Raw genomic sequence first — 137755 nt, 5'->3', positions numbered from 1 at the left:
GCCCCCCCGGAAACGGAGAGCGTGCTGGTGACTGCGGGTGGTGCTGTCGAACCAGCCGGCCGAGTTCTGGCAGGTGTAAGTGAAGGTCTGCTTGGCAGTGGCACTCAGCAGCTTCAGGAAGGTCAGCTGCACCACGTGGACGGGGTTCCCATCGGAGTCACTGTAGGAGAACTGAGACACAGACGGCACAGTTCCTCTCAGTGACAGTACGGTGCAGCCGGCACGAGCCGCGCGACCTTCGACCTCGATGTGCGGACTGCGACGGCTCCAATCAGAGGATGACTTGAGAGCTGAACACAGCGGACGCCGGGAGAATGGCAATGCGGGCCTGACGGAGTTATGAAGCTGATAAGGGATGAGGGAGCAGGCTTAGACCGATTGCACTTTTATGAAGCGCCTCTCTTGTCTCTGAATTTCACTGTCCGTGTTCCATGAATATATGTAGGAGGGAGGGGAGGACAGTAAAGGTTACTCTAATTCGCCCAGAGTGTGGACGCGGACGCAGGGGAGAGAGGAGGAGAGGGAAAGTCGAGAGAGAAACGGAGGGAGGGAGGGAGGGAGGGAGGGAGGGAGGGAGGGAGGGAGGGAGGGAGGGAGGGAGGGAGGGAGGGAGGGAGGGAGGGAGGGAGGGAGAGCGAGCGAGCGAGCGAGCGAGCGAGAGAGCGAAAGAGCGAGAGAGAGAGAGAGAGGGAGAAAAACGGAGGGACAAAAGTTGAGGAAAGAATACGAGTACTTGAGTCTATGCGAGCGAGTCTGTCGCCATTGTGTCGGCGGCTCTGTGTGATTGTCAAGTCCTGTCTGATCAGGTGCACATGAAAGGGCCCTGCTCCTATTGAGCTGATGTGAATGACAGCTGATGACACCCCACTGCCAGTGGCTGTGGATGACTCATCTTCACCATGACAGCACCCCACCACACACAATCTCAGAGCTCATACATGAGCACATATATTAGTGCTTAATTACCCTGTTGGCAGAATGACTAACTTTACAACGTGATTGAGCAAACACACACATCTACACACACGCACACACACGTGCGCTGCCACTGTGCACCCCTACTCAATCATACGCCTGAGCATTATCCAAAGGCACTCAATTAGGATGAGTAATCTAGCTGAAAAAGAGCGCCTGACATTTGGAGGACCTTGAGATTAATGGTAGGGGCCGATCCACCCCCACCCCCCCACCCCCACCTCCCCTCACACACACTACCCCCCCACACACACACACCACCCCAAGGCTGTTACCTGTTTTCCTTTTCTATACTGGCTGTACCAGCTTCCTGGCTTCTCTTTGTTCCAGGCTGCCAGTTTGACCTGAGCACAGAGGGGGGAAAAGAGTCAGTCCCTCTTTCCAACACTGGGCTCTGGGGAGGTCAGGGGGTCGCGACGTGGAGCTCAACGGGAGCTGACAGGCAGGAGACTCACCGTTTCAATCTTCTTGTCTGGGTAGATACAGGTCTCTCCCTCGGCAGTGAAGTTACAGTAGACCTTGATGGAATCCCTGTGACAGCCCTGGTTTGGGTCGATCCAGTACTCACCTGGAGAAGGGCAGACAGAGGAGAATGGCCAAACAGGGACGAGGATATCGAATGACAACCGACGTTACCCTACAGGCGACGAGATTGCAATGACAGGAGTATTCAGTGGAAAAGCTGCCTGGTGGAAAGAGATCATAAATGCAATCTAATATACGGAAATCCTCAAGCGAAAATCCGAAAAATTGCGATATCCCAAAGGTTTGATGCAGTTCAGTTGCCGCTGACCGTCTCTGAAGTCCGGCTGGACCATCATGAGCTCCTTGCAGGTGCGGGCGGGGCTCTCGAAGGTGCCCAGGGGCTTCCTCATCTGGTCCACCTCGTTCTTCATGGAGGTGAGGGAGGCGAACACCTCCTCCATGCCCTCGGCCTCCTCCAGGGGCTGGTCTCCCTGCATGGGCTCCTCCTCCTGCTCCTCCGGCCCCTCCTCCTCCTCCGCGGGCGCCGCTCCTCCTCTGGAGCGGCCCGAGTGCCTTCTCCTCTTCCTCCTGCCCTCCCGGATGGGTAGGGGCTGCACCATGGAAGCAGGCATGCCCTGGGGGGAAGGGGAAGGGGAGCACAGGGGTTACCCAGAGCAGAGGAGCAGGAGGGGGGAAGGGGAGGCGGAGAGACCTGGAGGTGTGTGGGGCGACTTACAGGGGGTCCAGGGGGACCGATGGGGCCTGTGTCTCCTCGGGGACCGATCGAACCCTGGGGAAGCAGAGAAGGGGGTGAGCCTTTTGTCAAACATCACTTTACCTGGCAGATCCGGATTCAACTTTATGGGATTATGCAGCTGTCCGCATCAGCACTCTCTGGTCAAACCCCAGCAGTCTCAAACCAGCAGTTTTCATAATGTGACACACTGGAACCAAATCCTCTTACAATACCCAATGGAAAAGCCACAGCTCAAGTATAATGCTGAAGTTGCATGATTGTACAAAGGAGATTGAATCCTGTGCGCACAGATTAACATTTTACACCTCTCCTAATGTATGGGATACACCCCACCATTATCCAGCATATGTTCCGGACAGCTGCTGGTGTGCTGATGTCTGTGTGTGTTTGTGTGTGTTTGTGTGTGCGTGTTTGCATGCATGCAAGTACAGGAATGACAATGGATTACAATGGATTACAAAGATTACTGGATTTACCGAATCTCCTTTAGATCCCTTCTGACCAACTGAACCCTAGGAGAGGATAAGGGAAGGAGAGAAGAGATGAGAGGGATAATAGGTAATCAGACAATGTGTCTCAAAGGAAGCATAGGGGGAATGGCCAACTTACAGACAGTCCAGGGGGTCCCGGGGGCCCGATTGGACCAGGGGGGCCACCATCACCCTACAAGACAATAACAAGATCATGTTATCCTGATATCTACGGTAGGTACTGTATCTACGACGTGGAAACGGAAATAGACCCGGTCGTCAACGGAAGCGTCGACGTGCGCGACCTGAGTCGACATTGAATGCGACGCGCGTGCTGTGAGGTCACTGGGTGGGCTGTTCGTACCCCGTCTCCTTTGGGTCCCTGAGTGCCCTGGTTTCCTGGCATGCCTCTGTCTCCCTTCTCTCCAAAGTCTCCTGGAGGCCCAATCAGACCAATCAGCCCTCCATGTCCCTGAGGGAGGCGGAGTCAGCCGGAGAGGGGTCAGGAGAGAGATAAAGGAATCGGGAGAGAGAGAGATGGAGGGGGGGGGGGGGTGAGAGAAAAGTGGGGTGAAGAGATAGAGGAAGTCGGGTAAGAGAGTGCGGGTATAGGAGAGAGGGAGGGAGGGAGGGAGGGAGGGAGGGAGGGAGGGAGGGAGGGAGGGAGGGAGGGAGGGAGGGAGGGAGGGAGGGAGGGAGGGAGGGAGAGAGAGGGAGGGAGGGAGGGAGAGAGAGAGAGAGAGAGAGAGAGAGAGAGAGAGAGAGAGAGAGAGAGAGAGAGAGAGAGAGAGAGAGAGAGAGAGAGAGAAAGAGAGAGGGGGGTTAAAGACCACCATGAGCTGTCTTACTAATTTTCTGGCACAATCACGGTCGAAATGAAGCTGTGACTCACCTTGTCACCCTTCCTTCCAGGGTCTCCTCTCAGTCCGGGCAATCCTGGGGGTCCCTGAGTGTGACAGAGAATGCTCACAGTTCATAACAGTACATCCCACTCCCCCCCCCCCACGGCAAGGTTACACAAGGGCGGGTTACATTGGGCTCTGTCAGATGGAACAGGTTGGAACTGGTTTGGTAATGGACGGTTGTGCTAGGTCACGAGTACCAGGTTCGTACCATGGGGCCAGGCGGTCCGGTCTGTCCCAGGGGGCCGTTTAACCCTTGTTCACCCTAGACATGGAACACAGTAAATACATCAAGCAAAGTGTGAAGGTCCAGAACCCACCAACAGCTGCACTGTACACGCATGCTAATCAGCCGCCGCGAAGAGATGGGCCCAGGAAGTAATAGCCAGCCCCAGGCTGCCCACAGCTGTCTGCTGACATTAGTATGATGACTAACCGCCGGTCCGGGGATCCCTCGAAGCCCCTCTGGTCCAGGCTTCCCTGACTGTCCCTGGGGGCCCACCGGCCCCGTCTTTCCCACCAGCCCCTCTGCGCCTGTCGCCCCCTGGAGAACAGAGGATCGAACGGTCGGTAGAGGAAACAGGCGGAGGGAAACAGACGCGGAAGCCGATTGAATCTGTGCTTTACCTTGGCTCCCTTCATCCCTTGCTTCCCTTCTTTTCCCGCAGCTCCCAGGTGACCCTGGAAAAGGTGAGAGGGGAAAGAGAGTGAGAGGGAGGGGTGGCCGGGGGGGAGGGGGCTGGGGGGGGGGGGGGGAGCAGCGTCTGTATGGGTGATAATGGTGTGCTGCTTCAAATGTGATGCTGCTTCCCTTCCCCGCTTACACAAATAGAGGTCGATCAAACCCCTGAAGATATCCGAGTCTGCATAAGCGTATGCACACACACAGACCTGCTCCTGCTCACGCACCCCCAGACGCACACTCGCGAATACAAACCACACACTCGTGGATACACACACACACACACACATGCAGAAGGTGATAATCAGACTCACCCTTCGCCCTGGAGGCCCTGGGGGGCCGGGTTCTCCAGAGGCTCCTGGAGGGCCCTGGAGAAGAGGAGAGGAGAAGGGTTAACGAGGTGGAAATGAACCCCCCCCCCTCCGGTCCCAGAGACCCCGAGAAGGAGGCTCAGCGGTATTGATGAATAAGTAAAAGCCTCTCGCTCGGCGACAAAGAACAAAGGCTGAGCGCGCGTCTCTGTAGAGAGAGCCCGGAGAACGGTAGTTGCCGCGCTCACGTCATCTGCCTCGGTAGAGAACTGCTGCATGTGGTTGTTACTGTGTAGTGGGACCTGTGCTGTGTCCTACTCACTGCTTTCCCCGGATCTCCGTTGTCTCCCTTAGTGCCGGGTCCACCGTCCACTCCCTGGGAAGACCAGAAGCGTTAGAAAAGGCCACCAAAGGACGAGGGGCATTAGGGAGTCTCTGCGCTGCACCAAAGCCCAAATTGGGTTTCATTTCTGGGCTGAACGAACTTACGTTGATGCCGGCCTCTCCGGGGGGTCCCGAGTCTCCGGGGAATCCGATAGGGCCCTGTGGAGGACAGGGGGAGGGGTTCAGAACCGAGCCCAGGGGCACCAGATGACTGATACCAGAGGAAAAGGTCAGGGACAAATGGCTGGAGAGGGCGCAACTCACGGGGTTTCCTTTGCTGCCGTCCTCCCCTGGTATTCCTCTCATTCCCGGGGGCCCGGCCGCCCCGGGAGGGCCGGAGTCGCCCTTCTCTCCCAGCTCTCCTTTGGTACCCTGCGGGGGGGTGGGGGGAATCAGAACAGTGTTTAGGGAGGTAGCAACGAATCATGAAAAAGTAAAAAGGAAGAGCAGAGAGGGGTAGAGAAACAATGAGCGAGAAAGAGAGAGAGAGAGAGAGAGAGAGAGAGAGAGAGAGAGAGAGAGAGAGAGAGAGAGAGAGAGGGGCAGTAGAGCAAGAGAGAGAGAGAGAGAGAGGGGGAGAGAGAGAGAACAAATATAAAAGGGAGACTCACAGCACTGCCAGACTCTCCCACGGGCCCGGGGTCACCAGCCTCTCCATCCTCCCCCTGACACAGTCGATGGACAAAGAATATTACAATTCTCTTACCGCGCACACACACACTCAAAGAAACCACGCACACAACCACACACACGCACACAGACGCAAACATTCCCTCAGTCCCTTACCTTTTCACCAACGAGTCCAGGCTGACCTACTCCCCCAGGCATCCCGGCTGGCCCCTGTAAATGTAGATAACATGTCAGGTTGACCCAGTGCTTTCTAACAGGAGGAGCCAAGGGCTTTCATGCTGAAGTGGTTCTGGGTATGTTTCTGACAGCGGGAACTCAAAGTGGGTCTGTTATGATTTTCCAAACGGCTCTTTCTCAGCCCCTTGGAGGTCACGTCAAGCAGCTGCTCTGTTGACAGTGTGCGGTCTGTGGTCCTCCGTGAAAGCCAGTCGGCGACTTGATAAGTGGGCCGGTGAAAGCGCTGTCCCGAGCAGAGAGCAGAGTGCCAACAGACGCGAGTGGAGAGGAGGTCTACGACTGCCGTCTCCTCACTCTCCTGTCCTGCACCTCGGGGTTTCCCCCCCCCCCCCATCCACTCAGGGGCCTTTTCCTCTCCACTTCCCGCACTCGCTCCATCCCTGTATCAATCCATTTAGGGATCCGTCCATCTTCGGGGGGGCCCCTCGATCTTCCACGGCCCCCGTCGCGAAGCTCCACTGTGTCTGCCGCGGTGCCGGTGAATTATTCAGTGGCGGGAGTTGTTGAGAGGTGCCCATTAGGAGAGGTAAATATAACTCTCTCTCAGGGATGATAGTCTGCGCCTTAATGATTCATAAAGCGGTAAATATAACCCTCTCTGAGGGATTATATTCTAATACTACTTAATAATTCACGTCCGAACAGCAGCAGAGGAGCTGAGAGAGAGAGGGGTAGTAGAGGTGGGATGTAGGCGGATGGGGTTGCGCGCGTGTGTGTGCGTGCGCGCGTGTGTGTGTGTGTGTGCGGTGGGGCATGTAGAACAGCATACGGCAAGTCTATGGCATGTGTTCAATGTTTCAGGGGTGTATGCCGTGTTGCGTCGAGTCGGGAGACGTGTTTTGGGAATACCTCTCCACCGTTGGGGCCCAGCGGGCCTCGGGGGCCGTGTTGTCCTGGAGGACCCTAGAAAGACAGGACCGGATTAATCACTCGTTCACACTGAGAAGACACGCTATGTCGATGTTCTCTCTCGCATTCAGCGGACATACACACGACAGCGCACACCCCCCTTTCACTTGAGGTAGAACGTCTGGTTCATGAACACCTCCTTCGGTGAACGTGAGTCACACTGTGCATCAGGAAGTGGGGACCGAATACAACAGTCCCAGTGTCCCTGATCATTATTGCATCGACGTGAGGAGGATATTTGTGACAGGCCATTACCCTCAAAATGATACGGACAAAGAATTTCTCCATTTCCCCCTATCTCGCCGTCTCTCTACGCCTCCCTTTGTCTGCGAGTCTCTCTCTTGTCTCCCTCCCTCCCTGCCCCCTCTTATTCATGAGAAGCCCTGAAGCCGCACAGATAGAGGAGCACATTCGCGACCACGGGGAAAACGAGAAGTGTTCCGGCGCAATTGCGCTCCTCTGTGAACGTCCTGATGATGAAGCGGCAATTCATTCCAACCGGGCTCTGCTTGGGGTCTGCATTAGCAGCTGAGCTCGACACCTCCCATGTCCCGGTGAGAACTCGGGGTGGGAGACACTGCTCCGAGACAGCCCAAAGAGCCAGGACCGAGAGACTATGAGCTCCTCCTGGCATTGCCGATTCTCTCCTCTTTTTTTTTCCCCTCTCGTCCGTTTCGGAGATTCTTCTTGCTTTGTTTCTCTCTTTCTATAGCTGTCTAATACATTTGCATACGGGCTTGTTTTTTTTCTTCTTCTCAACTGCTCTCTGTCTCTGTCTCTCTCTCTCTCTTTCTTTCTCTCTCTCTCTCTCTCTCTCTCTCTCTCTCTCTCTCTCTCTCTCTCTCTTTCTCTCTTTCTCTCTCTCTCTCTCTCTCTCTCTCTCTCTCTCTCTCTCTCTCTCTCTCTCTCTCTCTCTCTCTCTCTCTCTCTCTCTCTCTCTCTCTCTCTCTCTCTCTCTCTCTCTCCCACTCCCTTCCTGTCTTGTTTTTGTTCCGTTTTGACGCTTTCCCTCCCTAATCTGGCGGTGAGAGGGGCTGTAGAGAATCTTGTTGCGCGTGCCTTCATGGTTGGCGGCCTTCTGAGATGACTGTCACAAAGGAGGATGCTCATTAGACAGCCAAGGCTGGGGCTAATCTGATTAGCAGCTGTCACGCCGTCTCCCAGTCTCCTCAGAACCAAAGCCTCCCTCTTGCTTCACTGCGTCCTCCCTGTCACTCTCTCTCTCACACTCTCTCTCTCTCTCTCTCTCTGTCTCTCTCTCTCTCTCTCTCTCTGTCTATCCCTCCGTCTTTCCTTCTCTCTCTCTTTGGCTCTATCCTTCTCTCGGTACACAAGCTCCCTGTACAGCAGCCCAGCGGTCACGCCATGCTCTGTGTCCTCTGCATAAGCCCTGGCAGGCAGCCACCACACAACAGGAATGCAGAAGGCCTTCTCACATGGATGCAAGGACATGCTCGTCGGATATGTCGACCGTGTCAGGAGTGACTTGCTGGAAGTAAAGTACTGTACACAGTGGAAGCACTCGGTTGTGTTGTTGGCACTGTCCGGAACTCACCATCAGACCGACGTGTCCACTCTCCCCTTTCTCCCCTGGAGGCCCTGGCATTCCCTGTGAAACCGCGGAGAGGAATTACATCAGACATTTGTGTTGATTTGGAATAGGTACAGTTAGCCTATGAGTGTATGTGGTGGTGTGTGTGTGTGTGTGTGTGGTGGTAGTGTGGTTTCAAAACCTGTAGTCCAGTAGGTCCCGTAGCTCCCTTGAAGCCCCTGGCTCCCTCATCTCCCTTTGCTCCATACATTCCCTGCTGGCCACGAGGCCCTGACTCTCCATCCACACCCTGACACACACACACACACGCACACATTCAGGTCAGCCCTGTAAATACAGAAGTACACAAACACCCATACACTAACCTGGACTCTACACAGTAGGGATTTGTACATACCGGTAAACCAGGCTGACCGATGGGACCCTGGCCCCCTGTGGGTCCTGAGGGGCCCTGCAGTGGGGGGGGGGGGGGCAAGGGGGGGGGGGCAAGGGGACATTCACAACTGTCAATCGCACACTAGGGGAGGCACAAGCTTCATGCTCAAAGCTCCATTTACCAGCAAGCCTTAACCCCAAATTAGTAAATACAAATTGAATCAAGGAATAGGCGGTATGATTTATTTACCAAAAGAAATGGCTTCGACGACTTCAATAGTTTGATGGAAGCAGTTTTGACAAAACGTTAAGCGTCAACCCCTCGTCGAGGGGTTTACAGTGTCGTGAGTGTTCTGATGGTATCGTGTTTACAGTGTACTGTAAGGACAGTTACGGCACAACCCTTTTCAACCAATCAGGAGCCCTCTTGGCTGCCGGTGCCCTGGTGTCAGTGCTGTGTTGTGTTTCGACTCACTGATTCTCCTTTGTCTCCTTTGCTTCCCTTCTGGCCCGGTCCTCCTGTCTCCCCCTGCGGACACACGCGACGCGGTCACAGAGATGCGGAAACACCCACCCACACCCGCACACACGTCCCTGTGGAGCAAGCGGTGCCTCTCCTGTCCCACTACCTTGTCTCCATCCTCGCCTGGAGGTCCGGCTGGGCCGGCAGCCCCCGGCAGACCCAGGGGCCCCTGCTCCCCGTCCTGGCCCGCCGGCCCGATGGGGCCTTTCTCTCCCTGGGGGGGATGGGGGGGGGGTGACAGACAGGCACACGTCAATCAACCTGACAGCTGCCTCACGCTCCAAATATTGCCACGTCGCACCATGATGCGTCGCTTCACGGACACCGCAGGGAGAGAGACACCAACACGGAGGAGTGCGAGGACGGCGTCGATGCACGTACGCGTACATTCACGCTCTCGCTCAAGGAGCGATGACACGCGTGCTGGAACCCACGCGTGTTTATTTCCCGCCGATGAAGGGTGATGGCGCTTGACTGCATGCCTAAAAGCAGGCGACGGCATGACATAAGAATCCTAATCCTATTGGACGCTTACCGGCTCGCCCTTCTCTCCCATTGGACCTGCGGGGCCCACTCCGCCCGCACGTCCAGGCTGACCAATGGCACCAGCCGTTCCAGAGGGCCCCCTCTCCCCACCGGCTCCCTGGAAAGGTAGGCAGGCAACACGATTCACTTTTTTGATTAAGTGACGTGATCACGATCTCCATGGAAACCGCCCCCCTCCCTTTCCCCCCGCATATGTTCTTGTATCCTACATGTGACTTGCAGGTTTAGGGGGTGGGGGGTGAATGCGGGGGTGGGGTTGGAAGGGAGGGCTGGATAGAGGGAGAAAAGAAAAAAAAAACGATTCCAGGAATAACACAATCAACCTGATGAATGCATACTCACGTTGGCTCCGGCCACGCCAGGCGGTCCCTCTCCTCCCTTCAGTCCAGCTGGACCCTGGGGAGACACAGGCAGGGGGGGACACAGGACTGAGCCAATCACAGCCTTCACAGCCACACAACCTCCAATCACTCCCACATCAGTAGCATCGGGCTGGCCGTCGTTGGGCGTCAGGACTCGACATAATTGTCCCCGGCAGATCTGAGCTCAAGCTACCACTCCAAGCTCCCCCCCCCCCCTCCACCCCGCCGGTTTCTAAAGGTGACTGCAGTGGACGTGCAGCTAGCCTCGGCAGAGCCGCACGTGAAAGGCGGGGGAGATGGGAAAGAGCGTTACCATGGCGCCGGGACTGCCCCTGCCCCCTCTGAAGCCTCTCAGCCCGGGAGGGCCACTCTTCCCGAGAGCCCCCAAAGGTCCTGGATCTCCCTGGAAACACACAGACACACACACACAAGCACACGCACACACACACACCACCAGAGGATTAGATCAGACGGCAGCGCTGAGCAGACAGCAGGCCCCTTATGAAGTGATAAATCACATGGTGGAGCCGTCGCACTGAGAAGGCCTATTCATATTTTATGAGCCATAATACACAGAGCACAGTGAGGTATGGAATGAGGAGCTCCTGTTATCCGTTAGGATATGCTAAAAGGAAAAGACCTCCTGAAGATGAGATATCTAGCGTCGTAGGTATTCCCAATCCATCAATGCTGTTTATCGAGGATGATAAAGACATAATTATGAGGAGGGTAATGAAGTGAGGTCACCTTGGCGCCTTCTTTGCCTGCAGCTCCTGGTAGACCCTGCTCACCGGGGGGTCCCGGGGACCCCGGGTGTCCTCTGTCTCCCATTGGCCCGGTCTCTCCGGATTTACCCTGACACGGGTCACACAGCAAAACATTGAGGTCTACACCGCCATGCTACTGTGTCTTCCGCTGGACAGTCGCAAAACCCTTGAGGGTCGAAAGATCTTTCGTGAAACAGTGTTTGGTGTGTGTTCCGCAGTCCATGATTGGCTGTCTCACCTGGGGTCCAACCACTCCTATGGGCCCAGGTGGCCCAGTCTTCCCTTGGAAGCCCTGAAAGGTGAAACAGGACAAGTAAGGTGATGGTCAATAGCTAAGTGCTGAGTGAGGGCCAATATTTTATACACATATTTCTTGGCGAATGGTTAGACAATTAAGTAGTAACTACAGACTCTGCATTTCAATTGCTCAGCATAACCGCCACAGCATGTGCTTGGTCAGCTGTACTTACAGGCTCCCCCCGCTGGCCTGGATGACCTGGTAGTCCATCTTTTCCCGCAGGCCCCTGGAGAGCAAGGTTAGTTGGATTTTTTATAAGACAAAGAAAGTGCAGAGGAAATGGAAAAGTCCGGACAGAATCCCTCAACAGTGTAAACAGACACTGGACATGGTGGGTGTGAGGTAAAGCTATGTGTCTCTGCACAACACATTTCTGATCTGGGACACACTTACATTTGGGCCCTTTGGTCCTGTCTCTCCGTTCCTTCCCTGTGGCCCTTGTGGGCCCTGTGGAGAAAACCAGACAGGGAATCAGTCCAAACTCCATTTCAAGCCTGACTTGAACCAGAGACCGAAATACTACGAACGACTACATCGACATGATACCAAAGAGATCAGAGTATCGGCAAAAGGCATAATTTATCCTAAGCCAATAGCTAATGAGGCTTGTTTGAATAACTCGAGTTGACGTGCGGTGAGTGCTGCTGACAGACTGGAGCGTACCCGTTCTCCGGTCGAACCTGGTGGTCCATCGTGTCCAGAGGCACCCTGACAGATGGACAGGCAGAAGAGGACATGAAACAGACCGTTATCAAATTCGTACAGGGTCGCTCACTCATTCATCCTCGAACACAGTCTGTATCCCGACTGGAACACATGTTTATCTTTCCCCGCGACGACGGGCTTTCGCGGTGTGCGCCGTGACATCCCCAACCGACAGCTCTTGCTCCAGCACACCAGATGGGCTGTCATATTCAAATGAACTGCTGCAGCTCCAAACTGGGCCAGAGAGCTCATTCATTCTGCCTGAGAGACAGGCTCGCGTCGGCCAAAACTCACCTTGTCTCCAGGCTTCCCCGTCGGGCCCCTGGCACCTCTCCCTCCTCTGGAACCCTGTGGAAAACCCGCACCGTCAGCCTCAGGACTAGAGATGACCGGACTGCTCTTACAGTCTGTTGTCTGACTAATGAGTGGGGTGTTCTTGCTGAAGAAAGAGTGCGAGTTTAGATGGAAGCAACAGATGAATGCATGCTCACATTAGGACCCCTCTGTCCGCCAGCCCCTGGCTGGCCAGCTGGTCCCTGCAAGGGAGGAACACAGCATGGGTTAACGCAAACACGCACACAAAGACACGCACACCCACGCAGAATGTGCGCGGCACATGCTAAGTAGCAGTGTTAGTGCTCCATTAGTGACCCGCGGCGTGTTTTGCTCACCCTTCGTCCTTTCTCTCCCAGCACGCCAGCAGATCCAGGGAACCCGAGTGATCCCTGGAGGCCAACACAGAGGTTCATCAGCTCAAAGTCTGGCACTAATCACATCTCGGCCCCAGTCGTTCGGCAACTAATAATTAACCACTGTATCGAATTAACCTTGATCTAATAGGTGAGTCTTAAATACACCATTAATCAACTGTTAGTGAATTGTTGTCCCTTAAAGACTGTTCGTAACAAACGGCAATTCGTCATTCTTTCTTTTTAATATGACACCCATAATCAGAGCCAAAGACACTTCAAAAACTTTGTATCAGACAGAGGACACATTATCCGATGACTGTACAATCATCGGCATCTCTTACCTTGGGCCCTAGTCTTCCAGGGTATCCTGGCAACCCTGGAACACCCAGTTTGCCCTGGGGACACAGAAAACACGGGGGTCAGAACCCCATCCACGCCAAGTTCACTCAAAGGGATGGACAGTGACGGGGACAGCCCTGTACCTTTTCCCCAGCGATGCCAAGACCTCCACCTTCTCCCAGGGGTCCTGACTGGCCCTTTGGCCCCTCGGGTCCGTCCTCACCACGTGCCCCGCCAGCCCCATTATCTCCCTGCAGAGACATGGAGAGACAGCACGAGAGAGAGAGAGAGAGAGAGAGAGAGAGAGAGAGAGAGAGAGAGAGAGAGAGAGAGAGAGAGAGAGAGAGAGAGAGAGAGAGAGAGAGAGAGAGAGAGAGAGAGAGAGAGAGAGAGAGAGGGAGAGGGCAAGGTCAGACAAGCTGCATTTGTTTATCTCATGCATCATAATAGTTAGAGGAGAATAAACTAAGCCTGTACAGCCGTCTGAGAAATGGCGCCACTATGAGGTCATACTCACCCTGTCTCCTTTGAGGCCCATGTCACCTTTAGACCCTGGGAAACCATCTTCACCCTGTAATGAATCGAGGAGTCCTGAGTGAGCATTAATGACAGCTTTGCCGGTGATTCATTACTCCCTCTCGTACCGTGAGGAAGGTGTGTGATCTATCATTTCACCAGGGAGGGTGACACTCGAGAGGGGAAGCTGAGAAGGTGACATATTGGATCTACAGAGCGGGAATCCTGACAGGCGGAAATAACTTTTCAACGGAAGAGTTGAAGTTCAGGAGGAGTGGGGCTGGTCTGGTTTCCTCACCTTCTCTCCTTTATTTCCTTTCAGACCTCTCACTCCATCCGCTCCCTGGCAGAGAGAGAAAAACACATGTTGTGGGGACTGGCAAAGTCAATACCTAGTTGCATGTTATGACAAATAGGCAGTGGCGGAAAGGAACCCACTCATTTCTCCTCTGTAGCATGACTCCTACATTTGAATCGATTTTGTCTTGCTCGGTTATTGACCAGCTATTACACTTAAACTCCTCAGATACTAACGACTCGAGCCGAGGCAAATTACATCCTAATGATATATGCCATTCAATGCAATTCTAGGAGCCTCAACAAGCCTGAAAGATCATCGAGGAAGTACACTGACTAGCCGTGAAAGAATACCCAACACTGACCAAACACACACGCATACATACACCATACACACACCATACATACCCCAGTCTTGACTGACACTGATTATCTATTGACTGTCAAATGGGACTCTTTCTGTCATTGGCTTTTCCTCTGAGAACGAGAGCTCTCTCCCTCCACCTGTCAACTGGGGATCCCAGGAGCACAGGGCTTGTCCATCACGCAGGAAACTGATAGAAACGTCTGAGGGAAAGGGACCATCTGAACGAACCTTTGTAGACAGGAATAACAATAACAAGCCTCACCTTTACACCGCGCGTCCCTGGATACCCAATAGGCCCCTGAGCGCCAGGTAAACCCTGTGTGAAACGACAACATCAGCTCTGCTGCCTGGGACCAGCACCAAATAGATCCCTCAGAGAGAACAGGCGCTATTGCTTTATGGGTAGTGTAGTGCAAAAGCTCCCATTGTGAGGATTAAGAGTGCTGGATGAGGACTCGATGATGACTCTAATGGGCTGACGTGAGTGTACAATGGCATCGTGAGAATACGACGACAACTGGAGTGACGCTGACATGGGTGAACAGGATATTGACGTTATGTTAGCACACAATGGGAATTCGAAAATGGAGTCCGGCAAAGAGGCTGCATGGCTGGACGTAATGGTCGGCTGGCAAGGTGTTAGCATGGGAACAGTGAGGCCACGTCACGCAAGCCAGAACTCACTTGACCGCCTTTCTCCCCAGACTGCCCCTCTCTCCCTGGATGGCCCTTGACACAGAACACACAGGGGGGAGGAAAAAAGTAACATTACTGTTCTACACTCCGTGAATCATTCACACGAGTCTATGAATACACATTGGGGAGAAAAAAAGACGCGATACCGTACACTGCTAAAAATTCTGCCCGGAAGATATTCAAAAGATGTAACCCAACACAGGGACACGATGTAGAGACTCATTTGCTCTGTATCATAAATACATTTTATAAACACGCCTGTGGGCCTATCTCCAATAATACAATTCCAAATAGAGTGCATGAGATAGGATCTCGCGTTTAGCGGGAGGAAGAGCACTGCAGTGGAACACCCCCCCCAAGGCGGCTGGAGGACAGCTGGAGCAGGTGACTTGGCCCCGGCCAGCTCCCCAGCCCAGAGGGGGGGCAGAGGGAGTGTGTGCTGTACTCACAGAAGGGCCGTCGATGCCTGGGAGTCCATGCATCCCGCCCTTCCCCTGGGGACCCTGTGGGGACCAGAGACAGACATGTGAGGGGCCCACCGAGGACAGAGCGTCACGTATAGTCCCAGAGGGGGACTGGACCCCCTGGAGGCCACGCGCCCAATGGGGGCCTCACAGGCGAATCACAGGTGCACAAACACAATATGAACCCCTGTGGTCTCTAACCCTGATCTCGCACACCCGATTCAAATGATTATCTGAGTGACGTGTCGAATCGGGTTGGTTACAACTGGGGTTGGAGCAAAAACCGGTTGGAGGTTGGAGGCCTCTGCTATACACTGAAACATATTTCCTTCGTTTCCCCTCTAAGCATATCCATGTGTGTATTCCGGTTTACTCTCTACATCAGCACAATGCGTGGTGTGTGGTGTGTGGAGGGACTGGGCGCGTGTGTGCTCCAGTGTGTGTTTCCTGGCTATTGATTTCCTGTCAGACCCCCCCTCTCCAGCCTGAACCGGAGCCAAGAGTGGCTGGGTCACGCTGTTCTGCTCGGGTACAGCCCCTAAGGACCTGCCGACAGAGGTCACAAGGTCATGGCTTTCATTGGGAAATGAAGAGAGAGACACAGCGCCTACCTTTTCGCCTGGTAATCCAATGGGACCTTGGGCACCGGGCAAACCCTGTACCACAACAAAGCATCAATTAGGTTAAGTAACGGCATGGGAAGGGGAAGGGAGAGTAGGTTTGAGAGTGTGCTTGTTTGTGTCTGTCTGAGTGTTTGTTCGTTTTTGTGTGTGTGTGCTTGTGTGAGTGACTGCGTATGTGTGTCAGATAGTGAGAGACTAAGACAAAGACAGGGGAGTATGCTTGTGTATTATGTATCCTCCAGTACTTTATTGTGTCAGAAGGCAGCTGTAGGGTACCTGTAAACCAGGATTCCCTTGTTGGCCTGGGGGTCCTATCTCTCCAGATGGCCCCTGGAAAGAACAGCAACACCATTTTCACCATGCGCTATCGTCTCACACACTCACTATGTACCAAACCCTGGTCACATGACCTCATTATCATGGGAGAGAGATAGTTCAATCTCACACTTTCATTGCTGTGGGTATTTTATCTCCTCTATATCACACATATTGAGACATTCGTATGACTGCGAATACTGACCAGGTTTCCCTTTGATCCTTGAACTCCATCTATACCAGTGATACCCTGACAGACAAACAGACAGACAGACACACACACACACAGACACACAGACACACAGCCACATAGACACAGACAGACACAGTTAAAGCAGTCTGTATAAGAAAACTGAACAAATTCACAGTATGACCCCCCCCCCCCCCCCCCCAAACCAATTGTGAAAAAAATGTAGCCTGTTAGGCTCCAGTAGATTGCATCTGACCACTGGTATGTGATCATAATAATATAATAACAATAATAATCCTATCTCTTTTCCTCCAGAGAGCCTGTTGAGAGATGGTGTGTCGGACCAATCCATCCCACTGAAGCTGACTCACCGGTTGACCAGAAGGCCCAGGTGGACCTCTTGATCCGACAAGCCCTCTCGATCCCTGGAATTGAAACATACACACAGCTGTTAATATACACTAGAACGTGAATGAGAGTCTGTGTGTGTGTGTGTAGGTGTTCATTGGGTGTGTGTTTCTAAGAGAGTTCACAAGTGTTCAAGTGTATTTTGAAGGAGTCAGTATGGGAGGGTTGATGATGATGTGGGGGAGTGTGTGCGTGCGTGCGTGTGTGTGTATGTGCGTGTGTGTGTGTGTGTGTGTAGGTGTGTGTGGTGTTTTTTTGTGTCACTCTGTACGCTGGCCAAGCCACCTGTTCCTAAGCCACATCTGTGATCTCCTGGGAAGTGATTGATATGGAAATATAATCATTTGGGCCAGGATTTCATCTCTCTCTCTCCATCTCTCTTATCTCTGTCACCACCCACTGAATTTCTATCTCACAATTATCTCTTGTCTCCTTTTCTCCCATCTCCCTGGAATCGCTCTATCTATCCATTTCCCTCATCAAATTCGGAAGTTCCTCTCTCTCCCCGTTTCTTTGTGGTTTAACACAGCCATTCCACTGTACTCTATGACAGCTCTCTCTCTCCCTCTCTCTCCCTCTCTCTCTCCCTCTCTCTCTCTCTCTCTCCCTCTCTCTCTCCCTCTCTCTCTCTCTCTCTCTCTCTCTCTCTCTCTCTCTCTCACTCTCACTCTCTCCCTCTCTCGCCCTCACTTTGTACCGGGTGATCCATTTAGAGAGGCTGAGCCCCTCTGAGTCTCATCCTCACCTGCTGGGATAAAGATGGAGTGTGAGTCATAACCAATCAGCCCGGGCACTGGACAGACATAGATCTGCCTGTGGGGGCATATAAATAGGTTGTGTACGCTTGTGTGTGTGTGTGTGTGTGTGCGTGCTTGGGCGCGTGCGAGTGTGTGTGTGTGCGCGACTGTTGCCAGCTTGTGTGTGTGTGGATGTTATCATGGGTACTCACAGGTTCACCTGGTTGCCCTCCAGGTCCAACTGGTCCATCTGAACCCTACCACAAGACACCAGAACAGTCAACAAAAAACACTCAACCTCTACAGAGGTGCATTCAAAATACCGACCGATCCATCTACGTTGCTAATACTAAGTTCAGTTTGCTTATTTCAAAAACGAAAATAGGTACATTGAATTCACCCATCAGGGTCACTGAAGTGCTACTTGGGTGGCAAGGTTAGACTATGTTTTTGAGTTGGGATTTGGAACTCGATGTTGGGGATGGGTCCTGGGCTGTGCAGTGCTCCTGTCCTAGGTCCTCGTTGATGGTGTTCCAGGGTAGCATGAGGACCACATACCTTCTCTCCTGACTCCCCAGAAGGTCCATGGGGACCTGGCTTTCCTCTGTCCCCCTAGGAAGTCAATACACCATGAGAAATGTCTCCCAGACAGGACGTGGACGTAAAAAAAGACAAAATTGAGCAATCAAACTGGTAAAATGGTGTTGGTACAATAAGGCTTACAAACAGACACCCAGGCACGCACACACGCACACACACGCACGCACACAAACACCAAACAAGCTGTGAAGTTAAAAGAGCTGCAAGACACACAAGTAAAAACCCATTCTCCTGGGTATGGTACTGCAGGGTTTCGGGCTGTCATCTCAAACTCACTCTGTGTCCCTTGTTACCCGGGAGACCAGGCAGACCGTCAAAGCCCCTGTCACCCTGAAAGAGAGAGAGAGCCGCCCAAGAGCATTACGCCCAAATATACTGCACAATACACACACTAATGAACAGGCAACACTTCACAGGAACCTACCTCCTAATCTTGCTCTATCTCTCACTTTTACATCACGTTTTCACGGCCACACACTTCCCTTGCAGCACACACACACAGAGACAAACAAACAGACACACAGAGCACACCTACACACGCACACACACACACACACAAACATAAATGCACACACGCGCCTGCACACAAACACAGTGTCGGTGACAGCGAGGTGCCGTAGGATTGAGATTCCGTCCCAGAAGACCCTCACATCTGTTGTGAGTCTGAGTTCCTGTCTGGGGGTGGGGGGAGTGGGGGTGCGGGGGCTGCGTGGGGGGGGGGGGGGGGGGGGGGGGGGGGAGGGCAGATTAGCTGGAGGTCCCTCTCTGTGCTACAGCACTGCTCAGAGAGATAAAGACGTGGCTCTTCTGACAGTTTGGCTATCAGGGGAACCTTATTTATTTACTAAGCTCTTCCTGTAGCTGCTAAGTATTGAGTTGCTGGCGCTGTCAATACATGTAATAAAGTTAGGCCCTGGATATCTGCGGGCTTACTCTGCAGGAAAACATGATTAGACTTTACAGTAATTCAACTATTTCCCATGTGACCACTCGTTGCGCACACGCCGATGAGACCTTGAAAAGGAAACCTTTGCATTAGCATGCAAATACACCGATTTATGAGGACCGCGTGTGTTGCAGGCATACACTCGAACCGTATTTGCCGTTCTGCCTCGTATAATACCTTACCTTGGACCCTGTTTCCCCTGGTGCACCACGGGCCCCATCCGATCCAGCCCGTCCCTGAGACACACACACAAACACACACACAAATAAACAGAGATACAATATGGTAATGTAATCAGAAAAGAGCAAACCAATACTACCTCTGCCAGCAAAGAAATAAAGAGGGAGGTCACGGTTGAGGTATAGAGCATGGATCATCAAACTGCAAAACAAAAAAGGGTTCACCCTTTTTCCTGATCTTCCGCTAAGTCCCGGAGAACCTGGCAACCCGCGAGGACCCTGAGCACAGACAGAAGGACAGAGGGATGACCGGAGGAGCGTGATGCCAGCTCACACTGTTGAATTGGGGGATACCAGAATACAATAAAAACAGTGTCATTCTTACGGCTGGGCCGTTGTCTCCACTGTCTCCTTTCAGTCCGCTGGATCCGGGGAGACCCTTGAACACACGCACATAGGACTCAGAACAGAGAGACATGGTCTGGGACCCACCTGACCTGGTTGGGTTTCATTTAAAGGAACGTGGAGGCTAGAGGGTTCACACTGTGTGAGTAATGTGTAACGGGGATACAGACTGTGTCAGTAGTGTCTTATTGTGTTTCAGACGGCGTCAGTTATGTCTTATGATTGTTCAGACTGTGTCAGTGGTATCTTCTGGTAGTTCAGACTGTGTCAGTAGTGTCTTATTGTGGTTCAGACTGTGTCAGTAGTGTCTTATTGTAGATCAGACTGTGTCAGTAGTGTCTTATGATTGTTCAGACTGTGTCAGTGGTATCTTCTGGTAGTTCAGACTGTGTCAGTAGTATCTTCTGGTAGTTCAGACTGTGTCAGTAATGTCTAACGGGAATACAGACTGTGTCAGTGGTATCTTATGGTAGTTCAGACTGTGTCAGTAGTGTCTTATTGTGGTTCAGACTGTGTCAGTAGTGTCTTATTGTAGATCAGACTGTGTCAGTAGTGTCTTATGATTGTTCAGACTGTGTCAGTGGTATCTTCTGGTAGTTCAGACTGTGTCAGTAGTATCTTCTGGTAGTTCAGACTGTGTCAGTAATGTCTAACGGGAATACAGACTGTGTCAGTGGTATCTTATGGTAGTTCAGACTGTGTCAGTAGTGTCTTATTGTGGTTCAGACTGTGTCAGTAGTGTCTTATTGTAGATCAGACTGTGTCAGTAGTGTCTTATGATTGTTCAGACTGTGTCAGTGGTATCTTCTGGTAGTTCAGACTGTGTCAGTAGTATCTTCTGGTAGTTCAGACTGTGTCAGTAGTATCTTCTGGTAGTTCAGACTGTGTCAGTAATGTCTAACGGAAATACAGACTGTGTCAGTGGTATCTTATGGTAGTTCAGACTGTGTCAGTAGTGTCTTATTGTGGTTCAGACTGTGTCAGTAGTATCTTATGGTAGTTCAGACTGTGTCAGTAGTGTCTTATTGTGGTTCAGACTGTGTCAGTAGTGTCTTATTGTGATTCAGACTGTGTCAGTAGTGTCTTATTGTGGTTCAGACTGTGTCAGTAGTGTCTTATTGTGGTTCAGACTGTGTCAGTAGTGTCTTATTGTGGTTCAGACTGTGTCAGTAGTGTCTTATTGTGGTTCAGACTGTGTCAGTAGTGTCTTATGATTGTTCCGACTGTGTCAGTGGTATCTTACTATCGGCCCTGGACGCCCTGTAAGGCCCAGTGGACCTGGAGGGCCCTTCAACGACAGCTGAAACAGACAACAGCTCCATGAATAAAAGAGTCCAATTCAAAAACAGAAGAGATGTCACATGGCATTGGGCTTGAAAGGGCACCCACAGGAAGCCTACAGCATAGTCATGTGATTTGCAAAGTAGACATTAGAACGCATCAGCAACCTGAACCAACAGTTACAGTATTACAGTGACGTCATCCCCTCTGGGTGAGGCTGCCAGCTGCTCAGCTGTGTCGATTGGTCACCATACCTTGGTCTGCTGCAGAATGGCCTGGGCTTGGGCCTCCTGGGCCGACACCACTGGCCCCTTCTGAGAGTCACCGCCAGACTGGAACTGGAGGGAGGAGAGGGAGGGACTACACTGCAGATTCACATGTTCACTCTCCGCTCATGACCAGGACTGAACCTCTATCACACAGCTCCCCCTTGTGGCGCTGAGCTGGTACTGCTCTTCGAGAGGCATAGCTCTCCGAAGTTTAGGTAAACAGAGAAAGGGTATCAACTAAGAAGTGAAAAGCTATAATCAATCTCATTCTTACTGGTAGCATCAGCATCGTGCCCGGAGGACCCGGTATCCCATCAGCCCCAGCCAGACCAGGTCTTCCTGGTGGACCCTGACAAGAAGAGAGAGGGGAGTGTTTAGGTAACGCGCGCGCGTGTGTGTGTGTGCACGCATATACATGTGTGTTCCGGCCTGCATGTTAAGTAAGTAAGAACGTTAAAGAATGTATGTGAGGCCAAACAGAGGGGGCGAAAGAGCCCTGCTAGCTAATCACTGTGAAAACAAGCTCTGCTCTATTTCCCGAGGGCTTGTCACTCACTCTCACTATCAATTAGCCTGTCTCCTGGTAACACACCGAAAGCTTGTGATGTCACGCTAGCTGCCTTGATAGTATGCCTATGAGCACAACACAAAGCATTAAAGTCATCCACTAATCCCTCTCTCTATTCCTCCACCCCCTGCCTGTCCTAACAGGACCGTACCAGCACTGCAGCTAAAGGAGTCATAAACCATCCACTGCACTCGAAACTAATCAGTGTGTTATGTTGAGTGATTAACTCCAAAGCTTGCATACAAATGCTGAACGTCAGCCTGGTGCTGTATGTTTTGAGGGCTGTCAGAAGGCTGGCGTAATGATCTGATCTGAAAGGTTTCGAGTGGCGAGGCTACGCGGGTTAATAGCTCTTTTCCCCGAGAACGAACGACAGGATTTGAAAACCTGAACATCACTGAGAATGACTAAGCGTCTGTCTCTTTCAGTCTGCTGGAAAGAGTTAGTCTGGGAAGGACAAACAAACCCACAAACACACACACGGGCACACACATACTCACGCACACACACTTTGACCAACAGCAAGAATGAGGTCAAATTCAAATGAGTCACCATCAGTCCCCGGAGCATGTTAGCGGTCAGGGCCATCACCAGGTCACCTGTTTGGTGCCTCTCATTGCTCCTCTATAGGTCCAGGGCAACGCCCGGAACATCCCGACAGGGCCAGAATTACACCATGGCCCAACTGGCCCTGTCGACCTCCTTCTACAGGGATCTAGCCGTCCCACAATGGGCGCTGGGGCAGAAGGGAGGAACTCACCAAGTCTCCGGGGTCTCCCATGGGTCCTGAAGGGCCGGGGGGGCCTGGCGTTCCTGGGAGTCCCTGTGGAGGACACACACACACAGTCAGCAGTTTTTCGAATGGTATGGTATGAGTATGGTGGCACCCAGATGGAGAGGAGGCGCTGAGGCGAGGAGCCTCCGGAGTCCGAGAGGAGGGGGCCTCACCTCTGGTCCTGGGGGTCCGGGCGGTCCCTCCACTCGCGTGCCCTGTGACAACACAGACGCAGATGAGACACGCTGCACCACACGGTAGCAGGGAACCAACTGGCACAGTACATTGCACTGGGCTGTTCAGGAAATGACATACCGGCTCGACGATAGCCGGATCTCCCTTTTGCCCCTTCTCTGCTCGGAGACTTGTCTGAGGAACAGACGGGTGGACACAACAAGACGCACGTTGGAACAGCGCTCGCGAGGGTCAGTGCGTGGGGACAGACAAGGGTGCGTGCCGGACAGTACCTCTCCATCCCAGGTTCCGGCACTTTCTCTCTCGGCGAAGCTGTAGCCGTCGTCGTAGATCTCGTACTCCTCGTACTCCACCTGATCCGTCTCGTTTCGGATGTCGTCGTACTCGATAACCTGGGAGGTCGTAAGAGGATGTCTAACTAGACTCGGAGAACAGTGGTTGACCACCACGGCTGAGCTACTGCATGGTTACGGCCGTCGAGACAACTCACGTCGTACTCGGTGACATTGGGGCCCACCGCCACCGTGGAAACGGAGAGGTCGTCGTACGCGCCGCCGTAGAAGTCGTCTCCGTACTCCTCCACCTCAGGCTCCTTCACCGGCCGCTCCGCCTGCGACGCAGGGCACAGGGTCACTCCACTGCCATGGCGACTGTCGCCCTGGAGACACTGGGCAGTCCTGTGGATGAGGCCATCCTGGAGCCTCGTGGTTGGCCGGTCTACTGCAGAACCGGCCCCCTAGTGTCCCCAGGGTACAGGGGGAAGGAGAGCGCCCCCTGTTGGGCTGGTGCAGGTTATAGGGATGTGCCGGGTAGACGTGGAGCAAGGCTGAGATGTGGTGTTAATATGAAAGAGGTGAACACTTTACGACCAGGAGGAGATGACACAGGCCATGGTGTGTGACAGCCAGTACCAGGTAAGGAGAAGCAGATGATTCAATGATTATACAGTTTGTTACGGTATGTTATTTGCTACAGTATGAACACATAAAACATCATATTTATTAGAAACTTGGGATACTTAATATATACCACACATTCGAATGTGATGTATATACATATGACTAAATATCATGAGAAGACAGCACGCAGTTTCCACACACAACTAGTTCTCTACCACTCTAGTTCTTTGAGCATGTCTTATAACACATACGCCGCACAACGACCGTAACTCGAGTTACATCTGTCCATGTGTTGTAAAACATGTATAACTATGTTAGCCTAGGTTAGGTGATCTATTGGGTCATCTCCATTCGGCTCCACAGGCTCAGTGCTGCTGGAGGTGCTGTGGTTAGAGATGTGCCGGTTAGTGGTTGGGGTGAGCGGGAGGGTAGGGGTACGATGGATGGTGGGAGGACGACCTGGGGTTAGGAGGTAGTGGGGGTGTGCTGAGTTAGATGAGTTTGGATGAGATGGAGGAAGGGGGCGGGGGTGGTTACGCGGTCAGTTTCAGTCTACCTCCTGAGCGACCACTGGTTCAGGCAGTGCACCGGGCCCCACGGAGGAGACCTCCACACTGACGTTGGGCTGGCGTGTGGTCGTTTCTGCGGCGGCGCGGTCCATGTCCTCGCTGCGGACGACAGCCCTGGCGGTGGACTGTTCCAGGTCGGGCAGCCCCGGGGCCTGGAAGGGCTCCTGGGAGAGGTACTCGGTCAGCCCCGGGGCCTGGAAGGGCTCCTGGGAGAGGTACTCGGTCAGCCCCGGGGCCTGGAAGGGCTCCTGGGAGAGGTACTCGGGCAAAGCGGTGGACACGCCGAGGAAGCCATCCTCCGAAGGCCCCTCCTCCTCCTTCCTTTTCTTCCTGAGCTCCTTCTTGCCCTTCTTCCTGGACGACTTGTCCCTCTTCTTTTTGGATCGATCCTTTTTTTTGCCCTTCCTGTCTTTTTTGGGGCGGGGCTTCTTGGGCTCCTCCGGCTCGTCGCTTTGCATCGCGGGAGCGGATTGAGGCGGGGGGATCTTTTATGAGGGGGGGAAGGGGGTGAGGGGGGGTGGAGGGGGGGGGGGGCACGGGGCGAGAAAAACAACAACATGGTGAAACACAGCATCGCAAAATGGACTGTGAAGGAGGCGGAGGCGGCGCATTTCGAAAACGCCGAGGCGAGGTCAGGGAGAGAGCGGGCGCACTCGTCCTCCACCGGCATCTGAACCCACGTGGAAGCGACGGCAGCCTCGCAGGGGGCCGGAGGAGAGCACTGCGCGTCTTCAAACACGACCACGGGAGCGGACGCGTTCGGTGGTGAGGTCACTGGTCGGTCGTTCCCAGGGTTTACTGAGGCGTCGATAACGAGTTGAATTCAATTTCGCCCGCGAAACTGTGCGTCTGTAAACGTGAGGGTGCCTTGTCGTCGACATCGTTGAGTCTCGGAGTTTGAAAGAGGGTGTGTCCGAGAGTCATCGACGGGGTCCGTGTTGTTTACTGTAATGTGTTAACAAGGTCTGTGGGAGAGTGATGGAGATGGGCTCGCTTGCGTGCTGAGCGATGTAGAAAATATCTGGATGCACAGCCTGTTCCTCAGCTGCAGTCCAGCCACAGCCAGAAGGGCCTCAAATAAACACTGGCGGACAGTCCCTCGGGCATCATAGCAGGACACACACACCACTGTGCACACAGCAGGGAGTACTGTAGGGATAGAACTCAATGTTCTTGCTAGAGACCCTGACAGGACCTCAGGTTCTGCCAAATTAATTATAAACACTTTCCACCATTACACACTCACTCACACACACTCACACACACCACATTTATATATATATATATATATATATATATATATATATATATTCTCTTTGTATTTGTCTTTCCCACTCCTATCTTTATCTGACTCTGTTAGACTGTCTGGCTCACTCTCTCTCTATCTATCTGTCCTCCATCATCCATTAATTTTGACTGTATCTTTCCCTTAATCTCCACCACAGATGCACTCTCTCACTCACAATTGTACGCACGCACACACACACATTACCACACAAACCACAAACACACACACACACACACACATATACTGCATCACCAGGAATGCTCCCATTGCCCATGCAGGCCCATGGATTGGATAAGCTGTGATATCCTGTGAGATGTACAGTGCCCCTGGCTGTGTCCTGTGTGTGCGTGTCCGTGTGTGACTGCGCGTGACTCGTGTGTGTCTGTGCGGGCGTGCTTAGGCTACCAAACTGAACGGGGAGGCTGCCAAAGGAACACCTGACATTGCCCTGGGAGGGATGCTCTGTTACTGGCTACATATCAGATAAGAGGAGGTCCTTCTTGTCATCCTCCTCGTCCTCCTCGGCCTGCTGCAGCTCTGCGCGACGGCTCACTCTGGCCTCGAGCTCGCTGCTCACTGAGTTAGCGCTGGCTGTGCTCGGGACCCACTGGCTGAGGCAATTGATTAGCAATAACTCATGTGATATGTGGGGTCGGGGAAACCTTTGGTATTGTTGACACAGCTCTAGAGACACATGCATGCTTGTTCGGTTTTTATTGGTTGGCTGAGAAACGAGGGCTTCTGGGAGAGAAGCCTGGCAGCAGGACTTGCTTACGCCTAAACATGAAACATGTCTCTAGGGAATCTTGAAGGCAGATTGAGTCATGGTGCTTATCCCGAGAAATCTTTAAACCATGTCACTGTAGCATTCATCATAAAATCCTGACTAGCTGCTGCTGCAAAAAAAGAAGTTAATTATCTGTCAAATGGTTATCAAGGAAAAACAATTATCGAGCCAAATCTTACAGTGTGTGCTGAAAGTCCCTTCCTTTCTTCTGTTCTCTATACACACCCTCTCTCTCTCTCTCTCTCTCTTGGAGTGTATGTGTATGTGTGTGTGTCTCCCCCTGGTGGTGGGAGTACCCACCTCCTGGGTGTCTTGGGCCTGGGTGTTGTAGAGCAAGGGGGAGTCACAGTCTGGGATGTAGTGCAAGCAGTAGTCAGCCGCAGCCTGGGGGTCCTCCACAATCAGCAGCTGTTGGATGTCTCCCTGTAACACACACACACACACAGGCACACAAGCATCGTGTCATATAACTCTTTGCCCCACACTCTGTGAGTGAGCAGACAGAAGCGTTCCGTCTACTCTGACAGAATGAACGCTTCGACCTTTGAGAAACCTCAATCTGAGGATAAAGGGGGTCGGACGAGGTCGGAGCGAGAGAGCAGGGAGAGGGGCGCACAAAGGAGGCGTGGAGGACACTCGGCCGTGCGGGCCGATGTAGGTCATCGTTTGTCTGGAGTGGCTAATAATAATACTGCTGCCATCACCACTTCAGGCTCTCTCTCATCCCAGTGGTGTGGGACACAGCAGGGTGTGTAAACACACAAGAACACGGAACCCTTCCCGATCATCCCCCCCCTCCCCCCCTCCCCCCCGTCAGGACCCTTGACTTCCTGTCCCTCCCCCAGAAAGGCTACAGGGTGTGTGTGTGTGCACATAAACACCCACAGGGCCAGACTCGCCCCTCACGACGTCACCGAGCTGTCTGGTCTGGATGATCCCACTTTGCACCAGCACAGACAATCCAACTCACACCTCCATCTGTCCTGGCCCATACTGTGTGTATGTCATGGTGTCGGCAGAGTAAATAGCTCGATCTGAGCAGGGCAGCACACTGCACAAACGACTGGCTCGGAGCGCATCATAACAGGAAGCCATTTGAGATCAATAAAGATAGATGAGGCCAGGGTTCAGTGGTGACAGGCCCACGTCTACCTCTGTAATCAGGTTAAACAGCCACAGGTGAGATCAATCACCATTATTTTCCTCCTCCCGCTCAACCCGCCACCCACACTACACTTCCATTCACGACATCCATGCATTCCTGTCAGCCCTTCACGCATTACAGTTCCACCCAGGAGAAGGTCACACAGAGCCGGGTCCAAGAGCCAGCCAACCAGCCATCTAACCGTTCAGGCAGTCAGCCTACCAGCCAGGCGTTCACCATGAGACTCCTTAACAACAACTGGCAGTTCAGTGAGTCACCGGAGATTTGCCTCCGTGGGTGAAGGAGAGTGCATGTAGGTTTCACATGCGCATAGCAGTAAACGGTCAATGGTTTCTCCTTTAGGGCCTAAAGTGCAACAGATGCCGATGACTAAGTCTAAACATCTGAATACAATCAGAATCCTTTTCAGAAAAGGAAAAGGCAAAACGGCCGACCCTGACCCAGCCAATGTGCCTCTCGCATCTACCCACTTAACCATGAGATTCCTCAATTGAATCCGGCAGTCGAAATGATAACAAAGGCCTTGCAAGACATGCTTGACAACACAGAGACTCATGGAACCTGTGCCAACGCCAAAGTTCTGGGTTCTTTACCACCAAACGCTGTATTGTTTTTCTTTTTCTTTTCCTGGATCATATCTGACAAATGAGTGTGTTAAAACTCCACCAAAGCACAAAGAGGCTGGGAGAGAACCTTCAGAAAGGTTTGTTTTTGTGAGAGAGAGAGAGAGAGAGAGAGAGAGAGAGTATTTAGATAATACAATCTTTTCACTCGCTTGTTGGTCATTTGTAGGCAATCTGGAAGCAATAGAGGCTTTAGAGACTGACCACAGACCCCTGGCTCATAGGCTGGGCTCCCACGCTGGGAGAACTGGACCGGAACACAGCTACACGCCCCCTCCCCCACCCCCCTTCTCCCATCCCCAAACCCCCCAGCCTCCCACCCAGATCCCCCCGGAACCAGAGCCTGGGAACAGTCCGTGGGTCAGAGAATGAGCTGCACTCTAACCTAACCCTACCCCAGTACCAGCCTAACCCGGGTCACTTTGCAATGACCCACAAACTCACTTACTTACGCACATACACACACATACATGCACACGAGCGCGCACACGCACACACACACACGCACACACAAAGTTCAAATGGAAAACATGCACAGGCCACTTACTTCCCACATAGAGAGCACAGACTTAAGAGAGAACATTGATAATTGAAGAGGAGCATTAGTCATCACCACGGGATCTTTTACAGCCAGAAGACGGATAGATGGAAAGAACTTAGCCCGTTCAAGGGAGGGGTAATAGGCTGGGCTGTTTCGCGAATGAATCCGAAAAGTTATGAAAAAGATGAGGGATGACAGATAAGAGGGTAAGAGTTTTGTTTCGTAAATAGTGTGTCGCCCGTCTCATGATGGTAGGGAGTAGCGGGAGGGGGACGTGAGAGGGGAAGGAGGAACACTTTTGCCATGGAAGGAGTTTGGGCGGGCAGGGAATTGTGTGGGCGTGGCCAAGCCGATTGAGTTACTGTCCATTAGAAGAGACGGTGGGTATACGGCGAGCACAAAGACATCTGGTTTCCTCTGAGTGAAAGCCGAGAGTGCTGAAGTGCGCGTCCGTCAAGTCATCAAGCACTGATAATCCCCTCCTCCTCTGTCCTCTTCTGAAGGCTGAAGTATGTGGGTTTGGTGTGCCACAAGGTTAGGATGGGACCCTGAGGGAGAGAGGCAGTCATCTTATGTGCACTTCCCTCCCCCCTCCCCCCCCCCCCCCCTCTCTCTCTCTCTCTCTCTCTCTCTCTCTGTTCCTCTCTTTCTCTCTCTCTCTCTGTTCCTCTCTTTCTTTCTCTCTCTCTCTCTCTCTCTCTCTCTCTCTCTCTCTCTCTCTCTCTCTCTCTCTCTCTCTCTCTCTCTGTTCCTCTCTCTCTCTCTCTCTCTTTATGTCTCTCTGAACTGAACAGTCCCATGGCCTGAGGACATGTTTTGAAGATAGATGAGAGATGGGACTTGCACTGAGCTCCCCTTTATGTTCAAGCCCAGTGATTCAGGCCGGAGCTGCACTGGGAATGACAATGGAGTAGTCGGGACTGTGACATGAGCACGGACACACTGAGAACGACTTACAGTTAAGAAAAAAGGACACTAAAGTCCAAATTAAAATAGAGGCGTTGGAACCACTACCAACATTCAATTTCACAGTTTGCTCCAGTCTCCAATCCTTTTCATATTCAATTTTCAAAGGCTCCAGAAGGGTCCGTTTGCACAGTACCTATTCCTAGATCAGACAAAGTCGTTTTCGCCATGACCTCTGACCTTCCTCGCTACTCCGGGATAATGAGGACCGAAGCGCTGACAGGTGACACGGGAGGAATGACAACCCCATGAGGCATTCCTCCTCCGGGAGAATCCGTCCACACACTCACAAAGCGTGACGAGCCGTACTCATTCACCGGCACAGATTCACAGCCAGTCCGCAGGTCTTTGCTCACACACACACACACTCACACACACACAAACACACACGTACACACTTCAATGTACAAAGCGTGAACAAAGTGTGTGTGGTGAGCATGTCTGAACAGCACTGCTCCTCCCTTCTCCTTCTCTTCCTCAGGCTACCGTGGCCTTCTCTTCCTCACAAAACAACAGACTCTGCAGACTCTGGCCAGCAGTGCTGCTCTCGACGCCTTCAGACCGATACCGCATGAACCCCGGCTCACCCAGACCAGCCAGTCTCACACTGCACCACCACCCTGCCCAATCTATCATGTCCTCCCATAGCTGCAATGATCGATATGAGGAACGAAAGGAATTGCATTTGGAAAGTAGGAGGGCCCTTCAGAGGATTGCTGTCAGAACATTCAGCTGCCACACTCGAATAACGAATAGGCAGTAGTAGAATAGTACGATGAAACAGGTTTTCACTGATTGGACATGAATAACTACTTGATGGATGAGTCGGCAGCAGCGCACGACATGTTTTCTTCGATGAGCCCCCTCTGTGGAGGCAGTTAACTGCCAGTAAACAAACATACGAACGCAGTGTCTCTACCTCAAAAACCTCTTCATCCAGCAGGCGCGTGCCGAACACGGTCACCCCCTCGGTGCTGACCACCGGGTCGTCCCCTCTCAGCAGGTCCAGTGTCTGCACCTTCTCACAGTCCAGGTAGAGGGTGACAGACTTGCCCTGTATGCTGTATGCGATCCGGTGCCACCTGGAGATGCAGAAGAACACACGCACAAACATTCGGATGTAGCAAAGCGACGCGAAGCACCGTCGGACGCGCTTGCGCGCGTGAATCGATTTGCGTGTGAAAGGATGAAAGCGGAACCCCTAAGAGATGAATCGTTGTCGATGGTAAATAGATCCAATATAAAAACATAAAAGGAGGACCGTACGCTATGGCAGGTAACAGTGCTCGTGAGGATCACGGTGAAACTCGGACCACAATCTTCAGGATGAGCTAGTCTATGTCCCTCCTTCCTGCTTCCAGGTTACTCAGGGTCAATCACAATAATGCTAAAGGGAATGCTAAAATCGAGCCTGGGTGGCTCATCCCGTCTACCCACTTTCCGTCAGCCAGGGAGATCTTCTTAAAGATGGGGTAGAGGTCCGGCGAGGGCTGTCCCTGGTGGTCCTCGTACAGGAACACCGGCGAGCGCCCCACCTCCAGCCCCAGCTGCTGCACGCCCTGCTCGTCATACACCGACAGCAGGAAGAACTGGGTGCCCTTCTTGGCCCGCACCGTGGCCATCAGGGAGAAATCCTCAGGGAAGGAGGAGTCTGCGGAGAAGGGAACGACAGGGAGGTCAGTCGGGCTGGAGGTGGAGACCAGCTGGGGGGTAAACCCCGGGCCTCGGGGGCTAAACCCCGGGGAGGGACGGCCGTCGGCCACGTCCGCTGGATGAGGGCTACCTGGGTAGAGCTGCTTGGTGGGAGCGCTGAGCTGGATCTTCTTGTCGATCCTGAAGGCCAGGTCTGCCTCCTCCGTGTCCTTCCTGGCCGTGCAGAGACCGGCCTCCATGGAAACGCCCTCCATGTCCTCCGACAGCTCCAGCACCCGGAGCACGTCGATGGGCTCGGCTAAACACAGGGGGGGGGGGGGGAAGAGAGAGAGGAGGTCAGCACAAGTGCAGCCAAACACTCAGACCAACACTGAATTTCATGCATTCATAGTCAAGGATGCGTTCATAATTTGAAGTATGCCACTGTAACGTAAGCTTTCTGCTATTCCCAAGGTTTCTTCCATTTTTTTCTGGGAGTTTTTCCTTGTCTTCCTTGAGGGTTTAAGTTGGTTGGGGGCGGTTCTATGGGGGTTTGTGAAGCCCTCTGTGACATGCTTGCGTGTCAAAAGGGCTATACAAATACATTTGATTTGATTTGATTGGATTCCAACCTGATGTTAAAATCTATTTTTTAAAGGAAAATTGTTTTTGTTTTTTGGAACAAATACGAGAACAGCTGGTATGTTTCTGTGTGCTATGGTGCAGGTCTCTTGGTGGGGAACAAGACTGCATGCCCCAGTGGAGTGATCGATAAACAGTGCAGAATGGGAGCTTCCTGCGCCTGGGGATGGAGACAGCTCCAAGAAGAGCCGGCTGCAGGTGGCCTGCTGTGGCTGTTATTATGGGATAGGGTTGTGGCCCGGCCTACACCGTAATCCTGCTGAACCTCGAGCCCACCTGACAGCTGACACCTGCCCTCAGCCTGTCGCTACTGGAAACACCATCCCTCACTCTCATTCGCTGGCATGAATAATGCATGTTTTTCTTTTAATGAAATCAGTGGTATTATTTGTTTTCTCCATACAAAGGCCATTCGCTCAATGTATGAAATATGGGCAGAACGTGTGAGAGAGAGCTCCACTGAAAAAGATCTAATTACATTGTGACTTTGGTTTATTTAACAGTTGGGTGGCTGGGTGTGTTATTAGATTTTGTGTTGATCAAGTGCAGCCCTGAGCTTCGGTGAGTTCAGAGCTTTGCTTCCTGCATATCCCACCAGCTGGCTGAGTGAGACTGTTAAGGGCAACGCAGCACTTAGCATTCCAGGCATGAATTCAAATAGCTCCCCCCTCCCTCTCCGCCCCCTCCCTCCCTTACACCGTCGCTTGCCTTTTATTCTCTGTTAATTAAACATGTGGTGAGAGTTTACCAGTGCCCAGACAATGCTTGCAGAAAACACTGTGTAACATTTTATGGCACTGTTTATTTGTATAGCCTTGGCCTTTTATTGTGAACAGCCCCAGTCTCACAGGCAGAGTCCTATAGCACAGCAACAGAACTGTAAATAGGTTAAGCTGTGAATTACAGCTTGGCCCCCTCGACACAGTGGAAAACATCAGGTGATGATTTAAAAGTACTTCAGACAAAGGAACTTACATTTTACTTTGATACTGAGTTTTTAACAATTTTCTAGATGGAATAATTGCAGGAGTTTTTGCCCCCCAACAAACAGAGCTGTCACACTTGCAACCCAACTGCTCATCCTTGAACACACCAGCCCACACACATACGTTTACGATGCTTTTCAAACCCAGCCTAATTGCCCGGCATTACTGTGGTCTACGTAAATGTCAATGAATAATCCGTCTGTTCACAGACCCTTAATGTGCTTTTACACGCATACACACACACACACACACCACACATACAAGCATGCAAACACACACAAACTGAGAAAGAGAGAAGAAAAGGTTAGAGGGTGATGCTGTTTGGAGGAAGCCAAGCACAGTTTAAATCTGAAGCAGCTTGGACACAATTAAGATGTGCCTTCGGGATGCTGCTTTACACAGAGCTTCTGACAACCTCAATCTGCTTTCAGTCCACATTTACATTCCCACCGTGCTGTCCTGTCCCAACTATTCTACACTGCAGCATGTCTGACCAGGTGTTTTCACTTAACACCCTGACAGACACCGTCACTTCAGGACCGCTGCGTTTGTAAAGAAACGCAGATGATGCTGCACATCATCGATGTCCCTCATTGCTCCCTCGATCACCAGTGTCCCAGTCAAATGGTACAAACGGTACAGGCAAGTCTCATGTAAAAACTGACAGAAAGGCTTATGCCTCACCTTTGACCCCTGCAGTTTTTCCATTACAGTACAAAGGCAGAAATACAGAAGAGCAATTGTGCAACGCCTTGGGGCCAAACAAAGGGAGGAGCACCAGAACATTCCTCCAGTACCAGGACCCTTTATGTTCCAGATACAAACTCAAAGAGCAATGTTTGCAAAAAGAAGATTTATAAATGACCAAAAAACACGGTAACAACTTTGAAAGGCATACAAATATGTAATTGTCGTACAAAATATGTTCGCATAATATAACCAGTTCCACAAAATATTTATTGCAAAATAGATCTGCATACAAATGATATGGATGGACCCAATGCCTGGTGGACATTTGTCTTTCACTTGTTTGACACTTGTTATCTATTCAGACTTTCTTAAACATTACAATGTAAGATTTAAATGACTTCACTGACACTGAAGTATGCTAACATGATTTAAACCTCTAGAGAATTAACCCTACAGCCCTATAGGGATTTCTTTCCTATCTGTGAACTGCATATAGTGCTTATTCAACCTTCTTTGCAGGAGAGGAGAGAATATTTCTGTGATTTGCTTTCCTTCCAAGCCTTCTGTTTTCTCTCTGCCCTAAGAGAGTTATTCAGAACATATAGTCCGGGTTTGGTTTCTCTCGGTTGTTCTAAATTCCTCTGTGACATGGCGTGTGAAAACAAGCTGCACAGCAAATTCTTCGAGATATAACTGTACCGCTCGTAACCATCATGTGGAGCTTCAGCCATGGGGCAGGTGGCTGGGTAGTCAAGATCTGGAGCCAGCCCAGGATCAAAACGATCTCGCTAACTCCTAACAATTGGATCTGTCTCCATCGTCTGAATCGGGGCCAACAATCTGTCAGCCAATCGAGCTGTCTTGCGGCCCTGTCTCCTCAGACAGCTTTCCCTGTACATCATCTGACTGGAGCTGATATCCTCAGCTCACCTTACGTGTCTCTATACTCTTCTACATGTCCACACAGTGGCCCCACACACTTCATCTTCATCAAAGCAGCATTTTGGAATCTCATTAACGGCTACCGTCGCTGAGTCAGTGCCAGGAGATGGTTCTGCATTCAGATCGACATTACGTGAGGAGAATACGGTTCTTCTGGATCTTTGGGTCTACGGTGCTTCCGTGGAAAACGTTGTGTCTGAGAAGACGGCGAGTCTGTCCTGTGTCGTCGTGTGTCTGTCTCATGGCACTTCAGGCCCCTGGGCTTTTTGAAATGTGAGCGCCCGATTGGCCGTCTGACGCTGAGAACGTCAATCGTCGATTTCACACAACAACGGACATACAGTGGGTACATTCTCAACTCTCTTCTTCCTTCTCCAGTTACACAAGCCACGTCTTGTAGATGCTCTCTCTCTCTCTCTCCCACGCTCCCCTTTCTCGCTCGCTGTCTCTCACCACTCCCGGGTCTAACCTACACGTACCACGCGTTGTTGAATGTGATCATGGCGATCAGGGGATTTCTCCAACATCCCTGCCAGGAATGAGACTAGGCAGAGACGGCGTCTTCCCCGTCCCACCCAGAACCCGGCAGAGCAGAGGAGTCAGATCGACTCAGTTGTGATTGGTGCTCTGCACGGTGTCTGGCGATATCTTTTCTTGATATTCTCGAGCTGTCGACATATCAGCAGATGTCAGCCATGTGTCTGTCAGGCATGTGGACGTCAGCGTCTCAAATCCTTCAGATTCCGTTTGAACTTTAGGAAATGTCGCTTTCTATTCGCGTTTCTCGGAGACAGTATTTCTTTGGAATATGGCTATGATGAATGACGTCAACTGGCTAATGTTCCTAGAATGGGGAGTCAAGGATCTATGTGGAGATGAAATACCCTATTGAATAAAAAGGCACCAACAAGGGCCTCCATGAGGGCTTCAGTTGGTCTAGTTACCCAGCAGAAGACTTCTGACCCTGGGGCCGGGGTCACTGCTAAGTAGCCCTAACAGGCATGGGGCCAGGACCTCTAAACACACCTCCTGTTCCAATGTATTACCACTAACATTTGGACACACTTTAGCATAAAACAAAACAAACAGAGCCAATTAAACATAATCACACCTAATGGCATGAACCCCAATTGATTACAGAAGTTTAAAGCCCCACCTGTGTACCACATAGCAGTACTGTATATTCCACCTCTCAACAATCTCTTTGTTCTCTTTCAGAATCCTGTCCATCATCCGTATGTTAAACACACAGCTCACTCACTCTCTAAACAGTGAAGGACATGCAAGAGGGGATAATCAGAGTTGTCCACCATATAGCAGGGCAAGTTTACATGGAGATGGAGGAATGTGTGGTGTAGGAGGAATGTGGGCCAGCAGACTGCAATATTTATCATGTTGATTGGGCTTCGGGGCTGGGTCTGCTTTGAGTTATCACTGGGAGTTTGGGAGCCATTCAAGTGTATGGTTGTGTGGGAGACCGCTGGGAATCCAGCCGTCGCACCTCTTTGGCCCGGCCCTCTCTCTATCACTCTCCCTCCCTTTCTCCTTCCATTTCCCTCTCTTTCTATCGGGACTTCGGTCCCTCCTCTTCTCGCTGTCTCTGCTCTCTCCGAGTGTCTTGTTTGCTCTCTTCGTCTCTCTCGCTTCGTCTTTCTTTCCCTCTGTTATTCTTTCTTTCTCTCTGGCTTGCTGTCTCTCTCTCTCTCGCTCCCTCTCTATCTCTCTCATTTTCTCTCCCAGCACGGTCCTTCATGGTCCAACGACTCAGGGATGCGGGCTATTCAGTACATGTGTGAACCTGGCATGCCTAAGCACACACACCGCACATGTATGTGGGTGTCTCGCTGACACGGCTGTTCTCCCCTGTTTACAAACCCCACCCTCTCACTGCCCGTCTCCAGCGTACTGTCTTTAATCCCACAAGACAAAGGGGGTGATTGTCGGACTGTGATGTTGTGTGTTCTGAATTGGGGGGGGGGGGGGGGGGGGGGGGGTTTCGTGACATGATAGTCTCATCGCTGAGGCTTGCGTTCCATGCGAGCGTGACGCGACTGCATGGATGGAGCTGAGAGCTGTCGGGACAGATTTGGTTTGGTTACACATCACCCTCCAACTCGCGTCACTGTGACATTCTTCGACCTCGACGGTTTGTTCTGCTGATGTTTGCTCACCGCGCGAACCGCAGACAGGCCGGGCCCTACTGGGCCCAAAGAGGAAACACCTGCCACTGTCTGCTCTGTCCCCTCGCGGGATACGCACCCACGGACACCCACATGCCCACACACAAAGAGGGAACAACACACGCCAACACACGCACCCGCATATAAACAGAGTATTTCCTGTCGACGATCCACCATCAATCACTTTCCCGGGTATCATAACACTGAGGCAGCTATCGTGGTGTGCAGGATCAGAGGCGCACCAAGCAAAACACAACACGCCATGCTGCATGCACATGTCATCAGCGGGCCCTCTCTCTCTTTGAGGCTCTGGACCTGCAGTTGTTGAAAGAAACGGAATGCCTTTCTCCTCTTAGCCCTTCTTTGCTCACTGTGGGCCTATTTTGCCTCGAGAGGTATTGGAACATCTGTCCGGGTGTCAAGGATAATGTACACAGAATTGGACAGAGGAGCCTTTCGCTGTCCTGGAAACGGATCACTGAAAAAGGATCACCAGTTCCTTTGTCAAAAGGTTGCGTGTGCGCGCGTGTGTTTTGGGCGTGTGTGTGTGCGCGTGAATGTGTGCAAAGCGCGTAAGTGTGGCTCTATGTGCGTGCGTGTGTGTGTGTGTGTGAGAGGGTTTATTGTATAAGATGCGGCAACAGATGATTTTAGTCAAGTAGCGTGCTACTGTTGTCCACTCCAAAGAGGATCGTGCACAATGTGGATCAAAGTTCTCTATGGTCTGGTGTGCATGTAGGATCAACGTGTATATCTGGTCCCTGTTCAGTGGATGACAGGTAAAAGGACACCACAAAGAGGTCCACTCACATGAGAGGAAGGCTGGAACAGAAAGGGGCCTCATCTCCTGTCCTCAAAAAGCAGCATGAGCCGTCGTTCTCTTCAGCATGGGGACAGAGCCTGGGGGAAGGGGCTGTTGTCTTTCTGGAGGCCAGATGTTTCTTGCTCAATATAGATTTAAGACTGGCGCCACAAGACGTTAAGAAATATCTCCATGCATTAGCTGTTAGCTCCTTCCAAACAGTTGGCATAAACTAGCAGAATTACAGGCAAATTCGTCCTAGCATTTGGGACCCGAGTCTGATTGGGTACTGGGTGAAGAGGATAACCTTACGCAGAGCGTCAGGTTGGATTGCTCCATGAGAAGAACTCCAAGCCGAGTTTCTAGCGGTACTCACTTGTGTGCACGGTTACTGGGCCCTCTTTTCTTTGCTGCTGACAAGACGTGCTGCTTTCATTTGCTACTGACTCTGTCAGTGGATCAAAAGGGGAACAACCCCTCCTCTGGGAGTCTGGTGCAGGATCAGGACGGAGGGGGATCAAATAGGACCCAGAGAGGGGGCTGCACGCGTGAATTCCCCCCCACACACACACCCCCGTCATACAGCCAGAGGTGGAGAGGGAGGGAGGGAGGGAGGGAGGGAGGGAGGGAGGGAGGGAGGGAGGGAGGGAGGGAGGGAGGGAGGGAGGGAGGGAGGGAGGGAGGGAGGGAGGGAGGGAGGGAGGGAGGGAGGGAGGGAGGGAGGGAGGGAGGAGATTCAGCATATGAAAAGAAACAAACCCCCTCCATCCGGAGCCTTTGAACAGGGAAAGAAAAAGGGAATCGAAAATATGTGCAGAGGCAAAGGAACACAGGACAAACTGCGGACGTGTGCAAGAATGTCATCTCTTCCTGTCGTCAAACATGACGACGGAGTTCTGTCCCTGGCCCTCCAAAACACACAGGGAACACATGGGAAAAGACAGCCTTACACTCCTGCCTACCCCACACACCATCAAACAGCTTCAGGACTGCCATGTCAGCCGCAGCACATACAGCCCTCACACCATTGCTCCTCCACGCACACCCTCTCCCAGCCCAGGCAGCACAGTCAGTGAGTCAGACGTTCTCAAGATTCAACCCTCGAATGGAACTTTTGGATTTCAGGCAACCCATTCCAGCAAATCATTTGGGGTTGTTTGTCAAATTCTCAAGTGAAAATGGGACGTGCTTTGGAAAACCTTTTCTGGTGACCAGAGGGTTAACTTCAGCTGTTGAGGCATGTCTCCTCATCAGGCTGTCTCGCAGGGGAGAGCACCTGCAACAAAACCAGCGCTGTCCAAGACACTCAAGACTCGGCCAGAGGGCATCTTTTCCACACTGATACAAAGGCTTCACATCCCAGGACTGTTGTTTTACCGACCCTCTTTAGACCATGTATGGTCATTGTAATGGTCATATGTCAGATGTGTCTGGCTTGTAAGCAACCCATGATAACCACATTGACCAGGCCATGGCATGATGGGCAACAGCATTCTCCTGTAGCCAAACCATAAGAAATGTCAAAATAAATCATTACTGCACCAACCATCTGCTGTAATTAAGAATGACACAGTAACAACACTATCATAAATACATCAAGGCAAATATTTGTAAAAGCACTACATTTCTTGGGGACCATCACTTCAAATGAGCAGCCAAGTTACTTCTCCGGGGACTGTGTGAGAACATTAAACAACTCCATGACAGGAATTTTAATCTACTGTGTTAGGTCAGTCTTCAGCCATTCACCTCTTTCTCAAGCCAACGCTAAATCGTTTCACAGTAAACCGACAGTGGTCACGAGCAAACTCAAACATGACATCACAGGCCCATTGGAATATGGATGCTGGCTTTACAGAGGGATCCAATTCCACCTGATGATCCAAAATTGGAGAGTTTATTCATGGCACGAACAAACAATGAAATATCATCCTGCTTGGAAATTCAATGAGAAGGGCTGGACAAGTTGAGGCAACATATCAAGCGCATGTCGCGCAAAGACGTAGTGAAATGTTTTACCCTTCAAATGATCAATGTTAGTTAGAGGAAGGAATGACTTTAGCTTGTAAAGTAATTAAGCGTAACGCCTGGTAGAAAGTAACTCCAGACGGGTGTTCAGTGGACAAGTTTTAACCAGCAGCATCCACACAGATCAAAAATACAGATATCAACCTCAAAGATCATGGTCTCGACTATAAGTGCACAAATATGCTCGGAACGGGTTGTATTTATAAATAAATATAACATTGTATAGGCCTGGAATTGCCCTTGTTAGAACGTGTTATATGGACGTTGATTTATTTAAACGCGCAATACTGAACATTATCTTAAGTTAGCATTTGATTTCAATAAAATGCAACTCACTATTCTACCAGCCTTACAGTGTGACCCTTTGATGTCTAAGCAGGTGCATTCAGACAGATACTTTACCAGCATGTGAAGTTGTTGCGTGTAGTATGACCATAAGAAATAGCGGTAATCTCCTGTGCGCTGACGTCCGTTTTAAGCGGTCCATCTTTCAAAGCAGAGACCCACTTGGCTCCGCCACAGAAGTTTATGAAAGGCTAAATGTATAGACACTTTGCAGCCATGCGTAGAGGAGTAAAGAGAACCAGTGCGACGCTTGAGCACACTCGGTCTGAAGTTTCACTTTGCAACTACTTAGAGAACTTTTTGGGAGAATCCTCTCCTCTTCGCTCCGTCCCTCTCATTCAATTTCACCCCCACCTCTTCACCCTCCCTCCCTCTCTCTCTCTCTCTCTCTCTCTCTTTCTCTCTCTCTTTCTCTCTCTCTCTCTCACTACACACCCCCTCTCCGCTCCCTCCCAAACAAAAACTGTCTCCCGCGAGCCTGGTGGACGATGAATGGTGCATACAAAGGACACATGTCATGAGTGGCAAACTTCACACCAACTCATGCTTATTAAACCCATCGACCTTGTAGCATTAGTGCGCCGCAACTCGGCGCCATTCTTGTATGCGTGTGAATAACCTCTATTTCAAATGATGAGAAATCTCTAAATAATTTTGATAAAATCCTGAAATCTGTCGACTGTAGTTGATCCAGGTCATTTTCCGTTGAATGAATGATAAAAAATGATTAAAAGCATACAAAACGTAAATGATTACAAACAAGTCACAAACTGTTGTCGTAAAAACCCTTATAAATGTGATGTATTAGACCATCAAGAGTGTTGGCTGACAGGATACATTTGTGCTTTGAACTTCACAGTAATAAAAGGTCGAGGAGCAGGAGGCCAGCTCATGCAGAGTGATCCAGATGACCTTATCTTTCCCATCTCTCTTATCACCTTCCAGTATTGCTTCCACCTACCTCACACAAGCAGCAACTTGACCAGACTACACAGGCTCTGTCACCTTCACTCCAGCAAGGTGAGAGGCCAGGAATGGAAGAAGGTTCAGGAAGGAAGGTTTCAGAGCTGCTGAGACACATCCTGATGACCCGACCACATGTCCATCTCTAACCGCATGGCCCTCTGGCATAACCATCCGACAATGTTGAGATGGTCCCAGCTGACTTTCAAGATGAGGACGTTTCAAGATTAGATCTGTGGATAGGCACTGGTGTACAGATCGGCTTTTGGCGGAATATCCAGAACACATAGTTGAACGTTTCCCCATTTCGAGAAGGAACATGTTTTTACAGAGATATCCCCATTTTCCTCATCCTTTGCTGAGCTTTTTATGCAGACAATGGGGACCCTGTTGTGAGACCATGTCGAGTGTGAACGGTGATGCCGAAAGCCCAGAAACCCAGTCCGGGGTGTCTGTGTGTGTAACAAAGACATAACAGATGAATTTGAAATGGAATTGAAAAGACTTTCGGACCGAAAAACAAAAACAAACCTGACGTCATCACAGTCCAGGCTGCAAACAGGCCTTACAGGATGAGCTGGAACACCCGAGTGCCGTCGAGGAGATGAGCCAAACCGTTCCTCTCAATGGAGACCAGAGGGAGGATGACTGGATAACCACAGCGAGGGAAAGAGGAGGACATCCCAGCAACCCTCACAAGCCCTTCTTTCATTCAGATCATCTGCTTTTCCGTCTCCGCAGAGCCCTTTGGTAAGGAAAGGACGGGAGTTACACTTCCACCTCTCACAGGAAGTTCTGTCGGAACACAAACAGACTTTTGTATGGGAAACATTCTTTCCAAAGCAACCCAGGACACTTGATGATGCCTCGAATCACGGAGCAGGTCCTTCGCCACTAACATGCTAGGAGACGGTTCCGTTTCAGAGATGGCAAATACGAGAAAGCTGATTGATCAATATGTGAAGACGGTGGAACGGGATAGTGGTCAGGGATGTAGGAGATGACAAGCTCACCCCGGGAACACACCGACATATTTACATCTCAAGCCTGACGTGCTAGGTAAACAGGACCCCCGTCCTGCTTTCTCTTTCCCCCAGAACAACAGGCTTAGCTGCCCTCAACCCCAGCCACATTCCTGGCAGGTTTTAGCAGATCGTTACGAAGAGGGAAGTTGGTAGTCTGAGCTATGGGTGAGAAATACTCGCAGAGGACGTGCTGTGTAACCCCATCCACCCTGAGGTTGTGTACAGTCCACAACCTCTTCTGTTCCTCTTCTCGTCATGTTTCCTCAGTGGGCTCCCTCTCTCCAAGGCCCACCACGTGAAACCGCACAGATGAAACAAAACCATGCACACGAAACCGTACACATCCCCGGGGGGTCTCCCTAACCGTCTGAACCCCTCAGCTCATGTCGGTGCAGAGATGAGGTAGTCGGCCATTAGAAAAGACCAGGTGGACACCCAGTTACCAATGATATATTCCGTTCATGTTCTCCTGTTTGCCATTTTGAATGGACGCCAGTGTGGAGATACATTTCCCATGGATTTCATGATTGGATCTGGCACGGATCTCATTTCTATTCTAATATCACTGCTGTCATCTGTGCTTCTCCCCTCTGTAATGAGCTAGTGCTGACTCAGCATCGCTGGGACTATTTTCATGCTGTGCCTTTGCACAAAGGTACCACAGGACATTCTGCACCCAAGCGCACTACAGATAAAATAGACAAAAAAGAACCTCCGAACCTCTTGTCACTGGCCAGTAACATGTTATCACTCACCGACTGACTCAACATTTGAAAAACAACTGAAGTGAAAATTCTCTTTTATTTGTGTTCTTCTTTTTTTCTTGTTGAAATGACGCCATGTTCTGCTGGATTAAAAAACGTTCTTAGCGGTCTCAAAGCGTCTTAGCAGCCCAACACAAATCATCGTCATTTGACAAATCCTCTTTCATCTGGATTTCACTGGACGACACAAATCATGTGGAACACCAAGACACTACAGTAGACGCCATCTGTGTTTTGACACGTTATGCTCTTGGTGTGGTGAGTAAAAAAACAATGTCAGAGATCAAGGCTGGCAAAGGATGAATCTGTCCCTGACTCGTGGAGGAAGCTGGAGGTTTCTCACAAACACGGAGCCGTGCAGGCGGCTGGCACCAGCTGCTCTCTCTTTCACTCATGCATCTGAGCCTTGCCATCTGCATATTTTAGGTATAACTTACCATGGTCTTCAGTTCCTCACAGACACATTTATAAGTGGCCACTTAAGTGTTGTATTCATCATTTCTCTCTGTGTTTATCTCTGTGAATCTCTCTCTATCTGCATCTCCATTTGTGTGCAAACTCTCTTTATCTCTCTCCAAAGTACAAAATGATGCATGGGTAAGTGACGATAAAGATTTCTACTCGTTGAATCGTTTCTGAGAGTAGACGGGAGTGGAGGAGATGAGTGGACGTCATTTGTCTTCATTTTCTGCGAGGGTAATAAGTCAAGAGAACATAATCGTGGTAGGGAGTTGGCATGAGTCGGGAATAAGAGATGACTATAGGATGAGGCTCATGCCAAGTCTGCCTTACGCTTCTTCCTCAGGAGCAGAACATGCCGGAACAGGACAGCCGTCAGTCCGCTGGGGAAAATATGCATCTGAAGTTTCAGAGTGAGGAGACAAATGGCTCTTTCTGCTCACCAGAAACATGATTTATGTCTTTTTGGGGGGAAATGCTTTACAGACTTTTTCTAAGGGGCACTGAGATACATAATCTTGCATAGTACACCACTCCAGTGTAAACTGTGAAATTGCCCATGATAATGGATTGGTTTGCGTGTCAAATGTTTCCCCCGAACCAAATAGATCACACACCATGCCACCCTACCCCTGGCATTATCTACTTAGGCTGTGAGGGTTGGGTCAGTGATAATGACGGTAATTGAGCATGTAATAATAACAGGCTTCTCTTTGTATGAATTGAAAATTGTGTGTTGGAGTCAATTTGTGTGAGGTGGGGCAGCTTGCTGAACACAACACTGCAGACATTGACTTGGTTGGAAAAGTAAGATACAAAAAGAGAGCATTTTATCCATAAGGTGACACCTGTGTGTATCACGACACATGTGAAAAAGTGCTCTTTGAATGTGGTTCGTGTCAATGTCCGAAAATAGAGACATTGAGCGAGACCAAAATAGAAGACTCATGTGGGAACATGTAGGTTAATATGCCAGACTGGTAACCCCTGGTCTTAATAGCCTTTCCCTCCCATATACAGACACACACAAAGACATTCACACACACATACACACACTCACCACACCCCCAGTCACATACAGTGAAAAAAAAGAATGAAGGGAGATCCATCTCTTTGCTGAGCTCTTGTCTGCTGGCTTTGTAGACCAGCAGAAGTAAAACCCCCCCATAATTAACTCCACATGTCACAAGGAAGCAGTTTTATACACCAGCTCTCCTCTTCACACTACACCTTCGGATGTCCAGTAAATCCTCTCTGTCTGTCGGAGACTGTCCCGTGTATTTTCTCCATTGTCTACTGTACCAGAGGGCAAGAAAAACAGAAACAAGGCTTGCTATCGCACTACTCTCTCTCCACCTACCTCCCTCCCTTTCTCTCTCTCTCTCTCTCTCTCGATCTCTCTATCTCTCTCTCTCTCTCTCTCTCTCTCTCTCTCTCTCTCTCTTTCTCTCTCTCTCTCTGTCTCTCAGTCTCCCTTTCCCTACTCCCTCTCCCTTTTTCACACAGCCACACGTCTGGGTTGGTATGACAGCTTACAGCTCAGCTCCAGAGCTTGGACAATGGCATGGGGGAACAAATCTGAAGTAAATCGCAGGGGTGGGATCAGAGCGCTAAGAGTATTACGCTATCCTAGCAGCTAACCTATGTCATCAGAACCAATGCAGGTTACTAGACTGCACACTGGGGTCCACGGTGACAGGAAACTGGGTGGATACGTCCTCACGTAACCATGGTCATGTGACAGTTTGGGGTGAAAGTTGCCAGGATGGTGTTCATTATAATGCTTCTGGAGTGAGGGGGTGAGCCGGCCTAATAATCATGTCGAATCAACTTGTTTAAATAAGAGACTCAAACAAACAATTCTCTTCCGAAAATGACACTCTTATGAACTCTCTCGCCACACCCCATCCATGTGGTTCTGCAGGCCTCAAAACCCTTTCTTCTCTCCTCCCGACTCTCCCTTTTTGTCCTTACTCTGTGGCTCCGCTCTGCTCCTTTAAGCTTTGTGTCCCTTCTGCCCCTCGTGTGCTTTCCTTTCCTTTCTCTTCTTCTGTCCATGTGAAGTTTGCATTCCACACCTCCCCAGCAGACGGCACACAAAAGAGCAGAAAGGGACACTCCTGACCCTGTAGCAAACATTCCAGGGCCCCGGGTTCATTCACAGAGCCAGCGTTTGTGCTGCGAGGGTCGGTCTTTCAAGCCAAATCCAGCTGATCCTGCCTGCTGCCCAATGTTCTGGACCAGGATGCCAACAGGGACAACAATATCAGGAAGGCTGGCACATTTAGATGAGGTCCATTCATCTGCTGCCGGTCCATGCTCAAAACAGTCACTTTTGGATATCACATGTGATGGACTCTTTTTCAGTTGTTCATATGCACAACAAAGCACAATATATTTAATTAAACAAAATCAAAGTGGGAATGATCCACAACTCCTACGAGGTGTCATTTAAAACACGGTCTGTGATTGGCTTATGCGTGTCAACGTTTGATAAATGCACTAGAAATAACCTCAATTTGACATTCATCATTTCCAATGGAAACAGTACAGTGAACTGCTCCCTAGCACTTCAATAAGCCTAGATTTATTACGATAACAGGGAACAGGGTTGCAGAGAAGCGAGCCAGCCCTCTCCCATCTGTTGTGCAGGACTGACACCAGACATGGACAGTCGGGCCAGGGAGAGCATCAGCCCCAATACAACTTAGGGTTCAATGGACATATGTTGATGTATCCTTCTACTTAACAGGCAGGAAATTGACGCTTAGGACGCCGAGGAGGCCAGGGAGAGTGGAGCGAGTGTGGGGTCTCTTCCTGGTCAAAGAGGAGGGATTGACCCATGGAGAGGAGAGGTGAAGAGGCTGATGAGGCTTGAAGCTCAACCCGTCGCCGGAGGTTCAGTGCGGTTTGGGGTGACGGAGACAGAGGCTTATCTGACGCCGAGGGGAGGGTTTGCACGTGACCGACGGAGGACAGCGTGTGGGGACGGAGAACGTGCATGGGCTCGCACTCGTCCCTAATCTCTCTTATCGTTCACGCTCTCTCCCTTTTCCATGTTTCCTCGCTCCAGACCCTGATCCAGACGGGGCTCTCGTCCCAGCTCCAGACCCTAACTCTGCTGTGGCCTCGGCTTCCCTAGATCTGCTGTCTAATATGGTCAACTCTCTGGTCACAAGGGTGAGCGACGGCAAGAATTTGCGCGCAGCAATTCAAGCATTTGCGGTCTCATACCGTGAAAAAACAAGTGCCCTAAACTATCTCTTTTGTGACCCTTTTTCTTCTGATACGTCTTGTATGTGTCATGTGCTCGTGGGGGAATGTTTTGCAGCAAGGCTAAACTTGTGTCCACTTCATCGTTCTGTTGGTGAGACACTGACCCTTTGTGAATCAGGCCGAGATTCCAGTCATAGTTTAAATATGCCTTCCCTTAGGGGTAATCTCTCCTTTCAAAGTTATGACAGAAATGACAAACAGCCTCTGAAAAAGAAGCTCTTGGCAATAGAGGCCTATCCATAAATAACCTGGCCCGAAGAAGAGACACCACTTTGAGGAAATCTTCCGAAGATCGGTTGCTGCTCTATCCCTGTCTACCTACAGGTAAGAAGGACATTTGTGTTTTCTTGTCCTCCAGTCAACCAGCTGACCTCCTCTGAATGTTTACAAAGAGTCTCTAATCGGATCCTTGTACAAGGTAAGGTATGACTGGTGCCTAGGCATTCACTGCTCGTTCGCATGTGATTTGCATTTCATTGTCGCTGCCTTGCAAAGGGAGAACGGAAGGACTTGAGGGCCCTACTAACCGTGCAGCTGTCGCAGCCCAACAGCAAACAAGTCCACACATGTTTTTGACCTTTGCACTATGGGCCATATCAATTGTACTGCCAAAACCATCCAACTTTGCAATTTCATTGTAAATTCTCACAACGAATAAGAGTCTATGAGAACACCTGTCCCAATTGTGTTGTCAGGGCCCATTGGCCACGAGACACGCATTTCAACCATTTCACCCGCTCTCACGCAACACCCTGCATTTCTCACGCTGAGAAGTAAGGGATGACTTGTCAGGTTGACAGGTATGGTCAATGTTTGATCCATTTGAGAGCCCTGTGTTTAATCCCGTTCTCACCAGTCTAAAAGCATTACCTACACACCAAGCCAGTGCTTGAATGCTTCATGAACAACTGAATTAAAACTACACTGACTTAACCACAACTCCATGTCCCTTTTTTGATTGTTATGAAAACTATTTACAATATGCTATTGACAGAACTATTCTGTTTCCTCTTGTGAAACCCCATTTGTCAGATGCAACGTTGTTCGTCTGCCAGCAGGTGGCAGCAGAATCGAATTTATGCTCTGAGCTACTATAGAGATCCCACTTAATGAGGTGGATTAAAATGAACCTATGGTTATTTGGGCCTATTTCAGAAGAGTTTATTGCCCACCAGTGTCTCAGTGTCAGAGTCAACGCTAATAAACCAGCCTACACCACCTAAGCTTCTGTACAAACTAAATGTTAAAATTATTTGACGTTATCTTGAACATATAGGGAATAACAAAACAGAGATGCAAAGACACAATCTGAAGTAACATCAAATCAACACAGGGTACAGGCCTAGGTTTATAAAACCTGTCAATCTAATCTCTCCTTTCAACGTCACTATTTCACAAACACGCGCGCGCGTACTGTACGCACGCACCCAGACGATTAAGTTATTTCACATCAACTGAGACAGGCAGGATTTATCAGATTTAAATTCGAGGTGCCACGTATTTTAGAAACCGATTTCATCGGACATGTGACTGTATTACTGCTCACATGGCCTGTGTGTTTCCATGATCCGCTTTAGTTTTTAAAGTCCGGTGGTCGGACTCGCTCAGCAACCACCATCCGGAGTACAAGACCACTAAAACACGACATAAACGGACAAACCATGGCGAGCAGTGGACAGAAAGTAGTGCTGATCACCGGTTGCTCCTCCGGAATCGGGTTACGAATCGCCGTCACGCTGGCCAAAGATGAAAAGAAGCGTTACCATGGTAAATGCACATTACATTGTTTCAACCTTTTTCCAAAAAGGCTACTTGCTCTGATAGCATTATATGTCGGGCAATTCGTGGTGTTTGTTTAAGTTTTTTCGTGCAAATAAATCGGCCTGTTTGTCTATGGGCAACACTAATATCAAATCTCATTTGTGCGTAGGTCTACCTCCCTCTATGAGTTTTTTTGTCAATCCTAAATCATATAGCCCTGTACAAACCCAGTCTTATCGAATCTATTTCCTTTTGTGAACACTGTTTCATTCCCCCTTGGTTCCGCTATTATCATCTGAAAGCGCAGTTTCCAGGGTACGGCTCGGCAAGGATGCCGCTTGCCAGGCGGGGATCATAATAGAGACTGCCAGTTCTCTTTCAAGTGACTTCTCTAGTACAAAGCCCCCTTTATCGCTCTGAATTGTAGACCGCTGCCCCGATTTAGTGCCGTATCTAATGTGCCTATAGTTCACTCACTGGAGCGAGTGTTGAAAGAGGGACAAAGTTTGAGACCTGTACAAGCGAAGGTTCACTCAAAGCAAGGCTTGTTTGAAGTCTTCATCTGGGCTCAGCAGAATCGGGATCTCTGACAGACATTGTTCGTTTTTCCTCCCCTTCCTAACTACAGCCATCCCGTCATTAATGTCAATCTGGGGTTACGTTTAATTTTTCTAATTCTTTAGGGATACTGGGGGAGATTTATTACCGTGAAGTAGAGTAGTGGAAAATAAGCGATTGAGAAGCATACTCCCCAACACTATGCTACTTGGTTGAAATATTGTTTTAATTGTATTTTTATGCCTTAATCGAACTTTTCTCATTAAACTTTAAACTGCTTTTCAAAACCACCCAATCAATTCTATAACAATTCCTCTGTGGCCTATACAGTATATGCTCTGGGACTAGCAATTCCAGTAGAAATTACATATTACTCTGCTCTGAGCAATGATTGGTACCAGTGGTGCAGCATACTAGCCTCACAGGACCCCAAGATTCCATTTCAGGGTAATGTAGTCCATTTAAGAAGTTTAAACTTCCAGAGAATAATTCCATCTTGACCAAAAGAACAATGGAACCCTTATTCCCTCCAATCCATAAATCATATGGATGGTTAAAGGACACCCACATTTCTCATTGTCAAGATTGTAAGTGAAACTGATCGTGTTGAATCGTGCAATTCTACATTCTATAGGAACATGTGTGCCATGTTTCTCCTCAGAGCAGATGTCCATAAATTCACAATTAAGTCATATTCTGTTCTCATTCCACCATTCCACGCTCCTTCTATATTAGGCTGGCTATCACCCTCACAAACCCATGAACTGTCTGTAGGTCTGTATGTGTGGGGGGTGTTTTTTTCTTCAGCCAGATGTAATAGAAAAGAGGGTGGATTTATCTATGGAGGACAACCGAGTAGATTAGTGTCTGATTAAGCTGTTGTTTACAACAAGTGATTGCATTGTGCACTGCTGTGCAACACCGCAAATAAGGGAAAGATTATAAAGAGGCCCACGTTGAGAGACTCTTAGTTATAGATTCGTCCGGGGTATGTAGGTTAGTGTCGACGCGGGTTCAAAGTTCAACTGTCTATTATTGAAACTCTGAGGGAGTGGCAACCTTCTGACCTCATTTGCTATCTCTGCTAACGTGTGTGTGTGTGTGTGTTTCCACAGAGAGATTAGGCCTGCGTCTGTTCTTTCTGTCTTGGTGAATGTGTCACCTGTGTTTGTGTCAGTGGACCATCAACCACAAACACGTGTCCTCCCCCTGGGACTGTGTCTCATGACTCATCGCTTCTTCTTCTTCTTCTTCTTCTTCTTCTTCTTCTTCTGGCCCTCTTAGTCATCGCCACCATGCGGGACCTGAAGAAGAAGGCCAAGCTGGTCGAGGCAGCGGGAGAGGCGTACGGCAAGACGCTCACGCTGCTGCCCCTGGACGTGTGCAGCGACGAGTCAGTCAAGCAGTGCCTCAACAGCGTGAAAGACCGCCACGTTGATATCCTTAGTGAGTACAGTACCACAGGTAGACCCAAGTGGCCATAACAGTCCTGTTGTTTGGCCGTGACCTCATCCCCAGTTTGGACGAAACCGCCTTTCTGACAGCTTGTTCTATGCTTGTGCGTGTGTGTGTGTGCTTTCAATTGGGCTGTGAGCCTGGTTTTGCTAAGGCATGTCTCAATAAGAAACAATGTAATGACCCCTGTTTGACCTGCTGGATTATATCTGCTATCTGGATATAGTTGCTATTCATGGAACAGACCCATTGTGTCCACATGTTTACCCTAATTACACAAGACCAGACAAACAGCAAGTTACATCACAGCTCTGTTTTCAATTTAGTTTAGCCATATACTGACACCTGGTGGAGACAGTCCAAAATACTATCTGAATGCGAGGGAGTTTGTTTTTTTCCACATGCAATAGTCACACATTTCCCATCAAACAATTTACAAGAGAAAATAACATACTTCTCCTGCCTTTGTGTGAAAAGCCTCAACTCAAACTGTAACTGGACTGCACGGCAGTGCATAGCTCCACAGCAACGATCCTTCAGATCCGAATTTGACCACATTGCTCGAATCGAAAAAGGTTTTTAACCTCCAGTCTGTGTGTTTTCCGTGTCTGCTTTGTGTGTCTGCTTTGTGTGTCTGTTTTCATGTCGCGTCAGTTAACAACGCAGGAGTGGGCCTTCTCGGTCCTGTGGAGAGCATCAGCATTGAGGAGATGAAGAGGGTGTTTGAGACCAACTTCTTTGGCGTGGTGCGCATGATCAAGGAGGTGATGCCTGACATGAAGAAGCGACGTGCCGGTCACATTGTGGTTATGAGCAGTGTCATGGGACTGCAAGGTAGGACAGAGGTGGGATGGGGAGGGGGGGGGGGTGTGCAGGGGCAGAGTGCAGAAGTAGTGGTACACATTCACTAGAGCTATCTGTCAATATGAAACTGTCTAATGTTGTGCTATCAGAATGTTTGCATTGTACAGGTATAGGCTGTTTCATAGGTTCTGTGTACGCACCGTGCTGGTCATGTTAGGGAGTGAGGTTCAAAAGCAGGGAAGGATCTCTAACGTGAGCCTTCTGTATCCGGTTGGACAGGTGTGGTGTTCAATGATATCTACACTGCCTCCAAGTTTGCAATGGAGGGCTTCTGTGAGAGTATGGCTGTGCAGCTGATGAAGTTCAACGTTCAGTGAGTTTGTCTTGAACCTTTTTGAATAAACTTCCTTCGTAGGCTTCCCAAGTTCTTAAGTCCAGCTGCTCTTTAGAGGGAATACTCGAAAACCCGTTTGTCTGTCTGTCTGTCCCGCCCCTCATCGGTCAGGCTGTCCATGATTGAGCCGGGCCCGGTGCACACAGAGTTTGAGACCAAGATGATGGACGACGTGGCGAAGATGGAGTACCCGGGCGCCGACGCTGACACGGTGCGCTACTTCAAAGACGTCTACCTGCCGTCCTCCATTGACATCTTCGAGGCTATGGGCCAGACCCCAGAGGACATTGCCAAGGTCAGTGAACATCTCCCCCTTTTACCACAGTACTTCCAGAGCTCTCTCTATGCAAACCCTTCGCCTCCCCCACCGCCCCTGCTCCTCCACTCGCACGTCCTTTCCCGCCCTCTCGCCGCCCTCTGACGGCGGTGGGGAAAAAGACGTCGAGCGCCTTCCCGAGACTTACCGTCTTCTCCCTCTAGTGCACCAAGAAGGTGATCGAGTCGAGCAGCCCCCGCTTCAGGAACCTGACCAACAGCATGTACACCCCCATCGTGGCCATGAAGTACGCGGACGAGACGGGGGGGCTGTCGGTGAACACCTTCTACAACCTGCTGTTCAACTTCGGCCCCCTCATGCACATCACCATGAGCATCCTCAAGTGCTTCACCTGCAGCTGCCTGCGCAGACGCACCATCTCCCCCAACTGAAAGGGGGCGCCAGCGAGAACGCCTGCCCTCGCTCGGCCGGTCTCCCGATAACCCAGACTCGCCCCGGGGTGACAAGGGGAAACGGGCCAACCTGGTAGACTAGAGAGGACCACCTGGAGCCAGGCTTCATAGTTGAGCGAGAGTGCCATGATAAGCTTAGCCCCAGCAACACGCACAATTGCACAGGTCGGTTGCGGAGGTACACGGAATGACCTCATGCACACACCATAGACGTGAATACATACAACAACACAGCCATGAAATGCCCTTCTCTTCTCAAGGTGGCTCTGTCCACGTACGCTAGCTGTTGGTTGCTGATTCATTCTGTATCGTTAGGAAGAACAGGGTGGGTCTTACAGAGAGTAACCTAGCGGTCACACAATCCCAGGAAATCATGACATGAGTAGCCATTAATCCGATGACTCAGACCATTGAGAACCTATAGAACAGTGCAGTATTTCTTGAGTCAGCCCGAATACAAAAACTGCCTTAACGGATTTGTTTTTAACATGAATGCAGTGTTGTTTTATGTTCATCTGCTGTTGAATCAAAGTTCTTTTCAAGCTTCATGTGTGGTTTTTAAAGGTGGTGAATGGATGGATATCTTATTTTTGAACGTAACAAATTGATGTAGAAATAAACATATTGATTTACCCTTTACTTCAGACTTCATAGATAATGCAAAAGAAGAACACGTTTTGGGCCTCATCTTTCAACAGGTCTTTTTACACATCCGACTTCACACTAGCCTGCATCTGCAGCTGGCAATATCTCCTATTCACCATCGGGGGGCAGTAGATCACTTTAGATTTTTTGCACCAGCAGGGCCCATCTGTGCTGAGATTGCATGTGATCCCCCCACCTACTCCCCCTCCCCTCTCCCCCGCATACACACACACACACACACAATGATCTCTAGGGAGACTGGAGGGAGCTGCACTTGAGTTGAGCCCATCACTTTCTCTACTTGACTTGACCGTAGAGTGAAGTCGAAAAGTCGACCCTACGTGCTCTGGAACATCTGTGTGGTTGGACATGATGAAAAGGGTGTTGCTCGAATGGACTTGTCTGAAGACACATCCTGGTATGGGACCAGTACTGCACGGCAGAGCAGCTGGGTAATAAGTAACCGTGTTTGGATTGTAAACTCTCTTCAACCTGTTAGCTCTGACTCGCACATATGACCTTTCGGTGTGAGCCTAACTATTATACATTGTGTGAGTGTGAGTGGGAGAGAGAGAGATAGAAAATGTGTATATAAAAGACAGGGAGGGATATTCCCTTTGTGTGTGTTGTGTGTGTGTGTGGGAGCGTGTGTGTGCATCTGTGTGCATGTGCGAGTGTATATGAACCAAGCCAGTGATCTGTTGATGGATATAAAGAGGTCATGGCCTGCCCCCGATCCAGGCCCCTCCCAGAGCCCCCCACCCCTCTCTCACACACACCCCGCTTTGTGCCGTGTGAGAGAATGTGACCTGGTTCCCATCCCTGAGGAGGGGTGAGCCTTGTTAATGACGTCCTCCCCAGACACGACCCGCACCCCAGAGCCACCCTCTCCAGCTGTCCCCCCCCCCCCCCCACTGAGCCCCACTGCTCTGGACCCCCGCGGTCCCCACAGAGGGACAGAGAAGGGGCTGGGACGTGGAGTGGCCCGTCTGTCCTCTGGATGCCCTGGCTCCAGACACCCGCCTGGGCCCGGCTGTGTTCAGAGCACGGCCCTCGCTGTGCGAAGCGTCGTCAGTGGTCGAGGCAGCGCAACTGGTCCCAGACCTGTGGTATCGGAGGCCGGAGGGGCCGCCACACAGCCCTGTGCGTATGTGTCTTCATCAGAGGCGACAGCTCCGCACAATGGGACAAAGACGCTGTCAATCACAATCAAATAGGTTGGGGGTGGGGGGAGGGGGAGTGGGGGGCCAGTCCGGTGGGGGGAGGGAGGAGGAGCCTGTGTGTCCTGAATGTTTAGGGGGTCCAAGGGCGATTTGGGACGCTAAGGGCTGGGGGACAGTGAGAGGCGGGGTGTGTCTGATTTGGGAAAACGAGGGATGGGGTGCCCTGGGCTGAATAGAGGACCTGTTTGCTAATTGAATGAACACAGGAGTTACAGCAAGTCTCATTAAACGAGAGCATTATTCTTATCAAACCATTGTTGGGCACTTTTGTTTCAAAATCAAGAACATAATTGCTCTATAATCAGGGGCAGCATGACGTGGCTTGGTCTTGACCCTGTCACAACTACTGAGCCACTATATACACAGGTCCCCAGATTCCTCCGGCACGCAAGGTCTGTGCGCATTGACATCACAGGTCCCGTTCAGCGCAGGCATACACACACGCGAGAGAAAACACAGACACACACACGTACGCACGCAGGCAGGCACAGACTGAGGTTGAAACGTTATCTTTGGCATGTTCATGGTCAAGACGCATTCCAGAAGGGCTCCGTGTGCGTGCTCCCTGGCTCACCCCACGCTGCTTCTGATCTCTCATCTCCTCCACCCGTCTCCTCCTCTCCTCCCCTCCACCAACATCATCACCTGTCGCCGACGCCTTAGACTCTCAGAGGGAGAGTGAGAGAGAAAGCAGGGAAGAGAGGGGGAGAGAGAGAGAGAGAGAGAGAGAGAGAGAGAGAGAGAGAGAGAGAGAGAGAGAGAGAGAGAGAGAGAGAGAGAGAGAGAGAAAGGGAGGGAGGTAGGTGTGCGTTGCAGACTGAGGTTGTGGGACTCCAGCACTAAGTGGAGCTGTTGTCTGTGTACTGTAGGTTATTCTCTTTGATCCCCGAGCGTGTATGAGGAGCATCGCTCTTCAGCCCGGTCTGCTGTTTGGGATGAACAGCCACACTGACCCACAACCGCACCACAGCCCAGGCCTGCCTGTCCAAGCTGGAGGTGAAGACTCCCTCTTTCTCCCTCTTGTCTCCCTGACTCATTCTTTCCTTCCTTCCCTCTCTCTCTCTCTCTCTCCCTCCCTCCCTCCCGCTCTCTCTCTCTCTCTCTCTCTCTCTCTCTCTCTCTCTCTCTCTCTCTCTCTCTCCCTCCCTCCCTCCCGCTCTCTCCCTCCCGCTCTCCCTCTCTCTCTCTCTCCCTCTCTCTCTCTCTCTCTCTCTCTCTCTCTCTCGCTCTCTCTCTCTCTCTCCCTCTCTCCATCCCTCCCTCCCTCCCGCTCTCTCTCTCTCTCTCTCTCTCTCTCTCTCTCTCCTCTCTCTCCTTCTCTCCCTCCCGCTCTCTCTCTCTCTCTCTCTCTCTCTAAGGGTTGCTTCCTATCACATCCATTACCCTCGTCTGTGTCCTCCAACCCACTCGCTCACTCATTCTCTCAGACATGGAGTCTGATTCATTCTACAGGCGACAGAACGGCTATTGTCATCATTACAGTCTCATCCACTTGTATACGGTTATGGCCTTAAAAAATCCCGCAGGAATCCCCAGCTCGGTCAACCACCATACAATTCTGTCCCACTTCCTACCTTCTCAGAACCACCAGTCCCTCTCGTTCAAAGATTACAGGATCCAGTGTCCCCCCCACAATTATGATTCTCGACACCCAGGTGATATATGGAAGACGCTGGTGTGTGTGTGTGTTTGTGTGGGCTTTATTGGACCAAAACAAGTAGTACTGGAGTGTTCGATGGTGTTTTTTTGATGGGGTAGAGAGAGGTGTGGGCGTGCCAACGTCGTGTCAGTCGAGGACTTCAGCTGTTGCTGTTCTTCCTCTGTGACTAGGTGCCAAGGCACCTACTCTGTTAGGCTGTTACTAACAGGCTGTTACTAACAGACTGTTACCATGGCGTGCCTCACCTGTCTTCTTCACAAAGCTCCCCCCCCCCCGCTCACTTGTTTTCTGCCTTCTCTTTTTTCTTTTTCTTAACTCTCTCTTTTCTCACACTTCCAACCCGATGATGTCGCTGGATTTCACCCAGCCAATCACACTTTGTGGTTTTAATTAGATGTCTGGAAATCCAAGATGGGCAGAGTGTACATTTGTCATTTTCAGTGAATGTCGAGCTGCTTTCCTTTCTGCTGTCTGCTATCTGACTGAACAGGGATTTCTTCTGTCTGGTCGATCCTTATCCTTCCTGCTCATTTCCTAGTGTTTCAGTTTCTGTCTCGGGTTGAGGCGGCGGTGTTGTTCTTCCAGTTTGAGTGTCTGTGTGTGCGTGTGTTGGTGTGTGTGTGTGTGTGCGTGTGTTGGTGTGTGCGTGCGTGCGTGCGTGTGTGTGCCTGTGTGTGTTGGTCCAAGTTCAACCTTAAAGAACATTTAACCATCGTCTCCCTCAGCATGGGCCAGTCTATGACCTCAGCAGGCAGACACACTCATGACTCAAGACAGACCAGAGATAAAGGGCAGAGAGCGGTTAGTGAGACTGGGAGGAGAGAGAGAGGGGGGGGGAGGGGGGGGGGGAAAGAGAGACAAAGAGAGAGAGAGAGAGAGAGAGAGAGAGAGAGAGAGAGAGAGAGAGAGAGAGAGAGAAGCGAGAGCTCTCCTTGTGTGACAGACACAAACCTTATGGCAGAGTGTGCATATCAACAGCAATGAGCTTTGTTTTTGCCAGGCAACACTGGCTCTTTTCCAGACAACTCTTCTCCACTGTCTGTGGTTAGAGTCCTAACAAGACAAGCACTCTCATCTCTGCCAGAGAGAGAGAGAGAGAGAGAGAGAGAGAGAGAGAGAGAGAGAGAGAGAGAGAGAGAGAATGAGAGAGAGAGAGAGAGAGAGAGAGAGAGAGAGAGAGAGAGAGAGAGAGAGAGAGAGAGAGAGAGAGAGAGAGAGAGAGAGAGAGAGAGAGAGAGAGAGAGAGAGAGAGAGAGAGAGAGAGAGAGAGAGAGAGAGAGAGAGAGAGAGAGAGAGAGAGAGAGAGAGAGAGAGAGAGAGAGAGAGAGAGAGAGAGAGAGGGAGAGAGAGACAAAGAGAGAGAGACAGAGAGAGAGAGGGAGAGAGAGAGACAGAGAGAGAGAGAGACAGAGACAGAGAGAGAGGACCAAAGGATCCAGAGAATAGAAAAGAGAACGAGAGCGACAAAGATGACAAAGATTCCAAGAGAAAGACAGAAAGAAGCGAGAAAGGTGGCAACGATTAAAAGAGAGAAACAAACACGGCGAGACCCGTCGATGCATAGTGAGGGAGAGAACAAGAGAATGAGAGAGACCTCGTCACCAAAGCCAAGGACCTGATCCATTCACCAGAGCCAACCCCAGTGGGCCATGCTGGGTGGGGTGTCGGGCTCCCGCCTTGCCAGCAAGCCTCTCCCTGACCAAAGACAGATCATTGTTTATTCAGCCTGAGTGCATCCCATTTTGGCTGCCAGTTAAGAGGCAATAGCATTCCAAATGTTATTTAATAAAAAACACATCAAAACCATGACGCAAACTGATGCACAATCATAAAGACTTTAACAGACATGCAATATCATTGGAGACAAACTTTTTTTCCACACACATAGCAACATAAACACACACACAAACAACCGCTAGCATGCATTGGTTATCTTGCTCATTCAACAGCTGATACATAGTAAACTTTGGATAATGTGCTGTACTCGTGCATTCAGAGAGGCATTCTCCCCAAAACAAAGAGAATGCCTACGTCTAATGACCATGAAGCGATGCGAGGCAGATTTCGGCCCCGTGAAGAGATGCCTTTGTTGGTTATCTCCAATGGAGAGCTGTGCCTCTGTTTGGCTCCGTCTAATCAGAAGACAAACACGCCTCTGTCGTTTGGTGGCTGTCGCTCACCCTCGTTCGGATCCACTGCGACGTGTCAGGAGCCGTCCCCCTCTCTCCTTCTCTCGTCGGGCCCTGCAGGGTCTTCCCATGCGTTCGACGGCCATCTTTGTTTTCCCCGTTGGCCTTCGGCATTCTGAATGACATTCTTTAATGAGCCACCGTCTCTGAGATCTGCCTTTCTGCTGCCCCCCCCCCCCCCCGCCCCCGTCCCTCCAGTGTATCTCATCGAAGATGTCACACCTCGGCCCCACCCCCCCGAGGGATCCTGATTGGTGAACATTAGACATGCCTCCGCACAGACTGGCGCCCTGCGCCGGAGGACGTAGCAGGAAGTATGGACAATGCCACAGGGGACTCCCAATCTGGTGAATCCACCTCAACGAGAGGGGGTCGTATCATGTTCAAACTGACTGTGTCATTTAACAAAGCACTTGAGCTCTGGGGCACAAGCGCAAGACAATATATACATTTCCTGTGGTAGCTCATGTGCTCCGCTAATGCACCCAGAACGTATTTTCTTTTTTCTATGTGTGTGTGTGTTTTTACTGTATGTGTGTGTAAAGAGTAGGTGTCAGAGAGAAAGCTACAAAGAGATGAAAAGAGAGAGCCTGAGAAGGGCGTTGAGGTGTGTGAGGAGTATAGAAAATGGATTGAGAGAAGAACACTTTAGTTCCTAATGGAAGACTTGCAACAAAGTCATCTTTCAAGTGAGCCAGAGACACATCAGACAGGTAGACTGGTGTCCCCTGGTCTCCTAGTCTCCTGGTCTCCTAGTCTCCTGTCCTACTGGTATCCTAGTCTCCTGTTCTCCCCTTCTCCTGTCCTACTTATCTCCTGGTCTCCTAGGCTCCTGGTCTCCTGGTCTCCTAGTCTCCTAGTCTCCTGGTCCCCTGTTCACATCGTTCTCTGGCCTCCAGGTTCCCTGGTCCCTTGCTTCTGGGTTGGTGGTGGAATGGCTGAGATGGAGGTCAGTACAGAACACTACACCGGTCAAGACACCACCCATGTGATCACCCACTTCCCTGGACGTCCGCCAGCAAAGAACAGAGTTGTGTGTTTGGTCTTCGGTGGGAAAAGCATCCCTCGGAATGTGACTGTGAGAGGGGCGTAGGGGGTGCTGGCACGAGGGCCCTGTCTTTCTCACCACAAGGGCTCACCTCCTGAGGCTGGGGGGGGGGGGGGGGGGGCAGGGGTCAAGGGTCAGGTCTGCACAGCGCCCACTCTCTCTCCAACACACAAAACCATAGCCGAGACAGCAACTCTAACAGAGGCCTGACACACCACATTGGCTTCGCAACCAGCCTACATAATCGGGCACACAAGCCAACATGTAACCCCCGGACTCGACTCTTTGCCAGCCATACTTCCCACGTATACCTTGACTCGAGGTCTCTGAGGTATGCCGTCACCGTCACTCGTCAGCCCTGTTATACGAACATCTGTTGTCGGAAGTGCAATACCAGATGAGCGATCAAGTGACTTGAAACGAAACTGTTGGCAAACAAAACAAGACAAGAAGGGCTAACAAATCCCCCAGGATGTGACATAAGCAGGTATCTTTTTTCCTATTATGTCTCTGTCCCATGTCTCTTTTTTCTTTGTCGTTCTTTTCTTTTCTGATTCGGTTTTCCGTCCCTTCGTAGCCCAGGGTCATTATCGGGCGCGTCGCGCTCGTCGGGTGAAGCAGCGGCAGCCATGGGAGCTCAGCAGTCCCGCTTTATTCTGTTTCAGCGCAAACACCCAAACGCGGCTTGTGTTTGAACCAGACTGCAAACTATGTATATTCTCCAGTTCCTTTCACATGCAGTTCTGGCTCTGTTTAAAACACACACCATACGGGAATTGTTTATAAAACTTGGGAGACTATTCCATCTGTCTTGACCTCCAGAACACCCGCCCCAATTCTCTTTTGCAACTCAAGTACTCCCAGTGAAATAATAATAAACAGATGAGCAATATGGGAACAACTCACCGAGCAAGCAGCCATCCAGGCAGCCAGCCAGCCGGTCAACCCACCAGGCAGGCAGGCAGGCGATCAGAGCCCCATCTCTCCTCTCTGGTTCCCAGGCTTCAGGGAGGAGCAGGACAGGCCTCAGCCTGTCTCCCTGAGCAGAACCAGAATAACCGGGCTGATCACCGTTACCTGTCATGGTCACATCCCTCCAGCACACCCATGGTGCACACACCCCACACACAAGTCCCTGCACACACCAGCTTACCTCTCCGTTCATCGTGGGCCTTTTCATCATACATGACAGATTCCAATAATGAACGTCAACTTGTTTTCTTGCCTAAGGTTGAAAGAATTATCGAGGTCACACCGTCTTGTGTAGAGTACTGAATGTGTCTGTGTGAGAGCTAGCCTTCGGGGGGGGGGGGGGGGAGTCCGTGGCTGTTTGTGCCTGTGTGCTCTCTGGCACAGGTTGGGTAATCTTGGAGAGAGGAGGATTCTCCCAGGCCTGAGGGCCCAGGCCTATGCCAGTGCAATCTGAGCGAGAGCCCAGACCGTTAACTACAGTGTTACACAGTCGTAAATATACTCCACTACTCCCACACAGAAACGCACACTTAACCACTTGCACTGCCCCCTCGATAGCCAGCGAGCTTGCGCAGGACCTGTTAGCGCCGAGGCACGTCGGGGGCTTGTTACGGCTAAAGCACTTGTCCTTCACACCAGCGCTTAGAGACACGGACACCCTCAGTGCTCCAACCCACAGACAAAAGCACTCGTTTCACCTCCCTCCCTCTCTCTCTCATGTTCTCATCCCCAATCTTTCTTCCTTTTGTCTCTTTCTCTCTCTCTCTCTCTCTCTCTCTCTCTCTCTCTCTGTCTCTCTCTCTCTCTCCCTCTCTCTCTCTCTCTCTCTCTCTCTCTCTCTCTCTCTCTCTCTCTCTCTCTCTCCCCCCTCCCTCCCTCTCTTTTTCTCTCCCATTCTCTGTTCTGGCAAGGACCTCTTGGGCAAATTAAACACAGATCTCCCATAGATTTGGGGATTGACAGCCGGTGCTACGTGCCAGCACTCCTAAACATCTCAGGGTTGGGAGAAGCCAGCAACACAGGATTATCCCCGACTGGCTCTCAACAGTCACACCCGTATTTCAGCTGGCACTTCCAAGCCTTTGTCTGTGTCATTTGGGTCCAGCTCTTGGCAGTCACAAACGAACAGGCTAGTTGGAGCCGTCTGCTAACGGCTTGGAGGTAATGGCGTCAGACAGAGTCTGAACGTAGTGTGTGTGTGTTGTTGTGTGTCGGTGTGTGTGCGTGTCAGTGTGACAGGGTGAATAGGAGCCTCAGGAGTGTATGGAGCGGATTTCAAATGCTGACAAATTTCCCGGGTGTACTGACACCAGGGCCATTTGACAGTAAACTACAAAATGACGACAGAAAGAATGCCTGGACATGTAGTTCTGGTGTGTTTGTGTGAGTATGCAAATGTTTACGCGTGTGCACGTCTCATCGTGTCTCAGTCCGATGACATGCTGTCACAGCTCCAAGCTTTGAATTCATGTTCTGTAGTCAACAACCCCACGACTGGAGTCAACAATCAGGGGGAACAAAAGTTGTTCATTGAAACAGTACAACCTGCTACTGTTTGTGTGCCTGTGTATTTTCCTCTGGGTTGCAGTTGTCATTGGCCTTTGTTTGTGCATCTCTGTCTGTGTGTGTGTGTGTGCAGAGTGAACATGTGGAAACAGGGCTATGCTCCATCTGATGATCAGACTACCAGGAGCCAGCTCATCCACAGGGACCCAGAACAAAGAAACCAAATAAGCATGAGTGTTTAAACACACACACGCACACACACACACGCACACACACTGGCAGATCTGCCTTTGCTCTCCCTAATGCACCACAGTTACTGCCTGCAGTTGTGTGTGTAACAGGAAAATAACTTTTTTGAAGAAACTGAGACACGGAGGGAAAAGGTTCGGAGCCACAGGACACTGGGCCCTGTGGCTGGTAGGGGGGGGGGTACATTGGGGCAGCGAGGACAGGCCCTTGTATGGCGAAACGACACAGACCCTCATTCCTCCAGCCTTACTTAAGGCTATTTTGGGTGTTTTTTGAACTCTCCCACACAAGCACAACAATTTGGGGTGAGTTCATTTATTTATCTTTCATGTTTTTCCATCTAATGAAGCCCCATAGAGGGACGTGTAGAGTTGTTTTTGGCCCCCTGGTCGGAGGAGCTGTGTGTGTGCATGGGAGTGTGTGCGTACGTGTGCTTGTGTGTGTGTCTGTCATTGTTGTCATTGTATCCATCTACGTCAACGTTCCATTGGAACGTTGCAAAGAAGGCCCGGGCTCCGTCCAATCCCCAGTCCTGAAGTCCTTGAGCCTTGTTTACCTCCACTCTCCCCTGAAGAAGGTGTGCCGGGGCTCCAGCACACCTGTTCCAGCGACACCGCCGAGGAGATGATGGAAGAGTGGCTTGTCCCAGCTTGCAGGCTGCAGGGTGACTCGCCCAGTCGAGTTGGGGCTGAGATTTACGGTGGTGCTCCTGTGTTTGAGGCAGGGGGGGAGAGAGGAATGGGAGGCCGGCGTGGGAGAGGCCCTGGGGGACAGAGCCTGCGCTCTCACAACCTCTGTGTGCAGGGCCAAGAGAGGGGATGTGACCCCTTTCCCCAGTCCCATCACCAGGACTTCACATAAACACACACACACACACATACCCGTTTTTTTTGCACATGCACATACACACTGAGGTTGTGACACAGGCCTCTTGTTCTGTAAGAGAGCTGACTCCATTTATGACTGTAGTTGGCCGTTTTTATCAGTGTGTCTGCCACCATTTATCTGCTTGGAAGACAACCATGACTTATAATGTCTTAGTTGGCCAAAGAAGTGCATTCAGTGGTTTGATCGCTGGTGGAGGCTGCATTGCTAATTTCTCGTTAAAAACATAGCATGGTGAAATCTTTCACATCTTGCGTTCATATTGTGGAAGCTACTGTATGTACTGTAAACTAGTGCTGACTGTTACAGATGGTGTATTTAACGGTCTTTCCCTTTACCCTACTCTACCCTACCCTACTTACAAGACAGCTTATCCATAACAAACACATCCAGTGATAATTTGTCTTTTTTTTTTTCTTTACAAATGATACAAGCCGTACTTCATAAATCCGTTCAGTTCCACTTTAAATCCTAAGCTGCACAACAATAAGTTCAGTTCAGCTCAGTTCATTCAATTATTCCTAATGTAAATCTATTTCACCGCTCGCGCAAGACAAATGGACGCATGCCGAGACAAACGCTTTCAAGGACACTGTAGATTCTTATCTGTCCAGCTGCTTCAGCCAAAAGCCCATTCCCCCGCACCTCATTTCTATACCTTGTCATTTACTTCCTCTTATGGCCTCATATGTCATGTGGAGCTAGCTAGCGTGTGTTGTTGTAGCGCACTCACAGCACACTAACTTGGACATGGGACGCTGGATGAGTGACTACGGGTCATTCCCTTTGAGAGTCATGGACCATGTCAGGCGTTATTAAATATTTCTGTTGGAAGGTAAGACTGCAGATCCAAAGCTGCCGGCGAGACGAGCCGCGGGCCTTTCAGCGGCTCTGGTGTGTGACAGGCTTGGCTGCGGCAGGGTGACCCGTGGTTCGCCGTGAATCTAGGCTCTGGCTGCCAGCACTCAGAGACAGACAGGGCCTGTAGTATGTCTGCTGCGCTGGATATCTGCCCTCGGCATATTCGCTGAGGACTAGCAGGGTCTTGGCTCCGTAAGCATGTGCGGACCCCTGCTCGCGGCTTGGCCGTGTCTACGAAGAATAGCCGCGGAGACACAATGCGGAGAGTCGGGGGAACAACTCTTAAACGGCTACGCGGTGCTCTCTGTTCTCGGACGCCCGTGGATACCTCCTCCTCCAGACTGCGGGGTGTCTGGGGAAGATGGCGGCGTGAAGCGGGAGCGTCGGTCTCTCACAGAGCAGTGGAAGCCAGCTGCAGGCCCCACACCCTGATGTGGGCGTAGGACACGGGGAGAGAGGAGCAGGGGGCGCAGGGTCTCCCCAATCTCAGCCTCGTCACTGGGGGTGGGGGGCAGTGAATGGGCCTGCATGGGCTTCTGTGACAGGGCTACAATAACACACCTCACGCCTCATTCCCTCTCAGCTGGCTGGGACGAGGGTGAGGGACGGGACGGGATGGAGCCCGGAGGAGAGTCTCACAGAGATCGGGTTCCCCCCCGGACTTTGTTGGATGAGGGAAAAACGCAACTGTAGAAACCTAAAGGCAAGACAGGACACGCGCTGTCAATCCATGACTTGCAGCCATGACGGCGTGCTCTGTCGGAGCTGTCAAAGGCCCCAACTCGACTTTCACTTCGACTTTGAGCCGTAGGTCACAGCCAGGCAAACCTCCAGCTGATTTCGAAGCCCAGAATGCAAATGAGGACGAAACCCCTCCGGCGTGGGTCCCGGCTCCTTCTCCTCTCTCGCTTTCCCTTCTCACAGTCTCCTCAAGCGCAGCCAGTGCTGTTGCCCTGCCACAGCGCTGCCTGCCCCTGGTTCTCAGCGCCCTCGGAGCTCTCGCAGGAAGTGACTTCACGAAAGCAGATCTATTTCATTTTGTGGCGAGGTGAACCTCACACATCCTGAGGGAGCCGGCCCCTGAACTCTGTGATGCAGTGGGCCAGGAGTCTCCTCCTCTCTCTCTCTCTCTCTCTCTCTCTCTCTCTCTCTCTCTCTCTCTCTCTCTCTCTCTCTCTCTCTTATCCTCTTGCTTTCAGTCTCTCACTCTCGCTCACTCTTGACCCTTCCCCCCCTCCCCCATCTTGTTTTCTCTTTCTCATTCTCTCCTTCCTTGCTTCTCTCTTGTCTCCCCTGTGTTTGTTTTTCTACTGGCAGGCCCAGCGCTGAGAGAGCCCTGGATCCCACAGAGAGCACTGTGCCTCGCCACTCTCAGAGACAATCTGCGTTCATAGGTGAAACCTGAAAAAAACGTTTTTCACCAGAGGATTTAGGGTTACGGGGGAAGAGGATTTGGATCCAGTTCCCAGTGTTAAGAGCCCCCATTAGGCTTGGAAGTGTGTGTGTGGGAGGGGGGGGGAAGAGAGCGAAACGTATGGTTGCAATTTCGAGATGCTTTTTTTAGTCGTCCTTAAATGTGGGAAGTCAGAGCGATTGAGCCGGGGGGGGGGGGAGTCCGTGGGTGGAGAGGCAGGGGAGCTGAGAGAGAGAGAAAGGAAGTGAGGAATCTCATGCTGGCATTCTCTCACTTTTACCAGAAGAGGGGGGGGGGGGGGTGGGGGGGGTGGAGGGGGAGGGCATGGGTTTGTTAAACATTGGGAATGCTTATTTACATTAGATTGATGCGTTCTGTCGAGAGCAAAGGACGAGGCGCACAGAGTTGCTAATCTCCAGGAAACGGAACAGGCCCACACCACATGCAGCGCTCTGTAATGTGGGAATCCAGAACCGCATGACGCTGTCAAAGCTGGAGGACAGCCTAGAACAGAACCACAGATTAAAGTTAAACCGGGGGGGGGGGGGGGTAAAAGAAAGACGTTCGGGAGTTTTGTCCCGTGTCTCCGTGCGCTTGAGCGTGCGTGGGTGTGTGAGAGCGTGCGTGTCGATTGGGAGCGCGTTCGGGATGCGCGCGCGTCGGCCCGTGGAGTCGCCACGATCGGCGATGCGCGCTTGTGTGTCAGTGCATGCGGTGCCTCACTCCTTCCCTCTGGTTCCCAGAGCCGGGGCCAGCTGGAAGGCACCGCTGTGGACGGCTGCCTGCACAGCTGCCCTCCAAGCCCATTAGAGCTGGCACACGTTGTCCCTGACCATTGTGTTCCGCTCAGTAGGAAACACAAGCAAAGAAGCCAGGTCCCGTTCTTTTCGCTCCGAGGACGACGCCGCAGCCTCCTTGTCTGTCCTTGACACACCTGCGTGAATGCGGAACGTTCTCATCCATGAGTGACTGACGCGAAAGATGAAAAACGAGGCGGGGACCGTGGCTTGGAGTTGCGCTTCACGACGCGTTCAAGGCGACGTCAAAAGTCAGTCTTGGGCAGACGTGACAGCTGACCAATGGCGTCGTTGAAACGTGTCCGGCGAGCGCGCGGCTTTTCAGAAAGAGGCTGAAATGCAATCTGCCATCTGTACAAGGCTCAGGGCAGCCAGCGTTGGTCAGAACACGGCCACATGAAAAAGTGAGGGAAATCGGCGTGCTAATTCACAGTAAATCCTCTTAAAGGACTCGGTTCCTTCGTGTCACTCACGCACACAGGGGTCACGACCCCCGGGGTCCGCATCCACAGAAGTTATACGAACCAGAACGAAAATGTCACAGTCAAGCCTCAAAGCCGTGTCCGTAGAAACAGGATATCCACGGAAAGGAGTGGCCTCGGGGTAAAGAGCGAGGGCTGAGGGCCGGAGGAGGGACGCAGGCAGATGAGGAGTGTCTGAGGTTTCATGTAGACTAAGGGCCAACATGTAGACTGATGTGGAGGTCAGGATGGCTTTGTTGGAGGGAGAGTACCTGCTATGATCCGCACAACTGGCAGCAGGTGGCAGGAGGCTTGGGTTACCTGGGAGAGGAGGTGGGGGAGGGGAGGCAGCGGGGGGGGGGGGGGGGGGGGGGCTGTGATTTCAAAGTGCAGTCGGGTGAAATGGTCTTTCTTCCTGTCAAGCAATACTGATAAACCAAAGCTCAAGTTGGAAGCCACCCCCAAGTAAAGTTTCCTCAAACTTTCCAATCAAGTGCTAGTCAACAGCAGTCTTTGTTGACCCCGTCGCATACAATGGGTCTTAAGGTAACACGGCAATAAATCTTTCTAATGTACACACGTAAAGGAAGTTATCAACTAGGGATCGAAGCACTGAAGTGTCTCCGGGCGCCCCATCGACAGTATCCCAGTGTGGGAAATGCATGGCTGACGTGGTCCGGGGCTGATTAGGAGTGTTCAGGTTGTGCTGCTCTGCCATGCTCCAGTAGTCTTGGCCATGCTTTCACGGTGGGAGTGCTGTTTCCATCCAGTCACCAAGGGGAGCGGTCACGGCCGCCTCCCGCCAAACTGTGGGAAAATCCAGCTCGCGCTTCCTCTGCTTGTTTGGACCAGTCGGGTTATAAACGGACGTTCACATGGGGGGGCAGGCCTTGGAGGCCAGACCAGAGCCCTCCAGTCACATCAGCCTCTGTTCTGGCCTCGTCTCAAGAGGCCAAAGCTCTGAGGGGAGAGGTGCTGGGGGCCAAGCATTTTTCCATTCAAGATATGAAGAAGGAAAAAAAAAAACGCAGGCATGTTTTTCAGTAGATGTTTAACCCAAGATGTTTGCAGTTGTAATTTAGACGGAGAGCTGGACTGAAACATTCGGTCCCCTGGGACCTGGTCTGATTGTACTGCGTGTTTTTTTTTTTCTGTTGCGTGTTTGTGTGTCTGTGTGTGCATGGACATTAGCGCATGCACGCATGCACGTATGCACGCATGCACGCATGCACCCCTTTAGCTGCTGAGACTGTGTGTTGGCTAAGTCAACAGCCTCCTGTTGATTATCTTAAACTTCAACCCCACAACACTGGGTTGAAATGAAGCACACTACAAACAGGCATTCTTGAACCCATGAGATCACCAGTGCACACTGGGGCCTTAGATGACGGCCCTGCTGGACTCGGAGGTTCTGAAATCTCCGACCAGCCGGCCAGGGCCAGTGATGCTGCTGGCAGGCTGGACCCACAGCTGCACAGGCAGGACCCAGGAACTGGACCCCAGGGGCCGAGCTGGGCTGAGCCCCGACAGGTGCGGCCTCAGATGGGCCGTCCGGCTCCCCTCCGGCCCGATCCACGGCTTAATGCTGATCCCCGCATGCAGGAGGAGAGTGAGACGGCACTCCTCCTGGCGGGGGCAGGCATGCCGGTGAAGCCCGACCCTGAACACCTCGGGCTCGGATCTAGGAGAGAGGGGGAAGGGGGGGAGAGGGGTAAGGCGGAGCGCTAGAACGTGCCGCAGAGAAAGCGGGGCTGAGCAGGAGGAAACTCGAGCCGGAGGGAGGGGCCGTGAGGCGAGCTTTGATCTGAGGTTGCATCCTCTCTGCTCCCCTTCCCCCCCCCCCCCCCCCCCTCAACTCCCCCCTCTCCCGTCTCTCATGACCCGCAGAGCGTCATCATACGCGGGTACACATTTCCCTCCTCCTCGCGTCCCTTCGTCAGGTCACTTACCCGTTTTCCCACCGCGCCCCTTTGCCTCTGTTCCCCTCTGCAGGAGACCTGGAGAGGCCTGAGGAGGGGGGAGGGAGAAAAAAAAGAGGGGAAATGTACAATCGCCTATTCTTCCTCTGTGGTGTCTCTGTGTACATGCAATCCCTCCATTAGACATAGCAGCAGCTGTCCCCGGCTCAGGCCCCTGTCTTACTGGCCTGGCATGGCCAGAAGGGCATTACCGTTTTAATGACTGATTAGTGTCAGATATCGGGCCTGTGCCACCCAGGCCTGACTGTGGGAAACCTGGCGGGGTCCACCTGATATCTGGCTCAGTTTAGGGTTTCCATCAGGAGGAACACAGAGAAGCAGCAGATACTCAGCAGGACATCGAACGACAACCCGGCAGAATGGCTTTCGATGAAGATCATCGACGTTTTCCGGAAAACTCGAGCTTCGCCAGTTTTCACCCGCAATCCTCGCGCTGTAGAAAAGAACTGTTTTTCTCAGCCTTCCCGGTTCTGCGCTGTCCAAATGTCATGACAGTGACATAGTGACATTTGGTCTGGAGGCCGCGGAGTGTGTTGCCAGGAAAAGGAGCGAGGTTGTAATGTATTCTGAAATCCTGTTGGAGAACAGTTCTGCTTTTCTCCCCCCAAAAGTTATAGTGCTTTATGGCTGTAATTGTATTAAGGAAAGATGGGAAAACACCACAGTCATAACTTACCTTTGCAATCTCTTGCTTTTGCCAAGCAATGTCAATTTTCTACAAGCGGAGAAGCACATATGAAACCAGTTTTGTCAATACACTATTTGCTTGAAATGTCAGTTATACAGTTTTATGCCTTATAGATATACGGAATCACTTACAAGCTTGAACCTAATTGTTGCCTGAAAGCGTAACAGAGCCAATAACCTGTTTCTTATCTGCAATATCACCTTGACTGGATTTGGCTTGATGCATATACATATTTCAGAAGGATTTGTGGACTCACCATCTCTCCCCAAGAGCCAGCCAGAGAGTGATGAGGACCATGTGGGCTCTTAGAGAGGCATCCCTCACTACCAGAGTGATGCCTGGCTCGCTAGCTGGCTGGCTGGCTGGCTGGCTTGCTTGCTGAGTGGCTGGATAGATGGGTGGGTGGCTTGCTGGCTTGCTGGCTTGCTGGTGGTGGCTGGCTGGCTGGCTGGCTGGTGGCTGGCTGGCTTGCTGGTGGTGGCTTGCTGGTGGCTGGCTGACTGGCTGGCTGGTGGCTGGCTGGCTTGCTGGTGGCTGGGTGGGTGGCTGGCTTGCTGGTGGTGGCTGGCTGGCTTGCTGGTGGTGGCTGGCTGGCTGGCTTGCTGGGTGGGTGGCTGGTGGCTGGCTGGCTTGCTGGTGGCTGGGTGGCTGGCTGGCTGGCTTGCTGGTGGTGGCTGGCTGGCTGGCTGGCTTGCTGGGTGGGTGGGTGGCTGGCTTGCTGGTGGCTGGGTGGCTGGCTGGCTTGCTGGTGGTGGCTGGCTGGCTGGCTGGCTGGCTTGCTGGGTGGCTGGCTGGCTGGCTTGCTGGTGGCTGGCTGGCTTGCTGGGTGGCTGGCTGGCTGGCTTGCTGGTGGCTGGGTGGCTGGCTGGCTGGTGGCTGGTGGCTGGGTGGCTGGCTGGCTTGCTGGGTGGCTGGCCAGAGAGACTCATTAGGATGTTTAGGGATGTGGGGTTGGGGGATGAGGATGAAGTAAATAAACAGAAACAGAGAACAGAGAGAGACCTTGAAGGCAAATAGAGAGAGAGAGTGAGCTCATGTTTTAAATTAAATAATCCCCACCATCCGCCATAATGCTTACAGTCATCACACTTGAAACCCCCAAACTCTCTCCTTCTCTCTTTCTCCCTCTCACACTTTCTCTGCCCCTCTCTCCCCCTCTCTTTCGTTCTCCCTCTCCCTCGTTCTGTCTCTCTCCCTCCCTCTCTCCCTCTCTCTCTCTCGCTCTCTATCCCTCTCTCTCCCTCCACTCTTGGCACCAGCGGGTGTGAATGATGTGGCCCTCCCAGCGTCTAAGAGCAGTGGGCAGAGCAGATGGGTCTCTGTGTAACGGCTGTGGTGTCCTCCTCTAAGACAAAGAGGAACTTGGCAGGCCGCTGAGCTGCGGCTCGCATCAAACGCACACTGTTTATTGGACCTCTCCTTCCAGTCTCCCCTCTCATCTTAGCCCGTCGGGGAGGCTGCAGCTTGGAGGATCTGAAAACGGCACTCCACAGGCGCGCGGGAAAACACACACACACACCGGTGGACTGGGGAGAGTCAGACCACACACAGGGTGTTCAGTCACCACAAGGAAGGACCACAGTATTGCGTTCTACACACAGTTCATATAGTAGGGTCCTATTCTGTCTATGCCAGGGCCTGTTTATTCGATCTCTCTCTGTTCTGCTACTCCTCTGCCAGTCTCTCAGTCCCTCCTTTTTAAATGTACAGTAATGCCCTGCTCTTTGTCTTCCCCCCCACTTTTTTCGTTTTTTTTTTCCCCATGGTGCCAGTGCAGGAATGTGTTCTTGTTAAAGGTGATATATATTCACAGTCAAGGCAGAGACAGTCTTCATTACTGCCTGACACAGATACAGGGGAAACCGGGTTGAACACAAACTCCCAGAGGCATTCAACAGCCCACACTCAGAGCCTGGGAGAGACCTGAGACGTTTGTAGTCTTCCCTCTCTTAAGGATGGTAAATCTTACAACAACATGACAGCAGCAGTGGGCGGAGGAAGTGTGTGTGTGTGTGAGAGAGAGAGAGAGAGAGAGAGAGAGAGAGAGAGAGAGAGAGAGAGAGAGAGAGAGAGAGAGTGTGCGCGTGTGTGTGTGTGTGTGTGTGTGTGTGAGAAAGAGAGAGAGACAGAGAGAGAGAGAGAGAGAGAGAGAGAGAGAGAGAGAGAGAGAGAGAGAGAGAGAGAGAGAGAGAGAGAGAGAAAGAGAGAGAGAGTGTGCGCGTGTGTGTGTGTGTGTGTGTGTGTGTGTGTGTGAGAAAGAGAGAGAGACAGAGAGAGAGAAAGAGAGAGAGAGAAAGAGAGAGAGAGTGTGCGCGCGTGTGTGTGTGTGTGTGTGTGCCTGTCTTTGCAAGTGAGAGTGAAGATTATGATGGGACTGATAAGTGTAGTAGGATGATGTGGATGGGAGAGTTCAGGTAGAAACAGGTTGTCGTTATCCTCACATCTCTACACTGGTTCCCAGCAGTTCCATGTCCCTTTGGATTGGGGAGTTGTGGAGGATAGGGGAGTGACGCTATGGATCTCCAAAGGTGTTGTTTTCTCATTGGAGCCCCTGTCCCCTAAATGCTCTGTTCTTACTCTCCCACGTCCTCCTCCTATCTCTGCCCTTGATTCCCACGCTAAGCCCAGTGGTTGATGGGAAAATTCCATAACAGAAGGACACTATTAGGTTCCAGAGTACTTGCGGTGTGCACATAAACTATCCCCGCGTCACACAGTTTGAAGAAGAGAGAACGCGAGGGAACGAGGGTTAAAAAGACAGAGGGGGAAAAAAAAGTTATCTGGGCGACCTTGCTGCTGTTCATGTAATGTTGAAATTACAACATGGGGAGGAAGTTCTCACACCAGTCCTCCATGCCTGACCAAGGCCACTCTGCAGCTCTCTTATCTGTCCCTCATCGATCCCCACTGTGGAGTGCAGCTTCCCACAAAGGTTCCTTTCACCCTTTCACATAAACAAACACACAGGCCCTGCCATCTGGGTCTGGGATGGGACTGCTCTGCTCCATATTCTGCCTGTGGATGAGCGTGGGCTTGGGGAATCGGGTGGCTGAGCGGTTAGGGAATCGGGCTAGTAATCACAAGGTTGCCGGTTCGATTCCCTGTCGTGCCGAATTACGTTGTGTCTTTGGGCAAGGCACTTTACCCTACTTGCCTCGGGGGGAATGTCCCTGTACTTACTGTAAGTCGCTCTGGATAAGAGCGTCTGCTAAATGACTAAATGTAAATCTGCTATCCTGGGCGCTGCTCCTCGGGACTGCACCTGCATGTCCTGGATGGGATTCACAGCCACCGCCACCAGCAGAGCGCCAACCGAGCGGCGTGGGCACATCCTGGTGCTCCGGGGGTAGCCGGGTAGACAGCAAACAGACGGACGGGTTCGATTGGATGTTGTGGAGCTGTGGAACAGAGGCAAGCTTGTTGAAGCCAGGCTGGTGGAGTTAGTCAAGGCTATAAAGCCTGCCGTGTCCACACAGAGAGCATGTGTTTCACTCATCAAGGGGATCGTATGCCCTGGCTGCTTCTCTGGCTTCAAGTGGCCCACCACTTTAAGAGCTGTGGCCTCAGTTAAGGAGCCGGTGTGCAGACCAGAGTGCCTATCACACCGCATGGTTCGCAGGGTTTGGTCTAGTTAAAACAAGAGTCAAGGCCTCATAGGAATACCACATGTTCAAGATGAACTTGGAGACGAAACATTGAAATAGCTGACATTTCACGTATGTTTTGAACCTCACCCGTTTCGAAAGTCTCAGTCAACCTTTCTTGGTCCCCTCCAAAGAAATTGTATTGATCATTCCCAATGTTGCCCTGCCCGCCTTGACAGCCGTCCACTCAGCACTCTTCGGGTTGAGAGGCGACCTAGTGGAACATCAGAATTGGTTTTATTGCCATGTCAGTTGCAGTAACACAAACACAAAATTTACTGTGGCAGGAAGGTGCATACAATAAACATATACGGATCGTAATTTTTGTTGTTGTTGAAAAAGCAGAAAGTATAAATAAAATGTCAAAGTCTAAAATTAATCTATTCTAAACTTTAGAGAAAGAACTAAGATGTTTGGGGAATACATTACTAAACACCCTATCCCATCTCAGTCAGAAAAGGTTCCTATTGGACTCATATCATAACGATTATGGTAATGCACTTCCTCTCTCCCCTTCCACAGTATCATATCTCGCCACTGTTTACAGAGAGCCTCACTATTATCGATTTCCCCTTGATCTCACCGAACTGGGAACCCACGGAACATACTTGCGGCGAGCCAAATGTGTTTCCTGTTCAAGGAGAACCACAGAGGACGTGAAGCTTCAGATCAGCGTCTCCACTGCGGACGGCTCCTTCCCCCGTCTGCGTTTGAACTGCGAGTCTCACCGACCTCATCCGAGCCTCTCTAGAAACCTGTGGCGGGGACCCCCTCTGGAAAGAGAGGCTTGGTAGGAACGACGAGGAACAGGAGTCCGAAACAGACACCGATTTCTGGTGGGACTTCAAACAGGCTGAGTTTGGAGGGACGGCCTGTGTAAAGGGAGTCAGGTGGCTGAGCGGGTAGGGCATCGGGCTAGTAATCTAAAGGTTGCCAGTTCGATTCCCGGCTGGTGCACATGTTGTTGTGTCCTTGGGCAAGGCACTTGACTCTACTTGCCTCAGGGAGAATTACTGTATGTCACTCTGGATAAGAGTGTCTACTAAATGACTAAATGTAATGTAAAACCACTCAAACCAGAAAGACCCCATGTGATGGAGACACATTCCCCAATATATGAGGAGGGGGGTTTGGAACCCCCTTCCGTCTTTTGCCCACCCCCCTCCCTCCCTTGCCCCAAGCCCCTTGTGATTGCACTGACCCTTTTCCTGGCCGGGCCCTGGAGGCCGTGGGCCCTCGCTGCTTCCCCCTGTATTTGTCCGACGGGAGCAGGGAGAGAGGGAGGAATTGGAACAAGCTGTTGAAACAGCGCTTCCATGGGAGAGCTGCACAGAGAAGCCCCCCTGCATGCCCCTGAGCTTTCTCATGCGCGTGTTGGGAAACTCGGTCGTATTCGGCGCCAGGAAGTAGGCTGGGGGAACCCACATCCCTTCACATAAGCAACGAGAAACAACTGCTCGAGACTTAGGCGTCGTGCCTGGCAACCGGGAGAGCGGTAGATATGAATGGGTCGAGTGGATGCTTCGCGTCAGGAATCGCAGCAGAATTTCATTGACTGCACACTTTCTGACTTTCTCCGAGTTATTGAGCAGTTGGCTCTGACCAAAATCAGTTTGAAAGCATTGCGGAACGCCCCGAAAAAGCGCTGCCGTAATGAGTCATCACGTTTTTGGGTGTACGGTAGTACACAGTGTGTCTGTGCGCAAGCGTGCGTGTGGTTGGGAGTGAGCATGCATGCGTGCACATGTGAGTGTGTGCACGAGGGAGATGAGAACAAGGAGATAAATCAATCGACATCCACTTGCCTGAATCACAGAGCGATTCCCAGTAATTATGTTCTATAATGGAGCCGATAGGATAATTAGGGGTTAGTGCTTAGCAGAGAACAGACCACATCTGGGTTCCCCAGGGTCTCTTCACAGAACTGTGAGAACCTAGCCAGGAGACACCTTCTATGTGGAACGATACACGGTGGAACTCAGGCATCTGCGAAGCCGTTTTGACACAAAATGGTAAAAGTATTAGATTGGAACGCATTTATCTTAAAACTGGTGTCTTTGTCGATGCCAAGTGCTTCTTGCTCTTTCGGCAGACAGGCGTATAATTTTTTTTATTTTTTCAGGCTTTTCTATAACGGGAAAACTGTGGTATTCTGTGAGAATCTTCTGCAAGTCAGGATCTCATGCCACAAGCTGCCCGTCATGGCTCCCTCTATCTCTGAGCAAAGCTGAGTGAATAAACAAAGCAACAGGTGACCGTAGGTCTGTTTTCCTCCTCAGCAAGAGAGACGGAGGAAAAGAAGGAGGGAGAAAGAGGGAAGCCACACAGCAGGTGTCCTCCTCTGTATAAACATGCCGGCAGGGGCCCTTCAGGGTCCAGTGTGAGAACGACATATCAGCCTCCAACTCACCAGAGACCCCCTCCCCCTCGGCCCCCAGGCCCCCGAAGGACCCCTTCGCCTCCAGGCCTGCTCCGATGCCATGCACCCCTAATTAGTGGACGGGGCTCAGGGCCAATTCTCCTATCACTGACCATCTGTAAAAATAACAACCGTTATCTCCGCCCTGTAATCTCCACGAGCGCCTACCTGCCACAGGTGGCGTGGTCAGCACATGACCTGGCAGAGTGTAAGTGAGCATGGTGTGGGATGTGCTGCACTCAGAACTCCCCCCCCCCCACACACACCCCCCCTCCCCCTTCAAACACTCCACTGGCCGGGCTTTGATGCTTGAGGGTTTGCAGAGGCTCGACAGCTGCTCCCAAATTAGAGACTCGGAAAGGACACGACAGGGTCGAGGAATGCCAAGACTGTCCCGGCTCTATGCTTCCCCGGCGCAGTCCTGGGAAGAGGGCTCCTGCTCACGGTAGTTTGTCAGGATGTTGGCTCATCGAGCCCGCGCCATATATTATCTGGCATCGTATTCCAAAAATGTGTCTGGGGGGTGGCCAGATGGCTTGTTTTGGACAAAATGTAACCATGTCAAACCAGGAGCCATCGTTTCGTGGTCGGCGCGGGGACAAATACGCGTTTCACATGCTTGCACTGAGACTCGCCCACGCTGCCTGAGTGATGGTGTTAGTCGTTGCTATGTGAGCCCAGCACGGAGGCTCATCCGAGACCACCTCCGTCCTGCAATACCACGGCGCCTTCATTAGTAACCAGGGAGACAGTGACCAGGTCACGGGGGTCAACGGGGCCAGAGGCATGGTTGTAAAATCAGCCAGACAATAAAGTCAGCCTCAATAACAGTGTTGGCTCCATTCACGGGAGATTAGCGCTACACAGATCTCTGAGATCCACCCCACACAACTCTACAACCTCTACCTAACGCCGACGGAACACAAAGACGTGGGAGGGAGGAGCACCGACGGGCTGTCACACCGAGAGGCTGCTGTAATAGTGAGGAGCCCCCCCCCCCCCCCCCGCGGAGAGCCAAGGGGAGCGAACATCGTCAGGACCCGCGAGAGGAAGTGGAGGAGCACGGGGGTTGTGAAATGGTGGGAGGAGAGAGGGTGTGTGGGGGGGGGGGATGGTGAGCGAGGGGAGGGAGGAGGGATTAAAAAAAGAGGGGGCCACGTAGAGAAGCGGCCGGACAGCTGTTTGGACGGGACGGGAGCGGGCGGAGGAGAGAAAGGGAGACAGAGAGCAAGGGAGGGAGGGAGGGAGGGAGGAGAGGATGAAAGGTTCATGGCCAGAGATGAGGCACAAGCGGCGGAGGAGAGGAAAGAAAGGTTGGGGGGGGGCGGGCGGGCGGGGGGGGGGGCGAGGTCACGCTGATTTTCTTTCTCCCCCTGCAACAACAGTGCAGCTTGTTGTTTTTCTTCAATATATTTTAATAAAAGTGGTATTACTGCACCCCCACCACCCACCCCTGCCTGGGGGGTGAGTGGAATGTCTGCTTCTCTCAGATCCCCCACCAGCCTCGGAGGAAGGCCGTGCTCAACTCCAATCATACACTTGACCCACTAGACCCCGATATGGGAAAGAAAAATAATTTAGCACAATTAACTCGAGTTAGCATTCCCACGCTCTCTGTTTCATACTAGCGTCAATAAGAAAGCAAGGCATCCATAATCAGTACAAATATAAACATGCCCCAAACACTAATGACACGGGTTGACAATTGCATTTCTTAAAAACAGTGTGTGTACATGTGTGTGTGTGTGTCTGTGTCTGTGTGTATGTGTGTTTGATTAGGCTACAAGATAAGGGTGAAAGGTCTATTCAAAGTTTCCTTTGTTCAAGTAAGTTTGCCTTCCAGCACAAAGTATTCCAACCATGTCAGCCATCATCGGCGTCATTCCCCTTCTGCCCTCTCACTAAATACCTCCCCACCTGCCGCAGTCTGGGGCTTGAAATGGGATGAGCGTGGTGGAATCTATGGGCAAAAAGCCTTCCCATTTCCAATTCCCCAAATGAGTCCAATGATCCCCACACGGAGTGGCTTAAGACGGACAAAGAGAATGTTCCCGTCATGGGCTCCTCTGTAATGAAGTGGAGCAGCTGTCGTACTGTGGTGCAGGATAACATCTGTAACTGGCTCTGGCCATGCCCTCTGCCCGCCATGCCTGATGAAGAGGAGGAAGACTGCGGTAATAACCGGAGATGTTATCTGACACCGCTTCTGTGGGCTCCGACAAAAGAACGAGGGGCCCCATGACGGATCCTGCGATCAGAGACGGCTTGGCCGACAGAACAAACAGGCCTGTGGACATTGGCAGCGCAAAGTCTGGCCCGTCTTGGCAAGACTCACGCACCAGTCATCCACGCAGCCATAGCCCAGCCACAAAAGCCATAATGCCATAAAAAAAAACTCAACATCAAACGCAAAACTGAAAGCGTGGGCAAGCCGGAGTTTTTATGAGTCGGTTTAGTCAACAGTGAAAAGCAGGGATCAAAGTCCGCACATGAGAGCAGGAAGTAATACTGAACCCATCCATGCGTTTGACTTGGCAGAGTGACACCCAAGGTGTTTGCTGTGACGTCTCTGCTCGGAGGCAGGAGTGTGTGTGTATGTGTGTGTGTGCGTGCACGCGCGTTGCGAGCGTCCGTGTGTTTGTGTGTGGTATTCCGAAGGTAATCACCCTGTTCTTGGTTGCGTTAGTTGTAATTATACCCTAGTGGTACTCTGGCATTGTTTTCTTCCTGGCTGAGTTTAAATGGAACCCCAGCCAGATTTACCTTTTCCCCTGTTTTTTTTCTCTTCACAGAATGAGAGGAGGCTCAAGAGGGCTCTGCAGGGGCAGGTAGGGACAGGTGGAGGCGGAGGGCGCAGTCTCACTCACCTCTGTGAGGTGTGGGAACCGTTCATCCCCCACTAGTGCATGAGTAACAAGACTCCTGAGGGAGTGTGGCGTAATCGCTCTAACGCTTTTTCTCTTTTTCTTTCCAGACGCGCACATTGACACTCGAGGAAATGGCCTCGCACACAATCATCTGAATCAGTGCCTATTCACAAATGCCAATCTACAAATGCAAGACCCAGTCTCTGAGGACAGAGGCAGGCTGCGGTGTCAGGAAACAATCCTAAGCACACAAGTGTAATTATGAGGAGGCGAGTTTGACTCTCCTACAGGTGGATTCATTGGAAGATTTCCAGACACACACACACATGTTGACTAACTACCTGGCAAATGCCAACTGACATGCCCATTCTTAAAGTGAGGAAAAGGTGTATGGGAAATAATTGTTACACTGTTGGTGTATAAAAGGAGTCTCCTGGAACGCATGTGATTGTGAAAGCAAATCACTATTACTAACTTATAACAAGCCACCCACTGAGTGCAAACTTGGATAATTGCTAGTAAAGAGCCGTGACAAAATTGGAATGCTGCCTGTCTCAGTAAATAAAGTATCCATAACAAAGTGCTTTAAGACAACAGACGCGCACACACACCACACCGAAAACACTTAACACGCACAGACGGACACGCCGCACACTTTCTTAGGCATAAACAAGAAACGAGCAAGTGTAATGGTGACAATGGCCTGTTTAGAAGAATGAAGAGGAGGGGGTAACAATGGACGCCGGCCTAATACAGGTTTTATAGTGCAGGGCTGGAGGAGCAGGGCTGCCCGAGGTGCTGGGGGGCAGTGGGCTGGCAGCTGTTGCCGCTGTGCGGGGGCTCTCGGGTCTTGGCCTAGCCCTAATGGCCAGACCAGCTGTCGGAGTTCTGTCTGTAGGGGCGCGGGGCTGCAGGAGGCGGGGAGGGCATGAGAACCTCCACCCCCCTGTCCTGGGGGGCGGGTCCCCGGCCTGTCTGCCCTCCTCTCAAAAGGGTTGATTGATGGCGCAGGGTTGACACCATGCTTCCACAACAATTGACTTAGAAGGGAAGGAGGACGAACAGAGAGGTTAGGTCCCCTCCGTTTCTTTCTCCTCTGGTTTTCAGAGGCAAATGTGGGATCAATTGCAGTTGTATTTCAGTCATTTTTCTCAATATGTCTTTTTTTTGACATTTTTAGTAGAACATATGCTACTCTAAACAGGCTTCAAAGGCCCCTCGAAACATTGTCCTCAAATAATACATTCCACAAGTTATTTGTTTAGGGATTATTTGGCAGATAAGCAGAATCTGGACTTGTTTCTGACGAACGTCTCAAATGACCCCCGACATTCCTTCAGATAAGCCCCCTTGTTTTGGACTGCCACTGGTGCCCTCTCCTCGGTTACGGTTCCTCTCCAGAACCGTCAAGCCGGCAGGCCAGACAGGGAGACGAAGAAGTGTGATGACCTGTGGTGTTCAATGGTGCTCAGGGCTGGGAGGACAGCAGCACCCTGTGCAGAGGCCGTATGCTGGGTGATGTGTGGGTCTCAGCCTTAAACCCCGGCACCAGGGCCTGCTAACACAGACCTGACCCCATGCACTAAACCCCAGGAACCCCTCCGGAGGCCTTTCAACAAGTCGCTAGCACCTCCCGGCCTCCTCGGAGATTTACAGCCCCGTGGAGAGGGAAGGAGGGGGGCAGAGGAGCTGGGGGTGCTGAGAGGGGAAGAGGGGGACAGAGGAGGGGGGGGGGGGCACTGTCCGGCAGCTGTTCACAGTGGTCTTAAGTAGCAATTTCACACGGAAACGGAGCCATGGCACTCTGAATTCCTCCAGCTGGCTTGTCTCCAGGTCCATCTGAAACACATTCCTCCACAGAGCCATCCTATGCATGTCCTCCTCTTTCAGCACCGGGGCCGGGATCTCAAGCCTGGGCTCCACCACGGTCTGCTGTAAGGTGTTCCCTTTGTGTCCTGTCATAACAAGAAGGGTATGGGTGGAAGAGGGGATCCTCTGATTCTTACCTCCCTTTCAACATCACAGATTGTAAAATAATCCTTCCAGGTCCCGAATCCTTTTGTCTTGTCTGCCAAGGATTTAACTCTTCAGCAGCAGTCATCTAAACGTATCTGTTCAGAGAGTCCCACTGAGGTCCAGTGAGCTGTGCATGTGAAGCCGGCCACCAAGAACGCAAGATTCATGGACACAAAATAGGGCATTGTCAGGGATTTTTCTAGAAGGGTACAGGGGGAAGAGCTCAGAATACAGGAAAAGTCACCCTGATCCTTAAACAAAAACGTTCTTTTTCACATGGACCCTGGAAGGGGGAAAGAAGCAGAGACATGCAGGCTTTAATGGCCGTTTAGAGGGCTTGTGTGAACGTCAAACTCCTTTTCCCACAATACAGAGGGAGAACCATCATTCACATGTATTTACCTAAAGCAACAAGCCTGGTGTTTGTGTGCATATGTGTGTGTGTGTGTGAGAGGGAGAAAGAGAGAAAGGAAGAGGGAGAGAGAGAGGAAGAGGGAGAGAGAGGGGGAGAGAGAGAATGTGAGATATAAAAGGAAATAGAATGGTTGTGTTGTGTAAAGTGGAAGAGATTAATTTTGTTGGTGAAAATGAAAAAGCACAGCTAATGGTATTATCTATTGTACATAAAAAAAAAAAAAAGAATCACACTGTTGTTTCAAAACTGATTTCAACAGCTTTTACCATGCAATGTTTTTAGTGAGACATTTTCTTGAAATACAAAAATGATTATAAAGAATTTGAAAGTTGGAGGGGGAATTTTTGTTGTTGTTCCAGTCTATTTATCATCCTGCAAAAAGCAGAGGTGTTCCTTTCCTGAGATCTGTTCCAGTCCTGAGATATTATCTCGACTTTCCAGTCGAGATACAAGTGATGTCTTATCATCCTGGGAACAGGGCTGTGTACGTGTGTGTGTGTGTGTGTGTGTGTATGTGTGTGTGTGTTTGTGTGCATGCTTGCACGTGTCTACGCCACCCTCCCACCCCTTCTCACACCCTACACAGACAATATCCAGAAAGATGTCTTGTTATCTTAAAATGTCCTGTTATCATCTTACAGTTCCATGGACTACTACAGTCAGTTGAAAGAACATCAATTCATCCTTTAAGCTCTCTTGATAAAGAGATCCTGATTTCATAAAGCACTGATAGGCAATAAAGACAGTAGAGCTAAATGCAGTGTGCTGATTGGCCGTGACGTCTGTCTGTAGGGGGTCTAAGTTGCTGATTGGCCGTGACGGGTTTTGTAAAAGAGGCTTTTAATCCTCTCCACACTCTCCACAGGCACTCCCAGAGCTTTTCCCACATAAATCAGTCTGGTCTGGGTGGTAAAGTCATCACGTCCACACAGAGGATGCTAACCCTCAGGCATGCTAACACTCTCTTCAGGAGAGCACTCTCCAGTAGGGTCACATCTACCGTCTGACCCGGGTGGTTGAGTCTGAATGTCTGCATGTGACTACTACTGGTCACAACCTTTTAAGTGAAAAATTGTGTCTGATAGTAGCAAAATAATATCTGATATGGTTCAAGAGCCTTCCTACACCATCTCCTATTTATAGGTACTTTATCCAAGTCCACATACTGTAAAGAATGAACGATAGCATATTCTCAGAATAGTCAGACTTGGTCCAGCTTGTTAGAATGCCTGGCCCTAGATGTGATTCGTACAACGTCAGTGTCTTTGTTATGTTGGCCTTAGTGACCCCTGCAGTGTATCAACACTTCTGGGGTTGGAGTGCGAGGGGGCCAGGTTAGGAGGAGAGAGAGATAGCACGTCGATGCAGCTTTGCTCTACTCGGGGTGGTCCCCCCATCCACCCCCCCCCCACCCACCCCCCCAAGTTGTGTTAACCCACTGCTTTCCCTCTTCACTCTGTAAACAGATCGTATCTTTCTAATGCAACACTGAGGGGGCGAACGAAGCTGTGTGCGACAATGTTGAATTACAATACAACAGAAGAACTCGGGTTAAGATTGTTGAACCTGGTACAGCTGAACCTACAGTACATGATCACAAAGCTATAAACAGTCGTACGATCCCTTAATAAAACAACGTTATATGTGGGTCCTATTACATAGTGTTCATGACGGTAATAAGATTTATGTGCACAATTATACACCGTAAAGTACGCACAATACCGGTAAGCCTTGCTCACCGTCACTTAAAGAGGAAAATGTTCAAAGGAGAACATGAGAGACTGTCACCCCCTTGGCTCATCAGTGAGGAGGGCTATAAATCCTTGTTGCTGTCGCAGTCTTGTTTGTCTGATTTTAGGGTCCCCCTGAGTCTGGCGAGAGTTTTGTCACCAGTCTTTCTTCTTTCACACCCTGGATATCCTATACAAACAACAACATCTCTCTCTCTCCCTCTCTCTCTCTCTCTCTCTCTCTCTGTCTCTTTCTATATGTCTGCCTTCGAAATTCATTCATTAAATACAGACCAAACAAGTTATGAAAGAAAGAAAAACTGACTAGAGACTACGTAATGTGCACATTCATGCAGAAACTAGTCTGGTGTTCTCTTTCACTCATCAAACAATCAGGGAGAGGTCTCATTTCAAGCGCTGAAGGCTTGGGATGGACACTTCCACAAATGGGATCTGAGAAAAAGAAGTCAAACTGGAATGTTCTGATTAGGCTCCTTTTCAGGGTATCATTAAACCTTACCACACAACGTTTGTGTTTTGTTTTTAACACAGAAGGCGTCTGGGGTTGTTGTTCGCTAAAGCAATCTCTCAACACACAAGTTCAACAATGTGGGGGATTCTGGATTTCGTCAATAGCCGGATATACACGTGACTGATGCAATGTCTGGCTTAAGTTTCAGTAGATATAGGCCTACAGTTTCATGTAAAATAATTGTCCAGGCTCAAATGAAAACTAGCCAGCATTTTTCTCATTTTACAAACATCTATGGTGATAAAGTATTTTTTTTTTTTGTAAGCACTGCACTTCTATAAGAATGACTGCAGGACAAGACTATAGCTCAACTGCATGCACAGTCTCTGGATGATATTTTAATGCCTGTTAAAGTAATCATCCAAATATCTGCACCCACCAAATTATAACAACCTACTAGATTATGTTAAAAATGCCATCAACATCTTCACAATTATAAGGTTTCAAGTCTCCACGTCTAGCTAAGCCACAGTATGATACTGTAGAATATAATACACTTCTAATTATATTACAACTTTTTCTTGTCATAACATGATTGGTCAAATCCCTGTCATCAAAGCCTTGTCAAAACAGCTTAGAGCTTGAAACTGTGGAACTGAGCCACTCTCGTAGTCCTAAGCACAGGGGTGACACACTCTGCAGCACAAAGGCACACACACACACACACCTCAAATCCAATCGCTGTCCTTCCACAAACCCAAACATCTGTCCCAAAGTTACATCTCTGAGTGCTACTCCTGTTGAAGTTTGAAATGGATTACACATATTCATTTAGCAGACGCTTTTATCCAAAGCGACATCCAAGAGAGCTTCAATAGATGATGCTACCTGCAGCTGTGAGACTGTAATGTCCCACCTCCTCTGTGAATGTCATCAGGAGGAACTGATGGATGAGGAGGTTACAGACTTGGAATTCCTAGCTGCTTATGAATACAGCCACAGAGACAATTCTCGATCTCTAGGCACACTGAGAAGTCCATCTCTGGGAAGCAATCCTGCTGGAGTCTATTCAAAACATTGAGCCTGCCAGAACCTACATAGAGTAGCTTTACCAGGGTTTTGTGGCCACAAAACTGCAGCCAGGTGAGACACACACACATACCTATTACACATACTTGTAAACCCTGCCTCTGACTCGATCTGTTTTTCACATACATTTGCAGACACACTCACACAAATACCTTTACAGACAAATATGGTTGAAAGTCTGCATCCGAGGGAACACAGTATCGAGACTCATTTTGAGTGTCAAAGTACAAAGACTTCTCTAACCCCGTCATTGTGTTTAGGCTGCTGAATCCAGCTATTGACTGAAATCGTTACAGCAAACAACTTTTATCAGCCAGTGCCAAATAAAGCAGGTGTCTGGAGGGCCCAACAAGCTCTTTTGAATGACCCCTATAGATGACGTCACTAGCTGTAACAAACTTCATTCTAAACTAGCCTGTTACATTCACAGCCCTATCTGGGCTTGTCATTTATTCAAGGCCCGAACCAGAAATAGGGGGGGGGGGGGGGGGGGACGACAACGTCCTTGAATGTCAGTGAGCAGCCCCCCTCCACCTCCATCCCCTGCAGAGAGAAACTGTGTCATAATGCCGGACTCCTTTTATCATTCAAATCACGGCCATTGTCTCTGTAAGCGACTGGCTCCGCTCTGTGCCTCAGAACAACCGAGGCACTATATACCGGCTGCAGAAAATGAGTCCACCAACATGGGCTGTGGAGAGAGGCAGGCTGACGGAGCAGGCCGGGTAGCCCAGTACAGCAAAGGCCTGCATGGAAGGCGGGGTGGGGGTGGTGGCGGGTGGGGTAGGAGGGGTGGGGGGGTGGAGTTGACAGGGATGTCTGCTCTCATTTCCATCACATTAACAAGATACATTCTCTTATCAGCAAAACCTCATGCGTAAATACACAAACAAACATTAACACACAGACACACTCCTGTCCTGATGACTTGAGGCTTGTTGTTAAAGCGCATGCTTTGTGTTTTGTTGCTACAGACTTGTAGTCTGTTGTGAGTAGTTATTGCGAGGATAGTCAAATGTAGGCTATACATTTCTGCTTTCTGTTTATCTCGACAAACTTTTTTGATAGATGAGAATCATTCCGATGGATGTTGTTTGTGCAGTCAGGAACTGAGGACTTATCAAAGGACAACAAAAACATAATATTAACATTTAGTCAACTAGTCTTAGATTTTTTAGATAATGAGAACTGACATTTTGACTAGTTCGTTTTGTTAAACACCACTATTGTGCACACAACGCTTTACATGCACGTCCCATATGATCATTTAAGGTTGGAGTAGAATACCAACATTAAAAACGCTAACTATTGATCAGTTGGTTTGTGGACTACTTGAGCGGAATAACCCAAGAGAATCGCAAGAGGAGTTGGAAAAGGGGGAGGAGTAACACTCCGCTCGGTCCCAGATCAGGCCTGAAGCTGAGGAGAGGAAAGTTTTTCAAAAGTTCCAGGAGGCTTACCGAGAAGTACGGCAGCTGTGTCCGAGCTGCGGAGGGAAATAGGGATTGGACCTACGTTTTCAAAATCAACAATTTTATGAGGATTCCCTGGCACTCTTGGAACTTTTATGTTTGTTTGAACTTCTAAAGGATGTATAACTGCTAATATTTTAATAGAAGCGTTGGGATTTCCACCGAAATGGGGGGGAATATTCCTTGGATATTCCTTTCAATTATATTCATTATTCATAATTGTGAAGGTAAGGCAAACTTAATTCACTTGCACATTATAAGTCATTAAAACGGCCTGTTCAGCTGGGACAGCTTAACTGTAACGTTGTAGTATATCCAGCACGTACCGGCATCTCTACATGCTATGATCACGAATGAATGCTATGATCACTTGTTACTCATAATTCACCTACATTCCCAGGCGTGACATTAAATCAAAGCAGGAATACTGGTGTCTTCCAAAGTACAAAATCAGAGTGTCTGTGATTAGCCTACCATTGTATCCAGGGATTCAAGTTAACATTGCCTGCATCGTTGAAATGCTTTGTTAACGACAACAATCACAGTCTATGCGAAAGGGGGGTTTCTACAACTGAGAGTGCAGCCCATGTGCCATATGTCAGTAGCTAGTTAAGTCCTGTTTTGGTAATTGAGACAAACTACTATATACTATTCTATTGTGGGTCAGTTTTTCTTTTCAGATTGCACCAAATAACAAACAAAGAAGAATGCATGTGTGTGCGGTATTGGTATGCCTGCATAAGGAATGGCTGCTTCTTGAGGGTTGATGACCACCGTGAGAAAATCATTGAAACTTGAAGTAAAGCTCTGCGTTGCGCTGAGGCGCGAGCAAGCAACTCTAGCGCGTAGGTTATGGATGAAAAGTATGTGAGACTAACGGCATTAGTTTTTTTTTTTTTTTTTGCATTCTACAAGTTGTACACATGATAGGCTATAGCTTATGTATAACTGAAAATATTTTGAGAACGAGTTTTTGTTCCCCCCCGTAATTCCTTATATCATCCCGGGGAGAATAGTGGTTTGTGTGATTGAAAGGGGGTGATGAGACAAAACGTATCCCCCTCCTTGATCTGAACAAAAAACTTTTAACAATTGAACTTTGTTTGTTGGGTGGGGGAAGTGAAGATGGCAGGCTAGTAGCCAGTGTGTGTGGCTGTGCCCAATATCACGGGCCCAGAGATATTTATAAGGTTCCCGTTAGTTCTAGCCAAAGAGTAAACAGAAACATATCCACAGAATGCTGGTATCATTAGTGAAAAGTCCAGAAAATGGTTTAAAAAGTGGAAATTGTTGCCTAGTCTACTTTAATTATGTCCAGTCATGGTTCCAATAGGCTTACTAACTACTTTTAAATCATTTCAGTGCGCTCAACTAAATACTGGAGGTCTGTCGTAGCCTAATTTAGGTTCTCTAATTATTTTCCTCCCTTTCAACAGGATTCCGCTGCGAAAATAAAAACAGACCGTGTGAAAATGGAGGGACTTGCATGGACTCACCTGGTCGATGCATGTAAGTTCAACATTGTTTTAGGTTTACTTAGATTGTTATCCTATCCCCTAATGGTCATGACTAACGTTGCTCAGACGGTTCCGGGCATGCTGAAAACAAAAAGCGACTTATTACCGATGGAGGGGGTCGTTGCATACCATGCATGGCCCAGCCTCATGCAACTTAATTGTCTGGAATACAGCCAAGTTCCAAACGCATTATCGTTGTAGTGGCAGATAAACTTCACGTGACAAATATTTTTTTCCAACGTCATGTATAACATAACTCATCAATTGGGCAAGATATGTGTGCTGAAAAACAAATAAATGCAAAGTGACGGCATACACCCCTCCTGCCTGGACTTGAAGGCACTTAACTTCCAGTAGTCACTTGCACCTGTTGAGAAGCTTTGATAGCATAAAGGATGTTATATACTCTATGAAGCAAGACTAAGGTGTTCCTGGTTGCCAGTATAAATCAATGTATTGTTTTATCATTACCCAGAGCTTCCAACGGTTTTATAGGCTTCTATTGAAAGCGGGGAAATATCATGGATATTAGGCTATCACGTGCGAAAACCTTCCATCTTTCCCGCCTATACGAATTTAAGTTTGAATGCATCCAGTCGTTAATGGTAATTACAGGATATTTTTTTCATCTTGATGGGAGCGTGGGAAACGATCTCTTTGGTAAAACTACGTGCAGTGACATTCTTGAGGTGGGAGCTTTTGTGTAGCCTACGTTTAGGCCTAATATTTATTTGTGTTTCAAATTGTGAGATTTACCACCCCAAAACATAACTGTTTCGAATTCAATGAAACAAAAAGGTATTCTTGTTTTGTGTTTTTTCTAAGGTCAGCTGTCAACCCATTACAGTATTTTTTATAACTTTATGAGTTTTGACCTACCACTCCCTCACCTTTACATAAGGGTCACATTTGGAGCTAAGTGGCTTTGTTAGCCTACTGTGCAGTTTCTTCAACAAACATTTAAGCAGAAGCATTACATATTTAGTCTTGTCCTGTATTCTTTGTTATTATCACATTTTGGTCTAACAGTGTAATTTGCTGTAAACTATAACTGACAATAGCGGCACATGAATTTATGGACACCTGTTTAGTAAATGTTGCTAAAGCCTATAGGTTTTAATTATTACCTAGAGTTAAGGAGGGTATGAGTCATTAGGTAGCCAGTGGGTAAATGTGTTTTCAGTGTTCCAGATTTCTCAACAAAACTTTCTTGACTGTCTCTACTCAAATTTGTTGTTGGTTGGACTAGGTCAAACCCTTGACCTTGGACCAGTATTCATTAACTTGTAGGCTACAGTATGATGATCATGTCTCTGAGTTAGTGCTTGTCATTTGTCATTTACATTCTTCAGTTCACCTGCGTTGTGTGTGCGTGTGTGTGGTTGCGAGGGCGTGCAGGGCTGTGCATGCGTAATCATTCTCCCGGTTCCGTGCCAAGACAGCAAGGGGCATTTCTTTAAGTGCGACAAGAGGGACTTCCAATGGAAAGGGGACACCAAATGTCATAGCACACGGTGTGGTAACAGTACTATTGCAGGGCAGCAGAGCACAGCGGGGCCAGCGGCAGACAGAGGCTTGTAGAGCCACCCAAGCTCGCTCCCCGGAGACTTGACAGAGAAACTGGAGATCCCAAACAGCAGAAAAGATCCTTTCTTCCCCCAGATACCTGAGTGTAACCGGGCACCAGCAGGACAGGGCGGAAAGGGTGAGGAAAGAAAGGACACAGGAGAGTGAGGCAGATATGGGGGGAGAGAGAGTGAGGTCGAGAGAAAATAAGAGAATATATTGATAAACAAAGGGGTGTAGAAAATGAAGAGGTCAGGTGGGATTTGAAGATTGAAGGGCACATGAGCCATTTATTTAGTTCCAGATTGAATTCAACCCTTATTTTCCTTGTGATGTCGTGTTGAGTGCACATTTGGTCCTGGTTTGAGTTGGGCAAGTAAGATTTGATTTCCAGTAGTTTACCTCGCGGCGAGTATGCTCTCAAGTGACAGTAATAATATGTTTTTATAGCTTTTTGTATTGTCATTGTTAGTGTCCTAGATATCAAAATATCCTTTGTCTTGTTGGCAAACAATGAAATTCACACCAAGCTGTGTCCTAAGCATGCCAGAACCATCAACTTTGTTCCTTTTCCCCCTGCATCTTGCCTGGGATCCTCTGATATTAATGAGAAAAGACCAGGTATATGTACTTGATACCAGATTACAGCAGTAAAACGGTTTCACTGATTGAACACTCTTAAAGAGTGGCACCGTTTGATGGGCAGTTCTGTAGAAGCCTGCTGGCAGATAATCACGTCTCACTCGTAGAAAAGTGTTTGTGTTTAAACTTTGATGTGGCAGCTGCACCTGTTCTTGTGCTTTGACTCATCAACACCCCACTGTGATTCACAATATCGAATTACGACATTATCCTTTAGCTTCAGGCAGTAACGCTTCCAATTGTGTCATAGACTGATACTCGGTCACTCCCTTTTCTAAACTGAATGAAATCCCAGTTGGTTAAAACCCTTAATATTGGTTCCACTTCCAACCTATCTTCCTGTCACTGTGATTCCTACCATAAAAGACTGGCATGTGCACTTGACAGTTGAAGGGCTGAGAGTGTCAGCAGGAGTGCAGCCCTCTAGGTGAGCAGTCAAGAAGTCCGGTGAGGAACCCCAGGCCCCTCAGCTCCGCCCTGTGTGTGGAATGTGCCGCTCCAGCGAGGGGCAGTGTCGCGGGCCTGGAGGGTCGATAATTAGGCAGATTGAGAGGGTGTCATTCAGAGAGGATCCAGCTGGAAGAATTGGGAAGGGGGGGGGGTGGGGGTTGGGGGGGACGGAGGGGGTTGCGTAGGGGACAGCTGGTGGATGTTGTGATGGTAATCCAGTGAAGTCAGATCCTAACAAAGGGTAGGCGGAGGGCCAGGTGCTCCCATTGAGCGGCTGGCCTGCCCCCATGCTGGGAGAGACGGGCCCGTGGACGAGAGGAGCCCAGCGGCCTGCGGGTCTCTCCCTGCACATGCGCCGCGTCGCACGTCTCAAGCGGATCGCCTTTGTCTCAATCCGCTGTTTGCGTCCCGAAAGCACACAGTGGTGGATCAACAGATGACGCTCTGACCCCGAGACTCCGCGCTCCATGCGTATGGACGAATGAGACGCTCTTCTCAGTGTGTGTGGCAGCCGCAACGATACAGTGGCTCTCTGTGCCGTTATTAACGACTTGGCCTTGACCCTCCGTAGAAGAGTGAGCCTATAAATTATGAGTGTTTTGTTTTAATGACCCATGGAAGCTCCCAGGCTCTTAGAGCATGATGAATGGGGACAGTTTTGAGTTTGATAGGGAACAACCACTCCAGTTAGTGTGTGTGTTGTGTCTCTGGCATATCCTCCTATATGTGACCGGGTCTACTTCCTGTTCAAGACGAACCTCAGGACAGATAGCTTTGGGGAGCGGCAAAGACTTTCCATATAGAAAGTGCATGTTGTTCTATGAAATACACTAGCCTCTTTCATATCATTTAAGATGGATGGAGAAAAATGTTCCAGTACATCGTTCTTTAAAAGGCCAATTTCCCTTGAAGGGGAGATTTGCACACAAATTCCCAAGAAAATGCCCTGGCTGACTTTACACAGACACACACAGTTTATATTGTTGGCTTAGCCTAGAGCACCTTGGGTATATTTTTCCGGTGTCTTCATGGTGGATTAGAAAGGAATGCTTAGTAAGAGTCTTCCTTTCCCCCTGTTGCTTTGAGAGCATTGTCCTCACCTCCAGTCCATTCACCCCCGCCGCCATCTGAGGAATGCCTCAAACAATGCCGTCGACCGAGTCTCATTTAGGAAGGGATGTTTGGAATGGCTTGTTTGATTTGCAATTAGTTACTCTGCAGTTTGCGAGCCAACGTGTAGCCCAGATCACTCATGTTTTGTTTGACAAGCAGATGGAGCCATCCGTCATGTCTGGAGCCTGTGCACCAGGCCTGTGCGGCATGGGGATGGGAAGTCTTGAGGAGAAGATGAGGGCTATTTCAAATGAGGTTGACCATGGGGGGTGGGGGGGTGGGGGTCCCCACTGCTCCTGGGTCATGACTTGAGACGGGGAGTTGAGGTTCCCAGGCCCTATCACAGGAAGCGGTGGCTCCTGACCCTGCTGCGACGCACATCCTGTCTATCTCGGCAGCGCGGAGGAGCTTACTCACCACGGGCGCTCCTCCTCTCTCTCTCGTCTCTTTGACCACGGCGCATCCAACACTCGTCGGCGACAGGCCCGTGACGTCCGCGACCGTCCTTTCACGGCGCACCAAGTCGAAAGGGGGGCCCGTTTTATGTCAACCTTAAAGCAAACGCGGAATTTGACCATCAATGTCCCCACGCCCGAGTGGCACGCACACACACACACACACGGCTAGATAATCAAGGTCAGACTTTCCATTATTGTGTCGACTGCAAAGGGAGGAAAAGAGTTGAGTCGCGTCTTATTAGTCCCTGTGCTGTAGCCTGTGTATGTATGGCCCACATGCTTAGAGAGGGATAAGCCTTCCTCAGATGTCTCCTCCTCTGATTGTTTCTCTTCAGCTGGGAGACGGCTTCTAAAGAGACATGTAATTGGAATAACCCAGGTCAGCCTCCCCTGCCCAGCTGAAACTCATCCTGTTCCTCCCTTCGTCTCTGGCTAGCGAAAGGAAGGGATGGGCCCTTCTCTCGCAATGTGACAGGAAGAAAAAAAAGATTGCCCTTCCACTCCCCCCAACGTGTTTATTTTGCTAGGAGGCTTTTACGCAAAAGGAATAATGGTTCTCGTCCCCGGCACAGAGAGACGTTTTAAAGGCGCGCTGTTGGTACTTGACGTATCACAGACAAATAAAAGTGAATTCCCACATTTCGGTCGTTAGTTTCTGCGTTTATAAGATGTCGGAGAGGATAAGAGAGGATCTCCACCCTTCATCCTCAAGTTGGAGAGTGGTTTATTGGGGACAGTGGTTGAGATAATGGACATTCTTAAGTTGTTTCTAGCATTCCCCCTAGTTTGTTATCGCAAACACACTGTGGTTTATCTCCCAAGGACTCTGATCTCACGGTCAATCTTTTGTGAAAGGGGTTTACAACTGTTGAAATGTGCAGCTTAAACTTTACCAAGTAGCCGAGGTATAAGAGGGAAAGACTTTTAACAAGGGTGCAATCTTATCCCTAGTTAGACCATACAGTGTTGAACTATGTTTGTGGTTTTGGACATTCCCGGATGGCCTTCTTCTCATTATGCAATACGTGTTCACTGTGAAACACATGACTCACTATTGGAAGGAGTATACTGCAACCTCTCATCAACTGTGCGATTGTCCAACGATTTAGGTCAGGACAATGTAAGGTATTGGGAAACTCGAGGACTGTGATATTTTATGCTAGAATGGGGCTTTTTTCCAGTATTTCCAAAGATCTCCAGATGTCTGGTTCAGTTCGGGTGGTGGGGTGGGGTTCTGTGGTTGAACATTCAAGAATGCTTTGGAAGACCTCAACCCTACGATACATACAATGAGGTTATGGCTGATGCTTTGCTATTCCAAAAATCTCTTGGAGTTTTCTCTCCAAAGCCTGTCAACTGTTATGTTGACTCATACAGATAACTAAATAGCATTAGCCTATAAATGACTAGCGTAATGCCAGCATGACTAGCTTGAGATTTATTTCGTGTTATAAATTGTATTTATGTAGTGTCGTGGTGAGTCCACTCGTGTAAAGGATTACGACTGCTTTCCAAATGCTCAGATCTCTACAAGACCACACCTATGTAATTTCCTGGCGGAGGAAATGTCAGGACATTTGGCAGAGCAAGAGATTGAAACTCACTTACTAATGTGTGCTTTTGTGAAGGATGGGGGCCTCTGTTCCAGGCAGACTTGCTGGTCATATTCATATTTGCTTTTCTTTAAGACAAGGTTAATTGTCTTAATGTTCACATGGTTAATATTCATGCCATGGGGGTGCACCAGAAAGCTCCCTCTGGTGATTTCAATACCTCCATTGTCTGTTCAAGCACCATTGTTCAATTAAACCTTGGTCTTTAAACGGCGAATAACTCACACACATATCCTTTTTAGATGTGATCAGAGTCCGTCGGATTGATTTGCCGACAAACTGTGCTCGGTGTTACCTTTGTCTGCAGTGGAACACTTCTCAGAAGTTCTCAAACTGTCCTCACGGAACCTGGACTCCCAAAACCCCCCCCACACCCTCTCCCAACCATGGGTTACTGTTGCCAGGCTACAGCCGAGGCCTGTTGGTCCGTGTAAGCTCAGGCCTGAAAGCCTGGCTGTTTGGGTCACTGCCCCCCTCCCTCCCTCCAACCCCCCCCCCCCCCTCACACAATGGGGTTCTGACTACTTTAGCTCTTTTATTTGGACCACAAAACGCTCCCCTACCCCCCAATCTGGCTCCTTTCTGAGAAAGAAGAGAGCAGAGGAGAGGGACTGTTGGGGGAAGGGGGACTCTTGTTGGCAGTGTGGTGTCAGTATGGAGTCTCACAAAGGAATGGAGCTGGTTCCTGGTTGTGGGGGTTTGGGGAATGGGGGCTGAAGCTTGGTCTACCACTCTGCCTCACAGAGACTTTTGTTGGGAGTTCCAATTCCCATACCTTCATAAATTCCTTCAAAGCAACTCGGTAAACCAACCAATCAACAACAACAAAAAGAAGTCGGCGACTGAAATCCTTGTTCTCGGCTGGGATGGGCAGACGGTTCTTCTTGTTGTTGTTCATTTGTTTTGTGTAGAGTTAGGGTAGGGCTAGCAGAGGCTGGGGAACTGGATCCCCATAAGTGGGGAGAAGGAGCATTCATCCATACTTGTTGCTTTGTAGGCCGTGACTGTGTGTATTGAACCGTGTCAAGAGATTACTGCCTGCTGGCCACAGGTGAGCCGCCCTCCGACCCAGAGGTGATTCGGGGGTATTGTGTTGGAGAGGACGGGCTTAGGTTACCTGCCACAATGACCCTCAGGCCGGAAAACTAGCATTGGGTTACACAGGCAGAACGAAGGTGACAGGATTCACCTACATAACTCACCGAACCTTTATCTTGGGAACAACACCCTCTCGAGGGAGAGATCACGACAGTGTGACACTTCAGTATAAATCTTGGCAGATGTGGGTTCTGTGAGGGATTCCCCTTTTTGTAAAGTTGTGATATATGAAACATTTGAAGTAGCCGTGTCTATTGTCTGTGTTTTTACTTTGTTCTGCACTTCAGCAGTGGACCCCTTCTACACTCTGCTGGGTTAAGCTGTCACCCTCATCAACAGCTACGACGGGTTGTACGTTTTTTTGCTTGTGTTTGACTGTGTGCTGGAGTGGTTACTGCATGAGGGAGCATACAACCAGGGTGCTTTTGCTTTCGTTGCAGCGATGCCTTTTGTCGTTGACGCGTCGTCCTGGCGGTGTGTTTACGGGTAACCGAAAACAGCATGTAGGCTTTCGTGAAAGTACGAACCCCATCTGTGGGAGAGTGTTTGGCTGTTTCTGCCCGTCTCCCAGGGGCCAGAACAGCTCCATTGTTGGAGCGTCCCCAACAAAAAATCATCCGGGAGGGCGGGCGAGTGCCAGACAGCCGGACTTCTGCTGACAGATGTGGACAGATGCGCGGGCGCCGCAGCTGGCGCGAGCCCTCTGAGGTGTTGTGACGCGAGGAGATTAGGGGCCTTCCCCAGGCCCGTGCTCGCAGACTTCCCGGCCGCCCCCCTCGCGCTCGCTCTTCCTCTGGGGTCAGGAGTCGGGTGGGGGTGGGGCGGGGGGGGGGTGCTCCGCGTAAATCTGTCTTGAGGATTGCGCAACCACCTGCACCTGCTCTCCGTTTTCACCACAGGCCTGGTCCTTCCCAGTCCAAGGTTCTCCTCCCCCCCCCCTCCCCCGGCAGACGGTTTCACAACAGTGGCGAGCTCGACTTGGCTGTAAAGTCTTCGACTCCTGCTTCCTGATAAGGCCTCTGCTCTCAGGTGCAGGGCAAAGTAGCGCCCTTCATTAGGCTGCTCTGATAGCACTCGAGCTTCACTGTTATGGGAGTAGGATTTAGCCGGTGGCCAAGGCCCAGACAAAAGAATGTGTGTTTTGGCTGTTGGACTTGGCTGTGTGTTTTTAAAGGAGGACAAATAATCACTCCAGCATTCCCTCCTGCTCCTGCTTCTCAGCTAGCTAACCTACACACACACACACACACACACACAAACACACGCACCCAAACACACACCCTATTCATTCTGACAGTTTAGTCCTACTTTTGATATAAATACTCTTTGAACTCTCAAATCTCATACATATCCACACATAATCAGGTTCTCCACAGTTGTCTTTTGTCGCCCTGTACTTTTTACTCAGCATTTAAACACAGACCTGAGGTCACATAGATTAGAGTGTGACTGCAGTGGGCTCATTCATTCCCACACAAATTGTCAGACAAACACACACTCACTACAGTTTCACATTCAGAACTTCCTAGAAGTTTCTGTAAGTTTTTTCCAGTCCATGAAGGGCTGTGAAGGTCTTTGGAGCAGACCGGGCCATAAAGACGGCTGTTCTGTGGCTTTCTTCACAATTTAAATGTCCATGGCACAGAATGGCCTCAGAAGAGTCGGACTGTCAGACTGTGTTGTACTTCCAGCCCTTCAAGAAGTTCTCTCTTCGGTCCCTCCAAACCCTTCTTTGTGCTGCAACTCTGTTAAATATCTTCCTTTTTTTCTTCTCTTTTTTTTTTTTCGGTGACACCCTAGATTCCAGACATAGTTAATTTGCTTCTAAATAAACCCAGCCAAGCCATGACAAATAGCCAAGGGGACATGGGTAGGGGGTGATTGGTGGGGTGTCAGGCTTGCTCGTTCGTCTGTGAGGTTTCCAAGGCAACAGGGATCTGGGATTCAGGGAGAGTGTGAGTGTTTTCAGAGCAGGAGACGAGGGATTACAGGAAATATGACATGACATTCTCTCTGGACCAGACCCCCCCTTCAGCCACCCCCCTCACCCACCCACACACACACATGCACCAAACCACCTCCACCAGACCCCCACCCACACACCCCCACCAAGCCACCACTGCCCCCACTCTCTAAAGACATTCCCCCCTTCAACAGACGCTCCCCCTCTCTCTCCCCCTCCCGACCCGCCCTCTCTCCATGGCTGACTGACATTATCATCACAATCAGACGGGGGGGGGGGGGGGGACCTCTGACATTTGACCTCTCAGCATGTGGGGAGGGGTTGGCAGGGGAAGACGGGCCCGCGCTGGAGGCTCGCTGGAGGGGCTTTGGAACGTGGTGGAGTAGCCGTGGCAACTAATCTAGTCCCCTCAACATGGCTGTTCTAGCTCTTTTACTACGTAGAGCACGTACTCCCAGCCAAACCGGTGACCCCCGTGGATGCAGCCACATCAGGCAGACCTGTGGGAACATGGAAGTGACTCTTCTTCTGTGTCGCTGTGAATGTCTCATGGTCCCAGACGCCCGAATGTCTTAGGTCTCTTATCGACAAGGGCGATGGTGGAAGAAATATAGGTATTTCGCATGCGTCGAGAACATTTCCCCGGAGTTTCTCTTCTGTCTTTGAAAGTGGTCTGCGAGTGTGTGTCGTTTTCGCATTTTTGTGGGTGGGCCCTGTCTCAGTGCTGAGCCTTGTGGCTTCCCCCGTCTCGCCTTTGTCTTGTTGTTCTGAAGAAGAAGGGAAAAAAAAGAAAAGCCCCACAAGAACACTGAACAGTCTTGTTTTTACGAAGCGGACCAGAGCAGCCAGGGGAGAGAGCAGAGACCTGGCAGCCTCAGCGAGCGTACCCGGCTGAAACAGCGCACCCTAGGGGTCCAAGCCGTACCCGGGGCCCCTCCCGACAGTCCGGAGAGAGAGCGCAAGCAAGTCAGGGAAAGGAGAGAGAGAGAGAGTGAGAGAGTGGTCCACAAAAGGAGCACACACAAATACAAGATGAGCTCGCTCGGGGTGTAATCGCGGGCCTCCCGCTGCATAAAAGAGAGAAGAGGAAGGGCCATTGTCGTTTTCTGCCCAGGGGTTATTTTACAGTGGAACAGGGCCGAGGGCCCGAGGGAGGCCGGAGCCCGACCATCACTGCCCTGTCATCAGCTTCAAACGGCCCCCCGTTTGAAGTGGTAGCCTGTCCGTCCCCCAGGCAGGCCGGGCTCCCTGTGTGGGTGTAGGGTTACCCAGCATGTAGCCTCACAAACAGCCCCCCCCCCCCCCCCCCCCAATTGTCCCAAGCAGGCCCCCCGGGGCTCCCTGGAGAGGGCCACAGGAAACCCTGTTGGTGGGGGGGTTTATCTCAGCCTCACCTGTGCCCTTTTAGGTCAGGCGCAGGCGCTCCTCGCCATGGTGTGGGCGCTCTCCTGAAACGACTGCAAAGGAGGGTCGTGGGGGGGGGGGGTCTAAGTTCTGGTCTTCGCTAACAGTCCCCAAATCCCTGTCTGGTGTTCTAGACTCGTGTTGATACAGCGGTGCCGTGGTTCAGAAGTCCCCCTCATGGGTCAGTGAGGTCTTAGGTTGTCTTAACGTCGCTGACAAGGTGACTAATCTGCTGGTTTTGGTGGGGGGGTGGGGCGCGTTGGTGTTAACATGGGATCGAAACGCGAGCTGCAGTGTGGAAAAACAGTAATGGTGAAGGAATGCTAAACTGGCATGGAAAAAGTGAGGCTTTCCAGCCCGTAACATCAGAGGGGGAAAGAGACAGGAAAGAGGAACGCATTTCTCGTCTGTTCCAGCGAAGACAGAAAGACTTAAGAGGGGAAGGCCTGCATCTGTTTCCGAATGAAAACTAGCGTGTGTGTGTGTGCGTTGCCACTGACAAACTCACTGACTGCAGGCTTGGGATATTGTGAGGGATTGGAGCTGAGTGAGAGCTGGGCCGGCCCAGAGGCCCATGTCCTGCCAGGGTCTGACTCAGAGGCAGCGGGGTCTGCCAAAGTGTCATGGAGACCCCATGCTGCCAGAACCTTGGGCAACATGGTGGGAATGGGCTCCCTGGGCTCTGGCTGGAAAACACACACACTCATGTCGTTTAACATCTCAGTCCCAAATGCCTCAACTTGTCATTTTTAGTCTTAACCCGCTAACCAACGACTGTCTATTCTGAGAGGGGCTGTCTGTCTGACCGTCTGTCTGTCTGCCTGTGTCCTGTTCAGATGCCGGCCCGGCTACATCGGACCTCTCTGTCAGCACCTGGACCCCTGTCTACGGTCGCCATGTCTCAACGGAGCTGCCTGCAAGAGCCAGGTGGCCAACGGCATCCCGCAGTTCACCTGTGTGTGCCACCGAGGGTTCCGAGGTAGGGACGAATCCAACGCACCCAAAGGATGGCGTCGTTCAAAACGTAAATCGCCAGTGCGTGTGTTTGACCGTTTAACAAGCCGTTTCCCCTCTCCCACCGACCCCAGGTCAGGACTGCTCCCTTATCGACGCGTGCGCCACCAGCCCCTGTGCCAACGGTGCCCGCTGTGCCAACTGGAACAGCCAGTACAACTGCTCCTGCCCACCCGGGTTCCAAGGCAGGAACTGTCGCAGCGACATCGACGAGTGCCGCAAGGCCGGCCTGTGCCTCAACGGAGGCCTGTGCATGAACACGCACGGCTCCTTCCGCTGCCAGTGCGTCCCGGGCTACAGCGGGCGCACCTGCGAGGTGTCCTCCCTGCCCTGCGCCCCCTCCCAGTGCCTCAACGGGGGCACCTGCCGCCAGACCAGCGACCACGCCTACGAATGTGCTTGTCTGCCAGGTACAAATTGCACTTTCCCCCGACACACAGATTTACATTCACATTTAGTCATTTGGCAGACGCTCTTATCCAGAGCGACTCACAGTCAGTACAGGGACATTCCCCCCGAGGCAAGCAGGGTGACGTGCCTTGCCCAAGGACTCAATGTCAATTGGCACGGCGGGGAATCGATCTAGCAACCTTCAGATTGATAGCCCGATTCCCTTACCGCTCAGCCATCTGACTCCTCAGATGTCCGTAGAGTACATGCACATGTCATCTCAGGCGTTCCCCAGGCTAACGATGTCGCTGTCAGGGATGCTGGGATGAGTTCCCCTGTGCCAGGTCTACTTCCTGTCTGCTATTAATAGCCGCTGACAAGGCTAGCAGAGAGCAGGCCACCGCCCGGGCTCTGCTCTGCTCACGACTGGAGGAATTTACTTTATGGGCCTTCTGGTTTTCCTCTGGGGAGCTGACAGGAAATGTCTCATGCCGGAAAGGAAGTCATTGAAACTGTGAGAGATTGTAAAACAAGCAAACACAGCGGGGAGTAGAGACCTCTGGAGCAAAGTGGTGTCAGAAAGAGGCGCTGCCACGGTGGGAAAACGCCATGAGAAAATGTAAACACTTGGACACCCACTGAACCTTTTAACGGCCCACGCTACCTTCACTACTGTGGGAAACAGACAGGGACGGGGAGAGGGGTCGAAGTGGACGTTGAGACAGCTCGGCTCGGGGAAACCCGGCGCGTTTACTATCCGGCGCTCAACCCCCTCCCCCCCCCCCCCTTACATTTCTGCCTCTCCCAGGGTTCGAAGGCCATAACTGCGAGACCAACGTGGACGACTGCCCGGCCCACAAGTGTATGAACGGAGGACTGTGCGTGGACGGCGTCAACACCTATAACTGCCAGTGCCCGCCTGAGTGGACAGGTACGGCAGGCCACACAAGCAGCGCAGACACCAAGTCACCAAGTGCGTTTGGGTCACGTGGCGCGGAGTCAAATCTTTCTCTCTCCCCCCCTCCCCCTCTCGCCCACAGGCCAGTACTGCGCCGAGGACGTGAACGAGTGCCTCATGCAGCCCAACGCTTGTCACAACGGCGGCACGTGCTTCAACACCATCGGCAGCCACACGTGCGTGTGCGTCAACGGCTGGACGGGCGACGACTGCAGCGAGAACATCGACGATTGCACCACCGCCATGTGCTTCAACGGCGCCACCTGCCACGACCGCGTGGCCTCCTTCTTCTGCGAGTGCCCCGTGGGGAAGACCGGTGAGTGCCCCGTCTCTGCCGGTGTTAGAACCCCCACACACACGCGCGCGCGCACGCCTCCAAAGAACAGACTGACTCAGTTGCTTCTTCCACCCCGTCCCCTCAGGCCTGCTGTGTCACCTGGACGACGCCTGCGTCAGCAACCCGTGCAACGAGGGCGCCGTCTGCGACACCAACCCCCTGAACGGCCGCGCCATTTGCACCTGCCCCGCTGGCTTTGTGGGCGGAGCCTGCAACCAGGACATGGACGAGTGCTCCATCGGTAAGCCTTGGGCTCGGCACCTTCCCTCCCCCCTCCCCCTCCGTTTCACCCCCCCGTCCCCGTCCTCTCTCCTGGCCGGCGCGCTGTGCGGAAGTGACACTCTCTCCTTCTCGGGGGGGGCCTCCAGGTGCCAACCCCTGCGAGCACTTTGGGAAGTGCGTGAACACCGAGGGCTCCTTCCAGTGCCAGTGCGGCCGAGGCTACGCCGGGCCCCGCTGTGAGATCGACATCAACGAGTGCCTGTCCATGCCCTGTCACAACGACGCCACCTGCCTGGACCGGATAGGGGAGTTCACCTGCATCTGCATGCCAGGTAAGATGCCACCCGTCTCTCTCTCTCTCTCTCTCTCTCTCTCTCTCTCTCTCGCTCCGGGAGCCCCTCACAGCTCCGACGCACCGAAGACAACTCGGCACTCCCGCCCGTGAGGCCCCCGACGCGACGCGTAGCGTAGCCGACGGGCGCTCGAACCGGAAACGGAGCCGCCGTCATACCTCAGCACCGTGTGCCACTTGTGGATTCAGTTATGTAATCCAAGCCCCCCTGGCTGAGCTGTGGGGGGGGGGGGGAAGGGGGGGTATGGAAGTGTTCTTTTTGTACTGGTAATAGTGTACAGCCAGACGGGGCCAAACAGAGGGCTACCCGGCATTGTGGCCGGGACTCTCATTCACAAACACAAATTGAAACTCTCACACACAGTCCCTACATGCATCCTGGGGTTTCGGGGGGGGACTATACAAATTAGGAATGGGAGTGAGGTCTATAGGGCTGGGTGGGAGAGAGGGCGAGCGGCGAGGGGAGGAGTGTGCGGTGAATACTAATGAGCCGTGGAGTGGTGGGAATGGACGGGAACAATAGGGCCCCTCTGTGCTCCACTTTGCACCCCTCATACACACCGAGAGGGAGAGGAGCTTTTTCCCAGACCCTCTTCTCCCCCCCCCCCCCCCCCCCAACCCAACCCACCCCCTCCCTCCATTTCCACAGACGGGCCCTTCCTCTCCACCCTCCTCATCGTCGGCCGGGGCCCCCGCGGCTCAGCCTCACGCGGAGAGGCCGATTCTTTTCCGATTCCACGCTAGCTAGCTAGCCGCCGCGCCGGCAGGCGCTCCACACTCGGCTTCGCCTCAATGGGGAGGTGTCTTCCGCGGCGTCGTTCCTTTTGATTTAGCAGAACATGTATCTGCTGAATGGGGAGTTGACCCAGGGAGTGGTAATACTCTGTGGACAGTAGGGTGTGGTGATTCAGGTCAAAAGCGGAGCGAGCTCTCGGATGTGTCTGCGATCGTTTCCCACCCAGAGGGAGAAAAAAAAGCTTGACATTCCCCCTGTGGCTTGGGAGGGGAGGCCGTGATTGAAAGCCCCGTGGCCTCCTGTGACTGCGAGGAGAAACTTTCCCACAGCTGAACTCCCCTCAGTCCAGATGAGAGAGAGATAGCTCGCCCGAACCGTCGAACTGCCCCTCGTCGCCCGTTAGCGCCGCGACAAACGCGAGCGTCGGGGAAAGCTCTCGATCATGCGTCTGACCGTTTGTTACCCCCCCCCCCCTTTTTGCAGGCTACATGGGGACCTACTGCGAGGTGGACGTGGACGAGTGTGAGAGCAACCCCTGCGTGAACGACGGCATCTGCAGAGACATGGTCAACGGCTTCACGTGCACCTGCCAGCCAGGTACGGTATGGCCCGCGTCGGACCCCTCCGTGTCGGGGCCCTTCTCCTGGGCCCGCCTTACACCCCCGCTGGCTGGGTGTGGGTGTCGGGGAGGGAGGGAGGGAGGGAACAGGTGTCAGATCTGAGGGCTTCGTGCCGGAGCACCGATGTGTGCCCTGCTGCAGTTTGGAGACACCACTCATAAAAGGCAGGACCTAGAGGTGGCCTGCCTGTCCTCTCTGCCTAAACAAAGACACCATTGTGCCCCCACTTCTCCCCCCCTCCCTCCCTCCCACCCTCCCTCCCACCCCAGTCCCCTCTCTGGTGGAATGTGGAAGGGACAGCAGTCCCCATCCCCTACCCCCTCCTTTCCTGGTGGTGGAGGGGGAACAGCAGTCCTACTAATGAGATTCTTTTCCAGGTCCGCAATTTACATCTGGGGCAGACAAACACCCCTCCCCCCCCCCCCCTTCACCCCCTATCTAGCTATTGAGCCTGCAGAGCTGAGGCAGGGAGGGGAGGGAGGGGTTCCCCAAGACAGAAAACAATCCCACTGTCTCCCCCCCTCTAACCTCCGGCCCCAGGCAGCAGTCCCCAGCCCATCCTCACACTGCTCACCAACACAACATGTTCCACCAGCGCACCAAACCACCCATGACCGGCGTTTTTTTTTTTTGTTCTTTCTTCGCTCTGCAAGTTTTTTTTTTTTTTTAGATTTTTACAGCAAATATGTGATTTTGCCCCTGTTAAGTAATGTCATGAATTATATTAACATTCATCAAATCGAGAACCACTTGCGTTGGTGTTATGCTGGTGCAGTAAGTGTAAAAGTATCCTGTCTACCCGGTCGAGTTTCGTGTCAGCCATTTGCAGATTTTGGAGATAGTTCCGGACATTCCAGAACCCAGCACCATCCAGACAGGCATTCTGAAATGCAACTTAGCCCAGACGTTCCAGATCTCGGGATATTCCGGGACATTCTAAAGGATACACGGTCATGGAATTCCAAAATGCACGGCTCAGTACAGGAGACGGTAGTTTACCTCGACTCCAGTGGATATTCCTGAATCGGGCTGAAGCATGTGAAGTCTAATCATCCAAGCCCACGGGTAGCACGTCTTCCCCAGGCCGGCCCAGACGGCGTTAGCCTAGCCTAGCTTAACCAGAGACCTCTGGCCTCCGTGGTCCGATAGAGCGACCTGCCCTCCTGACCCTTAATGTGGACACTTCCACTGGAGCTTTTCTCTGACCCTTCACCCCTGTGTTTGCCTGTCCCAGGGTTTACGGGCACCATGTGTCAGATCGACATTGATGAGTGCGCCAGCACGCCCTGCCAGAATGGAGCCAAGTGCTTCGACCGCCCCAACGGATACGAGTGCCGCTGCGCTGAGGGTAAGAAACCACTGCCCGTTGATTTCTGTGTGTGTGTGTGCGCGCGTGTGTGCGTGGAGGAATGAGTGCTGCCACCCAGGCCCCCCCGCACACAGCAGACGAAGCCTCCCCCTCCCACCTGTAGGGGTGTGGACGGCCTTAGTGAGAGTGGTTCCGAGGTCAGACGGTTCCCTGTGTGTCTGCGCTCAGACCGCAGGGGCAGACTGACATGAGGCCTCTAACCCCCCTTCCTCCCCCCCTTCCCCCCCCCCCCCAACCGGACCTCAGGACCTCAAGGTCACTCAGGGCCAGCAGCTGCTGGGGGGGTGTCGGGGGGCTAGAGGGCTCGGTCATCACCCCGACATCTGTTCGTGTGTACCCCACAATGCGCGCGCGCGCAGCGCGCCGCCTTATGGCACATCTGAGCTCTCGTCGTCATCCGAATCCTCGTCCGCTCATGTATGACAATGCGCTCGGCTACGGCGGTCGAAAGCTTGTTTGTCGAGCTGGTGTGTGTGTTTTTTGTGTGTTTGTTTTGTTTGTTTGACGGGCTCGTGTGTGTGTGTGTGTGTGTGTTTGTGCGTTTGTTTCGAGCCGTGCGCACGGGCAGCCGGCCGCATTGTTTCGGGGGGCCAGCTGCTTGGTCGTCCCTGTGTCGTGGGCCCCCTCTGTTGAGTGAAGTGGCTCCGTTAGACGTGGCGCGGCCCATTGTTCCCTCTGCCGCTGGGGAACAAAGACAGGCCTGGGAGGCCTATGAAGAGCCCTTTGCTCCTGCAGACCAGCAGGCCCTTCCCGGCACACACACACACACTCTCACATAGACACACAGACACACGCACTCGCACACACACCACACCGACAGCCTCAAACACCGTCGGCATGGAAACCACCGGGTCTAGACTCCCAAACTGTAGAACCTTTCACACGGAGCGAGTGGAAGGGAAGAGGGAAGTGGAGAAAGAGTCAAATGAAATAAAGGGAAGAGAGAGAGAGAGAGAAAAAAGAGAGAGGTGAATAGGAGAAGCGATATAAAGTGAGTTTGGATGAAGAGAGTTTGTAGGCGGGCAGCCATTATGCAACCGAGAGTGAAAAAGAAAACGTACGTACACGCTGGCCCTCGGTCCCATGAAAGATGCAAATGAATCGACTCAGTTTTCCATTCCCACAGTTTGTCCTCGCGCCGTGGTCCCTCTAGCCGGGACTGATAGACTGCTTAAGCCTGGACCTGACCAGATGAAGAGTGGTCAGTCAGTGATTCTCCCTCCCCTCCCCCACACACACACAGGTTACGAAGGCACGCTCTGCGAGAGCAACATCAACAACTGCCAGCCCGACCCGTGCCACCACGGCACCTGCGTGGACGGCATCGCCAGCTACACCTGCGACTGCGACCCGGGCTACACCGGCTACCGCTGCGAGAACCAGCTCAACGAGTGCCACAGCAACCCCTGCCAGAACGGGGGCAAGTGTGTGGACCTGGTCAACAAGTACATCTGCCAGTGTCAGCACGGGACGTCAGGTGAGACGGACGCCCCTCCCCCCCCGCCCCGACACGGTAGTGGTTGGCCGCAAGCGGCGACGTCGCCCCCCCCCCCCCCCCCCTTCTCTGACCGACCGATCCTCTTTCCCTCTCCGTACTCGCAGGCACAAACTGCGAGATCAACTTCGACGACTGCGCCAGCGGCCCGTGCGACTACGGCATATGCAAGGACGGCATCAACCGCTACGACTGCGTCTGCAAACCGGGCTTCACTGGTAAAGCCCTCCCGCCTGTACGGCCGTTTGGAATTACGGGGAAACACCCCGTCCGCGGTACGGGCCCGCCATTTGAACCCAGTCACCCCATGTGCGCGTGCGTCTCTCTCTCCCAGGTCCCCTGTGCAACGTGGAGATCGACGAGTGCTCCTCGAGCCCCTGCAGGAACGGAGGGACCTGCGTGGACGAGGAGAACGGCTTCCACTGCAAGTGTCCCGAGGGCTTCAAGCCGCCCTACTGCTACTCCCAGGTGGACGAGTGCGGCAGCAGCCCGTGCGTCCACGGAGCATGCCGGGACGACATCAACGGGTGAGAGACATCGTCCTTCCAAGCCTTGCCCCTCGTCCTTCCAAGCCCCGCCCCCCGCCCCTCGTCCTTCCAAGCCCCTCCCCCCGCCCCTCGTCCTTCCAAGGGGCAAACGGACAGGTACGAAAACCGCGTGTGAGGGGAACTTGGGTTGTGACCGGGTCTGTTTTCGTCCCCCCCCCGTGCCAGATACCGTTGCGACTGCGAGCCAGGCTGGGTGGGGAAGAACTGCGACCTGGACCGGAACGACTGTCTGCCCAGCCCCTGCCAGAACGCGGGCACCTGCATCGACCAGCTCAACGGCTTCACCTGCAAGTGTCGCCAGGGCTTCAAGGGTGAGTCTGCTCCCCGCCACCGGCTCCACACTTCAGGACTCAGCGGTGGCATTGTGCAGTTCTCTCATCACAAGAGAGTCCTCCACGTCCGACCCACTATACCACATCTCCCCCTAGTGGAATCAAACGGAACTGCCCCGCCTTGACGTACGAAGGGGAACGTCCACTCTAACCCGTGTGTGTGTGTGTGTGTGTCCGTGTGTTCCTCAGGTAACCTGTGCCAGGTGAACATCAACGAGTGTGGCTCCAGCCCCTGTCTGAACCAGGGCACCTGTGTGGACGGCGTGGCCAGCTTCACCTGCCTGTGCGAGCTGCCCTACAGCGGGCCCACGTGCGCCGACGTCCTCACGCCCTGCTCCCCCAACCCCTGCGCCAACCACGCCCTCTGCGTGCACACGCCCGACTACCTGGGGTACCAGTGCAACTGCCAAACGGGGTGGCAAGGTCAGCGATCTTCCACGCTTGATTTCTTTCGCTATTTATTTATATCGTTATTCGATCCATAGCGTCGAAGGGACCTGTTTGTCCTCCGGTTCGAGCCCGGTCGATCTGTAAGACGGCACGAGAGGAGAGTTTGACTCCTGTTTTTCTGTGTGCGCGTGCGTCCCCCCGCAGGCCAGCTGTGTAATATCGACGTGAACGAGTGCGTCTCGAACCCGTGTAAGAACCGGGGGACGTGCACCAACAACCTGGGAGGCTTCGTGTGCTCCTGCAGGGCCGGCTACACGGGCCCCAACTGTGAGACGGACATCAACGACTGTTCGCCTAGTGAGTGACACGCAAGCACCCACTGTGTTTACCGGTCCACCGTACCAGAAACACTATCTCTTCTGAGCAGTCCAGGGACCAAGTTTGAATATCTCCGCAACTAATCTCTCTCCCTCTCCCTGTCTGCATTCCTTCTCTGTACTCCCTTTCTCCCTCGCCCTCCCTCCCTCTCCACCCTTCCCGCTCTCCTTCTCTCTCTCCCTCTCTCTCTCCCTCTCTCTCTCTCTGTCTCTCTGTCTCTCTCTATGTCTGCCGCCCTCTCCCTCCCCAGACCCCTGCCTGAGTGGGGGCTCCTGTACGGACGGCGTCAACTCGTTCCGCTGCAGCTGCCTGCCCGGCTTCACGGGGCCCCGCTGTGCCCAGGAGGTGGACGAGTGCCAGAGCGGCCCCTGCAAGAACGGCGGCACCTGCACCGACTACGTCAACTCCTACACCTGCGGCTGCAGGCCGGGCTTCACCGGCATCCACTGCGAGACCAACATCCACGACTGCACAGAGAGGTAGGTCTCAGCCTGTTTGTGTGGTAGTGTGTGTGTGTGTGTGTGGCAGTGTGTGTGTGGCAGTGTGTGTGTGGCAGTGTGTGCTAGTGTGTGTGTGTGGCAGTGTGTGTGTGTGTGGCAGTGTGTGTGTGTGTGGAAGTGTGTGTGTCTGTGGCAGTGTGTGTGTGTGTGTGTGTGTGTGTGTGGCAGTGTGTGTGTGTGTGTGGCAGTGTGTGCTAGTGTGTGTGTGTGGCAGTGTGTGTGTGTGGCAGTGTGTGTGCGTGTGGCAGTGTGCGTGGGCTCTGACCCGTGTCCGGCTCTCCTCAGCTCCTGCTTCAACGGAGGGACCTGCATCGACAAGATCAACGGCTACTCCTGCACGTGTCGCTCGGGCTTCACGGGCTCCCACTGCCAGTACGAGGTGAACGAGTGCGACTCGCAGCCCTGCCTCAACGGAGGCATTTGCCAGGACGGCCTCGAGTCCTTCCGCTGCTCCTGCCCCAAGGGCTACACCGGCAACCGCTGCCAGGTACACACAAACTCACACACCTTTACTCACCCAAAACATGTCACACGGACGTATCGAGCTCCCCAAGAGCGTGTGAGTTGAGCAGGTTTTCTCCCCCCCCCCCGTGTGCAGATGCCGGTGGACTGGTGCAGACGCTCCTCCCCCTGCCAGAACGGCGGGCGCTGTCGGCAGAAGGACGCCTCCTTCTCCTGCGACTGCACGGGCGGCTGGTCCGGACGCTACTGCGACATCCCCGGGGTGTCCTGCGAGGCGGCGGCCCGCCAGAGAGGTGACCGCCCCCCCCCGACCCCGCGCACCTCCGTCCCGTGTTTCCCCCCGCGTTGGACGGAACAACCCGGAAAAGAAAATTCCCGTTTGACGCGCCTCCTCGTCCGTTTTTCCCCAGGCCTCCAGACCGACGAGCTGTGTCACCGCGGGGGCCACTGCGTCAACACCGGGGGGGCGCACTACTGCAAGTGTCCCGCCGACTACACGGGCAGCTACTGCGAGAGCCAGGTGGACCACTGCGAGGACAAGCCGTGCCGCAACGGCGCCACCTGCAGGGGATACGTGGGAGGCTACCAGTGCGACGTGAGTTTGGCGGAAGCTCTCTGTCTCGAGTGACAACGCCGCCTTTTTAGGGGGTTTCGGGAACGCGACTCCCGTCGTCGAGGTAACGCTATGGGGGTGACCTTTTGATCCCAGCTGACGGTGTCCCTCCTCTTACGACAGTGCATGCCCGGCTACACGGGAGAGAACTGCGAGATGGAGATCAACGAGTGCCAGTCTCACCCCTGCCAGAACGGAGGCACCTGCATTGATCTGGTGGGCCACTACATCTGCTCCTGCCCGCCGGGCACTCTAGGTACGTACCCCCCCCCCCTCCCTCCCCCCTGCCGCCAAACACACGAGACACGCCCGCCGTCGTCCCCGGGCGCCCACGCCGCCCTGACCAGGTGACTGATGGGTCTCGCCTTTTCTCCGTCCCCCCTCAGGGGTCCTCTGCGAGATCAACGAGGACGACTGCGCCCCGCCGCCGAGGCCTCGCGGCGCCCCGCCCAAGTGCCTGAACAACGGCACGTGCGTGGACCGCGTGGGGGGCCACCGCTGCAACTGCCCGCCGGGCTTCACCGGCGACCGCTGCGAGGGCGACATCAACGAGTGCCGCTCCAGCCCCTGCAGCCCGGCCAACACCCTGGACTGCATCCAGCTCCCCAACGACTACCTGTGCGTCTGCAAGCCCGGCTTCACAGGTGAGGACGCGGCCCGGCTCGTTGTACTGTCGGTGGGTGTGGGGCGGGTGGGGGCAGGTGGGTGTGGGAGGTTGGGTGGGGGTTATTGGCTGGGCCGGCCAGCGCTCTCAACGCACGTTTTCCCGTCGGCAGGTCGCAGGTGCCAGAGTCGCTTCAGCGCGTGTGAGTCTCAGCCCTGCCAGAACGGAGGGGCCTGCTCCGTGTCCGGCAGCGCCGCCCTGGTATACACCTGCACCTGTCAGCTGGTCAGTACTCCCCCCCTGTCCCTCCTCCCACCTCCCTCACGCCCCGTTCGTCCTCCACAACCGCGGTGTGCTCCCCTCACCGAGCGTGCGTAACCGGCTCTCTCTCGCGTGCGTCCCCCTCCAGGGCTACCTCGGCTCCGACTGCGAGAGGAGCCTCTCCTGCCGCGAGCTGTCCTGCTTCAACGGCGCCAGCTGTGCCCCGACCGCGCGGGGCGCCCGCTGCACCTGCCCACCGGGCTACGCCGGCCCCCAGTGCCAGCACCGCAGCAGCGAGGGCTGCTCCTCGCAGCCCTGCCGCAACCGGGGCCTGTGCACCGAGGAGGCCAGCTACCCCTTCTTCCACTGCCAGTGCGCCGGAGGCTGGACGGGCAAGCGCTGCGAGCAGGCCAGCAACGCCCTGGCCGAGTCGGCCCCGCCCGCCTGCCCGCTGAGCGACTGCCACGCCAAGTCCAACGACGGCGTGTGCGACAAGGAGTGCAACTCGCTGGCCTGCCGCTGGGACGGCGGCGACTGCTCGCTGGCGGCCAACCCCTGGGCGCGCTGCCCCGACCCGCGCTGCTGGCGCGTCTTCAACAACAGCCAGTGCGACGAGTCGTGCAACAACGAGGAGTGCCTCTACGACAACTTCGAGTGCCGGAGCAAGGAGAAAGTCTGCAAGTGAGTTCTCCCCCTCAGCACGCACGCACGCACGCTCTCTCCTACGCACCGCCCTCCACGCCCCCCCCCCCCCCCCCGAGCTAACCTCTCCCCTCGGTCCCTGTGTCTCTCCCCCTCAGCCCCATCTACGAGAGCTACTGCATCGACCACTACGCCGACGGCCGCTGCGACCAGGGCTGCAACACCGAGGAGTGCGGCTGGGACGGCCTGGACTGCGCGGGGAAGGTCCCCGAGGACCTGGCCGACGGCCTCCTGGTCCTGGTGGTCCTCCTGCCCCCGGAGGAGCTGCTGCGCACCAGCACGGCCTTCCTGCAGAAGCTGAGCGCCATCCTGCGCACCACGCTGCGCTTCCACCTCGACAGCAACGGCCAGGCCATGATCCGGCCGTACACCCGGCGCGAGGCGCGCATCAAGCGCGAGTTCCAGCCCAACCAGGAGGTCATCGGGTGAGCGCTCGGTGACGCGTCGCGGAGGGAGGGAGGGTAGAAATCGCGTGTGCACCCTTGGCTCGTCGTCGATTCCCATGGCTCAGCGGCTAACCAGGCTCTCGTCTCTCTCCTACTCCGCAGGTCCATCGTCTACCTGGACATAGACAACCGTCTGTGCTCGCAGGGCTTCGACGACTGCTTCCCCTCGGCCGAGAGCGCCGCCGACTACCTGGGAGCCCTGTCGGCCAGGGAGATGCTCCGCTTCCCCTACCCCCTCAAGGAAGTCCGCAGTAAGTTCCAAGCGGCTTTGCCGGCGTTTCCTTTCGATGTCACGGGGTCTTCAGACCCTCGCGGGTGCCCCCGCCCCTCGCTGTCTCGTCAACCCCCCCTGGTGGCTCCGTCCCGACAAGACGCCCGCGGTGCACGTGACCCCGAGTCAGGTCCTCAGGCTCTCTCTCCGTTGTTGTGGCTTCCCAGGCGAGAGGATCCCCGACTCGCCCGACGTGCCCGAGTGGGGGAAGCTGATGCTGGTGGGCGTGGCGGCCGTCTTCCTCCTGGTCATCCTGGTGGTGGGCATGCTGATCGCCCGGCGGAAGCGAGAGCACAGCACTCTGTGGTTCCCCGAGGGCTTCTTCCTCAAGAAGGAGCCCAGCAGCAACAAGAACCGTCGGGAGCCCGTGGGCCAGGATGCTCTGGGCATGAAGTGAGTCCCTTGTACACACACACAGTGTGACTCTGATTCACACTGATTTTGATACTGTTATTTCACATGAGTTGAACTCTTACTGTTACTTCAAATGTGTTCTTTTGGATTGTTGTCTGGCTGAAACCCTTCTCCTTTGTCCCCCTCTCCCTGCAGACACATACCCAAGACCGTGGAGGAGTCTCTCCTCGGAGACCACAGTGACCAGTGGATGGACACAGACTGCCCAGAGGCCAAGAGACTCAAGGTGAGTGCTCCCTAGTCACATGACTTCACTCACCCTCGGCACCTGGGGGCCTGCGTGTGTTTCTTTGAACGCAGTCTGTCCTCCTGCCTCAGACCTGACCCTGGATGTGCGTGTGTGTGTGTGGGGCTGGTGTGTGTCACAGGTCGAGGAACCCAGCATGCTGTCGGACAGCGAGGACGCGGTGGACTGCAGACAGTGGACCCAGCACCACCTGGCGGCCGCCGACATCCGCGTGCCCCCCTCCATGGCCCTGACCCCGCCCCAGGGAGAGTTCGACAGCGACGGCATGGACGTCAACGTCCGAGGCCCAGGTCGGTGTCCGGAACCGCCGACGGTTTCTTTTCGTGAAATCGATAACGGCCGACGCGTCGACTCGTATTGACGTGCGTCGACTTCCCGCTCTTCTCCCCCCCCCCCCCGCAGACGGATTCACCCCCCTCATGCTGGCGTCCTTCTGTGGCGGCGGCCTGGAGCCCGAGGTGGCGGAGGAGGAGGAGTCGGAGGAGTGCTCGGCCAACATCATCTCCGACCTCATCTACCAGGGCGCCTCGCTGGCAGCCCAGACGGACCGCACCGGCGAGACTGCCCTCCACCTGGCGGCCCGCTACGCCCGCGCCGACGCCGCCAAGAGGCTACTGGACGCCGGGGCCGACGCCAACGCGCAGGACAACACGGGCCGCAGCCCTCTGCACGCCGCCGTGGCCGCCGACGCGCAGGGCGTCTTCCAGGTACACGTGTATACACACACACACACACAGGCGTTGATGCGGGACACGCACACGCATGTATACACACATACAGTGTGTACACGTACAGACATACACCGACGCACGCGGAAATACGGGATATACATACAGACGTGTCAGAATCAGAATGGGATTTATTTGTCATGAAGACAAGGAATTTGCTTTGGCAGGAAGGTGCATACAATTAACATGCAGGAACCAAACATTTAAATACATGGACAATTTTTACTACGGGTACATAAACTAGCAGTACTAAGTGGAATTAGAATTAAATAAAATGTACAATAAAATATAAGATATAAGTTGCCGTAATTATACACACGTAATTATACACACACACTCATATATATACACACACACATGCAAGCAGATGTAAAGCCTAACCGAGCACATTCAAACTTCAAATTCAAACAAACGACACGGTGCTGGTAACAGTGTCTAGAGTCCTTGGTTGGAGGCGGGAGACAGTGTTGACTGGTATGCATCTGTCACGGCGTCTAGCGTCCAGGTTGCTCACTGGTATTTCTCCGGCGTCCCTCCAGATCCTGATCCGAACCCGCGCCACTGACCTGGACTCGCGCATGTACGACGGCTCCACCGCCCTCATCCTGGCTGCCCGCCTGGCGGTGGAGGGCATGGTGGAGGAGCTGATCACCTGCCACGCCGACGTCAATGCCGTTGATGAACTGGGTAAGAGTGTGTGTGTGTGTGTGTGTGTGTGGTGCTGCGGGCTTCTGAAACGTGAGGTTGTCCGTGCGGGTTTTCTGTCGAGTCGTGGTAGCGATGTGTAACGCAGGGGTGTGTCCGTCCCACTCTAGGCAAATCTGCCTTGCACTGGGCAGCGGCTGTCAACAACGTGGAGGCTACTCTGGCCCTGCTGAAGAACGGAGCCAACAAGGACATGCAGGACCTCAAGGTAACACGCGCTGACTCCCAGCTACTACCGCGCTGCTCTGTGGGTCTATAGGACCTCTTCAGAAGCTAGCAAGTCGAACTCTCTTTCTCAAACTCTCTCCCTCTCTCTTTCTCTCACACGCTCTCTCGAACTCTATCTCAAACTCTCTCTCTCTCTCTCTCTGAAACTCAAACTCTCTCTCAAACTCTCTCTCTCTCTCTCTCTGAAACTCAAATTCTCTCTCAAACTCTCTTTCTCTCGCTCTCTCTCTCTCTCTCTGAAACTCAAACTCTCTCTCAAACTCTCTACCATATCTCTCTCCTCTGCTCTCTCTCCCTCCCTCTCCCTCCCATATTTCAGGAAGAGACGCCCCTGTTCCTGGCGGCCCGCGAGGGAAGCTGCGAGGCGGTCAAGGTCCTGCTGGCCCACTTTGCCAACCGCGAGATCACCGACCACATGGACCGCCTGCCCCGCGACATCGCCCAGGAGCGCATGCACCACGACATCGTCCAGCTGCTGGACGAGTACAACACCGTGAGGAGCCCCCAGGGCCACGGGGGCGCCGGCCACCACCTGGCCGGGGGCCACACCCTGTCCCCCCTCATGTGCCCCCCCAGCGCCTTCCTGCCCAGCCTGAAGAACACCCCCCAGGGGAAGAAGAGCCGTCGCCCCGGGGCCAAGGGCGCCGGCCTGGCGAGCCAGCACGCCGCCAGCCTCAAGGAGTCCGCCAAGGCGCGCAACAAGAAGCTGACGCTGGACATGCAGAGCGCCCTGCTGGAGAGCTCCGTCACCCTGTCTCCGGTCGACTCCCTGGACTCGCCGCGCGGCGGCGCCAGCAACGCCGGCTACATGACCAACCCCACCTCCCCGGTGGCCATGGCCTCCCCGGGGCTCTTCCACGCCTCCATGTCGGTGCCCAACACCCCCATGGTGCACGGCAGCATGATGGAGGGGGCGGGCCCCTTCGCCGTGTCCCTGGCCCAGCTCAACGACCTGGGCGACGGAGGGCTGACCATGCAGGCCCGCGTCGCCATGGCCAACCAGGGCCACGGCTACGTGCTCAACGCCGGCCAAATGGGCATCAACATGGGCATGGTCAGCCCCGTGAGCGTGCCCTTCGACTGGCACAGCCGGATGACCCCCTCCTCCCAGTGCGGCCCACAGGTGGTCAACCTGGTCCACAGCAGCCAGGCCGGCATGCACCCCCAGAGCCCCGCCATGCAGCAGCAGCAGCAGCAGCAGACCAGCATGCTCATGCACCAGCAGCAGATGTACCGCAATGCCCAGCAGGCCATGCTGCAGCCCACGCCCGTCTCGGGCGCGCCGCCCTCCCTCAGCCCCGTCAAGCTGGCCTCCATCGCCGAGCAGCAGCAGCAGCTCCACAACCACAGCCTAGCCAGCCAGCAGAGCCTAGCCCGCATGGGCACCTCCACCCCGCCCACCCCCCAGACGACACAGCCCCCGCCCGCCTTCTTCCAGCAGCAGCAGCAGCAGCCGCCCCAGCAGCCTCCTCAGGCCCAGGCCGCCCCTCAGCCCAGCCAGGCAGCCGCCCCGGCAGCCCAGCCCTCTCAGGGCCCTCCGCCCCAAGCCAGCAGCAGCAACAGCACAGGGCTGGAGGATTACCCGACCCCGCCCTCCCAGCACAGCTCCTCCTCTGCCCTGGATGCCACCCCCAAGCATTACTTCCACATGCCCAGCGAGCACCCGTACCTGACCCCCTCCCCAGAGTCGCCGGAGGCCTGGTCCAGCCCCTCCCCTCACTGCGTGTCTGATTGGTCAGACTCCACGCCCAGCCCGGCAGTGGCTGGACCTGCCCAGACCCAGATCCCCCATGTCCAGGAGGCCAATGGCAAGATGCAGGTGTTTGCATGAAGATCCCAAGGCTCCTCGTGAGTAAAGGACCAGGGGGGGTGAGAGAGACGGCAGCAGGCTCAAGGGTCTGGCTGTGTTTATGTGTCAGCCTGTTTCCAAGATTTTAATTGGATTTGGATTGACTGTGTTTTATCAAGAGGATCGTCTGCTAGTGATGTTTGCAGAGAAAGAGTAAAGGGAAATGTGTGTTGTCTGTTAAAAAAAAGAGCAGACAATTTAATGAAGTAAGACTTATTCTGTCACAGATGGACTTGTTTTTTTATTATAAAAAAAAAAAAGTATATGAAGAAAACTAAGTCTTTCATTTCAAAGATTTAGAGACGCTGTCCTGAAACTAACAAACTTTTTAAAAAGTAGATGAAAGAAAAAAAGTGCGAAATGTCGAAGGGAATGCCTTCTGCTTTTATTTATTGTTTTTTGTGTCTCTCTGAACTGCCTTTTCTGAGGCGTTTCCTCTCTCTTTCTGTGTTGATCTGTCAAACAATGTTGGATTGTTACGTTGTACACAAGTTGACCCGAGGCCAGGGCAGAATGGGATTTTACAATGAAAATGGATAGTCATTCATAACCAACCCTTTATAAACTCTGTTATAGACTCTGTAAGAATTTCAACCGGGTTGTCAGGCAGAAAGAGTAAGAGGTCTCGTCTCACTTGACTGATGTTATTTATTTAGGCCAACTAGACATAAATGATCAATTGGCTCTGAAAAATATGTACTCTTCAGTTAGCCAGCATTAGTGATTTATTTTGATCTGATACAATTCCGAAAAACAAATAATGATTACATTCCGTAGAAGTATTATGTCTAAGAATGTAGAGGGGCGTCTCTGAAGCACTTCATGGGGCCAGCATTGCAGGGCGGGGGTGTGTGTGTGGGGGGAGAAGACGGAGGATGGGGCTCTGACACCGCCGAAAGACTCTCCAGATATCTGTAGCTCTGGAGTCATCGCTGAGAGTGATCAAACTGGCTATCTGTGATCAGTGATCCAGCTGTAAAAAGTCAGTGTTTTGTTGAAGTTACCCCCCCACACACACACACACACCCCTCCCCCCTCTCCAGTTCAGCTCCCCGGGACTCAAGTCTGGCTGTTGAGGGCATCTATACATCTAAAACCCGGCCTCAGACAACTATTTTTAAATATTGTTTTCATTCATTATATAATGTTTTTAGATGAGGGGATTGTCTCGTCTTTTTCTAAATCAGCCTGTCACTGCCCTTTAGTTTTGGTTTGGTTCTTTTGTTTGTTTAATATTCTGTATATTTGTTGAAACCATGGTTATCCTTTTTGAACATGACCTCGATGTACTAAGCTATGTTTATGGGCTGCTATTCTAAACCACTCTCCTGCAAACATTCCTGCATGTTTCCCGTCAGTCTGATAGCATGTGGACGTCGTGTGACGTCGCCTGAATCCTCCTCTCCTCCTTCCCTGGTTCCATCCACCTCGCATTGGACCGCGACCAGAACAGAGCTGGTGTCCTGGTTCTCTTTCCCCTGACCTCTGTGTTTCGTGTTCCCATCTGGCCCGAAGGAACCCACTTCCCGAGGCGCCGTGGTAGGCCGAGGCACAGTACGCTCTCTCTCCCGTGGTCTCCGTTTCACCGTCAGGTCTGTGGACCTGTCGCCGTGGTTGCGGCCGCCTTGCGGCCTCGCGGGCGTGGCTGCCGGGCTGGGGCTGCTGGTGCTCTGTCACTCCTCAGGGAGGTGTTATACGGCATGCAGCGGAGCGTTCCCTGCATCTTCAGCAGCGTTCCACCCCAGCAGCCACGGGGTCTGACATCTACGATGACTCGCTAGAAGACTGATGGAGAGAACACTACTATGTAGTGCCGCGCCGTCTGCTTTTGACCGTAGTCCCGGATGTCGTCCCCAGTGATCCGACTCGCCTCCATCTGCCGCGTGGCCCGCTGTAACTTTAGATATCTGAGTCTATGGGATAGGGACCGTACTCTGCATTGATCTTCACGGATGGGCTTCCATTTATATAGACCTGTTGAGCGTCGGGCTGGGAAAGTAACTTAAACAACATGAACTGTGTTTGATTTGGTCAACGTTGTCTCTTATTGCATCCACATAACACTGCCCAAACTGTCAGGACGTTGCCTTAGCACAGCAGTACAGCTCTCCCAGAACATTCCAGGGGTTCCAGGCTCCACGACCCTCTGTTGTTTCACATTCAACTTTTCCTTTTTCTCCAGCAAATGTTTATGTCAGACCAGAAAGAACAGTGTTCAACTGATCTGCTCCCGTTCCAGATCCAGTTTTGATTCGTGTGTTTTGATTTCAGACTGGTCCTTTCATTTCTTACGTTGGCCACAGTACAAAGTGTTCTGGCCGTTTAAGATTCCGACTTCTGCCTGTAAATATGTTCGTTTTGGGTAGATATACTTGTTTAAGATGAGTCTTATGTTTCTAAAATGATGTACTAAAAAGGATAAAAACAAAATGTACTTCCTTTTAGCCTTTTTTGTGAATCCGAGGATGTGACTGATATTTTATTGGTCTTGTATTATTAGAACAGTCCTAGATATTTTCTATCATTATTATTAATTCCTATACTTGTTTAAAAGTAGTTTAAAATCATTGTACATAAAAACCTTTCCATCGTGTTTCTTTCTACAGAAAAAGTTGTAAAATAAGTTACTTCTAATAAAAACTGTAGGGAACTACATGATGGTGTCCTGGTGTTTTTGTGTTTTTTATACAATTTCAATTGAATTTGCAGTAACCGTAAACAGTTAATTATTCTTGTCTAATAACATTTTGGTAAATTATTTATTTTGTTCTGTTATTTCCATTAAAGTCACTGATGTATTTTACCGTCTGCCTCTGGGGTTTGCAAAGTAAAAATGTTCACCATGTTGCAGAACAACATGCCCTTTTAAGGCAGAAAACTGGGAGGATAACAGGTTATCATTCACTCGCTCAAATACTTGTCTTTTCCCCGGAGCCAAGAAGGATCTAGATCTTGTTCATCGTTTTGCTGAAAAATGAAGGTGAGATTGGCTGGTGAATGGCAGGTTGAGTCTAGAAGAGAGTTTTCAAGGAAGGATTTGGGATTTCAGCGAAGGATTTGTGTTTGCTTGTTTGTAGGTCTTTGTGGTCCTGGTGGCACTGCTCCCAGTTGCAGTGAGCTCGCCGCCTTTCCTACCAGTGGATTGTGCTGATGTGTACAGCAGGGGCTTCGGCTCCAGTGGAGTGTATACCATCTACCCTGCCGGACCGACCTCCCCTGTCCAGGTTTACTGTGACATGGGCTGTGTGGATGAACCAGATGGGGGTAGATGGACGGTGTGTGTTGGGGGTCCATTGTATGTTGTTGTGGTGTGGTTCTTAATGTCTTCTAAGGGTTGATACAGGATATGTGATGCAGAGTGGAGAAACCTTCCTCTTATGTCGACCATCTGTCTATCCCAGGTGATTCAGAGGAGAAAGGATGGGACCGTTAACTTCTACCGAAAATGGGATCAGTACAAGAGTGGGTTTGGCCAAGCATCTGGAGAGTACTGGTTGGGTAAGAATATAAAGTGCTAGGATAGTTTCTGTGTTGGGTTCCTGAAGGAGAGCTGTTAAGAGTGGTGTGTGTGCGTGTAAACTATATCCACCCCTGTATGCGTCTGTCGTCAAGTCTCTGTCTGTCTTTCGCCAGGGCTGGAGAACATCCACCTCCTCACTCTGAGGAAGAAGTACGAGCTGAGGGTGGACATGGAGGACTTTGAGGGAGTTAAGGTCCATGTCCAGTACTCCTCCTTCTCTGTCGGGACGGAACAGGACGGATACCAACTGGACCTTAGTGGCTTCACCGATGGAGGAGCGGGTGAGTTGCACTTCTTGCCTCGACCTGTCACGTGTTTTTGACATTTGAGATCAGGACATCTCATATTAAACCCATTTGGCTTTTGTTTGCAATTTCAGGGAATTCCATGACGGCAGACAACGGGAAGAAGTTTTCCACTTTTGACAAAGACCAAGATACCCACAGTTCCAACTGTGCTAAAACGTATTTAGGTGGATGGTGGTATGGGGAGTGCCACAGTGTGAATCCTAATGGTCAGTATTTGTGGGGAAACTCTATCTATGGGTTAGGCATTAACTGGTCGTCCTTCAAAGGATATGAATATTCACTGAAAGCCATTGAGATGAAAATAAGACCTGTGTAATATATGAACTGTGATGTAATATCTTCTGACACTTATCGCTCTCCTTCTTTCTATATTGTTTTGCACAGATCGGTACTCATATAATTGTGTTGACAAAAAGGCTGTGTTGTTGTTTTCTTCTTACCCTGATGCGCTGACAAAAAAAAATGCTTAGTTCTTTATTACATCCTGCTTGTTACAATGTTATCCTTGTTATTGCATTACAATAGGTGATGGCAATTATATCAAGTAAATAGGTAGTCTTTATGTTCTATCTATAAGCAGATACTGGTATGCTTTCGGAATACCCATGGTGAAATCATCTTGTTTTATTGTATATCCATTAATGAAGTAACAAAACAAATATGTTTGTCTCGTGTTTATTCAAGTATTCGTTCAAGTTAACGTATGCAGTGATGCAGTATAAACACAATAATAATGATTCTTCAGAAATCTAATGTACAATTACAGGTGTGTAAGCATATCCAGCTCTGACAGACAGGGCTGATCAGGTGCAGTTAGAACAGGCAGTCTGGTCAGTCTGGAGACACACTGCCAGTGAGGTTCACCTGAAGAAAACCATCACAGATTAGAGCATAGTCTGGAGTGACATCCTTTTGGGAATTTTTCTGTTGAATACTTTTTATACACTTAATCAGGGGTGAAGGTTTTGTTTTAAATGTGGGTGGGACAGCTTTTTATAACCGAGGATGCGGCCAATAAATATAATGGTCTTAATAAAAGGCCCCCCTAATAAAAGGGTGTTACCATTTCCAATGTCCCACCCATATATTATGAACCATACACCCCTGTGTTTAATGTACAAACAGCTCAAGGCAAATGATTGGGTTTCACACAAAAAAAACATAACTGAATAGGACCTCATGTGTCCCTGACATTTGTGCCTATGATTCAGTCCTATCTACTGTACTCTTCAATCCTGGTGTAGGCATTATGAGTCAGAGGTTCTGAGTAAAGAGGAACCCAGGACTAACAGTAAGGTGTACCCCCCCACAAACACACACACCCACTCCACAAGAGTCTTAAAAGCTCGTTGATTCTATCTTTACTCACAACATCCCTCCAAGGGGTTTCAATGTGACTGTCCTTCATACGGAACCTTTCCCCATTCTCTTCTGTAGCATACGCAGCACCCCCAGACTGGCATTGAACACACGGTCGTGTTTGAAGAGCATCTTGTAGAAGGTGTCCAGAGGCAGGCGGCCCGTGGGGTCAGCATGCTTCAGGGCAGTCATGGGCATGTACAGACGGTTAGTCTGGTGGCGGAGTGGAGGGTCCTTGGCTGTGATCACTTTCAGCGTTTGCTGCGAGAAATGGGCGGAGCTCAGCCACACGTCTAGCCATTCAGCTCTGGTACCCGGTTTTTATGAACCATGAATATGAGGTGTTTCCTAAATAAACTCACCTCGGCTATGTCCTCCGGGGTCTGGCCTAGGGAGGTGAAGATCTTCCTGGAGTATGGTAGGTATATCTGGCGGAAGATTCTGGCAGTCTCCTCATCTGTCCCTGACAGGTCCATCTTCTCGGCGTCCTCATACACCTTCCTCTCAAACTCTGTCACCACCGGCCCCGGCTCCACTAGAGTCATTCTAGGGATGGGAGAGGAAGGGCGACACAGCCAGACCACCTGTGTTTAAAATGGTGATATAGCGTACTTCAACTGTTTTTTTGTCCCACTGGAGTGATCAGCTAGCAGGAAGGCGTCTTTCTCAGCGTACTCACTTGATATTAAACTTCATGACTTGAACAGCCAGACTCTCACAAAATCCCTCAACTGCAAATTTTGAAGCCGAGTAGACATCGTTGAAGAGCAGACCTACGCGTAAGACACAAAATCAATTGCGGAACGTTAGACTCTTGGCAAAAAGGCAGCGTAAATGAGGACAGGCAACCCTGTCAAGCCGTCCCATTCTCTACTGACTGTTTCGTGACATGACTGTGGACGGTTAGGTGATAACGCCGCCAGGCTGACCCACCCTGAATCCCCATGACACTGCTCATCACAACAATATGGCCGCTCTGCCTTCTCTTCATGTCGGGCAGCACCTCCTTCACCAGACGTGCCAGACCAAAGAAGTTGGTGTTGAAGAGGTCCTGCATGGACTCCACACTCTGACACTCCAGAGGCCCAATCATCCCCACGCCGGCATTGTTCACTGGGAAGGTCAAACCATCATCAGCATCACACACTATCCATTCCGAGGTTAGGTTCCTTAACACTAGCCCTAGGACGACGTCATCATGGAGCGGAATACGTTTGAGAGAGTTTAAAGAGGGACTTTGTCACCCCATACACACAGACCGTGACGATGTCGAGGGTGTGGCGACAGAGACGGGGTCTACTTACCGAGCACATCCACCCGTCTGTCCGGCAGGCTGTTGACACACTCTCTGATGGAGTCTTCACAGCAGGCGTCCAGTTGTTTGATCTCCAGGGTCCTGTTCAAAGCCTTGCCGGCCTCTCGTTCAAGGGCTTCCCTCTTCCCCAGGTCCCTCATAGTGGCCACCACTGACCCACATACACAGGTGGTTAACTTGATCATCGGATCCACCATGGATCCGCGTTTTGACACACAGATCAGTGTATTTACATACAAAAGTGGAAGAATCTGTTGAGTTTGTGGAGTGTCTGACCTTTGAACCTCCTGAGATCATCCTTGGCCAGTCGGACAGCCACAGCTAGGCCGATGCCTGAGGAGCACCCTGTCACCAGAACCTTCCTGGTCCCCATGGATACCGGACAACAGCCACAGATGGATCTTGAGTGCAACAGGAAGATGTTGAGAACACTGATTTATTGTTTTTTCAGACTTTTCCTAGATGTGGTGGTCTTTGATGAACTGTTTGGCCATGTTGTAGATTGATACATGCTTTGACTTTGATACAGTAACTTACTGTGTCCAAGGGCCATGTGAAGCAGAGCTTTTGTTCCACGCTTAAGAGGCCATAATCCTATTTGACTGTCCCAGGAAAGCTTTGGCTGCAGTGGTTACAGCCAGACTGACCTGGGGTTGCAATGCTTGTCCCACTTTATTCAACTGTCATTGTCACTGACATTAAGGCTATTTTTTATTTTTATGAAACAAGTTTCTCTTGTGATCAATGCAGCATCAGAATTATTATGCAAGTAGCTTATAAATGTCTATAGCCTACTCTCTAGTTATATCTAATATAACAACGTTAACTGTCTTGTGTCTGAGAAATAGAGAAGTTTCAAAATGTACCTACTTAGTTAGAATGCAGGTTGCCCGAGGACAGACTTCTCATATTTCGATTTTAGCGTCCACCCCAACACGTAAACCTTATTTATTTACACATTCAATTTCAAAAAGCTACTAACCTGTAATAATGTTGTTACTCTTCACAGTCCCTTCAGCTAAACAATAAGTGTCAATGTAGATTTAAAAAAAATCAAAAATCAAATCAGGCAATAACAAGTAATCAGTCACATCACGATACAACCTACATACACCGAGAAGCGACCAACAGTGACCTAAATGGGTCACAGTTACACTGTCCAATGGGGTACGGGAGTTGTAGTCCCTTGCCGACAAATGCGCAAAGGACAGGATTACGCATACTCGTGATTACGGGTCAGTTTGTGTGTGCTGGTATACCGGACGAGCAGCAGAGCAGGGTCTCGTTTTAGAGAAACCCTGATATCTAGACAATGAAAAACAGATATAGTGTTTCTGTAAATCAAGGAAATAATAAACGATATAAATGTACGTGTGTGTATGTTTGTGTGTAAACTCGCGTTGCTGCAATCATGCCTGGTTATGATTTCCCTCTAGTGGCAAAGAGCAATCCGTGCACTTTAGGGCCACCGTAGATACCAAAACGAAAGTTAATAGTCTACCAATAACAGGAAATAGGAGTCAAAATAAAGTCTACTGCATGAAACGCAAATATTGCTATTAGTGTTGAAACATTCGATAAGCAGCCTTTCGATCTCAAAAAGGGAAATACAATGAATGTTGAGGTTGAGGTAGGCTACACAATTATAATTCTAGCGTCTATATCATGTTTGATAGTCCCGACTATTTATTCTGTCACTTTGCTCGCATGACGCGTCTTTTGAGCCAATGTAGTACTGTTGTAGGGCAAATAATAAATTTACCGTTATTGTGAGCCGACTATCAAAATTAATTATCAATCAAATTGTTGTTTATGAATTAAAACTATAAGATATGGTATTGTTATAGGACACACTTTTTTTGTCTTTGGTTACTGGTGCAGAGAAAGAGACATTATAGGAAATGCCCGCTCGCTAATTGGCCGCTGTACTGTGGAATCCTTGGAGTGAAACATTTACTTAATTATTTTCAAATGCCAAATCATAACTAACTTGTCTGTTTTGTTAACAAAGCTGGAAAAAAATGTCAGGCGATTCAGAGAGAAGTTCCATGGCAAGGTTGCCATTGACAAGGCAACAATACTAATGAGGCGATATCTTAACAACCATCACATGGTCGCCATGGAGGTGATTCTGATGAAGGATCGAGGTACATTGTTCCAATAATTTTACATTCTTTTTTTTACAAACACAGTGATGTTTGTAACTTTTAAGGGGCCGACAGTCTCTTGATATATTGCATTTGTTTTTGTGTCTGTGCAGACCTGGATGATGAAGATAGACGATGCCTACACAAAGACCTGGCTGTCAAGGTGGTTGATTCTGTGTGTGTGTGTGTGTGTGTGCGCGTGTGTGTGTTTGAGGTGTGTGAGTGTGTGTTGTCTTACTTGTAGGTGCATCAGGACAATGTCTGTTTACATAATTTGTTTAAACGTTGTCATGTGGTTTGGGCACAACCTGACTCCTCATTGGCCCCCCCAGAATGTCGTGGAGCGGCTCACTGCAGAGGAGCGACAACAAGCCTCGCCCCTGGTGCCACCTGCACAGGTTGGATAATGTAGGCGGATACAGGCGGATATAGGCGAATATAAGGAATGTATAACACAAGCAGGGACACCCGGTGTTTATAATTTAAGATCGGAATTCACTTTTTTGCCTGATACTTCATAATACACAGTAAACACAGTACCTACAGGTGTTACCAATAAAATCACACATCAATAATGACATCTGTCAAAGGGGGAAAGGGAAAAGTTGAAATACAACAAATGTCTCTGGTAGGGGAAATGTTGTTCACTACTGTATTTCATTCTAAATATGTAAACTTCAGACCCGAGCTGACAGACGAACGAAGGAGGACGAGGACATAAAGGTTTGTCATCCATGGCCATCATCCGTGGCCATGTTTCCCAAGTATTTATACAGATTTTCTTTGCCGTCGAGAACGCCTTAATACACCACCATCGAACATTAAAAAACGACCTCTAAGGAGATCACGTGTGTGCTTTTGAATCTGGCCAGGAACTGGGCCAGCGTTTACAGGTCCTGCCCCTCACGGAGAAGAACAAGCGCATGTTTGACAACGCTCAGCGCAACCTAACCCCCTCTGCCGTGCACCAGTTTGCCTGTCAGGCCTGCGACAAGGACTGGTGGCGTCGTGTGCCCCTGAGGAAGAGGGTATTGCACTCACCTTGCGTTCACTGCCCTCCGCTCAGTCCCAGTAACACGCTCGCACTTTAGACCGCGTTCCACGGCATGCATCTGTATATAGCATCTGTTTCGTGAGTGGCTACTATTTGTGAAATGATTTGATGGATTCACTCTTCAATCTTGGTCTTCGTCATCCATCCAGGTATCTCGATGTCATCTGTGCAAGCAGAAGTACGACCCTGTCCCTCAGAATAGGATGTGGGGTATCGGGCAGTTCAACTGCCTCGTCTGCGCTCGTGTCTTCAGGTAGAAGCTGTCCCGTGACTGTTCCCACGGGTTATTCCACATGTACGTCTATCGTTTACCAGATGTTGTTTCTCTCCCAGGGGATTTGGCCGCATGGATCTGGGCTCTCCTTGCTACAGGTGCAGGTCTCTGGTGATCCCGTCTGAAATCCTGCCTCCACTCCAGGGAAGGGTAGGAGAGCCTGGCAAGACACGGAACCCACACAGCTGCCTTGCTGAGGACTGCTACAACAGACAAGGTTACACACACACGTACACACATAGACTCATAGACACTCACAAGATTACACTGTAAGGGGTAACCCACACCCAACCCCCTCCAGCCCCCAACACCCTGATAAGGGGTTTACTCAAAACGTTTGAGGAAACTGATGACATCAAACTATTTAAATCATCTAATCTCTTGAGTAAATTCTGAAAAAAAAGACTATTCATTGAATAGATCTGTCTAAGTTATTAGTTACTTTAAGAAATTGCGTTGGATTACCCAAATAGTAATCTGTTTCCACAAAGGTTATGAGTATTCTGAACTGGGGGTTTACGGTGCATAGTCAAGCAGCTTTAGATGAAAACAAAATAAATGTAGGGTTAGGACTATAACCCCAACCCCAACACATACACATGCAAGGTTATGCACACACATTCAAACATGCACATACTGTACACACTCACATGGATGGAAAACAATGGATTGCTTTACAGTAGTTTGTTTATGCATCCACAATCATACCACGAAACGCAAAACATCGTTTAGCATGTGAACCCATACTTTAAAACTCGTTGACATCATAGACACATTTGAAACAAAATCACCAAGAGGTGACATAATTCCCACCAGCCTTGGCCGGGTTTCCCAGATTCGTTAAGAAGCTCTTAACGCTAAGAGCTTCTTAAGAATGTTCTTAGAGCGTTCTAGAGTGTTTTTCGAACGTTCTTAAGAAGCTGTTAGTGTTAAGAGCTTCTTAACGAAATCCGGGAAACCCGGCCCTGATCAGTGATGGCCTGTTCCCTGTTCCCCCAGAACCCCATGTCCCAGGGACAGAGTGTGTGCACCCACGCAGTCGCCAGGTCAACAGGAAGCCCAGGGTGGTGAACCCCAGCCCCTCCCACGACAGTTCCGGCTCCACGGTCAATACGTGTCTCAGCCAGGGCAGCCTGGACAACCTGTACGACCTCATCATGGACGACATCAAGGAGGAGAGCGACGACGAGAGCCGAGGAGGCCGCTCTCACGGCAGTGGCAGCATCAGCAGCTGAAGCAGCCGTTTGGGTTCTTTTTCTTCGCCGCGCTCCAAAACACAATCTCTTATTGATCCCAGAGGTGCCCCGTGTTTCAAGTGGTTCGAGGGAAACGAATGCTATCTCCTTCTCAACCTTTGACCTCAACGCTGAAAATCCGAAACATTTGATTGCTGTGACAGAGCCATTTTGTATGGCTCTGTCTTTCCTTTTTTGTCAAATCAAAAGGAAAACTCGACAATCAATTTTGTCCAATGATGGGAAATACTGTCCCTTTTATCTTAAGTGATTCTTTTTGCATTTTGCTGCTTATCTAAACTGGTTCATATGAACGTCTTCACAATGCGGGGCGGCTGTGGGCTCAGTGGGTACAGAGGGTGGTCTGTTAATCGCAAGGTTGGCGGTTCGATCCCCGACTCCTCCTAGGTCCTCCTTGAGCAAGACTCTGAACCCCAAGTTGCTCCCGATGGGCAGGCCGGCGCTTTGCATGGTAGCTCGCTGCAGTCGGTATGTGTGAGTGAGAGTATGAATGGTTGAATGAGAGGCAAACATTGTAAAGTGCTTTGAGTGCCGCTAAGGTAGAAAAGCGCTATATAAATGTAGTCCATTTACTATTCACAATGCCTCACTCACCCAAAGTTTAAAATCAGCGTTGTGTTCAACCAACAGTCGTGCTTTGTTCGGTACACACTGTTTAGTACATTGTCATGTGAGAGAATGAATATGATCTTTCGTGGGATCGTGTTGTATTTTCCCATAGTCCTGCACTCACAGAAAGAACATGTTCAACAGTTCCAGTTGTATTCTGTCAGCCCTGCTCAAGTTTCTTTCCACATTCATTTTAATTTAAAGCTTAACACCATTCATTAAAAGCTTTCTTTTTGGTTGTAAATGACATAACGTGTCAAGTATCCAATTCTTTTCTTTATAGAATGGTATGCAGCTGCAACCAAACACTGGCAATCAAGGGCTATACAATACATAAACAGTGTGTGTCTCACTTTTCCAAATTAAACCAAAACATGAACATCGGCAAGAGGACAACCAGGTGAAGATGACCAGGTCATCAACAGACACAAAATCACACTTTCATAACCGCAGCTGATCAGATTGTCTCTGAAGTTCTAAATCAGGCCCCTGTTTCCATGGCACCTGTGGGCGTGGTGGTGGAGCTCCGTGTTCCTTTATTCACAGCAGAATTCTTTACAGGGATTTAAGCTCTAGGGACCACCAGAACAACGCATGACAACCTTTTTAGAACATGTATCGTGAGACCTGTGGTAATCCAAAGCATGAAATTGAACCTTCACGTGTACACCCTCTTAGTGTTGTCCTTTGGTGGGAATCCTTTGTTACTGCTAGACAATGAAGAATCTCTAATCCCAAGGAAGTCATTGAAGATAAATTACATTCAATACTGTGAAGCATGGTGTTGTGGGAACATGCCAAATGTCTCTGAAAAATATTTGTCATAGATGACAGTTCAAGAAACTAACCTGCAGTAAATTGTTGATGTAAATCAAGGCATGGCATTGTTGTCTCCAGCTGTGACACAAAATTGAATTTCTACCATGATTTAATTTACAGCCGACCAGATTTGGGGGTTTATAATTATCTTTGGGTAAACTGCTGTTTCCCTGGTGTGTTTTCTGAATGTGATTTCAGTAGATGTAGCTGACAGTTCTGTGATGTTGGGTGAGTGGCCAGAGTTTGTAGGCTACCAGATGAGACCAATTAAAGATCTTTAAGATTAGTGGTTCTGGTACTGAACATCAGATTGTAGGCTTACATAAGAGACATTTTCTTTCATGGTTCCCCTGGAACAGAAAAATGATGGTCATCAGCCATTGAGATCTTGATGATATTATTGTTAATAGTTGTGTCTGTAGTGAATTTATAATACAAACAGACCTGATTGGTTCTAAAGGTGAAACTTTGCTTACAAAACAGCATCCTCACTTGTACACGTGATCAAACCTGTTTCACACACTCTCTCTTTCTCGCAGCTCTGCAGGATCGTTTACTCATACTGTCCATCACATTTTTCAACTTGGTACACAAAGACGTGTTTCGTAAGATAGTCATTTGTTCAGGGTGTGTCTCCCAGGTTTGGGGAGGGGCCAACGTTACTTTCATAACCTAAATCATTTAAATAGTGGCTCCAGTCCAACCATTCTAACACTTCCGAGGGTACTGTAAACATTTAACTATTTTAACAAACACAACAATCTTCGTCAAAATGTAAGTAGAAACTTGAGTTTAGTGTTGATTCAAATATTTTAAAGCTGTCGTTGTACGAAATGTTTTGATTTACTTTCTTACAATGTTAAAAGATGGATGATGTCTCTAAAAAGTGCAAACAGTACTGTATATCCGAAATGCAATCTTTTTGGGAAAGCAATCAACAGCCTTTATGTTTTACATCAGTATTTAGTTAAATGAGTGATTCATTCTGTTTCCTGTGATGACACTAAACTTCATTGTGTTTGTGTGTCAGGGTTTTTCTTGCGGGGTTGGCTGGCTTGCTGCTGGTGTTGACAGTAGAGGCCAGGGTTGGGTAAGCTGTTACTTACTTGTGCACACCAGGTGGGTATTCCAGAAAGCAGGTTATGAGGCATACCCCGGGTGAGTTAACTCCACAGCTGACACCTAGCATTGCAGCAACATTGCCAGTAAGTTACTGCAACATTGTGCGTCAGCTGGAGAGTTAATTTACCCGGTGATGTCGCATAAACTACTTTCTGGAATACCTCCCAGGACCACACTTCTGACGAGATTTGCTTAATCCTGCATTGTATTCTTAACCTTATTAGCAGTTTTCATGTCATTGAGTTGGATTTTTCTTTGTTTTTTTTCAGGGACTCCTCTGAGTCAGCCTTCTGTACTGAGACTAAAGAATGTCTTCTGTATGACCTGGTTTGTGAGAGTGACGGCTATGAAGTGAGTCTGGTGCTACAGTAGAAATTAAGTCACTTTGTCAAAGTAGGAAATACATTTCCACTCAACAAAACACTGAACTCACTCTTGTGCTGGACAGTATCTGTACCCATCACCCAAGCGCAGCTCACCACTGAGTGTTTGTGATTGTCCCCCAGCTGCGTCACTATGGACCCACCAAGTGGGTGACAACGGAGCAGGATTCCTACTTTATGGAAATGGCCCTCGGAACCCTCTTCAGAAGACTCTTCAAATACATCAACGGGTCCAATGAGGCTGGTGCGTGGGTGCATTTCTGTGTGCAGAAATGAGCGCAATCAACGCAATCTTCACACGCAATACTGATCTACATGTACCCAACGTGTTCAACATTGTCTTGACATGATTCCTTTCCCAACAGGTGTGAAAATTGACATGACCGCTCCTGTGATTATCACAATGCAGGAAAAGCAGAGTATGTGGAAAGTGACCACCTACACCATGAGTTTCCTGCTGCCGTCTGCCCACCAGAGTGCTCCTCCCAAACCAACCGATGACAAGGTAACTGATGTGGTATCCTAGGTATAGGTATAGGTATAACTCAGTGGTAGAGGCTGCAGATGGAGAGGACTCGGGTTTGTCTCCATTGTGTTTCATTGATTATTGTCATCCTAAACACACTGAATAAAGAATGAGGGGGAAATTATGAGATCAAGTGCAGTGTAATAGAAGCAACAGACTTTCCCTTGGTTTGTTTACTGGCTAAGGCAGTGTTGACCATAATACCATTGAATTAACATAGCATAAATGAATATCCCGCAAACTCGGAACAGTTTAGGTTTTGGATTTCTTTTGTCATCTTAACGACAGTCGATGACATGTTTGAGACAGTATCATCCGCTTGCTGCAGACGTATGGGTTGTAACTGTGAGATCCGGATGACTCCTGTCCTCTCCAGGTGTTCTTCACAGACATGCCAGACATGAAAGTATACGTGAGGAGCTACGGTGGGTGGATGATGTCCCTGTCATCCAAGATCCAGTCCAGCCTCCTGTCCAGAGAGCTAGACAGTCTCGGGGCCACGTACAACAAAGGCTTCCACTACGCTGTGGGATACGACAGGTGAGAAAGTAAAACGTTTGTCCAAATGTGATCCTCAAATTCATTTCACGTTTCAAGTGCTAAAGTCGTATATGTGTATCTGTAATTATTTGTGTGGGTGCGCTCGTGTGCTTGTGTGTGTGTGTGTGTGTATTACAGCCCAATGAAGATTATGAACAGGCACAATGAAGTCTGGTATGTGGCTGAAGGGAAGCCAATGTGCCCTGCTCCTGAGGACCCAACCTCCGCCTGAGCGTCATCTCCTTAACAGATCAAGCTGTCAGTTTGGACACTGTCAACAGCAGTGTTGGGCAAGTAGTCTTGATACTGTGGCATATTATCCCCAACCAATATATAAACAACCATGTTAGATAAACACTTTTCATTAATCAATCAATTTTGTCTAATGTGAATGTCACACATTTTATCTCAAAATGATCTTACTCTTTGCTCCTCCTGCTCGGGTAGAGTAGATGCAATGTAGTGCAAGTGAATTACAAGTAAATGTCATTGCCTACAGCACAACGACAGCACTTTAAAATGTGTTGTCAAATCAACTGTATGTTAAACAGTCAAGACATGAGGTTTCAGAATTGTTTCAGCATTCTGATTGAAAATTTTGAATGGAGTTATGTGTACTTTGCTCTGAAGGAAAATAAAATCTCAAATCTTTCTAACTATTTCGACAGTCCCAGCTCAAGTTTGTTTCTGTACTGTCTGTCACGCGAACCAAAGCCTTCAGTTTATCAGATTCACTTCTATAGTCTTTGTAGACTAATACACCCCTGTAACTATACACAATCAATCCAGGGTTATTATAATGAATAAACTGTACCTTTCTCACTTCCAATAAATTCTGAAACCGACACAAGAACACATCAGGAAGAGGACAACCACGAGACAATGACCAACTCATCCACAAAGACAAAGTCACACTTTCATGCTTGCGGCTGATCACAAAGGCTACTGTTCTAAATCAGAGCTCCGTTTCCACGGTACCTTCTGCCACGACTGGATGTCAGCTGGGCCTCTCTCCACAACTCCACCTTCTATTCATTCATTTCTTTTCTCATTCTTTTGTTTATACATTTAATCCGTCCTTTGGTCAAATTAACCAATGGACCCAGTTAATTCAATCATGTGCAGTATAGTGAGACTTTGGGACAGAGCAGGAATCTCAACCTTCACATGCACACGGGTAACAACTGATTCAAAGCAAAGGAATAGTATTCATGTGAGAGAAAAGTATATCATGTTGTGGCACTCTTAGTAACAGCAGTATCTTCTCCCAGCCAGATGATAGGCTAGGCTGCAAGAAAGAATCTAAAGAGGGGGAGGCCATGTTGAAACATGTGGTTGCAGTCTCATTTCATTGTTTAATACCTGGGCTATTACTGTTCTTTTCATGTTTAGGTTTTGTTTGCTAAATGATGCTGAGATGAACTACCACTTTAAGAAAGCTGCACGGGAGAAGGGGTGCTCCCCACAGTAAATGCGTCAAATCTCTGAAGCTAGGACAAATCGTTTTGCAAGGTCCATACCAAGGACATATGCCAAGTTTAAGCCGATGTTGTGTTTGGTCTATTTGTTTGTTTTCGTTTTATCAACCCTTGACCAACATGTTTTCACTTCTTCTAATGTTTTACTCTGCCCGATGCCGTCCTGCATTATTTTGCTTGCAAGGCCAACCTCGCACACCACGTAACTCCTCCATTTGTGAATCTTTATCGCTACTGAACATGGAGAAACCACAGAAGATGAATTTCCCTTAGTGAAATGGGATGAAAGTTTTACATTGTCTCCAAGCAAAAATGTGTGTGAAAAACGATCCGCAGAATCTTTTTTATTCAACTGATACTAGCAAGGGAGAGAGAAAAGAGAAGGAAGACCGAATCAAGACTCACTCCAAGATGTTGTTGCAGTATATTGCTGATGTAAATCAAGGAATGCATTTTATGTCCAGCTGTGACACAGAGTTTCATTTTAAGCATTAGTAATGCCATACCCTACCAGACTCAAGGATTTACAAATATCCTTGGTTGAGCTATTGTGTTTCCCTGCTGTGTTTGCACAGTGTGCTGTCTGAAAGCCAGTCGTTTGTGCTGACCTTTCTGTGATGAAATAATCCATGTGTGAGCCCAGGACATAGGTCATTTAAAGCAGCATACACCATACAGGACATATCTTGACCTGAGATTTGTGCCAAAAGCACTGAATGGGTCTCATGGGTTTACATGAGAGAAAAGATCATTCAAGGTTTTTCCACTGAAGCTCAACCATCCAAGTTAGGCTGATCTCCCACTGAGCTCAAGAAGGGGTGCAGCTGTCCACACAACATGAAAGTCGGGTTCAATGTTGTTATCATGTTAGACTTTGAATCCAGCCATGTTTGTGGTTATCACTCAAAAACACTATTTTTCCACCCCGCCAATAGACTATTTGTCCCTCTCCCCTCAGGCAGGAGGCTGCGCAGCATCAGAACCAGAACAACCAGGTTAAAGAACAGCTTCTTCCCAGAAACTGTCAGACTTTTTCCAGAACGGACAAACTGAACTTTTGTCCTAAAAGTTACACTGCATTGTATTACTATGCTGCTAATTTCTCAGTTGTTTTGTATGTATCTGTGTGTGTATGATTGGTTATCTGTATTTATTGTATTTATTTATTATGAGTAATTTAGTTGTTTATTTGTGAATGGTTTTAACCTCAGTACCTAATTTCGTTCCAGCACCATGTACCATGGTACCATGCTTTGTAATGACAATAAAAATATTCTTATCCTTATCCTAAATTGACATTATCCAACAATGAAGGTTTGATTACTATGCAGTATCTAAACAGTCTAAACTTGCCTCAAGTTCTTCTCTCTTTTGGTACTGAGTGATATGGAAGGAAGATGAATATTAATATAATGTTAAAGGGTTCACTTTGTAGTGAGGTCACAATGCAAACAGACCCTTGGGTAGTTTGTTCTAAAGGTGAAAATATTCTCTTACGAAAGAGCTGTCTCACACACGTGACTAAACTTGTTCCACATTCTCTCGCCCAGCTCTGCAGGATTGCCGACTAAAACTGACCATGACACATAATTCAACTTTGCACAAAAAAAACTCATAGATCCCCCTTTGATTCTGCTCCTCAAAGGCGGTCACTTGTTAAGGGCATGTGTTATAAGTTTGGAGGAGGGACCAGTGTTACTTTTGTAACCCAAGTCATTTAAATAGTGTCTCTGCTCCATCCATTCTGTACACTTTCTTGAAGAATTGCACACTTTTGACTGTTTGGACAAACACAACTGCATTCTTGATAAAAATGTGAGTAGAAATGAGAGTTGAATCTTTGTATCAAATGTTTTGGTTTGTGTAGAGCTATTGTTAAATGAGGGATAATGTTTCCATAACTGATAATACATCTGAAGCTCTTTGTGGTGATCACAGTGAAGTAATAATAAATATAACTACATTTGGTAGTGTATAACCTTGTTTTTACAATAACGCCTTAGTTATAGTAAATATCCTTACAGTGTGGCATTTGGTATTGATTCAGTCTGTTGATGTACTAATGGTGAATTGTCTCTGTGCATGATTGTGTGTGTGTGTGTCATTGTTTGTGTTGCGTGTGCCTGTATGTGCCTGACACTGTATATGGTGTCAGGGTCTTTCTTGCAGGGTTGGCTGGCTTGCTGCTGGTGTTGACAGTAGAAGCCAAAATTGGGTAAATTGTAACTTACCATCAGCAAACATAAGGATCACTGTGATTATATCACTCAACCAAGGGACGTGTATCACTTTACCTTTTCTGTGATTATATCACTTAAATTGTGTAGTTTAAAGGCAGGGTAGGTATGTTTAGCAAAACTTGCAACATTTTGGCTTGAGTTTGAAAGTATCCAACCCCAAATATCTCACCAACTCCCTTCAAAGCCACTCCCCCAGAACACATGAACGCACTGCATTTGGTCCAAACGCAAGGATTGGTGGTGTTAATTACAGTCCTGCAACCGCCACATATACCATATTTATTTTATTTGAATGTCATAACATTTGATTTATTGATTGCTATCAGCATCCAAAGTTCATTTCAACAAGTATGACAAAAAATGCTTCTCAAAAACATTACCAATCTTGGCTTTAGCAATATGGACACGTGTGGGTTGTATACAGTTTGAGTCTATTGAGAAATAATAATCCTTAAAAGCCAATCTGTTTTGCAAATGTCTTTTCAGGAACTCAGATCAACCGACAAGCTTCTGTACTGAGACTAAAGAATGTCTTCTGTACGATCTGGTTTGTGAGGGTGACGGCTATGAGGTGAGCCTGCTGCTACAGTCGGAATTAGGAAGTCCTTGTATTCAGTGCATTTCCTCTGAACCCACTCTTGTGCTGTACACTATTTGTACCAATCACCGAGGGACAGTGTTTGTGATTGTCTTCCAGGTGCGTCACTATGAATCCGCCAAATGGGTGACAACAGAGCAGAAATCCTACATTATGGAAGTCGCAATGGCAACAGCCTTTGGAAGACTCTTCAAATACATCACTGGCTCAAATGAGGCTGGTGTGTGTGTGTGTGTGCATGTATGTAACCCAATTTTAATATCTGTGTATCCAAAACAAGTATTGTCTTAACATGATTTTTTCCCCCCAACAGGTATAGAAATTGACATGACAGGTCCAGTGCTTATCAAAACAGAAGAGACAGGCAATTTGTGGGATCCGACCACCTACACCATGAGTTTCCTGCTGCCATCTGCCCACCAAAGTGCTCCTCCCAAACCAACTGATGAAACGGTAGAAGCAGAGATCACTTAGTGTTTTGTTGTTTATATGTTCTCCCCCGACTGACTCCATTGATTTTTGAATCATTCCTCCTGCAGGTGTTCTTCACAGACATGGCGGACATGAAAGTTTATGTGAGGAGCTATGGGGGGTGGATGTTGTTTGTGTCAGACAAGCTCCACTCTCACCTTCTGTCGACAAAGCTGGACAATGTCGGGGCTACTTACGACAAAAACTATCATTACGCTGTGGGATATGACAGGTGAGGAAACGTTCTTGTCAAAATGTCCTCCTATTAGTTCTACTTGATACTGTAACATTTTGTTTTTGTGTATTTTGTGTGTGTTTACATATGTGTGTGTGTGTGTGTGTGTGTGTATGTGTTACAGCCCAAGGAAAATGTTGAACAGGCACAATGAGGTCTGGTATGTGGCTGAAGGAGAACCAGTGTGCTCATCTCCTGAGACCACACCCTCCTCTTGATCACAGTCCTAAGAGATCAAGCAGTTTGGAGATTCTTTCGTAGAAACGTGTTACCAGCATGAAAATATGAAGCACCTGAAAAGGAACGACACGTTTATCACATCACGTAAAACGAAAATGTCACGTATCCAATTACGTCCAATAAAATAAGTATTAGCATGACTTCATGGAGTTTTGGGGTGTGATTGCCCAAATGTAGTCAACTGTATACAGTGTTGTGTATGAACATGACCAGGATGATAATAACATGATGTATTTTAAATATGACTTTTCTTTTCATCTTTGTTGTCTCATTGGTGATTTTCCATGTTTGGATGCCAATGTTCTTTCTGAGACAGAGAATGAACACTGGGACTAAAACTGTCTTCAGCTTCACGTCAACATTCAAAATCAGTTGAGTGGTTAAAGGGGAGTCATCTGTTTACTTGGGATCACTTTAGTACATGTATTCATTACTTTTATTAACCAAATCCTTATCAGTCATTTCCATCCCACTTACACAGTGGGCCAGAGTTAGTGGCCAGAGTACTATGTAATTATGTGGAGAAAGATACTTTTTCCCAAATAATTTCCACAGTTATTTTTTCAAGTGCCAAGTTTTGGGTTATGCCACCAGATGGCAGTACAAGGCATCGCTCCAACACAAACTTGTGCTGTGATACATATACGTATCCAGAAATCTGAACAAACGTTCTTTAAGTTACTTAAGTACTTCACCTTTCCTTTCAATATCATTCAATGTAATTATCATCACATGCAATAGAATGGAAGAGGTCTAGCCGTTCATGAATCCCATAATGCACATCTAGTCTGATGACGAGCGAGTGATATAACCAATCACCCTTGGACTGCTTTATCTGCTTAGGCGTCAGTGAGCTCCTAATTGAGACTACCTGTACTTAGGACAGCTGATGGGTGTGGCATTATCTGGTTCCATCTGTGGGTTGACATAGAGTGAAAGATAAGATAAGGCAAATGTGGTGTCCCTATATTCTCTTAATCTATAAATATTCTGGTCACCAAGTGAATAACTTTAAGTATTGGTTAAGTGTACAGTGATTTGATACCTGTAGGACTCATTTTTGTTGAGGTGAATCCATTTGTTGTTACATTCAGTAAATATCTGGGTTGCTTTGCTCCAGTTCTACGAGTGTGAGAATGGGAGTTGTAGTAATGGACTGCTGTCAACAGTGAGCTCTTATCTTATCAGTGATGTTCCAGGATGACTGGTTATTACTGTACTGATTTCACAGCCTGTATGTCTATTTAGGATACCAGCAGGCCTCCCTCCCTATATTCTCTCTCCCCCCATCTCTCTCTCCCTCTCCCCCTCCCCCTAAATTATCGCACATTCTACCTATGCTCTTGCGCCGTTAGCAAGCTAAACTTGTTTACATGCCTACAGGCTAGGTGTTACTAGTAACAGTTACTAGCAATGCTAACGTATCCTGTATCAAGCACCTGCCTTTTTCTCCAGTTCTTTCAAATAGATTAGCTATCTAGACAGGCGTTAGCAATAAGCCAGTCTGCTGTTCGTTTTCTGGCTATTTTTCGGAAGCAATTCCCTTCTAATGCTGACTACAGCTAGTCTAGCTAGAGTCATTTGATGTGTGTAGAAACTTATTTAGCATTTTACCTGGTATGCTATATACAGGAAACTTTAGCATTGCTAATAACTGTTAGCACAACATCATAGGCCTAACTGTCCTTGAAGCTTGCGGTTGCAATGAGCATACGGTCGGAACAGCACCTCTTTCCAGGTTCAGCTTCCTAGCAAATCCTGCTTGCAATTGTCCAAGGTTGTCAAAACTGTCTTGGGTGAAATATTCAGAGCAAATCAATGATTGAGTGGACCGCCAGACCGGTAGCTTTGTTGAAAAGCTAGCGCTTTACAGCCAAATTTTTTCTTTTTGAGATTTGAATAGGAAAGAGGTGTCAATGGACTTTGATATTCACGGTATGTTCATTTTACCCACCGAACTGTCGTTATTCAACTATGAAAAGGTAAAATCGGTTTTGCAGTCAATTGCCCCTTTTAAGCGCACGTGTTATAAGTTTGAAGGAGGGACCAGTGTTACTTTTGTAACCCAAGCATAGAGTTAATATAACTAGAGACAGCTACTTCTGTCTTCCAAGATGGCGTCCCCATTCATTTCTATGAAAAGTGCTCAATGGCGCAGTGAGGCAAGCGAGAGCGCAAAATGGGCCGCGCCATCTTTCCAGACCGACTCGTCCGGTCTTGCGCAGAAGCTTGTTCCTTGCTCCGAAACTCTTTTTGTTTTAATGTGTTTATTTTAATTATTGCAATATAAAAAACAAGATATTATACAGACACGTGCTCATCACATCAACCATAATACAACAGCAACTAGACAATATCAGCAAAATAATATAAAATACAAAATAAATAAAAATACAGATGACATGTATCTTACATTAGTTGGAAGCAAAAATTCAGTAGAAAAAAAGGATTATTGCTCCGAAACTCGTGCATGCTTGCAACTAGCTATATACGTCATACTTTGCGACAACCAGTCGCGAGCTTGTGAGCTGAAGCTAAGGCATAGCAGAAAACCGTCAGAATGTGGTACAAGTCCGATCAAGAAGCAGATAGCCTACATGTGAACGTTACGAAGATCAATACTATTAGTACTGTAGTATTATACGTACAGGGCCTATACGTTGTTCTTTTTGCTTCGTGTTTATTGTTTGACTGCTGTATTGTGTCGGGTAAATAAACTGTAAACTTATAGCTATCTTGCTCCGTCGTTGTTCTAGCTTTGCAAAGCAAGCTAAATTAAGCCTATAGCCTACCTATTACAATGATTATGAGTGTTGTTTACTATTACTAACTTATTGTTAACGCCATCGTTGTGTGTTGACATAAGTTGACAAGTTATAACAATATAACGACCATATTGTGGCTATATCAGACATGATTTATTCATATTCGTCTTTGCTCTAGTGATGTTACGCTCGATACCGTGCTCACGAAGCGGTATCGACCTTTCGAAACAATTTGTACCGATACAAACGTGTCGAGCGTAGCTTCAAATGGCCAAAAACCACGTGATCAGAGTCGAAGTGTCGAGCAGCTGAGACAAACGGCGTTTATTTCTAACGCTTACAAGACATCAGACATCACTAATATTCGTATGTTATAAAGAGGAGACATAGGCCTATTTAAGGACACTACATTCAATGACAGAACCAGAGATACAGGTAGATTGCCAGAGCTAGATAGACAGAGATAGATACAAATATGAGATAGTAGGTGTACATAAGCACATAGCCTACATCTTTCTCTAGTTTTACCAGCCTTCAAGTGTGGCCATCCTTTTCCCGGTTGCAAAAGCATGTTCCAAAACCTTACCCGCTAGCTTACATTATCATCTAGTAATATATTCTTTTAGCATATACTTCTACTAAAACGGGATGAGGGGATGCGATCTCACAACATATGAGTGAGCAGGTTGCGCTCTTACCACGAAGCCATACACAGTTGAGGAATATGTGTAATTAATGTTACAAGAACCCTAAAAATAAATATCATAAACGTAAGGTAGCCTAGCAAAGACGTTACGTTGTTTATAATACAACAA

At 50.5% G+C, this 137755-nt stretch overlaps 8 protein-coding genes and 1 long non-coding RNA gene across 17 annotated transcripts in view; 7 read left to right on the top strand and 2 right to left on the bottom strand.

The window, feature by feature from the left end:
• col5a3a (collagen, type V, alpha 3a) overlaps positions 1-40106 on the bottom strand; it is a 42254-nt gene extending 2148 nt beyond the window's left edge. Inside the window, exons 1-66 of the mRNA XM_084677076.1 lie at positions 39855-40106; positions 31334-31501; positions 30988-31201; positions 30470-30632; positions 26556-26678; positions 24168-24665; positions 23203-23322; positions 22985-23104; positions 22833-22886; positions 22691-22732; positions 22503-22565; positions 21449-21523; positions 21160-21243; positions 20868-20924; positions 19605-19658; positions 19445-19498; positions 19223-19276; positions 18371-18424; positions 18053-18106; positions 17707-17751; positions 16721-16774; positions 16365-16409; positions 16121-16174; positions 15833-15877; positions 15207-15260; positions 14746-14790; positions 14324-14377; positions 13696-13740; positions 13399-13452; positions 13025-13132; positions 12884-12937; positions 12522-12575; positions 12342-12386; positions 12145-12198; positions 11809-11853; positions 11539-11592; positions 11318-11371; positions 11086-11139; positions 10828-10935; positions 10394-10483; positions 10061-10114; positions 9708-9815; positions 9279-9386; positions 9125-9178; positions 8672-8725; positions 8456-8563; positions 8278-8331; positions 6663-6716; positions 5733-5786; positions 5558-5611; positions 5211-5318; positions 5052-5105; positions 4885-4938; positions 4566-4619; positions 4197-4250; positions 4006-4113; positions 3781-3834; positions 3560-3613; positions 3032-3139; positions 2807-2860; positions 2674-2709; positions 2177-2230; positions 1769-2075; positions 1431-1543; positions 1251-1319; positions 1-171 (exon numbers count right to left, since the gene is read on the bottom strand). The exon at positions 1-171 is cut by the window's left edge and continues 63 nt beyond it. Of these exons, the coding sequence (XP_084533202.1) occupies positions 1-171; positions 1251-1319; positions 1431-1543; positions 1769-2075; positions 2177-2230; positions 2674-2709; positions 2807-2860; positions 3032-3139; positions 3560-3613; positions 3781-3834; positions 4006-4113; positions 4197-4250; positions 4566-4619; positions 4885-4938; positions 5052-5105; positions 5211-5318; positions 5558-5611; positions 5733-5786; positions 6663-6716; positions 8278-8331; positions 8456-8563; positions 8672-8725; positions 9125-9178; positions 9279-9386; positions 9708-9815; positions 10061-10114; positions 10394-10483; positions 10828-10935; positions 11086-11139; positions 11318-11371; positions 11539-11592; positions 11809-11853; positions 12145-12198; positions 12342-12386; positions 12522-12575; positions 12884-12937; positions 13025-13132; positions 13399-13452; positions 13696-13740; positions 14324-14377; positions 14746-14790; positions 15207-15260; positions 15833-15877; positions 16121-16174; positions 16365-16409; positions 16721-16774; positions 17707-17751; positions 18053-18106; positions 18371-18424; positions 19223-19276; positions 19445-19498; positions 19605-19658; positions 20868-20924; positions 21160-21243; positions 21449-21523; positions 22503-22565; positions 22691-22732; positions 22833-22886; positions 22985-23104; positions 23203-23322; positions 24168-24665; positions 26556-26678; positions 30470-30632; positions 30988-31201; positions 31334-31501; positions 39855-39939 (5505 nt within the window). The 5' untranslated portion in view covers positions 39940-40106. The remainder of the gene's footprint in view (positions 172-1250; positions 1320-1430; positions 1544-1768; positions 2076-2176; positions 2231-2673; positions 2710-2806; positions 2861-3031; positions 3140-3559; positions 3614-3780; positions 3835-4005; positions 4114-4196; positions 4251-4565; positions 4620-4884; positions 4939-5051; positions 5106-5210; positions 5319-5557; positions 5612-5732; positions 5787-6662; positions 6717-8277; positions 8332-8455; positions 8564-8671; positions 8726-9124; positions 9179-9278; positions 9387-9707; positions 9816-10060; positions 10115-10393; positions 10484-10827; positions 10936-11085; positions 11140-11317; positions 11372-11538; positions 11593-11808; positions 11854-12144; positions 12199-12341; positions 12387-12521; positions 12576-12883; positions 12938-13024; positions 13133-13398; positions 13453-13695; positions 13741-14323; positions 14378-14745; positions 14791-15206; positions 15261-15832; positions 15878-16120; positions 16175-16364; positions 16410-16720; positions 16775-17706; positions 17752-18052; positions 18107-18370; positions 18425-19222; positions 19277-19444; positions 19499-19604; positions 19659-20867; positions 20925-21159; positions 21244-21448; positions 21524-22502; positions 22566-22690; positions 22733-22832; positions 22887-22984; positions 23105-23202; positions 23323-24167; positions 24666-26555; positions 26679-30469; positions 30633-30987; positions 31202-31333; positions 31502-39854) is intronic.
• Positions 40107-47718: 7612 nt separating this feature from the next.
• Positions 47719-52624, top strand: rdh8a (retinol dehydrogenase 8a). The gene is made up of 6 exons (XM_084677738.1): positions 47719-48051; positions 49888-50049; positions 50713-50892; positions 51142-51235; positions 51368-51551; positions 51737-52624. Exons 1-6 carry the CDS (start codon positions 47946-47948, stop codon positions 51962-51964), a joined length of 954 nt encoding a protein of 317 aa, XP_084533864.1. The 5' UTR covers positions 47719-47945; the 3' UTR covers positions 51965-52624.
• A 9060-nt stretch (positions 52625-61684) lies between these two features.
• Positions 61685-77648, top strand: LOC146253352 (uncharacterized). The gene is made up of 3 exons (XR_014731941.1): positions 61685-61782; positions 77418-77453; positions 77600-77648. It is a non-coding gene; the product is annotated as an uncharacterized LOC146253352 (long non-coding RNA).
• A 6943-nt stretch (positions 77649-84591) lies between these two features.
• Positions 84592-116334, top strand: notch3 (notch receptor 3). The gene is made up of 33 exons (XM_084678381.1): positions 84592-84913; positions 86123-86195; positions 97347-97489; positions 97599-97934; positions 98723-98845; positions 98955-99188; positions 99295-99450; positions 99578-99763; positions 101003-101116; positions 102374-102487; positions 103752-103985; positions 104111-104221; positions 104338-104530; positions 104717-104862; positions 105073-105306; positions 105478-105630; positions 105902-106130; positions 106437-106638; positions 106750-106906; positions 107024-107208; positions 107350-107482; positions 107613-107870; positions 108003-108115; positions 108240-108772; positions 108892-109218; positions 109342-109490; positions 109678-109903; positions 110060-110150; positions 110293-110461; positions 110574-110878; positions 111439-111586; positions 111715-111812; positions 112152-116334. Exons 1-33 carry the CDS (start codon positions 84853-84855, stop codon positions 113661-113663), a joined length of 7446 nt encoding a protein of 2481 aa, XP_084534507.1. The 5' UTR covers positions 84592-84852; the 3' UTR covers positions 113664-116334.
• A 181-nt stretch (positions 116335-116515) lies between these two features.
• Positions 116516-118168, top strand: LOC146253350 (microfibril-associated glycoprotein 4-like). Its single transcript, XM_084678391.1, has 5 exons — positions 116516-116661; positions 116759-116956; positions 117083-117179; positions 117315-117482; positions 117581-118168. Exons 1-5 carry the CDS (start codon positions 116656-116658, stop codon positions 117823-117825), a joined length of 714 nt encoding a protein of 237 aa, XP_084534517.1. The 5' UTR covers positions 116516-116655; the 3' UTR covers positions 117826-118168.
• On the bottom strand, positions 118169-121322 carry LOC146253349 (retinol dehydrogenase 8). 6 transcript variants are annotated; one of them, XM_084678386.1, is made up of 9 exons: positions 121166-121319; positions 120721-120805; positions 120460-120584; positions 120173-120334; positions 119802-119981; positions 119548-119641; positions 119231-119414; positions 118879-119129; positions 118169-118373 (listed from the first exon to the last, which is right to left on the bottom strand). In XM_084678386.1, the coding sequence occupies exons 3-8, from the start codon at positions 120554-120556 to the stop codon at positions 118914-118916; spliced, it is 933 nt and encodes a 310-aa protein (XP_084534512.1). In that variant the 5' UTR covers positions 120557-120584; positions 120721-120805; positions 121166-121319; the 3' UTR covers positions 118169-118373; positions 118879-118913. The 6 variants fall into 6 exon arrangements, with proteins under 6 accessions (XP_084534512.1, XP_084534511.1, XP_084534514.1 ...); XM_084678385.1 differs by having other exon boundaries at positions 120721-120825; positions 121054-121317; XM_084678388.1 differs by having other exon boundaries at positions 121054-121317.
• Positions 121323-121654: 332 nt separating this feature from the next.
• Positions 121655-125775, top strand: shfl (shiftless antiviral inhibitor of ribosomal frameshifting). 3 transcript variants are annotated; one of them, XM_084678382.1, is made up of 9 exons: positions 121655-121813; positions 122195-122330; positions 122444-122493; positions 122663-122728; positions 123012-123053; positions 123203-123358; positions 123534-123637; positions 123718-123875; positions 124658-125775. In XM_084678382.1, exons 1-9 carry the CDS (start codon positions 121796-121798, stop codon positions 124891-124893), a joined length of 966 nt encoding a protein of 321 aa, XP_084534508.1. In that variant the 5' UTR covers positions 121655-121795; the 3' UTR covers positions 124894-125775. The 3 variants fall into 3 exon arrangements, with proteins under 3 accessions (XP_084534508.1, XP_084534510.1, XP_084534509.1); XM_084678384.1 differs by lacking the exon at positions 123203-123358; XM_084678383.1 differs by lacking the exon at positions 121655-121813 and having other exon boundaries at positions 122197-122330; positions 122663-122738.
• Positions 125776-126811: 1036 nt separating this feature from the next.
• LOC146253347 (heme-binding protein 2-like) lies at positions 126812-131648 on the top strand. Of its 2 annotated transcripts, XR_014731773.1 has the most exons (8): positions 126812-127116; positions 127373-127432; positions 127734-127815; positions 127971-128091; positions 128213-128352; positions 128750-128913; positions 129052-129207; positions 131354-131648. XR_014731773.1 is itself a non-coding variant. In XM_084677896.1 (7 exons), coding segments are annotated over exons 1-7 (663 nt in total). In that variant the 5' UTR covers positions 126813-127114; the 3' UTR covers positions 129146-129572. The 2 variants fall into 2 exon arrangements, 1 of the variants encoding a protein (XP_084534022.1); XM_084677896.1 differs by lacking the exon at positions 131354-131648 and having other exon boundaries at positions 126813-127116; positions 129052-129572.
• Positions 131649-132060: 412 nt separating this feature from the next.
• LOC146253346 (heme-binding protein 2-like) lies at positions 132061-134432 on the top strand. Its single transcript, XM_084677853.1, has 7 exons — positions 132061-132206; positions 132547-132606; positions 133118-133202; positions 133329-133449; positions 133543-133682; positions 133769-133932; positions 134060-134432. Coding segments are annotated over exons 1-7 (666 nt in total). The 5' UTR covers positions 132061-132204; the 3' UTR covers positions 134154-134432.
• The last annotated feature ends 3323 nt before the right edge of the window (positions 134433-137755 follow it).

This window comes from Hypomesus nipponensis, chromosome 17 (genome assembly GCF_054491055.1).
Source record: "Hypomesus nipponensis isolate SF chromosome 17, ASM5449105v1, whole genome shotgun sequence".
NCBI classification, from domain to species: domain Eukaryota; kingdom Metazoa; phylum Chordata; class Actinopteri; order Osmeriformes; family Osmeridae; genus Hypomesus; species Hypomesus nipponensis.
The sequence above is the reverse complement of the archived record's forward strand: the minus strand, read 5'-3'. Positions and strand labels throughout refer to the sequence as shown.

Coding starts and splice junctions, on each gene's coding strand:
- rdh8a (XM_084677738.1), top strand. CDS start 47,946: ATGGCGAGCAGTGGACAGAAAGTAGTGCTGATCACCGGTTGCTCCTCC. Junction 51,236..51,367: donor CTGATGAAGTTCAACGTTCA/GTGAGTTTGTCT, acceptor CTCATCGGTCAG/GCTGTCCATGATTGAGCCGG. Junction 51,552..51,736: donor CCCCAGAGGACATTGCCAAG/GTCAGTGAACAT, acceptor TTCTCCCTCTAG/TGCACCAAGAAGGTGATCGA.
- notch3 (XM_084678381.1), top strand. CDS start 84,853: ATGGGGGGGAATATTCCTTGGATATTCCTTTCAATTATATTCATTATT. Junction 101,117..102,373: donor CACGTGCACCTGCCAGCCAG/GTACGGTATGGC, acceptor TGCCTGTCCCAG/GGTTTACGGGCACCATGTGT. Junction 106,639..106,749: donor ACACCGGCAACCGCTGCCAG/GTACACACAAAC, acceptor CCCCGTGTGCAG/ATGCCGGTGGACTGGTGCAG.
- LOC146253350 (XM_084678391.1), top strand. Junction 117,180..117,314: donor ATCTGGAGAGTACTGGTTGG/GTAAGAATATAA, acceptor GTCTTTCGCCAG/GGCTGGAGAACATCCACCTC. Junction 117,483..117,580: donor CTTCACCGATGGAGGAGCGG/GTGAGTTGCACT, acceptor TTGCAATTTCAG/GGAATTCCATGACGGCAGAC.
- LOC146253349 (XM_084678386.1), bottom strand. CDS start 120,556: ATGGGGACCAGGAAGGTTCTGGTGACAGGGTGCTCCTCAGGCATCGGC. Junction 119,642..119,801: donor CAGTGTCATGGGGATTCAGG/GTGGGTCAGCCT, acceptor TCTTACGCGTAG/GTCTGCTCTTCAACGATGTC. Junction 119,415..119,547: donor GTCATGAAGTTTAATATCAA/GTGAGTACGCTG, acceptor TCCCATCCCTAG/AATGACTCTAGTGGAGCCGG.
- shfl (XM_084678382.1), top strand. Junction 122,494..122,662: donor ACAAAGACCTGGCTGTCAAG/GTGGTTGATTCT, acceptor TGGCCCCCCCAG/AATGTCGTGGAGCGGCTCAC. Junction 123,876..124,657: donor GGACTGCTACAACAGACAAG/GTTACACACACA, acceptor CTGTTCCCCCAG/AACCCCATGTCCCAGGGACA.
- LOC146253347 (XM_084677896.1), top strand. Junction 127,433..127,733: donor ACAGTAGAGGCCAGGGTTGG/GTAAGCTGTTAC, acceptor GTTTTTTTTCAG/GGACTCCTCTGAGTCAGCCT. Junction 128,092..128,212: donor CAACGGGTCCAATGAGGCTG/GTGCGTGGGTGC, acceptor CTTTCCCAACAG/GTGTGAAAATTGACATGACC.
- LOC146253346 (XM_084677853.1), top strand. Junction 133,450..133,542: donor CACTGGCTCAAATGAGGCTG/GTGTGTGTGTGT, acceptor TCCCCCCAACAG/GTATAGAAATTGACATGACA. Junction 133,683..133,768: donor CCAAACCAACTGATGAAACG/GTAGAAGCAGAG, acceptor TTCCTCCTGCAG/GTGTTCTTCACAGACATGGC.